This window comes from Nyctereutes procyonoides, unplaced genomic scaffold (genome assembly GCF_905146905.1).
Source record: "Nyctereutes procyonoides isolate TBG_1078 unplaced genomic scaffold, NYPRO_anot_genome, whole genome shotgun sequence".
In the NCBI taxonomy this organism is placed as follows: Eukaryota; Metazoa; Chordata; class Mammalia; order Carnivora; family Canidae; genus Nyctereutes; species Nyctereutes procyonoides.
The window spans coordinates 15,786,241-15,892,534 of record NW_026575020.1 but is presented as its reverse complement, the minus strand read 5'-3'; the positions used below and the strand labels follow the sequence as shown (position 1 = coordinate 15,892,534).

At 42.7% G+C, this 106,294-nt stretch overlaps 1 protein-coding gene across 8 annotated transcripts; it reads right to left on the bottom strand.

The window, feature by feature from the left end:
• Positions 1-16,891: 16,891 nt before the first annotated feature.
• Positions 16,892-80,102, bottom strand: YPEL2 (yippee like 2). 8 transcript variants are annotated; one of them, XM_055332715.1, is made up of 6 exons: positions 79,902-80,102; positions 66,689-66,866; positions 59,667-59,980; positions 26,609-26,652; positions 25,520-25,628; positions 16,892-21,634 (listed from the first exon to the last, which is right to left on the bottom strand). In XM_055332715.1, the coding sequence occupies exons 3-6, from the start codon at positions 59,781-59,783 to the stop codon at positions 21,545-21,547; spliced, it is 360 nt and encodes a 119-aa protein (XP_055188690.1). In that variant the 5' UTR covers positions 59,784-59,980; positions 66,689-66,866; positions 79,902-80,102; the 3' UTR covers positions 16,892-21,544. The 8 variants fall into 8 exon arrangements, with proteins under 8 accessions (XP_055188690.1, XP_055188705.1, XP_055188697.1 ...); XM_055332730.1 differs by lacking the exon at positions 79,902-80,102 and adding an exon at positions 78,969-79,318; XM_055332722.1 differs by lacking the exon at positions 79,902-80,102 and adding an exon at positions 78,973-79,318.
• Positions 80,103-106,294: the final 26,192 nt, after the last annotated feature.

Genomic DNA, 106,294 nt, shown 5'->3' with positions numbered 1-106,294 from the left:
GAAGTACCAAACTGAGGCCCTATCTGGCCTCCGGCGCTCTTTATCTTGCCAAGGCCACAGTGAGGACTCTCCTGGCTCCATTTCTCTTCCCTAGTAAGCATGATCATAGTTCATGAACAAAGGGTGGCATCAGGAAGAATGAGTAGGTGACAAGTAGGGGAAGGCATATGTCTGTTCCACTATCGTGTGCTTATCTATATTTCAATGTCTCCCTGAAAAGAACTAGGTCAACCAAACCTCAAGAGTGAACTCCACTATCAGCAAAGCCAAAGGAGAAACAAAATATCATGTGTGCCCTGTTTTCCAACTTGCTGAGAAATAATCTGCACCCCCCACCCCCGCCAAATACTTGCTTATTAGATGGCAAATAATGGTCTCTTTAACCTGGTACCAGCTGGCTTCCCTCAGCCAACAACGGCTTTCAGTCTGAGGGGTGGTGGACTTTATTCCTGCTACAGCTTGCTTCCTTCCTTCTTGCCAACAGCCGGCATATACCTGATGGGAGCCAGCCAGAGCTTCTGGCAGCACAAAGTGGGGCAAGCCCTAGCATGACCTGCCCCACCACGATCTGCCCCCAACTGGGCACTGATTGGGGATGGGTGTGGGGGAGAGAGCTGGGGCTAAAACGACTTAGGCTCATTTCCATAAAGGCTGCCCAGAAATCGCTTCACCTCAAGGTAGGCAAAGAAGCAAGACTTCTCTGACACCTCTTGGATAGTGATCCTTAATTACCCTTTGAACCTATCCTTGGTATTAACTCTAACCTGATTTTATTGATACGCACATGTTAAGGGGGATGAGAACCCTGTAATTTATTCACAGGCCATGAAGACCACCCAATTTAAGGATCAGCTGCATGGACAACATTCACTCCTTCAGGCGCTCAACAAATCGTTTTTGAACATTTTGCTCACACCATTCTAGGTTCTGAATACACACACTGGTGAATAAAACAAAGACGGTCTCTGCCCTAGGGGGAACAGTGACTATGAAAATGAATAAATATGATTATAAACTGTGAGAAATGCTATTGAGAGAAGTATCAGGTGCAGTAATAGAGAACGGGGTGTGTGTGTGTCTCATTTAGGTGAAGGAAGGATCTCTGAGGTGGTGACATTTAAGGACTTGGGATTTTGGCGGTAGTTGCCCATGAAGGTCTTCCCTCACTCCTCAGAGTTTCCTTGCCTCTTAGTGAAAGGCTCTAATGAGAGTGAAAGTGTATCTCAGCTGGAAATGCAATGACGAATATTCTGGGAGAAGGGCATGGGCTACAAAATCCTTCCAAGTCTCTTGCTGTGGATGCACTTACTTTTCCTTTTCTACTCCAGCTCACCCCCACCCCCATCTGCCTTCTGTCCAGGGCCTTTTTGTAAAAGGCTTCCCTATAACCTCTTCTGTGTTACTGTTCCCCAGCATGTTTTTGTCACTCTGAGCATACTGCCCTCCCTGACACAGCCAAGAGAAGCCCCTCTTGTCTTTGAAAACACTTTTCTCCATGGTCCCTACAGTCCTGCCCTTGAATACCCAGATGCCCAATAGCTCTGACCTACAGGAGATTAAACTCGCCATTCCTGCTGGGCCAGCAGGCTAATTACAGAGACTTCTTTCTATGACTCTTTATCTCAGGATTGTTCTTCTAAATTAGCATTAGCGATATCCACACCATCTATTCCTCACTTTAAGGAACTGGCCCCCTTGACTGTTACAGAACCAGCCTAGACATCAGAGCCAGATATACCTGGGTTTGAACCCCAGCTCCCCCTTTTACCAGCTTTGTGACTTTAGATAAGTAAGGATCTCTCTCCTGGCTGCAGGTTCCACATATTCAAGATCAGAAGGAGGATAATACCTACTCTGCAGAACTGATACAAGAATTAGTTGAGTATATAAGATTGGGCAGCCCAGGTGGCTCAGCGGTTTAGCGCCGCCTTCAGCCCAGAGTGTGATCCTGGAGACCCGGGATGGAGTCCCAGGTCAGGCTCCCTGCATGGAGGCTGCTTCTCCCTCTGCCTGTGTCTCTGCCTCTCTCTCTCTCTCTCTATCTGTGTGTGTGTCTCATGAAAAAATAAATAAAATCTTAAAAAAATATATCCATTAAAAAAAGAGTATATGAGATGAATGGAATATATTAGGTGCACTACAAGTAGGAGTCTTTGTTATTATGTCAGCTATAAAATAACCCGTGTAGAATTTCGGCAATGCATGTTTTAGGAAGGGAATTGGTTGCTTGGTTAAGAATGGTGGCCAGGTCTTCATTTCACCAAACACTTGGCCACAATAGTTTTTTAATCTGTGTGTTGCTAAGAACCAGGTAAAAGGACACTTCAGGACATGATGAAGGGCATGGATCCCAGAATCTCAGATTGGAAGAAATCCTGAGAAAACTCTAGTCCAAGTTCTTGCTATCAGGCAGGACTGAATTTAACTCTCAGACAGATGGAAATCTTTTCCAATACATCGTTGAGCAGCTGTCACCATGCTGCCCCAGCAGTATTGTTCTTGTGATCACACACATTTTACTGGAACTACTTCACTCATTCAATCATTAATTTAAAAAATATTTACGGAGCACCTACTATGTGTTGAATACTATTCAAGGCACATGGATATGGAGGCGAGAAGACAAAGTTCCGCCCCTCATGAGACCAGCTATGTGTAGAGATTGAAAAAAAAAAAGAAAAATAGCAAGAAAGGGAGGGGGGAGGAAGAAAGAGTGAGAGGGAGGGAGGGAGGGCAGAGAGAGAAATGATATGAAGAAAATAAAACAAGGTAAGAGAATAGAATGATGGGGGGGGGCAAGGGTAATGAGACAGGATTGCCAGAGGAGACCTCTGAGCTGACATCTGATCAGAGAAATGATGGGTGAGAAGGAGTCAGACATGGAAGGATGTGGAGAAGAGTATCCTAAGCAGTGGAGACCTCAGTGCAAAGTCCCCGAATAGAAACAAGCTTGATGCATTCAAGGTACAGAAAGAATTTCCACATGGTTGTGGGTAGTGAAGCTGCAGGAGCCAGGGTATGTAGGGCCTTGAAGGTTGAATTTGATTCTAATTACAGCATTTAGGCAGAGGACCAGCAAAGTCTGATTTAAAGGATCCTTTTGGCTATTCTTGGAAATGAGCTATAAGGGGCATGAGTGAAAGTAAGGGGACCAGTTAAGGAAGTTGTTGCAGGAGACCACAGAAAGGTAGATGAATGCTTGGACCAGGTAGCATTGGAGATGGTGAAAACTGGCCAGATTTGAGATATATTTTAGGGGTAGAGCTAAAAAGACTTTCCTATGGGTTACATGTGGGGGTGGGAGTTGATAGAAAAGAGAGGAATCAAAGATGACTCCTCAATTATGAAACTAAAAAATTAGGAGGATAGTAGTGTTGTATAATGAGATGGGATTGTTTGGTGGGAGAAATCACTTATTCATACCTTTCTCCTCCTCTAGACTGAAAGTTCCATGGGGGCAGGGCCCCTAACTCTTGTTCACTGCTGTATGCTCAGTGTCTGGAATGATGCTTGGCTTGCAGAATAATAGAAGCAGCTACCAGTAATCAAGTGTTAGTATATACACTATGCTGTGCTCCATACTTTATATTCATTGTCTCATTTAATACTCACAGGAGAACTGTGAGGAGATACTTGGTGGTTTGCTTTTATTTATTTATTTATTTATTTATTTATTTATTTATTTATTTATTTATTTTTTAAAGTAGGCTGCAAGCCCAACATGGGGCCTGAACTCAGGACCCTAAGATCAAGAGTCATATGCTCTACCACCTGGCGCCAGGCGCCCCAGGAGATACTTATTTGAATCCTCATGTTACAAACAAGGAACTAATTCAGAGAGGTGACAGGATAGCCTCAAGGTCTCACTGTTACTAAGTAGTAAAGCTTAATAGTGGTGTGTCTGGCTCAAAATTCCATGCTTTTCATCACTACACCACATAGTGTGGATGGGTAGATGGATGGGTGAGTAGATGAAGGGTTGGGTGGGTGGATTGGTGGGTCAAAGAATGGATGGAAGGGCAATATACTTATTGAATGAAAATTATTTATACGACAGTGTCTAGAGGAAAAACATATAGAAAGTCCTAGAAAGCTTTGTTAAAATATGTATATACTATATATATACATATATATAAATTTGAAGAAATTATCTTTTCAGGAAGCATTTTCTAATACTTTTTTCAGGGATCTGAGATGACTTTTAGAAAATTAGGATCACATGAAATGTTTTCGATGTTTAAAAAACTTGAAACTTGATCAGAAAATATTGCTGTGAGTCAGGTCAGGCAGCCCAGAACCTGGAACTACTCAGCAGTGTCACTTTTTACTTCCATGGCTAAACAAGTACAGCAAACTTAAGTTGTAGTCTATTAGGATCAGTTCCACAGTGTTTCTAATAGGTGCTCTATTAAACTACAGCTCTCTCAAAGAGAGTAACCTACACTTAGTTGGTGTTGGTATAGTGACCCAGGTTAGAAACCTGGGACCCAGCCCAGATCCCTCTCTTTCTATCACTAAAATAATGAAAAGAGAAAATTTGTTGAGCACTTACTATGCCAGACACATGTTCTAGGCACATGGATTTCATTTGATCTTTACCATAACCCTATGCTATAAATATTATTATTATCCTCATTTTATAAATGAGGAGGCTGAGGCAGATGGCTTGAATAACTTGACCAAGTCACACTGCTAGGAAGTATGTGGAATCAATGCAGTCTGAAATCACAGTCTGGGCGGTTAACTCCTATGCTACCTCACTGAACAATCCTCAAGTCCTGTGGAGTCGGCCTTCTTAGTCATAGCCTCATTCATCTTTTCCTCTCTATCCCCACGGTTACTGCCCTTGGCAAGGTATTGCATCTTTTCTCATCTGCAATAATACTGCATCCTCCTAAATTATCTCCCTGTTCCCATCTCACCTCTCTCTGTCTCATCCTTCCTTCTGGAACTGACCAAGTTGCAATCTGAAGCCCACCTGGTTATGTCATGTGTCTGTTCAAAATCCTTGAATGGATTCTTGCTGCCCGAGTTAAAACCCAAACTCATATAAGACCCTTCAAGACCTGGCCCCAGCCACCTTATGTAGCCTCTTCCTCCTCTCCTGCTGTTTACCTTGAACTCGGTGTGGCAGGCATCACCAAACATGCTCTTTCAGGTTGGAATAGTGAGGCTGGACTGCCCTCTCTACCCACAATGCTTCCTCCTCCTCTCCTGGGTGCAACACTAGGCCCTCCCTTATATACGTGCACGTATGTGCGCATACCTTGTCTATTCGTGATTCCTCTTTATTCTTTGAGACCCCGCTCCCTACATGCCTCCTCTACAAAACATTTTCTTTCTCTCACAGCCAGATTTAGGTACCTCTTTCTCTTCTTTGGCATTACCTCTTCATACCTCTGATTAAACTCATCATTTTTTAAATTGCAATTTTCTCTTCACAAACTCTCTTTTATGATTGTTTAAGGTCCATGAGGGTAGGAACCATAGTCACTTTGTGTTGTATCCCCAGCATCCATACATGTTCAAAAATTATTGTTAAATAAATGAATGACCTGTTGAATTGATTTTCAAAGTAGATTTCAAAATCTGGGAAACATCTTGTTCTCACACTTTTCTGTTGTCAGACTGATCTACCTGGGGATTTTTACTGCAATGGGGCTTTAATAGTAGTTATAATATAGAATGGTTAAGAATTTAGATTCTGGAGTCACATTGCCTAAGTTTCACTCAGATCTATCATCTACTAGCCAGGGGCCCATAGGAATTCACTATCTCACTAAGCCTCAGGGTTCTTTAACTTATTATTATTTATTTTTAAAGTTTTTTTTTTTCAGTTTTTCAGTAATCTCTATGCCCAATGTGGGGCTCAAACTCAACCCCGAGATTGAGTCACATTCTCCACTGACTGAGCCAGCCAGGTATCTCAGGGGTTTTTGTTTTTTTTTTGTTTTGTTTTGTTTTTTTGAGTTAATAATAGAACCTACATTATAGGGTTAGTGAGGGTTAATGAAAAAAGAATATGTGGAGCATTTGATGACTGGTACAGAGCTAGTGCTCAATACATGTGAGCTATTATTAGTAGCTCTTTTCCTGACAGCTTCACTTGACCCCATTGTGTCACCATCACTCTTTGAACCAAATGTCTAGAGTCTGGTTCTCAAACATGGACACTCGATTTCAGCAGGTTTTGCATTTACCACAGTATTGGGTCACCCTGGATACAGGGCCTTGGGGAATATGGATCCAGATGGTAGCTGAAACCAGGAGTGGCCTTTTGCTTGTAAGTCATGATTTATTGCCTAGAAACCAAAAGTAAGCATTGCCAACCAGTCAGCAAATTACCTCAGTTCTTCAAAATTCCCACCCGTCTCGCTTCTTGCTCTCTCGAATTTGGAAAAAGAGGTGATTGGTAGAGGCAGTTCTGAATATGAATAGCAAAAGAAGGAAGGAGGAAAAGCAGAAGACATAGAGACTCTCAGGGTAGACTATAGGGTATTTTGTTCCTCCTGTTGGCCACAGAGAAGTACAAGAAACAACTTCTGGGAACAGGTCTCCCAGTGTGTATTCCATACACATCTGGAAGAAATGCCTTCTTTCAATTCCCATGTATAAGGAAGGGGTTGTAGTTTCTATTTCAGGTCTGAGTGTTCTAGAAGCTGATTTTAGCATCCTCTTTTAGAGGTTGTAAGAGTTTCACTAGGGCCCTGAACTAAATGGCCAAGATTATAAATTGCAAGATTCTCTTGTAGTAAATGTGTGTGCCAATGAAGTGAATGAGGAGTAACGAGGAAAAGAACAAGATGAAAAAAAAAAAAAAAAGAACAAGATGATTCCTTTGGAATTTGCAAGCTTCACTATTAGATGTCGAGGTGTTGAACGGTTTTTTATTGATTTTAGGGGGGATCTCTCTATTTCCTGGATCTGAATGCCTGTTTCCCTTCCCAGATTGGGAAAGTTTTCAGCTAGGATTTGTTCAAATACATATTCTGGCCCTCTGTCCCTTTCGGCGCCCTCAGGAACCCCAATTAAACGTAGGTTTTTCTTCCTTAGAGTGTCATTTATTTGCCTTAATCTGTCTTCATGGTTCTTTAATTGTTTATCTCTTTTTTCCTCAGTTTCCCTCTTTGCCATTAACTTGTCTTCTATGTCACTCACTCGTTCTTCCACCTCGTTAACCCTCGTCGTTAGGACTTCTAGTTTGGATTGCATCTCATTCAATTGATTTTTAATTTCTGCCTGATTGGATCTAAATTCTGCAGTCATGAAGTCTCGTGAGGCCTTAATGCTTTTTTCTAGAGCCACCAGTAGCTGTAGAATAGTGCTTCTGAATTGGCTTTCTGACATTGAAGTGTAATCCAGATTTTGTAACTCTGTGGGAGAGAGGGCTGTTTCTGATTCTTTCTTTTGAAGTGAGGTTTTCCTTCCAGTCATTTTGCTCAGTGCAGAGTGGCCAAAAACAAGCTGTATTGGAACACGGGGGAGTATCACTGGTCCCTCTAGCTGGTCTTCTGGGGGAGGGGCCTGTTGCGCTGATTTTCAGGTGTTAGCACTTGGGGGAGCTGCTCTGCCCCTGCCTGCTGCAGGGCTCAGCGGGGGTTGTTTACCCCGTGGGGCCCCAGGAGGATCAGCCGCAGTTGCTATGGCAACTCTGGAAGCCTGGATTCAGCCTCCGCAGGAACTACGGGGCTCGGGGCTCTCGGTTCTCCGTCTGCAGGGCCTGGAGGCTCCGGGGCGGGGCCACTGATCTGCTCAGCTCGGGGCAGGAGCGTCCTTGCTGTCCTGGGCCCTCCCGGCCTCTGCCTGTCCCGGGGGAGGCCGGATCCTGGGCTGTGTCCCGGCGCCCTGTGCTCCGGGGCCTGCGCTGGTGGATTCGCGCTCCCGCCCCGCAGCCCCCTCCGCGGAGCCGCCGCCCGAGCCCCTCCGAGCTGCTCCGGTCGGTCCCGCCGTGCGCGCTGCAGCCCTTAGGGAGCTCGTTGCACTCTCCGGGGGCGCAGGTGTCTGTTAGTGTCCCCGGGAGCCCGAGGGCATCCCCGCCCTCCTGGGTCCTGCTCCAACTCCCTGCGAGCCCCTTTCCGCCCGGGAAGGTTGGTGCAGCTCCTGCTCCTCCGGGACGGGGCTCTCCTGTCCTGGGGACACTCGCCCCGGCCTCAGCCCGGCTCCTCGCGGGGCCCCTCCCCCTCGGAGGCCTTTTGTTCCTTTATTTCTCTTTCCCCGTCTTCCTACCTGGATAGAAGCGCGAACTCTTCTCACTGTAGCGTTCCAGCTGGTCTCTCTTTACATCTCAGGCCGAATTCGTAGATTTTCAGGATGATTTGAAGGTTATCTAGGTAATTTGGTGGGGACAGGTGATTTGGGGACCCTGCTCTTCCGCCATCTTGCCCCTCCCCCCAACAAGATGATTCCTCAAAAGATTTCAAGCCTTCGTGGCAGATCACTTTCTAAAGAACTAATAACATAATTTGGGATCAAGGTGAGGTTTCCTTTGAATGTGCAATCCGTCATAATTATTTTATGTGTGGCTGTTTTAGCAATGCTGTCACCACAGCCATCTTTCTGCAAAAGCTCCCATTTCTGGTTTAAAGGAGACTAGGTTAGAACACAAGAGTTAATAGAAGGAGTTGGTTTTATAATCTATGCCCAGAGCAGAAGTAGATTTTTCTAAATGGATAAATCAGAAAATTTGGACAAACTGTTTCCTACTTAGATGAATAACAAAAAGCTCTTTTGGAGAGCTTATGAGATCCTATACCTGGGTCCCTCTTTCCAACACCTGCTTTCTGGCTCCATTTTTTCATTCTTATCTTTGTTTTCTTATGAAGCAAAAGATATATTTTTTCTTATTATGTAAAGTCACTTTTAAATTTCTTCTGCATTCTCTTCCTTGTTTGGTCAGATAGGAATTTTTGTACATTTATTACATGGGAGGAATGTGGCAAAAGAAACCAGGGAAAAAAGAGAAAGAGTATCCACATCTATCAGAATGCTAAATTGAAATATAAACAAACAGAATTTTCATGGATTGATGGTAGAAATGCAAAATGGCACAACCTTTTTGGAAAAAGTTTGTTAGTTCCTTCTAAATTTAAACAACCACTTGCCATATAATCCAGCAATCTAACTTTGAAGGATTTTCCCAAGAGAAGTAAAAATATATACACAATATGCTACAAACTGTCCACACATTTGTAGCAGCTTTTTCCTAATAGCCAGAAACTGGAAACAACACAAATGTCCATCACTGATAAACATACTGCGGTATATCCAAACAATGGAAAACTATTCAGCAACAAAAAGGAATGACCTACTGATTCATGCAATAACATGGATGAATCTCAAAGTATATGTTAAAGCATTATAAAAGAAGACAGATTGAATGGACTACATGTTATATGGCATTCTGGGAGAAGCAAAACTACATTAACAGAAAATAGATCAGTGGCTGTTGGGGGCTGGAAATAGGAGGGGTCTCATTATAAAAGGGACATAAAAGAACTTTTTGAGGTGATTTAAATATTCTATATCTTAACTGTGATGGTTGTTACATGACTATACATCGGTTAAAACTCAACTATACACTTCAATAGGGTGAATTTTGCAATCCGTAAGCTATATCTGACTTGAAAAACTTTGTATATTTTGGGCTTTTGAGTTTCAAAATCCTAAACCAGGCAGCACGGGTGGCTCAGTGGTTTAGCGCCACCTTCAGCCCAGGGCCTGATCCTGGAGACCCGGGATTGAGTACCATGTGGGGCTTCCTGCATGGAGCCTGCTTCTCCCTCTGCCTGTGTCTCTGCCTCTCTCTCTCTCCCTCTCTCTCTGAACAGAGAGAGAGAGGGAGGGAGGGAGGGAGAGAGAGAGAGAGAGAGAGAGAGAGAGAGAGAGAGAGGCGGAGACATGAATAAATAAATAAATAAAATCTTTTTAAAAAATCCTAAGATATCAAAGATAAAAAAAGATTCTAATCAAGAACAAAGCATTTGGGAGAAACTACTGTAAAAGAAAGCAAGATTTCCTCACCTCTATCTCTTACTTGAAAGGGATTCCTTAGGGGCTCCTGGGTAGCTCAGTGATTGAGCATCTGCCTTTGGCTCTGGTTGTGATCCCGGGGTCCTGAGATTGAGTCCTGCATCGGGCTCCCCACAGGGAGCCTGCTTCTTCCTGGGCCTATGTCTCTGCCTCAGTCTGTGTCTCTCATGAATAAATAAAATCTTTAAAAAGGGGGGGGGGGATCCCTGGGTGGCGCAGCGGTTTGGCGCCTGCCTTTGGCCCAGGGCGCGATCCTGGAGACCCGGGATCGAATCCCACGTCGGGCTCCCGGTGCATGGAGCCTGCTTCTCCATCTGCCTATGTCTCTGCCTCTCTCTCTCTCTCTGACTATCATAAATAAATAAAAAAAAATGTTTTTAAAAAAAAAAAAAAAAAGGGGGGGGGATTCCCTAGACTTTAAAGAGATAGGGATGAGAGAGGGAAAGAGATCAGAGAGATTAATTAGGTCTGGAGACAAGAAGATTAAACCTAGAAAGACCCCATGGAAAGAATTAGAGTCCATGTTCACTGACTGCCCAACCCATAACTGAATGAGCCCATTACATGGTCTCACCAGGTCAGACTGCTGAGGACTTTCCTTGAGCAGCAGATAGTACATCACTCTCTGACCAGCCGGCTAAAATGACTCATGTTTGTGCCCCCCAAACTTTGCTCAGGTGTGTCCAACATACCCCATTTCCCTTGCTATTACATGAATGACTACCATCCATCCCATGCTGCCCACCCCTTGTACTTAGGTTGAAGTGGATGAAACCATTTGAGAACCTTCACTCCCACCATGAGATGTGAAACACAGGCCTGCTTTAGTGACCTTTCCTATCTTCTAAGCTTCTCTCTCATTTACCTTATTGTTTCCTTTTTTTAAAATTTTTTTTTATTTATTTATGATAGTCACAGAGAGAGAGAGAGAGAGGCAGAGACACAGGCAGAGGGAGAAGCAGGCTCCATGCACCGGGAGCCCGACATGGGATTCGATCCCAGGTCTCCAGGATCGCGCCCTGGGCCAAAGACAGGCGCTAAACCGCTGAGCCACCCAGGGATCCCTACCTTATTGTTTCCAATGGAATGAAGATGAAAGCTAAAACAATCTTTCTGCCCCCCCCCCGCCCCTCCCCACAACAGTCAATAAATTTTACTATGTCCTCTTGGGTTGGGGTTGAAAGGAATAATTCTTTTGTTTGATGACCATCCTTATATCCACATGAATGTTTGTTCATCAAACATTCACTGAGCTGCAAGTGCAGTCAACTGTAAAAAGTCTGGGTTCCTGTCCTGGAAGGAATCCTAGGGAAGGAGACAGGTAATATAATTTGTTAAGGACCATAGTACAGGCCTAGGGCAAGAGCTGGAGGGACCCAGTGGAAGGCAGGCAGCAAAGGGCCTGTGGGAAACCTTTCTACAGTTATGCTTTACAGTCAAAACCAGTAACTACAGTGTTGGTTCTGACTTTTCTTCAATGGGCAACTACCCACTCCCCCTTGTTAAATGCATGCAAAGAAAAAGGATAGTTATAAACCATCCTACTATGATTCTTCCCATTTGGTGATTCACATGCATTTTTCCACTTTGAAAAACACACATCCTTGCCTTGCCTCACCACTACTATCGCAACAATAACTGACATTTCTTAAGCTCCAGGGTGCCAGGCTCCATCTCAGCACTTGATGTACATTATCACACTTAGTTCTTATCACAACTTTATTTTTTTTACCTTTTTTAACTTTTAAATTTTATTTATTATTTAAGATTTTATTTAAGAGAGAGAGGGAATGGGTGGGGGGAGGGGCAGAGGGAGAAGCCAACTCTCTGATGAGCAGGGAACCCAACGTGGGGCTTGATCCCAGGACCCTGAGATCATGACCTGAGCTGATGACAGATGCTTAGCCAATTGAGCCACCCAGGCGCCCCACCAAAACTTTCTTTTACGGACGAGTCAGTGGAGCCTCAAAAGATAACCAACCTATCCAAGGTCACAGAGCTAAATGGAGCCTGAAAACCTGCTTTTTGGTGCCCACATGCCAGTTAAGTGTCCTGCCCATAGGCAGAAAGGATCTTCACAGGCATTCCGTTGAGTTCTGCCTACCTTATGGCACAGCCTTTTTGGCCAAATCTCCCTCCAGCTAAACCTAGGTCTACTCAAGGCAAGATGAAACACCTGATGCATTGGACACAACAGGTCCAAACCAGTTAGGTCTGTGGTAACTCTGACTTCTCCTTTGCCAGATGACTACCCACTCCCCCTTGCTAATAGAAACTCCCACGGGTCCTTCTGATAGGTAGGGTCCCAGAAGGTCAGTGGCTCTTTCTTTCCTCCATCCTCCTCCCTCAGATGGCTGGTATTCTTGCTGGTGCTATTTCTTTATAATATCATTGAGATATAAAATGAAATGAAACCTGAGTCTTGGGTCTGTCTCATCACCATGGAAACAACTTCAAGCCTGAGTGCCTCCAGAAGAAGTGGGTGCTGTTCTTCCAATGGCAGTGGCAATCAGTCCAGGGAACTGGACGAAGCTAAAACAAGCTCCTGCTGGGTTGGTGGCAGTTTTGGTAATAAACACAGCATGTTCAACGTAGGATGATGTCAGCAGCGGTGGCATTATCAACCTATATTCTAAATTTTTTGAAACTGTGCTGGTTTAGTACAGAACATACCAGGCAAATGAACGGCAGCTCAAATTATACTGCTTTTTTGAAGGGACATTTTAAAGTCTGTTAAGGTGGCTCAAAGAACATGGTAGGAGAAAAACATAAATGGTAATAAACGTTATGAACATTCTGTGGATGAGTTTTTGCTTCTGGGAATGGGAAACCAAAATTTTCCCAAGAGACTCCATTATTAAAGCCATAAATAAAACATCCAGGCTTGGTTGATGTGCTTGTATGGCCTTGCTCTGGAGAACTAGAATTAGAGGCAGACAGTCCAAGGGAGGCTGGGGAGGTGAATGAAGATTTCTGCTTCCTCTGCATGTTGCCTATCAGACTAGGGGGGAACAATCAAGAGCAAATTATACTTTACTGAAGATCACCAAAAATGGTTATTATAAAAATTCTAGGGGGATCCCTGGGTGGCTCAGCAGTTTGGCGCCTGCCTTTGGCCCAGGGCACGATCCTGGAGTCCCGGGATCGGGTCCTGCATTGGGCTCCTAGCATGGAGCCTGCTTCTCATTCCTCCTGTGTCTCTGCCTCTCTCTCTCTCTCTCTATCATAAATAAATAAATAAATCTCAAAAAAAAATTCTAAAGCAAGATTCCAAAATTCAGGGATGTTTTTCTGTCTGTCCTTTTTTCTTCCCATAAATGTACACACCCCAGAACTAAAACCAAGTAGCATGGTGCAGGGGCCACCAGCTGGGTGCCGGGTTCTAATGTCTGTCTGCTACTTCTGAGGCCCATGACCAGGGGTTAATGACCTAACCTCCTCTCCTCTTTTGTAGAGGTGTGTTAGGAGGATGAATTTTGGATCCTAACTATCCTATGTGAGAGCAGTGCTGGGGGGGGGGGGGCGGGGGGAGTGACACGTGCTAAGGCCTATGTGATCAAGGCTATGTGCTGGTCACTTCATGGCTGTTATCTGATGCTGACACTAACTTGAGTGTGGTTGCTGGTCCCTGCTTTACAGAAGACAGAAACTAGTCCTGAGAATTGCAGTGACTTCTTCAAAGTGATCAAAAGATAAGCAGTCAGGCTTCAAATCCCCACCTGTCCAACTCCAAAGCCAACATTCTTTCTATTTGACCCTGCTGGTTTCTGAGCTTGGAATAAACCATTAGCATGATCTTAATTTAAAATAAATATAACCCAATAGTTCTGTCATTGTTTTCAAATGATTTGCTAACATCTTGTAAAATTCAGCTTTCCCAGATATCCTGTCATTAAAATGATCCCATTATCACCTGGGTGGGGAAAGGCAGTGATTAGAAGTACTGTCATGCCACATGAAGTTTTAATATTTGGTTTGTTCCAAGCTGGCCTAGAGAGTTACCCTCAAAAGGTCCCCACAGAGATGGAGGTGTATGTTAGGATACTTCCACATGGGCATGATTTGCATTTTCATCTTTTCTATCAGTCTGAACAATTGAAACCACACTTTTCCCCCTTAAAATCATAGCCCTGCAATCAACATGCCTGAAACCATATAAAATAATGATACAACTCAAACTCTTCCTCAGTTCTGAGCTCTGGGCTTCCAATGGAAAAAAAAAAAGTAAAATAGGAGATAACAAAACATTCATGACAGTTTGGGTATACTCTTGGTCTGATCTGCCAGAAAGTTTCCTGTTTGGTGGCTATTCCTGCTTCCTGAATGGCAGGCTGGGGCCACAGATTGGGGCCTACGGGCAGGGGGTCTGGCTTCAAATCAGAACAAGAGTTTAAAAATCCCAGCTTTTCCACAAGCATATAATTTACACTCTGTACTTCAGTTCTGTCTTCTGAAAATTGGAGTATTTGCTTCATAGAGTTGTTGCTAAATTAAGCAAATAATGTACATAAAGATCAAATATAATAGTCCTCTTCATCCCACTCCCACTTCAATATGACACTTGGTAATCATTACCACTATTTTATCACTGACTCCTTACTACGTGCCAGGCACTGAGCTGAGCCCTCTCCATAGATCACCTTCTTACTAAGTGAAACCAGTATTTGAAAGCAGGTGCACTAACTCCAGAGATTGCCCTGTGCCCTGCTCTTGGTTCAGATTAAAGGATTTATGAGCAATTGCTTCTGCAGGAAACAGCTGCCAGTGAGGGTGGTGGCTGATGTGGCTGGATATTTGGCCAACTAGGGAGGATCATGCATAGCCTTTGTTCTCTCACTCTGCACAATTAGTACCACTGATTTTCTGCTCCCTGGGGTTAGTTTCCTGACTAGACTAAGCACATAATAGATGTTCAAAAAATATACATATATAGTTATATAGTTATGTATATAATTATATATAGTATATACTATATATATTAGTGTATATATAATATATACAGTATATATACTTATATAATTTTATATATACATATTATACATATACATAATTATATATACTTATTATATATATATATATATATATATATATATATATATATACTTGTCAAATAAATAAATGCAAATAGTAAACTGACTGTTCCTGATGTAACCATTTATCTTGTGCAGGAAACATTCAATGTTAACCTCCTCTCTTCTCCTCTTAGGGATACTAACATATTAAACGGATTTTGAAAAGCAGTTAGTTCTCCACTATCCACATCAATTCAATGTTGATTGACCAAGCAGTTGTTAGGTACCTACTATTAACGAAGGGGCCAAGGATTACACATGTGGTCTACTACAAAGTATTAAAAACCAACAAAGCCTTGCTTACATTCAACTATGAAATACACAATACTTTTCAGGTAGCGGTGACCTTTGTGGCTCTGCCTACATTAATTTGCTGATTCACATCCCCTGAATCCTTACTTTTTAAGCAGTCATGATGGGCAGACTGAGAAAGTGTCCTATGAAGCCACAGAAGAATTAAGAAGGCTAGAGGAAGAGAGAGGCTGACATCTGGGACACAGTGCAGGGAAACACCGCTGCAAAGTCAGGCTAGGACTCCTGACCCTGTCATTCCCATGAAACCTTCCTGACCTCATCATCTACAAAATGGGTATAATTGGCATCTGTCATCGCTTTCCCTTGGGGTGGTGAGGACTCCTGGGATGACCTGAGATAATGCCTCATTGCCAGGATCTTAAGAGGGGTCACGTAGGCAATGGACGCTACCCAGGATCTGGCCTGATCTCCTGGACAGCCAGTAGGCTGTAAGAGCTTGGAAACAAGGACCCAAGGATTGCTGGATTGGAACTGGTTGCCTCCCGCACATATTATCTTTTCTCTCCTCCTGGTCTGCCAAAGGCAAACAAGAGGGAAATGATAACAGACACATCCACTGAAGCAAAACAGGTCACAGGAATAAGATAATATGCTCAAGGACAAATAAAAGTCAACTGCAGCCCAGAATGGATAGGTGAAAATTCATGGGAAGAAGATAAGGTATTTGTTTTATAGAGAACAGGCTTTTAAAATACTTTTACCAGTGTGAAAACACACACATACACATACGCATTTGTGCAGTTTTAATATCCTCTGTCTTCACTAAAGTTGCCTATACAAGGTGAGAACCCTGTAAGTTGTGGGGGCAAGCTTTTGAAAAAGTTATGGTATAAATTGATGTCTAGGCAAAAATATTTAGTCTGTTAAATGAAGGCACCAGAATACAAAACTATGTATGCAAGGCTATGCATATGGAGGATACTGGAGGAAAAACAGCTGATTTATTAGAATGGTCTAACTGCCTCACCCAGAGCCTAGAACCTAACAGTTGTTTAATAAATATTTGTTTAGTGAGTGAGAAGACCTGATTTTCCATATACTATAACTGTGAATACTTCTTTCCCTTCGTTAGCTAATTACTCAGAGATAATGCTGCCTCTTTGTGACTGAATTTTGTTATTTTATGATTCTTTTATTTCTCTGCCTAATGCAATTCAAGTTTCCCCAAAGCAACTGGTGTAAACAGAAAAGTTTGCAGAGTTTAAAAATATGGGGTTTAGTAGACCAAAATCCTAAAGGTCACTCATGCATTTCTGTTATCTAAAGATAAGAGAAGCATTTGCAGATAATCAGGAGACCTGATTTTTATTCATTAATTGGCCAACTGTCCTTGGAGAAAACAATCCTGCAGGGTCTCAGTTGACAGCTCGGTGAATGGGGTTAGACAGATGACCTCCTACAGGCTTTTCAGTTCCTTTAAACTTAAAGTCAAGATAAAACATGCTGGGTCAATTAAGACAGATGAGCCCTCCAAAGAATATTTGAAAACTTTATTTTCTCAAATGAGCACCAACACAGATTGGAAATATGACAGAAACAATGCACTTTTCTCTAATACTGAATCACTATGTACAAATACAGGAAAAGGTGAAGACAAATTATTTGAAAATAATTATCTTTGTTATTGAAGCAAAGTGACCTGAAAAATGCCACAAAAAAATAGGGAAAATAATAAAACCCAAACCCAACAAATACAGTTTGTAAACACAAGCATAGACAGATTCTGTATTGAAAGATCGTCTCTGCAGGTTGGAAAAGGGAACCGACTCTCACTTTCACCAAAATGTTACATAAAAATATACAGGCAGATTAAATTTGGTAATGGGAATAGCTTGTTTCTTCTTGGATTTACCTTTCACTGCTGGCAGATTTCATGACTGTATTTTGCTTAAGAAAATTAAACATCTCTTTCCTCTACCTTGACCACTAGCGTGTTTTCTCATTCGAGGCAGACTCTGTTAAAATATGTAACTTGATTGCAATCAAGATTTGATTTCCCAGCCTCTTCCTGAACCTGAGACAATCTGAACTTAAAATAAAACTGTTTTACCTACAAGGTATGTGAATTATTTTACTGATGTCCTTTCAACCCAAACCAGTTAATGATGTGGCTTCCACAAGTGGAAACCTGGGGTATGTAAGGAGTACACTCACATCTCGGAAATACACAGATTTGACTCTGCTTAATCTTCACAAACAGATTTCCTTTACGATCTGTGAAAGTTGAGCACACAAAGAAAAAGGAGCAAACTGGCAATAGCTCCATGCTCAGAAAAACAAAATCCTCACGGTTTGTGCTATTGGTCCACTCGAAACAAGACCAGCCGAGAGAAAGAGAAGAAAGCCTTATGTGCCCAAGGTGTAAACTGTAGGTATAGTGTCCTCAGTAAAGAAGAGTACAGGAGGCACAACGCAAAGTGCTTTACACACACACACACACATACGCACAAAAATTAAAAACAAGATTCCAAATTGTTGGAAATTCTTCCAACAAGAGGAATCGCTAATTTGTTACTAAATCTGATTTTATTTATTTTCTTTTCTAGTCAATATTGGTGCAAGAAAATATTTCAATTCTCAACCTGGTAATGCACTGCAGAGTCTGTTCCATCAGGGAAAAAAAAATGCAGAGAGGCATTGCCTTATTGCCTCTGTCCAGACTAAAGGGATACAGATTTTTTTTTTTATTTTTTAGAAAGACTATATTGGTGATCACTGTTTCCCTTAAAATATACTTCAAGAAATGCAGAATAAACCATAGAATTTAAAAATGAAAATAAAAAGTGCTCTCAGGGGATCTGAGAAAACAGCACCAAATATATTATTTAAAAAATTAAATATTATTTACAAAAGAATATTTCATAAGCAACTTTTTAAATATATATATATATATATATATATATATATATATATATCCACTTGAAGATCTTTTTATAAAGGGGACACCTCTTTTTCACACACTGACCCACCAGTAAAGATTTGCTCATCCTATCTCCATGGTCTTGCTGTCATTGGAGTGGGGGGAGCATTCTATCAGGCCCAGTTGACATTCTGCGGGCATCAAGTCTGGCTGTATTTGATTCATGTCAAATCAACCCATCAGCAGCCTAAGGTTAGCATTCGGGGATCTGGGTGTAATCCAGGGCCACTGAGGCCACATGACCTAAGACAGAACAGGGGAGATGGACCTAGAGAGTCTGCCAGCCGGACTTCAGTTGCACATGAAGGCAGCTGCTGGTTGAGGTATAGAACGTCATGCCTTTCCCTTTCTTGCTTCTCTTTTTCCCCCTGCCCTCCTCCCTGCATCCTGCCTAGGTTTTACCATACAACTCCAATTCCCTGAACCTGTCAGGGGTGAATAGATGAGGTCTTTGGTTATACTCTGAGTCAATAATTTGGTGAAGAAATTAAAGAATGAACTGACTGAGGCCATGAGTTGATGTGTCTTCATCACTCAGCTGCGGTCAATCCAATACTGCTAGACGTTAGGTAGACAAGCCATGAATGGAGCTAAAGTTATAAGAAGCACTTTTGGTTTCATTGACACAAAGGGAAAGCCTAATGAGTTGTTTTCTTTTTCCCCTGTAGTTGTGGAAAAACCAACATTCTACTCAGATCTTTTGCACCAAGTATGGTGCCACGCACCCATTGGATGCTCAATCAGCTAACTGGAGAAAAAAAAAAAAACACAAACCAAAAACTAGAACCTGGGTCTAACTGAAGCCTGCTCTGATCCATGCGGCAGTCAGAGGCCTCATCCCCAAGGAAGAACAGTGGCACATTGGTCTCCTCTGCCCCTCGAAAATTCTAGGGCACCCCATGTCTGGTTTCTCTGTCACCACACTCCATTTTTAGTCTCAAAGACAAAACACCTACCTGTGTTTAACTCCCATTTTCTTTCTATGGAAAGGAGCATCAACAGCCAGGACATTCTCTGAGCTAAGGTGCTAATCAAAATCTCTAAGTGACAGCCACTACTTCGGGGCAGACAGAAAGGGGGATCTATGATTTATGTGCCAGCAAGCCATCTCAGGAATGTGAAAGTTGAAAATGCTTTTTTATTGAGATCTTGGCCCTGGAAGCCAGAACTCTTTCTCTGGGAGCAGAAATGAAAAGCTTCTTCTGAACCTCAGTCTGATTTTTAGTAATGTGGGGAGAACTTAATCTTCCAGGGTTGCTGAAGTACCAGAAGATGTGGGTAAAAAGCCTTTGGGAACAAGATTCAATTTCTAAGAATCCTTTTGTGTTAAAGAAGCGGTCTATTGCTAAACCTGGAGCCACCTGGCTTCCTGTCAGTCCTGCTGTCCATCACCTCCAGTGCAGGACCACACCTAGCTCAGGTCCCCTTTATGCAATCAGTGCACAGAGACATGAAAAGGCATTTCCACCATGATCTACTCCCTATGAAAATTCAAATTCTGGAAATGTCCCGGGTTGGCTGCTTAAATCTTGATTCAATTTTACAGATTGTTGCTTCTACAAACTCACTCTTCTGTGACTTTACAGTGAATTTTCCTACAGAATCAGCCTACTTAGAGAAGGAGATGCTGAGAATTACCTAATATAACCTGCACATACCTTAATAATTACATTTTCGGTCTAAGCCATAAAATTAACTCAGTTAAATGAGCTTCAGTTATGCACTGGGGACTGGCTGAACTGTTGGTATAATACACTTCACATTGTTGGTTAACTGTAACAAACTCTTCTCTCTCATGAGCTTTATTAAGGATTTGTTCTCCGCTTCCCTAATATAATGAACTTTGGTTTGTTTTGGGAGATGGGAGGCAGCAGCTAATACTGGAATTTTTAACTTGATGTTTGACAATCATATCTAAGCCCTCCCTACTGCTGGACCACTCTGACAATTTCTCTCCACACAACGCATTCAAGTCCAAGAATAGCTAGGGGTATGAGGAATCTACTGGCCAGGTTATCTCTAAGCTCAAAGCCTTGGGACTTTGTTTTCCACACTCTACAATGATAGAACTGGAGAAAAACACCCAAAACTATGTACAAAGAATTGCTGATCTCTCTGAAGCCATTGCATACCAAAGGGGAAGATGCACTAACCTGTAACGGTTCAACTCCAAACTATTCCCAGCATTGTCCCACCCCGCCCCCTTCTTTGCCATAATGCTCTTATTAGGGGTCAGGAAAAAAACGGTTAGACAATCAGAATTGCTAGCTGGTTCTACTTTTTATTTTTTCTGGCCCAATATCTGAGCCATCTCTACAGGAGCTCCCAAACTACAGTCCCCTTTGTTCCCTGTCATCCTCAATTACTGATTTTAATTGGTTGGTGGCCAAGGTCTTTGGGATGTTTGGATCTTGCACCCATTACAAATACCCCCCCTCCTCTCACCTACAGTGGCTGAAGAGGTAAAGATGACCAGAAGGAGCAGTGAGGCATCAGAGTTATCAAAACCACCTGGGCTTTTCATTCTCTCTTTTCAGGACACTCCCAACTCAACCCAGGAGAACCAGTCCCCTGCCCCCACTAGAGTTAGGACCAGTTCTTGCGCTCACATGCTAACCTGGCACAGTTGGTGTCAGGAACAGAAACTTCCGATCAGAGAGAAATGCAGTCATGAGGTATTTTTTTTTTTTCTCTTTGTCCTTTGAGACAAGTCGATTATTTCAAGCCTAAGTTACCAGGACTCCAGGAGCAGCACAATTTTGTTCCTACCTCTCACGTCCCATCCCCTGCCCACCCCCGGGATCCTCAACGGCTCCCCCTTTCCCTCTTCCGCACACCCCTGTGCTGTGCCACTGCTCTCCTGACAAGAGGCCATCGGGCAGCGCTTACATGGGCCCTAGGGCCCTTATCAAGGTGGGCTGCTGCCATGAGGTCAAGCATCTGTTCCTTTTGTTGTTTCGTTTTCAGCCAACACGAGAACAGAGAGAGAAGCCAGGATCAACTCACAAACAGATACAAAGCAAAGAGACAGAGAGACAGCAATTTAGAGGCCGGTCACCAGAAAGGCGGCGTCAGGGTGGGAGAATGCCCCAGATGGCAAGGCCCCTAAATGGATGGAACCAAGTGTTCAGTCACTCTCTCACGCTTGGGTAGAATGTTCGGTTGGATGGTGTTCATGTAGACACTGGGTTAGGTGGATACCCTCCGATCAGTCCCAGCCATTGTCCTTGATCATGTGTGCTAGCTCAATGATGTATTTGCCTTCTTTATACTTCTGGCTGCTTTCAAAGGCATGTTCCTAGGAGACACAAAGGAAAAGACACCAGATGACCAAAGACAAATAGGTGATTTCTGTAGCACAGGAGCAAAGGCAGGCCAATGATAGGGATCAGGACCAGCTTTGCCCAGCCTGAGAGAATTCCTACCACTCGAACATGCTACGTCCTCTTCCCTGAGCTCCAGCGCTGAGGCAGCACCAAGACTTTCTCAATATTTACAACAGAGTTTAAACACTTTGCAATTTAAATATTCTAAACATTTTCTCAATATTTACAACAGAATTTCTTCAGGATCTCTGCTTTTAAGTCTTTGCCCAAATGTCACCATCTTAGTAAGGTCTTTCCTATTCTACTTTAAATAGCACGACTTCCACCCCAGAACTCCCTTTCCCCTCTCTACCTGCTTCATTCTTCTCCACAGCATTTATTTTCAAATACACAGTACAAGCTGCATATCTGTTCTACATATCGTCTTTCACTACTAAGACAAATTTCAGACAGGCAGAAGTTTCTATTCGTTTTGTTCACTTCATAGAGGACTGCCTGCCACTTAATAGGTCTTCAATAAATAACTGCTAAGTGAATGTGTGTCTGTGTGCGGGTGGACACTTGCATATGCACATGTAAAATCAGGGGAACTTGGTTTCTGACATTGACCAGAAATGTGCTCTGTGGATGTATCCATGAAGTTTCTATGTCATAATCCTCAACTGTACTTTATTACACCTAGAGAAAAAACACTCAGGGAGAGAAAGTATTGTGAGGCCAAATAGGTCTCTTTTTTATTTATCTTGCTATTTCTATGTCAAGTGTATTAAGTCTGTTTTTCCTTCACTGCCTTTCTCCAGGGAGATCAGAGCTACGTGAACTCCAGGCTGAAGAACCTGGCAGCCCTCAAGCCCCACCCAGCTGCCAGGCCTCCAGAGAGAAAACTCAATATAAATCACCTGATAGATTACCATCCTAAATTTACAACGCTGTGTGTGGGCTTGCAGGCTAAGAAGCCCCATAGAAAAAGAGCCCTGCATAGGTATAGGCTCAAACGGATATTGTATTCCCAGGCATAGAGGTATAAAAACATCTGGTGTATTATATGAAAAACACAGGTCAGGGGCACCTGGGTGGCTCAGTGGTTCAGCGTCTGCCTTCAGCTCAGGGCATGATCCTGGGGTCCTGGGATGGGTCCTGCATTGGGCTCCCTATAGGAAGCCTGCATCTCCCTCTGCCTAGGTCTCTGCCTCCCTCTGTCTCTCATGAGTAAAGAAATAAAATCTTAAAAAACACACACACAAACAAACATGTATTATCACAGTCATTAGATGGCTGAGTCCAATGTGCAGAAGCAGTGGACAACAACTCTTTTTCGGAGTCTTCCAACTTAGTAAGTAACTCAACCCTACTGGCCATAGGTTCTGGGAGGCATTTGTATGAACTGTATCTTCTGTTCCCAAGCTCCAGAGGTTTGGGTCTCGGGACAAGAGATCAGAGTTGAGTCTTGTGTTGAGAGACAAATCATTCCACAAAGCGGAGAGGGGAAAGGGGAGAGGCGAGGGGAAGGGCACTGAGAGAGAATGTGCAAACACATCACACACACACACACAAGAGCTGTGGACTCAGCAGTAATTTCCCTGACACTTCATTATTCCTCAGCTCAGTGTGTGTGTGTGTGTTGTGTGATGTGTACACAACAAAGGAATGTGGTTCGAGAATAAGACCTATTGTTCTGTGGCAGTGTGCTCAGGATAGGGGGGAGGTAAATAAAAAGAAAACTAGGAAAGTAAGAGTATATCTGTATTAAACAAACAAAAAAGCCAAAAGAAAAAAAAATTCAACAGCCCCCAAGCCACTTGAAAAATGTCATTAACTGGACTCTAGTGGACAGAACACTAGATCTAGAGTCTGCAGAAACACCCCAGACTGAATGAAGCCTGCTTTTGCTTCCTGGCACCAGAAGCATCACTTAACCACTTTTGTTTACAATTGCAAATTTCCATTTACAAAACTGGGATAATTAAAAGTACTTCACAGGATTACTGTGAGGGTCTGAAGAAATAATGGAATGAAGGATTGGAGTCCTGACCTGGGACATGAGAGGTAATCAATAAATATTTGGGGAGATGGATGTTTCTCTACTGTCCTGTACATATCAGTATGCTTGTCAAGCTGTTTTATCTGTTTACCTGTAGCTTTCCTCCCTGATAACATGACTGTAAACACCCAACCAAGGGCAAGTATTAGATCTCATTTACTTTTGTATCCAACACAAAGGCTTTTAATAAACCTGAGTCAAAGGAGTGATTCATTTTTACCTCAAGGAGCAAAACCAATGAACTCACATTTATCTTCTATCTGTAATCCTGTACATCTTCATTGGAACAAGATGACCAAGAAGTTGGAAGAACAGAAGAGGAGAACATTTTTGAATAATCAAACCCATAACTGTGGCCCCCAGATCACCTGGGGTTGGGGGGCACTGGCCATACAGAGGAAACAGAATATCCAAGGATAGTTTTTCCCGCTAGAAGCAATCAAGGCATCCATAGGGATCTGTGACCATCTTGGCATCATGAAACATGCCATCTAGGTAGATGAACATCTCAAAGTAGATGTGAAAGATGGAATCTAAAGGCAATGCTGCTCCATTGCAGACTCCACCTATGGTAGTTAAGTTTTGCATGTTTTTAACTTTGGTTAAACGGAATCATGTTTTTATGCTGGGCTTTTTTATTCAGCATCATTTTTATTGAAATAGACTTCATATTTTTAGAGCAGTTTTAGGTTCACAGAAAAAAAAAGAGCAGAAGGCAAGGTTTCCCCTGTACTCCCTGCTCCCACATAACGCACAGCCTCCCCCATTACTGGAGTTCTGCAGAGTGGTGTGTTTGTCACAATCAACAAGCCTACACTGACACATCATTATCACTCGGCAGGCAGTTTTGACTACTCCTCCAGGCTCTTCCAAAGCTAACTAACAGCTAACTAACCACAGGTCATATGAGCCAGCCCCACACTCACCCTGTACAACTGACAGGACATGGAATTTGTGGCATTTACGTGGAAGAAATTGTCCTCCCAGAGACTGGAAGACTCATTTTCCAATATCCTCACAATGACGGGCAGGATAAAGCCTGTGAAAATATCTGCCCATCATAAATATATCTGCCAATAATAACAACAAAAGTTTGTTTTCACTGAACATCCATACCTCATCTCACCTTAGCAAAGAACTGCTCACTCCAGGTGTCAAGAAGAGGTTAAAATTATTTGTTGAGTTAAAGAGCTAAGGAATGAACATCCAATACGGCGAGTCCAGCCATGACTGTATCTAACAGTGGACACTAATATGTTTGATGATGCCTAGCACAGGGCCTAGGACCTGAGAGATGTTCCGGGGACATTTACTGGAACAAAGAGCATGGGCTCTGCAGTTAGGCTCCTGGACGTCTCTGTCCTGGTTTGGCCAGACAACAGCTAGATAAGATTGGAAATAAGATTAACCCCACTTAGCCTCAGTTTCCTCATCCATAAAATAGGGATTAAAATATGACCTAACCTCTTAGGGACCCTGTGAAGAGTAAATAAGATAATATATGCCTGGAACACAGTAGGCTATCAGGAAATATTATGTGCTATTATTGTTATTAATTAAGCTGAAAAGCAGATGTGTGTATCTGTCTGTTTCAGGGGCAACTCTGAAGGAATGAGTAGGAGAAAAAGGAAGAATGAGTATGGCAGGCAGGAGTGTGCCAGGAAGTGCTCTTTGGGTTCAACTGCCTATTCTTGGACTAAGATAATCGCACAGGGCCAGAAGAAGCCAGTGGAAGAAAGCAATCCTCTAGCAGAAGGCTCTCTCAACTACTGCCTTCACAGCCCTCTTGCCACCAACCAGACTCCTTAGTACTCACATATTTCCAGCCCAGAGTGGTTTTGCAGTTTTCACAGTAAATGTCTGCAACTGCATGGAGTCCTGTTAGCAACACTCGCTCTTCTGCAGGCCCGCAGCCCACATTAACTCTGTGCCAAGGGACAGAGAGAACGGGTAGTTAGTCACACACTCATCATTGGTCTTTCAAGCTGAGCTTGCAGTGAGAAAATAACTGAGCATGGATGCCACAAGGGAAGCCAACACTGAGAAGGGCGTTGTTTATGACCAAAAGTGTTAACAGCCCCTAAAAGGCAGCCACATGGAAACATCTCCATTGAAATGCATTTGAGATCTGCAAATTCTGATTCAGTGAATCTGCTGATAAATAGTCTTTATGGTTTGAAATTTTCCTTGGAATGTTTCTGATTGATGCTCCTCATCTTGTGAGCTAAGGGGACTAAGTAATGGCCACACTGTGAAGACCACAACCATGAGCTTACTGAGGACTGGATGCAGCTGAAGATGTCAAACATGACATTGGCACAGGCATGCCCTAATTACAAGGATGAACAAGCCCTGTATCATATCAAGCTGAACATGCTAGACTGCCACTCTCACAGTTCATTAGACTTGTGTGAACTTCACCTTCCTTTTCCAGGTTACAGGCGCCCAGGGATGCTCCCAGCAGTGATGCAGAGCCCTATCAGGCTACAACTGCAGTGGGGGAGGGGGAGGCTTCTCATTAACCAGGACTTTCCTCCAGTCTCCGCTCCTGCAGCAGAGTTCCAGGTCTTTGGTTTGACCTCTCTTCCCTGATGACTCATCTCATACCTGGTTCTGAAGCCTCCTGATGAGGCTCTCGGAAGCACTTCAACTTCTTCCCTATGAGTCTATAGCCCTCTGATGTGCCTACTGTGGGTAGTAAATGTATTATTTTTAGCCAAAGATGCAGAAAAAAAAAAAATCCCTACAGATAATCGACTACCTACCGTGGAGAGCAATGCTCTGCAGGGTTTTTATTGGCCCCGAGGGGACAGGGTCCATTGTTTAATTATCACTGACTACTGCTTTTCCCCCCACTTGACAAGACTTGCACCAAATCATGGGTGTACCATTCAGAGATACTCACACTGAGTTAAAGAGGTATGCTCGTCCTTGACTTCCTTGGAACGACTGAAATGCAAGAAAACAAATCAATAGTTAGATATCCATTTCACCCACCCATTCAAGAAACCAGCCCCAAATCACAACAATCATGACCTTCCAGGATTGACACAGTAAAAAAAAAAAAAAAAAAAAGGATTCAGCCATTTAACAGTCCAGCTGGTAGATAGCACGGGAGAGGACAGGAGGGCAGGATAAACAGAGTTACAGAGTTTAGGCCAGCCCACATGTGGACTGTTTTCTCCAGCCCAGGTGAGAAGATACAAAAACCAAAGTCCACAATATCATTGAAAACTTCTTCCCTCCTGACACCATCTGTTTTACTAATCCACCCAAGATCATCCACATTGGCCTTTGCTGGACCCACTTGATCTCAGGCATCTGTGTGGCCACAGCTTTCCTCGAGTTGGTTAGGGAAATCAGTGTGAGCACCTTTGCTCGTCCTCTTGGTCCAACCCTGCAGAAGATGGCACAAATTCCCCAAGGAAAAAAGATAAACCACCACACCTATGCTTCTCACTTCTTGTAGATCCTAACTGCCATATCAGTAACAATCCTAAATGGGAGGAGAGGAGCTCTCCTTTTGAAGGGTAAGCAACTTGATCTTGAGATCACAGGAATGCTCATTAAGCAGCAATCCCATTTTATTTTATTTTATTTTTATTTTTATTTTTATTTTTATTTTTTTAGCAATCCCATTTTAAATTCTAGCTTAAATATGAGCTGCTTTCTTCTGGCTGAAGGGTGGCAGGGAACAGGAGAAAGGTGAGCCAGTGCTTGCCATGCAGTTTGGCATCAACTTCCATTAACATGGGCCCTCGCTGTGTTTTCCTCCTCTGGTTACACTGAAATGTCTGGCTGACATGAGCTATCCATGTTCTGTACTGCTGCCTGAATTTTTAATGTGGTCTGACAATCATACTCTGAATCAAACATCCTAGTCTCCTCTAAAAACCCACTCTAAAAATAAACAAATAAATTAGGGACTCTCTCATGACCTCTATTACTCAGTGGCTGGAGAAATCCAGTGGTGACTGGTTAACAGATGACCAGAGGGTAGGAGAGAACCAAACAGGACACAGATCACTGCACCCCAGACAGCCATTGTCAGAAATACAGGACTTTAGGGAATCAGTGCTGCCAGCCAGAAAGAAAGGCAAAATTCTTGACTTGTGGAAAAACTGCTTTTGAGGCAGCTGGATTGTTGGTTACCTCCAACATACAAATGCACCAAAGACCTTTGCTCCCAGGTATAGCTGTAAGAAGCAAGCAGATGTTCCCCAGCTGCTGCTCAGACCTAAACCAGCTTGTTTCCTTTGGCTTTTGAAACATTCCTGGGGAACATAAGAACTCTCAGACTAGAGCTAAGCATGAATATGAGTGTCCCAGCCTCAAAAGCCTGGAGGTCTGTGCCAAGTGTTTGGCAGAGACAGTGTCCCTGTAATACAGACCAGAGATCTGGACGACCTGTTAGTTCAAGCCTGGAGCACAAATGCACCCAGGCACTGCCATGAAAGCAAAAGCTCCATGGTCTGGCCCCAACCTCTGCCATCTCTTCTCTTGCTATAGTGTCCTTTGCTCTAATCAGGACAAACCACATGCAATTCCTGGAACTTGCATTTCACCAATTTGCCACTGATGTTCCCCCAGATGGGGAGGCTCATCCACCTGACCAGTGCTAGGCCTCGGCTCAGCTTCCTCTTTCGTAGGTCTTCCTTGACCTCCCCCAGAAAAGGCACCCACTGGCACCCATGTTCTCGACTTCTCCTGTTCCCCGTTTGTTCTTTCTTAGCACTTAACACATACTGGATCTAAGTTATAGGTTTATTTTCTAACTCCCTTACTCAATGGTGAGCTCCCAGAAAGTGTGGGCCAAGGCCTCACTCTCTCTGACCCCCTCGCACAGAACCCATGAATCTGGCATCTGTAGGCATTTAGTAAATATTTATTCCAGAGGTGAACTGCCTCTTATTTCTTTTTCTGTAAGTGGCTTTACTAGTGTATAACTGATGTAATAAACTCTACATATTTGAAGTGCATTATTTGTATCTACCTGTGAAAACATCACCACAATCAAGATTATCACCCCTGAAATTCTCCTCCTGTCCCTCCTCCATCTTATAGCCTTCCCTCATTTCCTTTCCACTCACCCAAAGGCAGCCACTGCTGTCACTATCACTTGTATTTTCTGCTTTTTAATAAATGAAATCACACAGTATGTAGTGCTTTTTGTCTGGCTTCTCTCGCATGGCATAATTCTTTCAAGATTCAACACAGATGAATTTTGTATTTTATCAAAAGCTCATTCCCTGAGGTGCCTGAGTGGCAATCAGTTAAGCTTCCGACTCTTGGTTTCAACTCAGATCATGATCTTTGGGTCATGAGATTGAGTCCTGCATTGGTCTCTGCATTGGGGTCTGTGCTCAGCTGGGAGTCTGCTTGAGGATTCTCTCCCTTTCTCTCCTTCCCTCTCTCCCTCTCCTTCTCCCTCTCCCCCTGCTCATTCTCTTTCTCTCCCTCCCTCCCTCTCTCTCTCAAATGAATAAATAAATTATTTAAAAACAGGACATTCAAACAGTAGGATCCTTGCAATTTTTTGTATAGGATAGCATACCACAAAGAAGTTCATTTACATCAAAGTACTTAAAAATGTACAGAAATTAAATTTTTTCTTTTGCAAAAAGATGAGCATTCCAAAGTATTTGGCCTTTGCTGTAAAAAGGAGCTGACAGTAGTATGGTACTCTTATTCTGCAATATTTTCCAAAGAATAAGCCCACTAAATCTGTCCCTTCAAAGTAAAGGCTACGTTTTAACAGGGAATGAGAATATAACTTTTTTTCAAAAGGAACTTGGGCTATGGAGAGAACTGGTATCTGGCAATGTGTTCATTTTATATGATCTTTGTAGTTTGGAATGGATATGACTGTACAAAAAAATGACTTAAGATGAATGAGAGAAGAAAATGCAGGTGGAAACCTGTTAGAAAAGATTTCTTAGATCCTGTCCCAGAAACAATTTATAAAAGAAAAAGACTGCTAACGTGAACTTAATCAAAATTTCAAGCTTTTTCTCTGAAAAACAAAGAGAAAAGTTAAGCCATAGACTGGGAGAAAATATCTGGAAATCACATATATAACAAAGCACTTGTACCTGAAATACATACAGAACTCTCAAAACTCAAACAACAAGGAACAAAAACTCCAATTTTAAAATGAGCAAAGAGGCTCTCTGTTCCTCCCCATTTGACAGACAGCCACATCTTCTGGTATAATGCCAGCCACATCCCGAGACACGATGGTGAAGGTCAGAGTAAATAGATTTGGCTGTACTGAGCACCTAATCACCAGGGCTGCTTTCAACTCTGGCAAAGTAGATACTGTCACCATCAGTGACCCCTTCACTGAACTCAACTACTTGGTCTACATGTTCCAGTATCATTCCACCCATGACAAATTCAATAGTACATTCAAGGCTCAGAATAGGAAACTTGTCATGAATGGAAAGCTCATCTCAATCTTCTAAGAACAAGATCCCACCAACATCAAATGGAGTGATGCTAGTGTTGAGTATGTGGTGGGGTCCTTGCTACCATCAAGAAGGCTGGAGCTCATTTGAAGGCTGGGGCCAAGAGGGCCATTATCTCTGCTCCTTTCTAAGGATGCCTCATGTTTCTAATGGGCATGAACAATGAGAAGTATGACAACCCCCTCAAGATTGTCAGCAATGGCTCTTGCACTACCAACTGCTTGGCCCCTCTGGTTAAGGTCATCCATGATAACGTGGCATTGTGGAGGGACTCATGACCACCATGCTATCACTGCCACTCAAAGACTGTGGATGACCTCTCTGGGAAGCTGTGGTGTGAGGGCTGAGGGGCTTCCCAAAATATCACTCCTGCTTCTACTGGCACCATCAAGGCTATAGACAAGGTCATCCCTGAACTGAATGGGCAACTCATTGGCACAGACTTCCTGTCCCCACCTTGCAACACGTCAGTCATGGATGTGACCTGCTGCCTGGAGAAAGCTGCCAAAAACGATGACATTAAGAAGATGATGAAGCAGCCATCAGAGGGCCCCCTCAAGGACATTCTGGGCCCTTAGAACCAAGCTGTCTCCTGCAACTTTAACAGTAATACTCACTCTTTCACCTTTGATGCTGGGGCTGGTATTGCCCTCAATGACCACTGTGTCAAACTCATTTCCTGTTATGACAATGAATTTGGTTACAGCAACCAGGTGGTGATCTTATGGCTTTCAAGGAATAGGAGACCCTGGACCACCAGCACCAGGGAGAGCAAGAAGAGAGATTCCCTTAATTGCTGGGGAGTCTTTGCCCCAACGCATCCCTCAATACACTGAGAATCCCCTGACCTCCAGACAGTTTCAATCCTAGACCCCCTAAAGAAGAGGAGGGGTTCAGGGAGCCCTACCTTGTCATGTATCATAAAATATACTGTACCCAGCCAAAAAAAAATCTTAAAAGATGTTTAAATAAAAAATAAAATAAGCAAAAGATCTGAACAGACTTCACCAAAGATAAACAGATGGTAAACAGTCACATGAAAAGATGTTCAGCATCATTAGTCACTGGGGTAAACGCAAATTAAAAACACAATGATATCAAAACCACAATAAGATACTACCTCATGCTAGTCAGAAAGGCTCAGATTAACAAGTCAGGAAATGATGGATGGGGAGAAAGGAGAACCCTCTTACACTGTTAGTAGGTGCAGGTGTAAACTGGTGCAGCCACTCTGGAAAACAATATGGACGTTCCTCAGAAAGTTGAAAATACAGCTACCCTATGAACTAGCAATTGCACTACTAGGTATGTACCCCAAAGATACAAGTGTAGTGACCCAAATGGGCACCTGCACCCCAATTTTTATGACAGCAATGTCCACAAAGAGCCCAGATGTCCATCGACAGATGAGTGGAAAAAGAAGATGTGGTATATCTATATACAATGGAATACTACTCAGCCATCAAAGACAATGAAATCTTGCCATTTGCAACAACATGGATGGAACTAGAGGGCATTATGCCAAGAGAAATTAATCAGAGAAAGACAACAATCATACAATCTCATTCATATGTGTAGTTTAAGAAACAAAACAGAGGATCATAGGGGAAGGGAGGGAAAAATTAAACGAAGATGAACTCAGAGAAGGAGACAAACCACAAGATACTCTTAATCATAGGAAACAAACTGAGGGTTGCAGGAGGGGAGGGGGCTTGAGGGATGATGACATTAAGGAGGTGATGGACATTAAGGAGGGCATGTGATATAATTATATAAGACTGATGAATCACTGAAGTCTACCTCTGAAGCTAATCATACACCAAATGTTTGAGTTTAAATAAAAATGTTTTTAAAAATCTGGAACAATCACATTCTAAGAACTTCCAGGTTGGTGAACACATCAAAGTGCTCAGTGAGTAGGGCATCTGGGTGGCTCAGTCAATTAGGTATCTGTCTTCAGCTCATGATCCTGGGGGCCTAAGATCAAGCCCCACATCAGGCTCCATGCTCAGTGGGGAGCCTGCTTCTCCCTCTTCCTCTGCCACCCTCCTTGCTTGTGCTCTCTTTATCAAATGAATAAATAAAAGCTTTAAGGGGTGCTTGAGTAGCTCAGCGGTTGAGCATCTGCCTCTGGCTCGGGGCGTGATGCTGGGATCTAGGATCGAGTCCCACATTGGGCTCCTTGCGGGGAGCCTGCTTGTCCCTCTGCCTGCGTCTCTGCCTCTCTCTGTATGTACCTCTCATGAATAAATAAAATCTTAAAAATAAGTAAATACTTTTTAAAAATTCAAAGTGTTCAGTGAGTGATGTATCCTGAAAGGGCATGAAATCTCCACCATCCCCTCTACCCTCATCCTTTGCTCTATGTATCTCTACCCTTTGCCTGTTTGAGTTGTATCCTTTAAAATAAAAGGGTCATCAGAAGTAAAACAAACAAACAAACAGAAACTACAGTGAGATACCACCACACACCTATGGTTGTGGTTAAATGGTTGAATTTTTGTATGCTGACAAAACCAAGTGCTGTCAAGAATGTGTAGCAACTGGAACTCTCTCATACATTGCAAAATAGCACAGCCACTTTGGACAAGAGTTGATGGTTTCATTTATCGAAGTTAAAAGAAAACTTATGATCATGTAAAAACCTGCAGAACAATGGTTTTAGAGCGGCTTTATTCATAATTGTCCAAAACTGGACACAGCCTAAATGTCTCTCAGTTGGTGAGTAGATAAACTGATACCTCCCATATTACGGTAGTCTGTAATAAAAAGGAACAACCTGTTGATACACGTACCATCATGGATGAATCTGAAATGCATCAGGCTAAGATAAGTAGGTAACAAAGGTCATTGCTAAGGGGAGAGTTTGACCACAAGGCATAACAGGGGAGACAGAATTGTTATTTTCATTATGGCAGTAGTTATAAGACCAAGTATTTATCAAAACTCATAGGGTTGTATATCAAAGAGTGAATGTTACTTTATAAAATCAAAAAATTTTAAATCCAATAAAAATGTTTAAAATAAGCCATCTCTACAACCTCCCATCTGTACGCTGTATTTGGACAATTAGGAAACAATTTCATAATCTACTTAAAAGTATTCCAAACAAAGAGCAACTGTAGGGGCGCCTGGGTGGCTCAGTTGGTTAAGTCTCTGCCTTCAGCCCAGGTCATGATCCCAGAGTTCTGGATCCAGCCCATGTCAGGCTCCCTGCTCAGCAGGGGGCCAGGGGGTGGCGGGTGTTTGCTTCTCTTCCTCTTCCACTCCTCTCTGCTTGAGTTCTCTCTCTGTCAAATCAATCAATCAATCAATCAATCAATCAATCAATCTTAAAAACAAAGAGCAACTGCAAATTTCTGCAGAAACCTTTGTGTAACTGGGTAAATGGGTTAGATCGTGGGGATCATGATTTTCATAAGTACAAACATGCCAATGTTACATTTGAACTTACCTCTCTTTGTAAGAGCTTTTCAGGAAGGGAAATTGTTAAAGTACTGAAATATATCCTCATTAGGACATACCTTAGAATTACTATATCAGAAAGTGATAGACCAATAATTTTTTAAAAGAACATATTAAATCACATACCTTCAATAAGATTTGAAAACCAATTTATAACTTATTTCTTCCTTTTAAATTATTTCTTTGAATATATGTTTATAATGTATATATTACATAGCAGTATGTGCATACCACATATAAGTATCCATATATTAGGAGTATATACTCGAACATTTTTACTAATAGGCATATGTGATTTTAAGTTTGGAGACCACTCTGGGGGTTTCTGTCTGCTTCAGGACAGGGCCTACAAGTAATTTCCTCTAGTCTGGCATAGCCTAGGATTCCTAGAGAGTAGGGGATGGGGAAGACACATGGCAGAGAAGAGAAATGCCAGCCAGGCCCAGAGGTGCTGCCCAGGGCCACTATGGTTCTTCCAGGCCTGTTCTACGAAAGTGCCCTGGCCAATACCCACACTCTGCAAAGGGGTGTGTTGGAGGCAGTATCCACTGAGGTACCCTCCTGGGTGACCATGAACCTGTCTGCTCAGCCTGGCACTTAGGACCAGCTGAATTTCCTGGGAAGAACTCTGAAAGCTCTTCCACCATGGCTTCCACTCTGGGCCTCTGCCAAGTCAACATTTATGATGGGAAAAACAGCCACTGAAAACAACAGGCATCTTGCAAATAGACACAGACAAGAATAGCCCCGGCTGGGTCACTGTATCCTGTGAGGCCCAGTCCAGCCTGGCATAACCAGGCACAGCCTGGCACTCCCTTGAGTGAGGGTGGTACCAAAGGTGGGGAGACTGAAAGGAAGTTAAGGAAGCAATTAGAATGAAGCAAACAGAATTTCAGACCAGGAGATCTCAAACAGACTGTCAGACACATTTGTTTGCTGTCATTACTGCCAGGCAACAAGACAGCTCTTTTCCATGCTGTGTATCAACCAAGGCTGGTGTTCAGGACTCCAGGAAAGGTTTTTTTGTTTTGTTTTTTTTTTTAAATTACACAATATTTTTCTTCTGTCCTTTAAAGGAAAGTAATAGTTGCAGGCCCAGCCCTTCCAGCCAGCTCAAAGGAACGGAAAAGGCTTTGAGTTTCCTGTTTAGTATCCAAAACCACTGATTTCTGGCCCCTTTGAAAGTCTGAAGGCAGCAATTCTGTTTAAAAGTAGGACCCTGGAAAATGAATACTTTATGGGGGGGAGGTGGCAAGAGCAAACATATGGGTTCCTTCCCCTGGTTATAAGGTACAGGTCCTCACCCTTGAGCTGAGTCAGGCAAGAAGTCCTCCTAGCATAGCATGAAGCAGAGCCTCTCCAACTCGCACTCTCTCTTCTCACTGGGAAGGTTAACCATTTTCTTTTTCTTTTTTTTTTTTAGGTGAGGCAGAAGGATTGGGGGTGGGGGGGCAGACAGAGGGCAAGGGAGAGAATCCCAACCAGGCTCCACACTCAGCACAGAACCTAAAGCAGGGCTCAATCTCACAACCCCAAGATCATGACCTGAGCTGAAACCAAGAGTCTGACACTTAATTGACTGAGTCCCTCAGACACCCTAACAAAGGTCAACCATTTTTAATGAAGCATGTGCCTCAAGAGGTGAACAGAGAGAGAAGGAAAACAGATGTCACCTGCCTATCTGGCTGCAGTATCTGGGAGCTCAGTGCCTATCTGCGTATACTAAGACGATCTAGCCTTAGTATCAGAAAATCAGGATGAAATCATGGTTTACAACTTATTAGCTCCTTGACCTTGGAGAAAATATTCAGCCTCTCTCAGCTTTGACATCTTTTACATCTGTAGATGGAAACCACACCTATTTTATAGGGGTTTTAAAGATAATAAGTAAAACAAGGTAAATGAAGTCCAGAGTAAAAGGAAGGTCAGTTCCTTCTTTCCTCTTTGACCTTTTCAGGAGCCTAGAAAAGAAAGAGGGATGAAAAGGCTGATTCTAATCTACTTGGATTTTCAAAATCCTTTTCTTTAGTGACTTTGATTTTCCCTTTTCTCTACTATTACCACAAAGGGCAAGTGTTCTACTCTTTGCAACTCAAGGTCTCCATAAAAATGGACAGGAGACTGACACTCCCCATGATCCTTTCCAGTCATATACCGTGAATCCTTTAAATTTTTTATTTATTTATTTATGATAGTCAGAGAGAGGGGGGGGGGCAGAGACACAGGCAGAGGGAGAAGCAGGCTCCATGCACCGGGAGCCCGACGTGGGATTCGATCCCGGGTCTCCAGGATCGCGCCCTGGGCCAAAGGCAGGCGCCAAACCGCTGCGCCACCCAGGGATCCCCCGTGAATCCTTTAAAGCACTCAGTGCTTGCTTCTCTGACCTACCATCCACAGGCAGTGTGAATTACACGGGCTTCAAAGAGGCAAACTGCCAGAGTTTGAGTCGTGGCTTTGCTATGTACCAGCTATGCTACCAACTTGAGCAAGCCAATTAACTACCCTCAGACTTGATTTCCTAATCTGCAAAATGGGCACAATAAAACAGTACTCACACTCATACCAGCTTTCTATGAGAAATAAATGAGATACTGTGTATGCAAGAAGGTACTTCATACACTTCAAGGCTTTATATATTTCTATCATTGTTACAATTTCTTATTAGATAGCTATAGAAGAACTTAGTACAAATGTAAAGTTGAGTTCTTTTTAACTGAAATGTAATACATTTTACCATAAAAGTCATCCTCTTAAAGTATACAATTCAGTGGCTCTTGATATATTCATAAGGTTGTGCAATCATCATCACCAATTCCAGAACACTTCCACTCTCCAAAATCTCATGCCACTGTCACCTTCCATGTCCCCTGCTGCAGCTCCTGGCATCCACAAATCTACTGTCTCCAGGTGTTTGCTGAAGGCACCATATACTATGCTATACATCATCTCAGCAAGAAGACAGTAGGAGTATTAGGAAGAGATATAAAGGAAGATTAGCAAAACCCTTGTCCTTGGAGTGCTGGCTAAACATCCTGCCTCAGCAGGTCTGACATTCTGCTGGGGAGGGCCCAGTCTTTTTTCCTTTCTCATTCTTTTCTCCATCCATGGTCAGGCCCAGTAGAGTTTCCCATTTAGGGTCAGGGTAAGCCACAGGCTCCATTCCAAAGGGCTGAAACCCATGCAAAGTAATACTGGATTCTGTTTGGATTTCACCCTTGAGGAAGCATATGGAGAAAGTGGGAAGGGGATGCCTGGGTGGTTCAGCGGTTTAGCACCTGCCTTCAGCTCAGGGCCTGATCTTGTTGAGTCCCACACCAGACTCTCTGCATGGAGCCTGTTTCTCCCTCAGCCTGTGTCTCTACCTCTCTCTGTGTGTGTGTGTGTGTGTGTGTGTGTGTGTCTCTAATGAATAAATAAAATCTAAAAAAAAAAAAAAAAGTGGGAAGGGTGATAATACAGAACAATGAAAATGACGAAAAACTTCCAGAATTAGAACCCAAGTGCAACTTAAAGAGACAGTGAGCCTCTGGCTAAGAGGAAAAGAAGATTAAAGGAGATTTCTTCCATTTTCTCTGCAATAGGAGGAGGAGGAAATGGACATAAATGGAAATAAGAGAGACCTGGGTTAATTATAAGGGAAGGATTTCCTGACTCTGTAGGACTTCCACACGAGGACATGGGTCACTAAGAAAGATGAGGAAAGAACAGAACAAAGTCTTTTACACTTGTTTATGGTTTACAAAAAGCTTTCACATTATCTGTCTAGAAACTTTGAGATGGGGTAGGAAGCCACGTGTGCTGCCTGGGACAAAAGCATAGCCTCTCAGAGCCCTCCTCCCCTGGCTTTGAGCTTTGGAAGGTTCCAGTTCACCCTCATATTCCCTAACCAGATGAAGGGAGGAGTTGGGAAGGGACTGGCTCAAGGAGGAAATAACTGCTGTGTGGAGTCATAAAATTCCAAGGGCATGGGAGCATACATGATGCAAATGATGCAAGGAATGAATGGCAAAAACAAAAGGTGCTGAGCAATCTGGGTGCCACATTTTATTGCTTAAAGGGGATATTCTGGGATCTAAGTCACTTAAAGATCAGACCATTCAAATTCACCTTCCTGTAGACCTACATGAAACAGGCTGCTTTTAGGAATGAACCTAAACTAGAGACACGGAAAGGAAACGGAAGATGGAGTAGAGAAAGAGCCTGGAGAGTCTGTTCCCTCTCACTACCATGTCTGCTGGATGTTCAGTGTAAAGGATGCAGGTTTTGGAACAAGCTGTGTCACCTTAAGCAAGTCACTGCATCCTTCTGAGCCGCAGGGCCCCATCTACAAAAGAGAGAAACATAACACCTATTCCACAAAGCCCTATTCTAAAGGGATGTTGTTTAAACAAATGCCCGTACATAAAGCACAGTGTCCTGGCTCATGAAACAACACTTAATAAATGTCTGTTTCCTTTCACCACCACGGGCCTTCCGGATTTAAAATGGGAGATGTGGGACTACTCTGGACTGTCTTACCAGAGCTTCCCCCAGACTCTCTTCCAAATCTCCTCCTGCCACAGATCCCCACAGCTCCTCTCCCACACCTCTCCCAGCTGTTCTAAGGGCCTCAGATGTGGTTTGGGGCTGTGGGTTTGTTCTCTGTTGAATCATGAGCAGATAAGACACCCTAGTCGATAGCAAAGGGTTAGGACAGTAGATGCCAATGTAAACATGCAAATGCTGCCAGTTCTCAACATCCTGCATTCACTCCTTGCTCTCCATTGAAAAGGCACAGAAAATAGGCATTTTTCAGGAAGAAAAGGGGTGGAGGATTCCCATAATCAGACAAGGCCCAACCTCTACATAAGAAAGCTGCACAGATCACCCTATCTAGGTCTGTTCAGGGAGACTGGCTTCTGAGTAAAGAGAGCAGAGGTAGTAGAATCAGAATGTAATGGCAGGCAGTGATTAATACTGGGGCCCTTTGCAGTTCAAATATAAAACTAAAACTTTAAGGGAGCTGAAATAATGGAACTCAAATTTCTCTCAAAACCATCAGGCCTTTAAAATAATTCACTACAAACTGCTAAAAGTAAAAAGATAACACAAGTTAATATACGTAAGAACAAATAACAATTTCATGGATTTCTGTTTTGATCTATAGTTCTGTTTCCAAAGCCAACTCAACACTGGCAGATAAAACATCGTTACACTACAAAAGATATCTGATGTCAGGGGGCAAAACCTACAGACTCTCAAGGTAAATCTTCCCCTGCAACTAATCTAGGCCAAAAAAAAAAAAAGGCCAGAAAAGGCTTCCAAACTGAAACCATGCACTATGGAGGAGGTTGCTTTTAAAATATTTGGCGGCAGGGGGGAGGATGCCTGGTTGAGCATCTCCCTTTGGCTCAGGGCGTGATCCTGGGTCCGGGGATTGAGTCCCACATCAGGCTCCCTATAGGGAGCCTGCTTCTCTCTCTGCCTATGTCTCTGCCTCTCTCTCATGAATAAATAAATAAATCTCTAAAAAAAATAAAATATTTGGGGGGGTAGGTGGTGCAGAGGGAGAGAGAAGAGTCTTAAGAGGCTCTATACCCAGCACGAAGCCTGAAGCAGGGGTCCATCTCACAACCCCGAGATCATGACCTAAGCTGAAATGAAGAGTTGGACACTTAACTGACTGAGCCACCCAGGTGCCCTTTAAAATATTTTTAACAACCAATCACTATAGTGAAATCAGAGAGTTTACAGATGGGATTAATTGGCTCATTAAACTGGAAACTGAGATAACAACAGTACAGTTGTATATAGTGCTTACCATGTAAATATTGCTTACTATATGCCAGGCAAGATTCAAATTGTTTTATATAAACCAAGTAATTTAATCCTCTAACAATGTGATGAAGTAGGTACGATCATTGTTCCCATTAAGATGAGAAAATTAAGGCAGAGAGAGGTTAAAACCAGGGTCTTAAGGTTATGCCCATAGTCAAACAACAAACAGATGACAACAACTCAGGCAGTAGGCTCCAAAGTCTAAGGGAGAATAAAGATGGAAAACAATGGTGTTGTCCCAAGTGACTCCCTAAAAGGAGCCTAACACAATTAGACTAATACTGACATGTATACAGGACATCAGATTATACAAAACACTTGCACATACATTAAATGATTCACTCTCTACACAGCAGAGGAAACAAACCCAGAGCTGTTCCAGTGACTTTCCCAGTTTCATATAGTTTATAAGTCAGTGTCAGAACATAAATCCTTAGCTTTTGATTCGAAGTCCCAAGATTTTTCTAGAGCGTGTTCACCTGGAAATTCTGTCTCTTTGATGAAGAAGGATGGATCAAGCTGTCAGAATTGATGAAAATCTCTTAGGCTATTCAGCTTCCTCTGCTCTGATTCCATATTTATTTAGCAACTGCCTAAATTTAATTTTCTCACTCAAGTGGGTTTACTTTCAAGGAAGGCAACACACAGTCTGAGCTTTCAGGATTACCTGTTCCACTATAAATTAATTAATTAGAAACCTGGTTTACCAATTAGATTCCTGTGAGCTGTGCTAGGTGAATTGTTTCACCAGAGTTTGGCCACTCTTGAGTGAATAGGTAAAATTAAATTTGTAAGCCTACAATGTTTAAGGCTGATTGAGGACCACCGTAGGAATGTTCTCTGCAACCCAGCCTGAAAACAGCCTTCCCAGTTCACAACTGAATGAATGATTCTCATTTCACAACAAGCGGAAAAAAATAATTAAGAGAAACACTTAAAATCTCTTCTTTGGCACCTGGGCACCATGGCAAAGAGTGAGCAGAGAACCCAGAAAAATGTTTGGGGAGATAGCTAAAAAAAAAAAAAAAAAAAAAAAAAAGACTTAACTAATTGCAGTCTGCAGGAATCTCATGCAGTACACTATAGTTTGGTTATAGTAGAGGATCTCAAAACAATATGCATATGACTTTGTCCAGTTTTAATTTCATAAGCCACTGGGATTTGAAGGATCTCCAAAGATCATGTGATACATGGCTTTTATCCACATTCCTACCAAACCTCTTCTAAGGGAGAGGGAACTCACTACCTCCCCAGGAGGCCCATTCTACTGCTGGTCACTCCAATGCTACCAAATTCCTCATATAGGCTGAACTCTGCCTCCTGAGAGCTTCCTGGATGCCCCATCATTATTTTCTCTGGTGCCAAATAAAACTTCGAGTGATAGCTTTCAAGCTGTTATGTTGCTCACATCAAGGTTTCCTTGTACTGGGTGAATTTCTCCCGGTTTAGTAGCTTGGTATAGTGGAAGAATTATATAGTTGTATGAACTAGATTCAATTCCCAGTTGTGGCACTTTCTCTACCATGTGTTCTTGGATATGCTCACCTTTCTGGTTTCAAGTTCCTCATCTGCCAAATAGGATGACAATACCCACCTCGCAGAAAGTAAAGTGACTGGCATATAACAGCCTTTCATAAATGCCAGGACTTAGGGCGTTGAGGTGGCTCAGCTGGTTGGGTATCTGCTGTTGGCTCAGGTCATGATCCCAGGATCCTGGGATCAAGCCCCAAGTCAGGATCCCTGCTCAGCGGGGAGCCTACTTCTCCCTCTCCCTCTGCAACTTTCCCTAATTGTGTGCTTATGCACATGTTCTGTCAAATAAACAATAAAAAATTTTTTTAGTGGTAGCACCCTTCCTTCCACCAGTTCCTTCAAATTTCTGTATATAGCATGGTTTTACCCTTACCAAGTTTACCACTATCTTCTAAACCTCATTTTTCATTTCCTATTTGGTGTTCCCTAACACCTTCAACACTTTGCTCTCCTGGAAATGCTAATCATAGCACAGGGCCTTAAACAATTGGACTTCAGGTTGCACACGCTACAGTAGGTTGACTAATGCGTTCCCCGCCACTGTGGCAGCTGTCAAGCATCAGGTTTTCCTCCAGTGAACATAGTAGTATACATCTACATTTAACCCCTAGATTCATATACCTCCGCAACCCAAAGGACTGGATTAAGGGATAGAGTTATAAGAAATAGTTATGAAGGAAGAGCCAATGTTATTTAATTAAAAGTGCCCTGGTGGGGCCTGATGAAATCACAGCCCAAGGGTTCTTATAAATGAGGATAAGGTGCTTGCCAAAGTGTAAAAGCTGGGCACTGGTGATTCAGGGTACTCCTTCTAGAAACAGAACATGACTGGGTCAGAACAACCAGCCAACTCACTCCCACCCCTGCCAGGCAAGGCTAGATCGCCTGCCTCCAATTGCATGATGTCCTTGGGCAGATCCTGATCCTCTGAACTGGGAGTTGCATCATCTGTGAAATGAGGGGGTTGAGTAAGGTCTCTTCCAAGGGTAAACATTCTGTGAGTCCACGTTCTCAAGAGAGTAAACGTCTCACACATTAGATGAGCATTTCTGACTCAGAGTTAGACCTCTTCTCTCATGTTTTTAAACTTCCTGTTTATCTGCATAAAAAGCCTTTTCTTTTCATCAGCTGGCGTATCTTATCCAACAATTCCTATTTTAGGGCTCTCATCCTCAAGACAGAGACTTAAACCCTTTTCACATATTCTGGTGCTCAACATTCTTCCCTGGCCAACACAAAAGCCCCAGGCACATTGTGAAATATCAGGCATTGGAAAATCATTTCCCAGGGAAAACAGTTTTGTGTCACATGAATATAGTCTATGATTTAAAAAACTGGGAAGAAATCTAAATATTAATAGTAAGTAATAAGGGTGTACTTAAAATCTTGTGATATATCATAATGAGGAATATCGTACCTCCATAATTATAAATCAACAAGTATCTAATGAGGAGCTTATGTCCCAGACCTTGCCAGGCATCAAGGACAATACAGAAAGTCAGCTCTGTTCTGAAGCTGCCTATAATCTCTAGCTAACTAGAAAACAGGACAAAAATACAAAAAATGTGTACCAAACAATGTATATCATTGTGACACATTATGAACGTTAAGAGTTTTTGAGAATGGAACTGAAGAGGATGAGAACATTCTCAAAGGGTGGATACAGTGGGGGTGCTTTGCCACTGAAGACACAAGAGGACTTAGCACAGTCTCAGCAAGACCCATCTACCTCCCCATCTCCCTTCCAGGAGAGGTGAATAACTCCATGAGAACTCAGCAGCGATCCACAGATGTTTGCAACCATATCTTGTGTTTTCCGTATTTGGATACCACCTCAGGGCATTGTCTCAAGTATTATCAGTGTTTTATAAGTGAGGAAATACAACAGTTGATAGGGACAGAACCACTCCTAGAAGCCAAATCTCAAGAAATCTCTGCCTCTTTTTTGGATGAGTGTAAGCATTGTCTATTGTGTACACATCTAACACAGGGCATTCTTACCACTCCTCTTTCCACTAATTTTTTTCTTATTGATGGGGGTGGAGAGGGTGTGGGATCCTTAACAGCACCAGGCAGCAAATCTGAAAGCAGAACTTGTTAGTTTTTAAACAAGGACCAGCCAGTTGGACCACAGAGTGGGTGTTTCCATGCAAATTCCAGCACTTTCAAGTTGCTCCATGAACTGAGCCCAGCCAGGACAGCAAACCTTGTTTTTTTGCAGCCAGCTCTTTGATTAGGTCTGGAGAGGGACTCAATTAGCATCATGGAAACATAGAGCAGATTTCAGAAAGGAAAGGTCAGCTGCAAGCCCTAGCATTTGCTATCAGCCATCTGCCAAGCAGGAAGTGCTACTCAGATCTATTTTTAATCATCTTCCCTAGGAGAGGGCTCCTGGGAGAATGCAGAGGCCAGGCTTATTCCAAGACAAACATTTAATTGCTACCTTTCTGTACACATTTAAAATGGTCTCTGGATACTCAAGACCAACTTATACATACATGCCCAGTTCTTGGGTTCTATCATGATAGCACCTACCTTCAAGGTTGTGTTTAGAGGCCATGGTTGAGAACCTTGTCTTGAGGAAATTTCCTGACTGAAATATCAACTAACTCCACATAACATGATAATTTCTATAACTAGATTCCAGGAACTTGTTTTGGTTGCAAATGACAGGGAAGAGAGAAGATGTATAAGTCCAGGAGTACATGTTCATTCCACACAGCAGTGAGACAGGCAAGCTAACCCTGCAAACTTCATGCTCATTTTTAAGTGCATCTATCTCTTCAAAAAGGTAAATTAAAACCAGTTCATCTGGCAGTAATTCATCTGTTACTCAAGATATGGGTTGGCTAAAGAAAGAGGCAAGGTTTCATCTCAATTCCTAGGGACTCAGCCTGTGCTGTGGCTGGTCATCCAGGCACAGGAACATTTTGTCCGCTGGCTTCTTCCCCCTCCTGACTAGCAGTAGCATTCATGTCTCCATTCCACCCAGCCCAAGGAATGAAACATTTCAAGGTTTGGACAGACAGGGGGTCAGGCACAGCCATAGCAGATTATGCAGAAACAGAGCCTGGCTCAGGAGCCCCTGCATTCTTCCCAGCCCACACATTGAACAAAGTTTCCTTGTCTCTTGACAGTTAAAAATTTTCAGCCTCCAATTTCGACCCTAAGGTAAAGTCTAAACATATGTATAATAGTGCCTCAGCCAAGTGAGGTTCCATCTGTCAGTAAAAGAAGGGCTGGAAGTTTAGCCACCACCCCAGAGCCTGTCCCATCAAATACAATCCTGGGGAGCTGCAGGACCCACTGCACCGCATGACAAAGGGACAAAGGGGTCTGCTCCAGTTTTTACCCACCTCTCCATCCTCCCTCCTCCCTCTCTGAGGAGCTTATCTGTCAGAGAGCAGCAGCCAATGGGAAAGCTAAGCTGAAAGGGCACCTTGGCTGTGGGATCTTTGCCTGACGATGTGAAATAAGAGACTGAGTATTTGGGGCAACTTAACACCAGCAGGAACCCAGCCAGAAGGTTAGGGAGGAAGGGACTGAATAGGCAGACATGTGTTTCACAGGAGATCTAACTCCCAGAGTGGAATCCCTCCCCTCAGTGCTGTGGAACTCTGCTCTAGTGAGCTGAGGCACACATGTCCCTGAGGGGAATTTAAAAAAAAAAAAAAGCCACTGCATAGGGTCACTCTCCCTGACCCAGTTGGACCACAAATTAATTAGGGCTTCTGAGCCCTGCTGACTCTTGAGTTCCTCTTCTTTCTGGTTTCAGGAGCAAAAGGAGCTAATTAGTAAACAGCTTAAGAATAACTCTTATTCTGCCTCTGCTGAGAATCACCTATGCTCTTCCTTCAACCCTTCCCCTGTCTGCCAAGGCTCTATGGGTCAAAATACCCTATTTTTTAAAAAATAAGAAAACAGGGATCCCTGGGTGGCGCAGCGGTTTGGCGCCTGCCTTTGGCCCGGGGCACGATCCTGGAGACCCGGGATCGAATCCCACGTCGGGCTCCCTGCATGGAGCCTGCTTCTCCCTCTGCCTGTGTCTCTGCCTCTTTGTCTCTCTCTGTGTGACTATCATGAATAAATAAATAAAATCTTAAAAAAAAAATAAGAAAACATAGACCATAGGGTACCATGTTTGGTGCAAGTTCAAGACCCCAGGGGGTTACCTAAAGATTTCAGAGCCAGGCAGGCAGCCTGAGAAGCGCCAAGACAGCAGAGAAACCCAGCCCAGCCTACTAATTTAGAACAAGAGGAGCACCTGGGTGGCTCAGTGATTGAGCATCTGCTCAGGTCATGACCCCAGGGTCCTGGGATTGAGTCCTGCATTGGGCTGCTGCAGGGAGCCTACTTCTCTCTCTGCCTATGTCTCTGCCTCTCTCTGTGTCTCTCATGAATAAATAAATAAAATCCTTAAAAACAAAACAAAACAAAACAAAAACAAGAAATAGAGTGGCAGAGCATTTAGGGGTATGAACTGGAGGTCACAACCTGAATTCCAATTCTGGTTCTACCATTTCCTAACTGAGTCCCTTTGGCCAATTCAATTTGGCTAAGCCTCCGTTTTCTTCATCCCCAACTGATAACAATGGTAGTACATCTCTCCCTTGGTAGGTAGGACAAAAGATGTGAGTCACACAAATAGTGCCCAGCACTTGTGCTGGTATATAGTTAGCACTCAGTAAAATGAGGACTATTATCATCATTATTAGAAGAAGGTCTCCAAAGAACTCTTTCTTTTCTCAAACAAATGTTAGTCAAAACTACCCTTTGTGGGGTGCCTAGGTAGCTCGGTGGCCCAATTAGGGCATATGGTTCAGGACTTGGCAGGGAATCTGCTTGAGACTCTCCCTCTGCTCTCTCCTACCCCATCCCACTTGTGCTCTCAAATAAATAAATCTAAAACAATGACAACAACAACAACAAAACCCTTTTGTACCTTCAGGGAGTGGAAAAGGCTAGAAGGCATACAGGGAACAGTAGGGCCAGCAAGTCCTGGCTACTTTCAAAGTGCTGAGGAGGCTGGGACTTGGGTGAGGCAAGCCAGGAAGCTAGCACATGGCATTTAAGGAGGGCCTCGCTAGGAGGTGCCGCCCCTACACCTGTACAGCCCTAAGAGTGGATGCCTCCTTAAATCCTGTGTCTAAAGTGACTTATTTCCTTCCCCTGGCACGGCTTTCATTCCCAGTCACATTTAGAGCTACAGAATAGGAATTTCTGGAGGTAGATCCTGAAGATAGGCTTTTTTGTCTCAGATTATTCTGATGTGTTGTAGATTTGAGAATCTCTGCTAAAGAATCCCCATTTTCTAAGGCTGGCTTCCACTACGTTCAGACATAGTAGAGGGAAGAGTGGGAACTCTTGGGAAGAGTGCAGAAGCCATCTACTTCTTCCCTTCACTTTTCACTGTCCCAAGCCCCATGACTACACCAAAAGCCATGTGAATTCTGCAACTCAGTTCTCACTTTAATGTAATAGAAAAACTCATAAACGTGGGGTTGCAATTGCCACCTAATGATGACTAAGTGAGCTTCAAGAAGCCAGCCAAGAGGGCCAAGCAAAAGGGAATACCTGGCCCAGCAAAGCAGGGAACTCTGAAAGGCCTTCCTCTGAAAACCCATCCAAGTTATGGGTGCTTGGTGTTTGCTGATGATTGACCTGGCTGCTGTTTAGCTGAAGACATTACCAGAGAATTACAGCACTGGCTTAATTATTGGTGTTGATTAACTTTATACAATATCAACATCCCTGTCCACACAAAGTTCATGGATATACAGTTTCTAGAAGCTGGATACGTTGATTTTGTCAAATAGGCCATGGTATAATATTCTAATCTCAATCAAACGCTAACATCTCTTGCTTAAAAGTGTTCTTCATGGCTTCCCAGAGCATACAAAACTGAATCTAAATTCCTTAGCTGAGCCTTCTGGACCTAGTGCAATGCACTCTTTTTGACCCCCTGCTTCCCCCTCTCACCCTCTCCATCTCTTCCTGTGATTCCTTAGGCGTGATCTCCTCTAGGGCATTTCTCTGCCTCTGCTCAGAATGAACCTCTCCCTTTCCCATTCACTTAGAAAAAACTCATCCTGCTCTTTGCCCCTATAGCATCCTGAACAATCACCTCCTCAAAGACTGTGTTTCACTACATCGCATAATAATTTATCCATTTGTCTTCCCCACTAGACCATAAGTTATTTAAGGGCAAACATTTTCATGTGTCCACTGCTGTTTCCCCAATCCCTCATACCGTAGTATTCGATATATGCTGGATGGTCAGAGAGGTTACATGACTTACTCAGTGTCACACTGGTTAGTGGCAAAGCCAGGTCTAGAGCAGAGGCATCTTAACCCTGCATTCAGGGCTTTTAAAATGATGCCACGGACTTTGTCTGCAGGGCCCCACATTGTTTTCCCATGAGAGTGATGAGATTGTGTAAAACTATGTGCACTGTCTGGCTTAGTCACACTGTAACCTTCAGTGGAAATCTGGGGGTGCTTGATGGCTGAGGCTAAAGTTTGGCCTGTGTAGCTGACACCACAGAATATCAAACAGGACCAGTCAATGAGCACATTGCATCAGCTCCTACATTATCTGTACCAAATGTAACCACCATGTTGGTTTTAGAATCCTCCTGAAATCACATAAACCCATTTCTCCAACATTCGCTTCACAACACTAATTCTTGTTTTATAGCCTAGGAATCAGCTAATGATGCACAAGGGACAAATTGAGCCTCTCACCTGCTTCTTAAGTATTTAACTGGAACACAGCCCTTCTCATTTGTTTATATATTCTCTATGGCTGCAGAGTTGGGCAGTTGAGACCACATGGCCGGCAAAGCCTAAAATATTTACTATCCAGCCTTCACAGAAAATTTTGCCTGACCCTTGGTTTAGCTGAAGAAAGACGGAATAAGGACTCCAAAGAGCCCTCCCTTCTACCAAGAGACTAGTTGCCCCCACCCTGGAAGTTAGTGGACCGACTGGATTTTGCATGAGGTCATTTTTTTTTTTAGCACTGTTTACAGGCCTGGGATCCAGAAGGAGATTTTGCCTGACAGAGACATACAGGGGCCTGAAATACCTAGCATATAGCCTGGCGTATAATGGTGTTCAACAAATGTTTATTAAATAAACAAACAAAGGCATGGGAAGTCAGCCTGTGCCCCGAACAAAAGTCCATCCTCCCTCCTGTCAGCTTCAAGGTGACCAGTCACACAGGTGCCTGGCAGCAGCCTGGTGACCTAGATTTGTCAGACCTTATCTTATCGGCTTTCCTTCCTTGTGTATTTACCCAGCACCTGCCCCCACAGTGCCCAGGGCAGACTGGCCTGTTGTTTTTACAGAGAAGGAGACAGACAGGGAGGAGCTTTCCTCCCCCACAAATATACTTTGCCTTTTCTTTCTCCTGCTGAAGTGAGGATCAAGAAATATGGGGACTTGGAGCTTAACAAGCTCCAGTAAGTCTGGTTTCTCCTGCTTCCTCTCTCCTTTGGTTGCCTGGGTAAATTTGTCTAGGGGAAACTTTAAAGGGCTCTCCAGAGCTCTACCTGTCATTTGGAACATTCTGCATCTAAAGGGGGAGGGACTTAGGGTAGAACTGTACAGTTTTCAGAAGTAAACAAAACAACTACCACCCAATGGTTGAAGGCCTGTTCCTGAGAACAGACATTCCTCCAAAGCCACATCAGAGAACAGGGGGTCTAATCCACTGGCCACCTCAAACTTCAAGAGCCTAGCTGGCAGTCTTTACTGGGCTGGGATTGCCGAGGCTGACACTGCAAGGAGGACTGGGACAGTCAGGGAAAGAGCTGTGCATAGGTGGGCATTCTCATGAAATCAGGCAAATTGGATGGAAAGCAATATGGAAATGCTGGCTTCTCAGCTTCCCCAGACAACCCTGGGTCCCAAGTTCAGGATGGGAATCCCCACTTCTGCCACCAGCTGCTTCTGCAGATGATGGGCTTTCCAGTGACCAAAAGGTACTGGGCACAAGCTGGGTGAGGACAAAGCATACATCTGTTTGCAACTATATTCCCAATATCTAACATGTAAGAGGAGTTTACTAAATGTTGAATACATGAAAAGAAAGAGACAGAGAGATAGAGGGAGAGGAATAAATCGTAGGATTTAGTGCAGGGAGTTTCATTCTGGGATCTTTTGTTTTGGCAAGGAAAAATTTTTCTATCCCCTCATCAATCTGTTGGAGAGTTAAAGTTAAAGCAAATGCTATTGGTGGGACCAGCCCTAACAGGGAGGAAAAGGAGTCTCCTCGTCCCCCAGACTAAATTATTTTCATTTTGACAATGTAAGTTGTCCTTTCAAAGGCCCAAAGGTGTTAAGGAGGAGGGGAGAGCCAGTGCCATCTGCTCCGCCTCTTGACATCACTGTGGTCTGGAGGGGAGGGAGTTCATGGACTGATTAGATGTTGTTGTTTTTAGCAGCAGCTGGTGGAGCTGTCTCCTCCTCTCTTCCTCTCCTCCCCCTTCTGCCCCTGAGTCACAGTCCAGACACCAGCAACAGGCAAGGGAGGGGAGGGAAGCAGAGAGCTAAAGCTCTCCTTGGCTTGGCAGCCCTGACCCAGAGACAATACTCTGGGTCACCAGGTCAAACCCTCCCCTCAGGAGCTGGCCCATTGCTTTGGAAACAAAGATATTAGAGATTCTTTTAGGGCCTTGTTTTTAAAAAATAATGAAAATGGCTTCTTTCAAAGAACCTTACTCCATCCACACCAGGAAGCATCACAGGGTGAACCAAACTGACAAGCAATTCTTGGCTATGAAGTCAACATCCAGACTGCCGTTACAGCAGTTTAAGGTCTCAGACTGGTTGCAGTGTGAGTTGGAGGAAAAATCACCACCTGACAGACTAGAAGGGAAAGGGGCAGGGGCAGTTTTTTCCATTTAAATTCTAGAATGCCCTCATGGCTGCCTGCAGGGAAGCCAAACCCCACCACTGTCAGAGAGTAGAGGCTGCTGCTGTTATTTATCTTCAGAGACCTGCTCATCCCTTCGGAATTACAAGGAACAAGAAATTTGGTGATTATAGAGGTCTCAGAAGACCACTGGCAAGGGTATAGCCAACAGGTAATAGCTGAGACTCAGAAAGAAGGAAGGAGCCAATATACCAGGACAGTTAGGGGTACCAACATCTGGTTATGTTTGCCACTTTGGTTTTACTTAGTGAATATACAGAGGTAACAACTACCAATCTTTATGGAGCATTTCCTATTATGTCAAGCACTGTGAGAAATACTTTATATTGATGACCTCCCCTAATTTCCTCAGAAATATCTTAGGTATCTAGGGCAGCCCCGATGGCCCAGCGGTTTGGCACCACCTTCAGCCCGGAGTATGATCATGGAGACCCGGGATCGAGTCCCACGTCGGGCTCCCTGCATGGAGCCTGCTTCTCCCTCTGCCTGTGTCTCTGCCTCTGTGTGCGTGTGTGTGTGTGTGTGTGTGTGTGTGTGTCTCATGAATAAATAAATAAAATCTTTTTTAAAAAAAGAAATATTTTAGGTATCTAATATTAATATTATTCCCATTTTCCCAATGACAGCATTAAGACACAGAGAGGTGACTTGCTTTGCATAACTACTATGTGAAGTCAGGCTTTGAACCCAGGCAGTCTGGCTCAGAGATTAATATTGTTAACCACTAAGTTACGTTGCCTTGTATCATCTGTTGCTGCTATATTAGAATCAGAAGATGGGGGGAGGAGGGGGGGGACACTTTAATGACAGTCTCATCTAATGCCTCATTTGGATGACTGAAGAAAATAGAAGGCCAAAGGGAACAGTCTTGCCCAAGATCATACAGCTTGATACTTTTGCTTTGCCCCTGTCAGCCTTCTCCTCCAGGCCTTCCTCTAGCATTTACAAGCACCAGTTATGTACATGGCTATAGGTGGTGTGGCAGAGAGGAGGTGGCAAAGTACAAAGTCAAGAAGTACTCAGTTTCTCTGGGCTTTGGTTTCCTAATCTATAAAATGAGGAGCTGAAATAAAAAATCCAGGTTCAAAGGCCTCTCTAGCTCTAACGTTCTGAAGAGCTTTTGACTCTAGGTCATTTAGAGTCTTATTAGGAGGACAATTATATGTAAAAAGTGCATATAACCACAATAACACAGACCATATTATTATAAGACAGTCATTATTAATTGCCAAGTGAACAACCAGGCAGTGAACTTAGGAGTTCAACATACGGAAAGGATCCTCTAGTCCAGCAAGACATCCTAGAAAATACTTAAACTAGTCTTCAGGAATGGGTAGAAAGTGAAAAAGGAAGGGAAGGAAGGGAAAGAAGAGAAGGAAGGAAGGAATGAGAGAGAGAGAGAGAAAGAAAGAAAGACAGAAAGAGGAAGAGAGAAGGAAGGACTCTTCAGGCAAGGGAAATGGCAGGAGGGGAAACAGTAGAGTAGGGTTTACCACCAACACTACTGAGAGACCAGAAAATAGGTGATGTTGAGGCACCTGGGTGGTGCAGTCAGTTAAGTGTCCAACTCTTGGTTTCTACTCAGGTCATGATCTCATGCTGCTGAGATCAAGTTTTGTATCAGGTTCTGTGCTGAGCACAAAGTCTGCTTGGATTCTCTCTCCCTCTCCCTCTGCCCCTCCCCACTCTGGGTGTGCACGCACGAGTGCTCTCTCCCTTTCTCAAATAAATAAATCCTAAAAACAGAAAAACAAAAAAAGGAGGGGGAGGGGAGAGGAGGGGGAGGAGGAAGAGGAAGAGGAAGAGCAAGAAGAAGAAGAAGAAGAAGAAGAAGAAGAAAAATAATAATTGATGCCAAAAAGCTACCCAAGGCCATGACTATCAAGCTATGGTAAAGAGGGCACAGACCTATCTAGATCTCATAACACACAGCTTCTTGGTAACCTATGTCCTTAGGCAAGTCACCTAAGTCCCACCGTGAAGGGCTGTTGTAAAGTAAGGGATGGAGTAATAAGAAAAATGTCTAAAGGAGTCCCTGGAACATAGTGTATGTTCAATAGATATTAGTTAAGCAGCAATGTACATTTTTCATCCTGTGTTTTTTAGGGCAACAACACAACCACATATGTAAACATTCTTCTGCCCTCCACAGTGAGCCTCACATTCCTTTGTACCCTAAAGATAATAGGCTAAGTACAGGAATCACACTGACTTCATCCCTATCCCCAGTACCCAGCATAAAGCCTGGCATGTTGTTTGAAATAAAAAAAAAAACTGAACAATCAGAATATGACGGTGGATTCTGTTCAGGCCCCAAAAAGAAAACAGCAGAACCAGCAATGGTGCAGCTTTACCATTCCAGAGACAGACCGAGTGCCAGCATTCAAATAAAAACATAGGGGTAGGGTCCTGCACCTACTTCTTGTTTCCCAGAGAAGGCATTCTGTTGAAAAGAGTTTCTTTGGATTTTGACTAAGTACACAAGCTTGCAATCATCGGCATCCTTACTGAATGCCAAGGCACTAATGTACAAACCAATCTTAGGATTGGAACCTTACAGGCATTTGCAAACCACAGAGTTTTCAGGGTACGCCTCATAGCTCAAGTCAACATTTCCTTTTGGTATTTAAAGCAACCACATAGAAAGGATCACATCTGAGCAGATTCACGTTCCAGCTGCCTGCAGTCCGCAGCAAAAAACACAGATGATTCACCAGACTTAGTCCCTAGCAGCTCCTTTGATAATAAATCGGTAAGCAATTCTATTTGTGTCTAGATCATTAATTTTCAGAGGGAGCAGACATGACGATGGGACAGGTCTGCCTCCCATCCAAAGAGTGTGACCTCCTGAACTTAATCCCTCTTATTTGTGACTATAAATGGCAGGTTTTTTAAAATCCTAGAACACTTGTATTTCTTTCTCAAGCAATGCTCAACAAATCTTCACTGAATAACCATCATGTGCCCCAAACAGCCAGAGACCACTGCAATGCATACACACTAGTTCCTCCATCTCCAAACTCCTCTTTAGCAGTTCACCTACCACACCACAACGTCTGCAAAGCTCTGGTCGTGTCACTACTTGCTCAAAAGTTTCAATGGCACCCAAATGCCAGCAGTATAAAATCAGGACTTCTATTCTTCCAACAATCTGGCTTCAACCTACTCCCTGGATCTCTTTTCACATAGCTCTTCAGTATCTGACCTAAAGCTCCCCACATGCTTCCTGCCTCCACTTCTTTGTTCGTGCTGTTCTTTTTACTGGCCCCTCCCCACCCATTTCCAAGTGTCTACATTCTTGCTTCAAAGCACATCTCAATGTCATTTCTTCTACCAAGTCTTCCCAGAACTTCAATTTCTAGACAGATGGACCTTAAGCGTTTTTTTTTGTTTTTGGTTTTTTTTTTTTTTTTGTCAACAACCTTTTGAGAACCTGAAGAAAGCTATGGAACCCTCCCTTGAAAAACAGACATGCACACAGAATTAAACATACAATTTCAGGGATCCCTTAAAGCCAGTCCATGGACCCCAAGTTAAGACCATCTATGTCTGTCTCTATTTCAGAGTACTGACAGTCATTCATTCGTATATTTACTGAAAATCTACCAGTCTTTAGGAGCTGTGTGGAGTGCTAGAGAAACAAAGATGGTATCACAATTATCTCCTCAAGCAGTTCACAAGCTAATGGAGACATGCACTGTTACACTGTGATAACTGCTCTAAGATAAACATAAGATGAAATACAAACTTCAAGAAAGAATAACTTATGAACCTATTATCTCTTAACTAGAGTCCAAGTTCCTTGAGGATAAAACCCGAGGGTAATATTCTAAAACTACTAGAGTGCTACATACACACATAGTACAGATTTAGTGGATGTGTAATGACAGAACAGAACCAATGAGACAAACAGCAAGTATAGGCACAGTCCCCACTGCCATTACCCACATATGTCAGAGGCCTCTGGATCCAGGTAAGGTGGTTCCATATTTGAGCAATCATGCTATACAAATTATCCCAGACTAATTTATGGCTTATGTCACCTGAAGTAATTCAATCTCCCTCCCTATGGAGAGAAGATAGCATAAAATATTACTTCTTACAAGCTCCAAATGGTTTCTTTTCACCAAGGAACACTGTCATTTAACTATATCCCTTTGGAGATTTTCTGTATAGACTTGGTTTACCTGTTACCCCTTCCTGAGGGATCAACAGATTTTTGCCCTCCTCCAGAAATAATACTTCATTAGAAGATTAGGGCTTTAAATGTCAGATAGTTGGGGAAAAGAAGTCAGTAACTTAAGATTAAATACGTAATTTTCTTTACAAAAGCTAAATTGAAAGTGGGGGTGCCTGGATGGTTCTGTAGGTTAAGTGTCTGACTCTTGATCTCATGATCTCAGGGTCCTGAGTTCAAGCCCCACATTGGGCTCCACACTGGGCATGGAGCCTACTAATTGAATGTGTTTTTAAACAGAGCTTATTGGCTTACCTTGGAACTCTTCCCATAATTTATCATTTCTGCCTTTGCTGTACCTCAGAAATGGTCTTTAGGAAATCAACAAATGTTCAATGATGTTTTATCAACATTACAAAAGAAGCAAAGGTATCCACTATGGTGTGGGTCCTACCAACATGGTTGTTCTCAACCTCATGTTTCTTAAATCAGTCACTCTGGTACAATTATAGATCCCAGTATTGTAGAAACAAAATTTTCACTTTCTATGATATGGACATTTATATGTTTATATACAATCTAAGGTTTTTTTCCTCCTGCTGGAATAGAAGTACTAATTTTATTGAATTGTAGTTTTTGTAAAAGGCATTCTCACATACCTACTAGATACCAAAAATCTTTCAATTAATAAAATTAGAATTCATATATTTTTTTGCAAGTTAGAAAAGCTCAGAATTATCTTCAAGAGACATATCTTACTGTACATATTCTTCATGAATTATGCTAGTTGATGTGACACAGCAGCCATCAACACTACTACATACAATCCAAAGTTCACTATAATTTTTCAAGACACTTAAAGAAATTAGTGGATTTTTAGAAATCCTATTCTTGTATGTATTCTTTACATCAATTTTCTAGGATATTTATTAGACATTAAAGACAAGCTGGTGGACAGTGTAAATTAAGAGAAACAAATCCCCGATAAGTAGAACGGAAAGGATGGAACAGATCTCTATACCTCCGTACCAGCACCCCTCCAAGTCTAATACCTCTAGGTCATTGTGTTAGGGGTACAGGTCTTCTTGAGAATCACTGGTGTGGAACACTAGGTCTCAGAAACAGAGGTAGGAAACAGCAGGCAGGGTGGACTTCTCGGTAGCCAGAAGACCAATACATGGCTTCAGAACATCTTCCTCTCTGCCACTTTTCTCAAAGCAATGCTGCATCTTACATCTAGGCAGGCAGGTAAGTCCAAAATGCTACTACTGTAAACCCGATGGAACCCAAGAGGAAACAAAAAGAACTGTCCTCCTAAAAGTGCCCAACTTCAGAGGGAGGCCCAGGGCTTGAAAAACAGCCAGTGCTCCTCACACAGAGCACAGCTGAGGGGGTGTGAGATAGAGATGTCTGGCATTAAGGCTGTGGAACCTCAGGCCAGTCACTGAATTGTCTGTGGCCTCTTTCCTCAGGAAAAGAAGCTAGACTAGATGACCCATAGTTCTGGGAATTCTGTACTTGTCACCAGGCGATAATCTGACTTGAATATTTGATATAGTAATTTATATAGCTTTGGATGGTGAAGAGATTTCTGCCTCACCTCTGGACTGGACACCACTACACCTAGAACACTAGAGCAAACTGTGTCTTGGAATGAAGCCACCATTCCCAAAGTGAGTTTGTGAGAGATTAATCCAATTCACCATTCCCAGATAGCCTATTTCACAAAGCCATCAAAGGGTGATGGGGTCAGCAGGAGGGAAGCAAAGGAAGGATCACAGACAGAAAATTTTCACAGAAAAGCTTATGACGATCCAGCTTTCTTTAACAGCCAGTTCCCACTGAAATGAACATTAGATTTTTCTTGCTTGGGACAACTAGCTGGTCCAATTGAAACTATTATTATTTTATAACCCAAGTATATTTTCATAATGGGGCTTGCACCATTAAGTGAGAAAAAACAATATGAGCAATTCCTCATGCCAACTTAAAATACCTCTGCCTGCAAACACTCCAGTATTTAAACCACAACACCCCCCTAAGAAAGAAAATGTAGGATATCTCAGCACATTCCCTAGATAGTTCCATCATCAATTCAAAGAGGCCCCCTATTCCCATCCTACAGAGAAAATGCTCTGTTACCTTTGTGCAGACACATACAACTTTGCTTCTATGGCCTTTTGAGAAATCCAACTCCTGGGTTCTACATTCTAAAGTGAAACTATCTTGGCTAGACCAAATTTGCTTGGTATCAGGCAAGAACAATCCCCTCCACCCCCTCCAAACCTCCTTTGGACAGCAAACCAAGACAAGCAAAGGGACTACTTTCTATTTGCATAGGAGCTTTGTGATTTGCCAACCACCCACACACCCATGATCTCATCTAGTCTCATAACAACCCAGTGAGGTAAACCTCCTCACTCTACCTTCAAATAAGGTATGCCTACCTCATAGGACTGTTATGGAGATGGCACATAGTAAGCACACAGTAAGTGCTAGCTACTAGGCATTACATACAGCAGCAAATATTACTTCACTCATTTTATTAGTGAGAAACTGAGACTTGAGGTTGGACAGTTGATTCCAAGCAATAAGGCCTCTGGGGCTCATAGCAAGCTGGGAAGGCAGAAAAACTAGTGGAGGATTCTTTGCACCATATCAGGATAGATCCTAATTGTTCAAAACATTACAATCACACATTTCCATGGGAGCCCAAAGTCCTGATTTTGTTCCCAGTTCTCTACTAGCCGAATAGAGTTTTAGTTCTCTGGACCTTTGTGTTGCCATCTCCATAATGAAGTCAGACTCACTTTTTTTTTTTTTTTAACCAAACAAAGGAATGTCAAGCTTCCAGATGAAAGGCTCTATTACAAGTACAAAGTATCATTTAATTACACTGCTGCTCCAGTTATCTGCTTCCCAGCTCCTAACTCCCACTGGGCAGATTCTGAAACCGCATAGGAGATTGTGTCAAGAGGGGAGAACAGGAGAAACATTCTACCCCTGAGCTTTCTTAAATGGGAGAGAGAAACAAAATGAAAAGAAAGGCCTATTTTTCAAGGAGGGGGCTGGGGCAACAATCTTTCCGTTAAGGGGACCTGCATAAGAATCTATAGATTATTTAACGCTGGGGGTGGCTATGGAGTGAAATAAAGGAATCTTTGTGCAATGCCAGCCACAGTTCTCTCATTCCCTCCCCACAGCCAGGCATTTAACCCAACTCTTTAAATCATCAAGCTCTAATGCACCCCATCTGTGTGCCAGTTGTAGCCAATGAAACTGAAGCCTGTGCTGACTTTGGCTTGGACTTGTGAATGAGCCTTTCTGCCCCAGAAGGGGCAGGAAGGAGGACGTGAGGCCAACAAAGACTTTTTTTGCTCATCACTTGTCTTCTCCCAAGCCTCAAGCTCCACCCATCTGTTTATTTGATAATTTCCTGAGCTCTTGCCATGGGTCAGGTTCTGACCCAGAGATGCAAAACTAGTAGACAAGGTCCCAGGTGAGAGAGAACATACAAAGGCTCCTGGGAGAGAGGAAAGAGGTGAAGGAAAACGGCTGCTGTTGGCTGAAGTGCAGAGGCCTAAAATACCCCCATCTGCATATTCAGGGACGTTGTTTAGTTCCAAGTGGTTGCAACATAAAGCAAGGAACTGGCAAGAAACTTCATTCAAAAAAGGCCAGATTGTCTGAGGCCCAGAATACCAGCTTCAAATCTCAAATCTCAGTGTAGAAGGCCACTACCATCTCCACATGTTCTGTCCATCTAACAAGGCCCAGCTTAAACACCACCTTTTCCAGAAATCCTTCCTGAAGGTGCTCAAAGTAACTGCTCTCTCTTCTTTGGGCCTCTAATTTGCATTCTTGGACAGCCTGTAGGAGTCTCAACTTCTCCATCCATAAAATAAGATTAACATCACCTCCCTTAAAGTTTTCTTATGAGGGTTAAGTGAGATAACAGTTTAAAGTGTCAACTAGCAGTTTTTAGTACATAGAAGGTGCTAAAATACATTTATTTTATTGTTACCTCAGTTTCTTATGATACATAGCACTTTCTCCTGGTATTAAAAAGATGTCTTGGCTTCTATTTTCTCTGGAGAGTTCCAGAAATAGGACAGCTTACATTTTCCCTGCAAGCTTGCCGGCCCCCTTCCAAGGCAAGGGGGACTGACTCTTCTCTTCCCTCACTGACACAGCCTCCCACATCCAAATCCCAGACTTAAGGGGTTCCCAAAAGATTCAAGAAGAACCTGAGACAAGATGAGGCCAATAGAGAAGGAAGCTATAGGGTGGCTGGAACATAAATGGCATAAAAGAGAGTAATTAGCAGAAACCTAGAGAAGTGAAAGTGGTCCAGAGGCTAAGATTCTGAGGGCTCTAGGGTTCAAGCTCTGTGGTAACCCTAGATCTTGGAATGGACATAAGAGGAGGACTTCTGTCCTCAGTTCTGATTTGAGAAGCCCCACAACCACAGACATGGTTATCAAACAGCCTCCTTTACTTCCTATCAAATCAGCCAGCCGGACAGGACTGTTCTAGAACTACTGATCTTTCATACCTCTCTGGCTGGTAGTACCAAGCCAGAGGCTGAGAAAATGATGCCACCTTTTCTAACAGCCCTTGAAAGCAGATCAAGAACACTATTTTTTTTTTATTTAGTCTAGGTATGTATAAAGGTTGTTTTTTTTTTTTTTTAATGTTATGAAGTCCCAAGTTCTGAGGAAGGATGCTTTTTAAAGAGAAAAGGTCCTCATAATCTTTCTCTTTTTTGTGCAGTCTAGTAAAACCCACTTCTCCATGGGAATTTAGGGCCAGGAGGGAGTTCCCTTGAAAATACTGCCTTGAAGGAGCCACTTCCTGGACTGCCCACTGGGATGTTGGGTTTATTGATTCATAATCCCCCCAACCCAGTTGTAGGAAACAGTTGCTAAAGCTTTTCCAGGAAGATAGGGTTCTATTCTTCTGATTATCACCAAGTGTTACATGAGGTAAAATACAGTGTAGAACTCCTAAAGATCCCTGAGGCCAATGGGTCAGCTCTTTACCAAGCCTCTTTTGGTCCTCCCCAAACGCCACTCATTTTAGTAATTCAACCAACCATCTTATAACCTTCCCAGGGAGCTTGGAAGGCAATCCTCTCATCTCAGCTAAAAAGCCCCTCCTACAAGATACCCTGCCCCTACCACCTTTCTTAGAGTTCATTTTCCAGGCAGGCAGCACTCTACATAGCATTTAGCTGCAAACTTAGCTAAGCCAGCCAAGTGAGAGGTGCCAATCACTCCTCAGTCCCTCTCCCCTCCAGCCTATGAGCCACCAGCCCCCCAGCCTCCAAAAGGGATGACATCTAATTTCCAAAATTACAAATTTAACTAGTACATCATCCCTCCAACTCAGTTATCTCTCAGTTGAGTGAGAAAGCCATGCAGGTTAGCCCTCCCTGTACAAAAAAAAAAAAAAAAATACAAATATCCCAGGTTCTTTTTGAGAACTATAAACCTGTGCAACCTTATGAACCAGAAGTGTCCCCCCACCCAGAGGAGGGCAAGGAAGGCCTACAGAGAACATATACCTTAGAAATGAGCTCATCATGATTGGCCAAGTGGGCTCTGCAGTGAATGCAGCTGTAGGTCCGGTGGCAGGAGGGCAGATATGCCTGGAAAGTCTTGGATCTTGTCATCTTCACCATTGGCGCCGCTGATTGTGGGGTGAACTCTGGAGTGGCCCAGGAGGCACTCCCACAGGATGGATCGCACGGGAAACACCGAAAGACACAGGTAAAGGCCGTGGTTTGGCAGGGGGTAGGTGTGGGGCAGGCTCCACACACTGGTGATGTCTTCAGAGGAAGGACCCTCAAGCAGAGGTCTAGGGCTGGTTCTCAGCAGCCTGCAGTACCAAGATAAGGGGAATATCATTAGTTGATGGAACAGGACTTCCTGCAAAGCAAGTAGAGTCCAACTACCACCCGACAGAGACGGCAACATTTACAGGAAGAAATGACTCCTTCTCTGTTTCTTACCATCATTGCCAAGATGTCCAATTATTAGAATGAAACTACTGAAGATCCCAGTGTTGCTGCTTTTCTAGAGTTGGAGATCAATATCAACCCAAGGTTCTCAGCAGTTACCCTAGGTACCCTCAACCAACATTTCGAAACTGGCATGATCACTATTCTTAGGGAACCTTAGAAAAGGCCAGGATTAAGGATATGCCACCTGTAGCCCCAGGGAGAAGACTCCTAAGAAGCCTCTTCTTCTGAGCCAACCAAGAAAAGGGACTAAATGAAAAGGAAAAGTTTAGCCTCTACAAAATCATTATATCAACAGGCATGTATTTCTTTTTTTTTTCTTAAAGATTTTATTTAATTATTCATGATAGTCACACAGAGAGAGACAGAGAGGCAGAGTCACAGGCAGAGGGAGAAGCAGGCTCCATGCACCGGGAGCCCGACGTGGGATTCAATCCCGGGTCTCCAGGATCGCGCCCTGGGCCAAAGGCAGGCGCCAAACCGCTGCGCCACCCAGGGATCCCCAGGCATGTATTTCTAATCAATCTCCAGATGCCAGGAGTCTTCCAACACTTAAAACCACCACCTACAGAGGCCACAAACCTCACACTACCCTTTGCTTGAGACTAAGCCTGATACAAAGGTTCCCAACCAGCAAGGTCCCTCACAGTTAGCAAGCTCTTTTGGGATAAATTATTTCCTTTGCCATACCTTGCCCAGAAATAGATGCTTAGTACTTTTTTGTTTGAAAAGAAAGCAAGCAAATGAATGAAACAAATGGCATACTCAGACTTCTGCAACCAAAATTCACAAGGACAGTGAATTTTACCAGAATTTCTCCTCAATCCTCAAAGTTTCCATTAGTCATCCCATAGCACCAAACAGCTCTCCTGCCATTGCCTCAGTAATTTTATTCTATTGAGCACCAGGGCACTGAGAAAGTGGGTGGTTTCCAGACTATGTCCAAATAAAGGTCTGAGGGCAAAGCCCCAAGGTCCAGTACATACTCTGCTTCTCTGGCTCCCCCCCCCCACTTGAAGCTTCTGGGCCTGCCTATTCCCTGAGCTTCACTAATAGGAATGGTGTTCCCACTTGCCTACCTCCCAGGAGAGTCACACTGTTAATTAATGCCTGCATCATGCTTTGAAGATAAAATTATTTAGAGAGATGGGGGAGGAAGACAAACAAAATCAGATCTTCCTTGCTGGATTATGTCTGGGATCCATCTGGATGTTTAGAGAAAGCTGCAAATCATAGTTCTCTTTTTCCTCTAAACCTTACTAACCAAATTTTCCCAAATGGATGCTGACATCTTTCCTACCATAGCAGTCACTGAAAGTACTGTATCCCTGGGTCTCTGTACATCTTCCTGAGTTGCCAACAGCACTGGCCAGCTCTAGACTGAAGGACAACAGTGGTCACACTACTCTTACACTGCATGTCCCTTTGTGCAGTCCTGAGCCACAGAGCACTCCACGCTCAGGGTGACCAATTACACATAAGATGTCCAACTGCTAAAGGGATTCAGACAAGAGCCCAGGCATAGTGTCTTCCCTACTTGATCCACCCACCACTATTTTTAAAGATGTGAAATCAGGTGAAACTGAGCATTACAGAAGTACTTGGAAGAATATGGAGGTGAGAATTAGTTTCCCCAGCTTTTCCTGGGAGTTAGGCCTGGCCATAACAGGAGATGAGGAAGGAAGACACATGACCCCTTAGATCCAGAGCCCCTCCTTCTCACCCTGGACATCCTCTGATAGTAGGTAAGATGAATGAGGTCAAAACAAAAACCCATGGTCAATCAATGGTGTTGGGTGTTCAGGGTGTTGAGGTGTTACAGGTGGTAGAAAGAGCCAAGCATCCTGCTTGAGGTTTCCTGAAATACCCTTGAACTTTCCAATACCCCTGTTTTGCTCTCAGGAAGGGCAATATCTCCAGGAAAGGAAGGGGTGGTAGGTCAGGGTAAGGACTAGGAAAGACAGGCAGCAAAATGAGCTGGAGGCTTGCCTCAGGCCAGCTTCTGAAGTCCACACAGCTTTAGCTGCCCAGTGGGGAGCACTCAGAGCACGGGTCCCATCAGTCTTATACAAACACTGAAGAAAGAAAAGGAAACAATGAGCCCTGGCTGCCAGTCTGGGTTTACAGAATAGCCACAGAGTCTGTTTTCTTATACATGCAGACAGCTTCTAAATTATGCATTTCCCCAGAGTAGAATTATTTCTTCTCTCACTTCTCTTCTGTAGGGGCGGGAAAAAGAAGTTTGCAGGCTGGCAGGGGTTTCTGGTTATGCTCAGCTTCAAATCCAAATTCCAAAACTTGTTCAAAGCTACCTTCTGAGGAATAAGCATTTATAGTCTGTACTAAATGTGAACATGTCACACACAAACACGTACCCATGTACACATTTATCAAACACCATAGCTCTGAACTTTAGACAAGAGAAAAATTGACCCCATAAGCAATGTCCCAGGCTCCTTGGTACTAGAGAAACCCCATAGTGCCTAAGGAGCCGCATAAGACTTTGCTGTTTCAGGATCACTCTGCTCTTCTCCCTCTTTAACAGGAATTTACAGGCATCCAAAAGGTGACTCTTTTCCAAAAAAGCAAGGAAAGAACAAGTGGCTTGTTGAAATATGCATCTCATCCAACCGCTACAGGGCAAGCTGGAAGCAGTGAGAGGAGTAAATAGAAAGCACGCTGAAGCAGAATCAAGAGAGGGTCCTTGTGCCTGAGAGAGAGAGTAGGTTGTCACAGAAAAGAGGTAACAGCTGAAATATAATCACCTATTATTGTCTTCTTCCCTCCTGAGGGAAAATTTTAAAAGCTGCTTCTTTGGGTCAATTCTCAGAAAGAGGGTAAAAATCGATGGTTTCTTTCTTTCTTTCTTTCTAAATTTTTTTAAAGATTTGAGAGAGAGGAAGCTCATGAGCAGGGGGAGAAGCAGGGGGAGAGGGACAAGCAGACTCCCTGCTGAGCAGACCCTGAAATGAAGACCTGAGCTGAAGAAGTCAGATGCTTAACCAACTGAGCCACTCAGTTGCCCTGAATTTTTTTCTTTAAAAGAAAAAATTAAGGGTATAGGGCTGCAGAACTCACATTTTGATTTTTGGACCTTGGTACTTGTAATAGGGCCATAGCTCCATGGGGCTTCATAAGTACAACCCATAGAGTCCAACAAACTGTGGAGTCCAAATTGATTTCCAACAATAATCAAACAAACTTGATATTTAGAAAGCCTTGGGGCATATGTACAAATTAAACACCATTTTAAGTGAAGCAATAATCCATCACAGTGGAAATTAAAGGAAGATTTGCTACCACCCCCAGCTGGCTCCTGCTGATCAGCATTGAAAGAAAAGATGTGAACTATTATGATTAAAAACAAAGGCCTCAGATATCTTACTTTGAGAGCCAAAGGCATAGGAAGCACACAGCAAACCTGGCTGTCCCACCTGATGGACCTTTTCCACGAAGAGCTGTAAAGGCAGCTGAAACTTAAAAGAGAAAGTTCTGAGTGTCCCCAGGATGGAGGGTTAGGAGGTACATATTCTCCAGGTAAGCCATGAAGGGACTCAATGAATGAGGGAAGGTAGAACTCAGAAGGCAGAACTCACTAGAGGAAGTAACACCTCCAGCCACAGGAGGGGACCATCCCATTGTTGTTTTTGTCAGGTGTTTTGGTAGAGGATGAGCCAAGACTGCTTGGAAAAAAAGTGGCCCATGGGATCACAAACCACCTCTACTCCATTCTAGCTCAGTGACCTCTGGCAAGTTGCTCAACCACTGGACCCTCAGCTCCCCCAACTGATACCAACACACACAGGGTTATAAGCAGCAAATGAGATTATGTCAGAGTACATACATGCTGGCATGCAACACACATGAGAATTATAGTTATTATTACTCTTAGTGATCAATTAAAAAAAAAAAAAAGATGCTGCTGCTTAAAAAAAGAAGAGGAGGCCTGAGTTACATTGTCACTTCCATGAGGACACTCTAGCTTGTCCTCAGGCACCAAAGGAGATGGTACTATTGGGATGATGTCTCTCCAAACCTAGACTTCTCATCTCAAGATGAGACAAAGAGATGATGACACTGGAGGAACCATAGGAGTGTTTCCATAATTGCTATTGAGGTCCTTCTAAGCGGTGGCTTCCTCAGTGGCCATACTCCCTACAGGCCCTAAAGAAGTACAAAGAACACAACATCTCTGATTTACACAGCCCTATCAGGCTTCTTCTGAGCCTCTTTCCCCCCTTAAATCCACTCTCTGCAGTTCAACCAGTTACCTATTAAAAAAGCAGATTTAACCATGACCACTCTGATGGCCTTCAGAAAGACAATAGTGGGTAGTGGTTTAGAAGATGGGTTCTAGAATCTTATTCAAGGTTTTCAAATCTCAGTTTTATCCTATACAAGCTGTGTGACCATGGGCAAGTTTACTTAACCTCTCTGGACCATGATTTCCTCATTAGAAAATAATATCAACCTCATAAAGCTCTGTGAGGATTAGCTAAGCTAATACCCACATGTGCACCTGCATATAGTAAGTACACAGTAAGTTCCAGGTGTGTACTACCACTGACAGCCATCTACCACTGACACAAATTGCTTCAGACTCATCTTTACCACTTCATTCTCTATACTGCTATCTTTTAAACTGACACTTAAGGGTCTACCTTGTGTCAGGGACTCTAAGCGCTCAGATTTGGCAACCAAACTCCTTTAGTATCCCCTAAAAGACCATGCTTATATTTCACCCTTCCAGTTTTGTTGATACCATTCCCTTGGCCTGATGCATTCTTCCTACCTGTCCTCGCTAGGCCCTTAAACTTGCCCATTAGCTCAGGGATGCCTGGGTGGCTCAGTCAATTAAGCATCTGCCTTTGATCAGGTCCTTGGATAGAGCCTCACATCGGGCTCCCTACTCAGCCGGGAGCCTGCTTCTCCCTCTCCCTCTTCCTGCCACTTCCCCAGCTTGTTCTCTCTGTCAAGTAAAGAAATAAAATCTTTAAAAAAAAAAGAAAAAAAGGCTCCACTCAAATGCCCTTTAACATGGGGCTTACTAGTCCTTCCCCTGGGCTCACTTCTATCTTAACACTTATCCTATCAAAACTAAAATTATCCTTTTCTGACTCTGGATCCTCTACTAGAGGTAAGCTCCAAGAGTAGGGACCACATTCTTGTACTGCCTGGCCTCAGCAGCACAGAACACACAGTAGCAGCCATTACTGCCTCCCTCTGCCTCCCATCAGGCTGCTGACTAGACCAGTTCACCAACCCATGTGGTAGCAGACGTGACTGAAGTCCTTCCCTTCCCCCTCCAAGTAATGAGGTAGGAAACAAAGTTACTCTGGGTCCCCAGGGCCCATGAAATATTCTTCTCCTCTGAAAGAAATATTATTCTCATTCAGATCCTGTGCAGAGATGCCCAGAACTATGGTTCTTCTGGGCTATAGGAGATTTCTAAGTCCTGGGTATTAATCAGAGGCCTGTCATTGACCTCCAGGTCCATTCTTTGCCTTTGTGGGGAGGCTAGGTTAAATATATACATGTATCGAGAAAGACAGAAGTCAAGTTCTAGTTGGAGGCAAAAAACGGTGGCAGTGGAAAAGGACCAGGTGCGCCATTTCTAGGACTGGGAGACAGAAAAAATAAACTGTGGGATAGAAGGCTTCTATCCCAGGAGGAAGGTCCTCCTTCCCAACTCCTAATCTCACCAGAATCCTGAACCCAGACCCAAGAGTGGAGAAACCCAGTTTCCCTGGACCATCAAATAAGTGGCTGGAAGTGTAGTCCACTGGTGAGGGATTATAGGGTTTAGAGGCCAAAGGACTTGGATCTAGTCTCATTTTCTCTCACTGGCTGCATCACCACTGGGCAAGTTGCCTGAAAAGGAATAACAACAGTGCCTACCTCATGGAGGAGATAAAGGAATCAAATGAGATACTGCAAGTGAAGCATTCAGCATAGCACCTGGCACCTGAGTTAACATTCAAGAACCTTGATTAGCTATAATCGTCCTTACCAGCAAGGGAAAAAAAGCACGGGAACTGTTTCTATTCACAGGACTCAAAAGAGCAGTGTTCCTATCTCCCTCGTTGACTCATGGTGGTTAGAGGGTTAGGGCCTACAGTGATCCACTTAAAGGTACACTGGTTTAAGCTTAGCTGGGGATCTGAAATTATTGCTATATCATTCCAAACAATGAACCACGCCATCATGTAACATAGTAGAAAAGTTACCTCTGCAGCCCACACTGACTCAACTCCTCCCAGGATGGGGCCACCACTAAAAACTTCACTGAAATACCCCTATTATAACTACTCTGGAGCTGACCAGCAAGACACACAAGATCAGGGTCATCATTTCATAGTTACCTACTGTGTATAGCACCGGACCCAGGTGGTACTTCAAATTCATCCAGATGATAATAAAAGCCAGCTTGGATATTCAAGGAACCACGGTCTTTCATAAACAAAGCCAACCATTCATCTCTACCCTGGACACAGGGCCTAGTCTTGATTTCACAGGGATTATCTATCAGATGATAATCCTACATGATCGCTAGGATTCCTTCGGACCTTAAAATCCTGATTCCATGTTGTGATGATGTCTCTGCCAGCCGAATCCTGCCCCAGAGTACAGTATCCATCCAACATCCTTCATTGTGGTAAGACCTTGGTTTCAGCGAGGTCACAGAACATGTCAGTCATGCAGAGTCCACTCAGAAATGGCTGCTGGACGGTGCCTTTGCAACATCTGTTAGCAGAGCAATAGATTACCACATGGACCTTAGTTCAGCCTGGGGAGGTCCCACATGAGGACTGCATCTGTTAGAACATCTGCATAGAAGAGGTTCTTCCCCTTAAACATCCTGACACTTGCATGTAATTCACTAGATATCATACGTAACTGTTACTAGCTGGCTCTGAAGAGATCAGATATTACTTTGGGTTGTTTCTACATTTCCTTAAAAAGAAAAATAGGTAAAAAGCACAAACGATCTGTCTGAAGATTCATTACCAAGGACGCTTGGTTAAAGTTCATCAATGACTTCCTTCTGTTTTTGATATAACTCCCAACTCCAAAGAGAACTTAAGGTAACTTACAAAAACATAAATGATACTTTAAAATAAAGAAATTAGGGTAAGAAAAATGTAAGAACACAAACAGTCAGGACAGAGAAATGCATGCTTTAAGTTGCGAAATATTAATCGAATTTCTATTGCATATTTGCGTTGAACTCCCCAGTAAGCAAAGCAGAAAAGAAAATATCGGTAGTTATAAGGTTCATAATTCCTATAAATCTTGGTTATTCAAGCTACAGATTTTCTAAGACATTTCTCCTATGCATGATTGCAGAGGAGATGATGAGCAGTGAACCCAATAGACAAGACCTTCAGCACACACCAATAATTCCTACCATAAAACTCTTACAAGTCTGTTTCTTAGAGGTCCCTCCATGAAAATGCACGGCATAACAGTTAACACCAAAGGGCAATTCAGTAAAAGGGATTCTACATGGGGATCAAATCAAGACAGCCCAAGACCATGACTTTCTGATGATCTGGCTTTATCCAGTGATATAGATTCTCCAGAGGAATGGAAGAGCTACAGAACCTTCTGGCAAAGCTCCATGAATATCATTTATCACAACCAGGCTTTTAAGTTACAAAAACATGGGCAGCCTCCAACATGCCAAGTCCCAATACTAATACTTTTGAATGCTAACACTATTTGGCCTTAGTGTTGTATTCAGTTAGCTCTCTTGTGGCTGCTTCAGCCTGCTTTTTCCGTTAAACACTCCCCTTCTGCCTCTTCAAGCCTCTCCTGCCTCTTCTCTCTCTCTGAGCCTCAATGTCCCTGGCTGCTCTTCCTTCCTTCCTCCCTCTCCTTTGAAGTGCTTCCATCATGTGCCTGACTGCCTGTTCCCCATGATGAGCACATTCCCATCCACACCCAAGTCTTCTAAACCTCTGCCTCCTTCTCCTGAAACCTGGATCCCTTTCTAAAAGATGTCTCTAACTGGCTTCTAGGAAGGCACTTCACACCAAATGCATCCAAAGCCAGCACCATCTTTCCCCTTCCCCTGGCTCCTACCACCTATACTCTAATTCTGTTCCTTTCTCCTAAAGGCCCAGTTGCCAAAGCAGGAACAACCCTTTATTCTCTCTCCCTTCTATGTCACACTCCATCAGTGCCCTAGACCGTTGGTTCTGGCTCTGTAATCCAGTCTCCCATATCCATCTTCACACCTGGATGTGTGTAAACCCTACCCTCCCCCTCATCCTGAATTCATGTGACAACTTCCTAAACTGGTCTCCCTGACTCAGCTTTTACCTCTCCAGCCCATTCTAGAATTCTATTTATACAATACTCTGATCACATCTCTCATGTTTCAAAACCTCCAGTGGTTTCCTAGCAGCCTATAGGAAAAGGTCCAACCCCTCAGATGGCACCAAGAAACGGGGCTGATTCTCCTTATCTTCACCATCACCTTCCCAGCTCACTCTAAACCTGTTTCCCCAGTAGACCGACCTCGTTCACTCACTACCTTTTCCTAAGTTGGTTCAGCCTGCTGCAAAGCCTTAACCTATCTTTACTGCCTGGTAGATGCCTGCTCATCCCTTAATACCCAAATAAGACCCTAAGAAGAGGTGGGAGCCCCCTTTTTCCAGCATGCAAGAAATTCTTTTCTCCTGAATGGTGCTCCATCACATTGTTCACACATCTGTCTCCCACACTGGGAGCCTCCTGCAGCTCAAGTCCAGTCTTTAACACTCCTTGGCTTCCCCAGGACTCCCAGTCTTGGGCACATCAGAGTTTTTTTTTTTTTTTTTAATCCCTCCAGAGTCTTGATAAATGGTAATTAACTGAGTAAAATGAGTGACCTTCAGTGAAACTGTGCACCCTATAAAGCTGATATTTTTAATCTTAAACACTATCCAGTACATTTAAAATATCTAATTCTGGCGACTACGTGGGACTCACACACCATTAATGCTCCACAAAGTTAAAAAGCCAGCAAACTCTTGTGACGTTAACTCGCTTGGGCTGGCAAATGGAGCACAGTACTCACTCGGTACTGTAGAGCCAAAGCTCTGAGATGACACACAACAAGACCCTCTGGTGATTTTTACTTGGGTGCTGTCTGATGGCAGAGACATTTCCCATTCCACCTTCACACCATCTGTGTGCCACCCAGGGTAGCCTCCTCCCACGAGACCCCAGACTGGCACTGACTTCTGACTCCTGGAGAAACCCTTGGACTTCCAACCCAGGAAGCTTCTTTCTCCCAGGGTGGGACCCTGCCCTCAGACCCCCCAGGGCAGTCTGAGTATGAGAAAAATGAAGTGTCAGATTTGGTTCCGGCCAGCAAGGAAAGGGGTGCCTCGATGCTGCCTCTCTATTCCACATGTAAAAAGCCACATTTGCTCTTTTCCTCCAGCCCCCAGAGCTGCCGCCCTCAGGATCAGTACTTTGTTTTGTGTTTGGCCATGCTCAGAGAAGATAATACCTGGTTAAAACCAAACAAATACATTTTTCTCATGATCTGGAATCCAAAAGGGACTGGCTCCATTTGTCTGTCCCCCAGACCAGGCTACTCTTGAACTACAATGTAAAACAGTCATTTAGAAGATCTATCAAGGAAACAACATTTTGGAAAGTAGGGTGAGCAATGCAGCCCATCTTTAGAAGTTAGTTCACCAGGGAACCCTCCCCTTAGCCTCCACCAATGGTTCCTCTTCCACAGGCATGCAGAGCATTCTTCACAGCTGCAATTGTACTTTTGCTGAGATTATTTGATTGTCATCTGTATCTCACACTCTCTCAAAGATCAAATATTATTTACTGAATAAACAAATGTCTTTGGACCCTGGGCATTGTGTGACCTTGATTTCTCTTTAACTGCTGCTCCCTCAGGGCACAGCTGGGTTCCCAATTAGTTACAAACCATCCATCCCAAATCTGCCAATACAATTCTGTTGTTCAGCTGTCAGCATGCCTTTGGCATCCTCACTTTATTTTTTTTAAATTTTTATTTATTTATGATAGCCACACACACACAGAGAGAGAAAGAGAGAGAGGCAGAGACATAGGCAGAGGGAGAAGCAGGCTCCAAGCACCGGGAGCCCGACGTGGGACTCGATCCCGGGTCTCCAGGACCACGCCCTGGGCCAAAGGCAGGCGCCAAACCACTGCGCCACCCAGGGATCCCCTGCATCCTCACTTTAATCTCCTGATTCAAATAAATCCAAAATTCTAGACTCTGACATCTGTGGCTGGGCTCCCCGCCTTTTCACAATTGGAAGTTGGAAATTGAACTTAAAACTCAAGAGAAAAAAAAGGGCAGAAGCTCTTTCAAAAGGATGCCTGCATGTCTAAAGTCCCAAGTCCCAACCACCAGCTCGAAGATGGATGTATTTTGTCCTGACAATTATTAAACTATCACCTAGTATTGCCATCTCATGAAGAAGAAAAGGAGTAGGGTGGGAGAGAAAGACTGGTTCTGGAGCAGATTTCTGGACTTCTCCTGCTATGGGATTTTAGTAAAAATTATAGCTTCTATTCCTTTTAGGCATGGCACACACATCAAGGGGCATCATGCACACTGCCAGTGCAGCTTTTTCATATAATTTAAGAAACATCCACAAAGCTAGTTGTTTATGGGTCAGTCTTCCCACTAGATTGTAAGCCATTCTTGACCAAAGACCACACCTGGTTAATCATCCTTCATACCCAGGCCAAAGCCCAGCTTGCTCTAAGAGCTCAGAAAGGTTGGTTGAAGAAATGCAGAAGGTGGGGGGAGGAGGTAGAGAGGAGTCATCTGAGGCCCTGCAGCAAAGTGTCAGTAAGCCTTCAGAACTCTACAGTTTATTAATTTCCTATTATGGTCCCATGAGGGACCAAGTACTTGACACGCATTATCTCAATTAATCCTCATAAAAACCCAGGGAGGCAGGCATTATTATGATTACCCTTATTTGAAAGATGAGGAGAAAGCACAAGAAGCTAAACAATTTGCCCAAGATCACTCCACTAGAAAGTACCCGAACCAGCATTTGAATCCTGGGACAACCTTCTACCCACCATGGATCCCTCAACCCAGATGAGTCTGAGAAGAGTCTGAAGATGGACATCCTTGGTCCTTGAGCCCTTTAAAGCAACAAGCAGATTATCTTCCAGAGGAAGACTAAATCAACAAACAAAAGTGTCAAATTCTCATAAAACATCTTCAAACTCTCAGGATCAGTTCACTGCTTCAACTTTTAATTATAGAAACGCGAGAAAACAAAAATGAAAGAAGGGAATAACCTCAACCAGAAGATAGGACAACACATTTGGCACAAGAAAAAGCTAGTTTTCAGTTCCTGTCGCATTTTCCTGCTAAGAGGTTTTTAGCTTTAAGGCTGCAGTCATATTAATTTTTCCCTCAAATTCTACAGGAAACAAACTAAGCCATAAGTAAAACTAACCAAAAGCCCTATTTAATTTGCATTTATAAATAATATACATGTTTATACCATTAATACAACAAATACTGAAAGAATTCATTTCTACTTTATGGTCCATCTGGCCAAGAATCAATTTAGAATTTAGGGAGGGACCCCCAAAAGACAAAAGGCCAAAGTAGCAAAAGAAGAGATAAACAGGAGGCAAATATAATGGATGACATATGCAGGAGCGATACAAACAAGAGAAGAAAAGGAAGTGGCAAAAATACAGTGAGGGAAAGGAGGCCAAAGGTCAAAGATGCTTAGTAGTTGGTTTCTGCTAAGGCGATCAGCCTCAGGGATTTCCAGACCTCAGACATGTATGGGTGGGCTACATCAGAAAAACTTGGGAATTTTTTTTTTGGGGGGGGGGGTATTATTTGCTTTCTTTTATTTATTTATTTATTTATTTCTTATTTATTTGCTTTCTTTTATTAGATTCCCTATCCTGAACATTCTGATGTTGTAGGCCTTTGGTGGGACTAGAAGTTCTTATACATAGGAGCCAGGTTTGAGACTGCCTATTATCTGTTTCAGAGTTCTGTGAATGGAAGCAACAGTACATTTCTATGGAATTACTCTAAACTGTAGCAATGGTGGGGTGCCTGGCTGGCTCAAAAGAGCATGCAACTCTTGATCCTGAGGTCATGAGTATAAGCCCTATGTTGGATGTAGAGATTGTTTAAAAAACAAAGTTTTGGAAAAAAATAATTGTAGCAATAGTAGCCCAAGCAAAATCCCAATGTTCTCCTTCCAATATCTCACGTGCCTACTGAACATTCCCCATACAGTACCACTTAGGTTCACACTTTCAGCCCTTGCACACACTCTTCCCCCTGGAGCATTTCTGCATGTTTAAATCCTCATCATTCTTCACAGCCACATCTCCAAAATGCCTACCCTTCTTTCTGTGTCTCCATAAGGACTATAAACTCTTTGTACCTTTATGCTCTGGTTATTGACACATATTCCTTAATCACTCCTATTTGAGTATATGCATAGGGGCAGGGGCCCTATCTTAATCCATCTTTATCTCCCAAAGGTCTTATATATTATCTGTTGAATTATTATTAGCCAGGAAAATAAAGCAAAACCAAAGGTTCATTTTCAGCCGTAGGGCAGAGGTTCCTCTTCTGTAGCTCAAAATAGGAATCAAAATTTTACTGACTCAGGCAGGATGTGCTCCATCCAAGTCTATCCTCTCTTGCCCCAGGTACTCACAACCAAAACAGCATGGGAAAACAAAACAAATCATTAGGAAAGTCAATATTTCCTATGATTAAATTTCTTATCAGATAAAATAATGCCATTTTCTTCAGTAGAACCAAACTGAGCTACTGTTCACACCCAGCCAGAAGACCTTGTTTGAGCCTCAGTAGCACCTATCTCCCATCTGGATACCAAACCTTCCCCTTCTAACAAGAAATATAGACAAGAGAACTCCAAACAACAGAAACTAATTTCATTCTGAGCTGGAAATCTAGTTTCAGATCAAAACCACTAAATCTGGACATACCACATTCTCAAGACCACAGGGGAAAGCCATAGCTCAGGAAACAGGAGAGCATAGTGCTGCTGACCCAACCAGGAATGCGAGTGGCAGTGTTTACCTCACTGGCAGAATGTTCCTGTGCCTCATCACAGAGGAGGTAGGCTTTGCCTAGGATCAAGACATTACAGGTTATTTGGGGTTTTATTCATGAGTCGACATTCTTCCAGAATATTGACTTTGTACTCCTACTTCCAGAGAGCCTGGAAACAAAAGGTATGGTTTATAGTCTCTGTTTTGACTTAATTAACTGTCTTAAGCAGGTCCTTTTTGCCTATTCAAGACTCAGTGTTTGTATCTCCAAAATGTAAAATCTGAAATGAGTTTAATACCCAAATAAGCATGTGCCTAATTTTAAAAGAATTATAAATCATTAACCTGAAATTAGAAAAATTAGAAATTACAAGGAAAAAAATGAGGATGAGGGATTTGGCTCTGTGCTTCCTTGCATGCAAAGCAAAGAGAAACATGATCAGTTATCCATTTCCAATTGTCTACAAAGAAATATCATACTGGTTCCTCAGAGAGGCAAAGCGTTTTCTGGCACTCGCTCCTGAAAGCAATTTCTCCTATTAACCACTTAAAGGGGACACTAAGTGAAATTGTAGCTTAAGGCCTCAACATCATCAACCCTTATGAGAAATGTAGTAGAGTTTTAAAGCTGTTTCAGACTGTGCCCCTCCATGAAAGCAAAGGGCAGGACACCAAAGTTCATCTCAGTGAAAATAATCCTGGAGGGGCTGAGGTAATATGGCCCAAAGATGCAGCTTCCAGTCAGCCCAGCTTAATCCAAGGATAAAACTAAGAATGGCCTGAGGAACAGCCAGACAACATATCCTTCCAAAAATTTCCATGACTTCTTCCACAGAGGTGTTAGTAAAAGTTAGGCATCAATTTGTGATTAGATGATTTCTGGGGTTTTTAATTTATTTATTTTAGAGAGAAAGTATGAGGGAAAGGCAGAGGGGGAGAGAGGGAGAGAGGGGGAGAGGGAGAGGATCTCAAGCAGATTCTATGCTGAGCATGGAGCCACATGTTAGGCTAGATCTCACGACTTTGAGATCATGACCTGAGATTAAATCAAGAGTCAGAGGCTTAATCCACTGAGCCACCCAGGCGCCCCTGATTTGATGATTTCTAACTTCCTTTCTAGTTCTGATAGATCTAAGTGACATGTTTGGTCTTCATTTACTGGCACTGATTTAAGATCTTCCTCTTACCACACACTCCCAAATCAACAGATCGGGAATTCCTGCCAAAGAGAGTAGGGAAATCTATTACTATGAGTGTTGTTGTTATTAAAAGCTAACAGCAGGGAGCCTGGGGGGGGCTCAATCTGTTAAGTATGGGACTCTTGGTTTCCACTCAGGTCATGATCTCAGGACTGTGAGATCGAGCCCCATGTCAGGCTAAGCCTCAGCCCCTTGGCCAAGTGTCCTTGAGATTCTCTCCCTCTGCCCCCCCCCACCCCAGCTTGTGCGCGTGCTCTCTCTCTCTCTCTCTCTCTCAAGTAAGTAAATAAACAAATAAAATCTTTTAAAAATAAAACAAATAAAAGCTAACAGCAAGTACTTATGTGTCAGGCTCTGTGCTTGCATTCCTATACATCCTGTCATTTACTCTTCCCATCAATTCTGTGTGATAGTAACTATTAGTCCTATTTTACAAATAAGGAACAGAGATTTAGAGAAAATTTTAGCAAATTGCCCAAGTCACAGAGCTAACTATCCAGACCTTTCTGGTTCCTAGCCCAGGCTCTTAGCCCTTACTTATAGTGTGAGGGATCCCTGGGTGGCTCAGCAGTTTAGCCTGCCTTCGGCCCAGGGCATGATCCTGGAGTCCCAGGATCAAGTCCCACATCGGGCTCCCTGCATGGAGCCTGCCTCTCTCTCTCTCCCCCCTCTCTCTCTTGTGAATAAACAAATAAAATCTTTTTAAAAAATGTGATTACTGATAGAAATGCTTGTCAGAACAGTGAAAACAAAATAAAGCTACTGGGATTGCGAGAGTTGCTTACTGACAACCATAACAAAATGACAAAGGAGCTTTTAGAAATCTATTAAAAAGTATAAAAGGCTGGGGCACCTGGGTGGCTCAGTGGTTGAGCATCTGCCTTTGGCTCAGGGGGTGATCCCGGAATTCTGGGATCGAGTCCCACATCAGACTCCCTGTGAGGAGCCTGTTTCTCCCTCTGCCTATGTCTTTGCCTTCTCTGTGCCTCTCATGAAAAAATAAATAAAATCTTAAAAAAAAAAAGTATGAAAGGGTGAAAAATATTGTGAAAAGCAGAAATCCTGAAATAAATTCCAAGGGAACTCTATCACACTCCAGGAAAAGGGAGAGAAAAATTCTTTTCCTCTTCTCTTCCTGAAAATAAAAGTTATTATTTCCTACTCTTAGAGACTCAAAATCTTGGCTCTCTAGTCATTCATTCATTCCACCAACGGGTAGATATTTATCCAGTGCTACCCGTGCCAGGGACTGTCAGTAGTGAGCGAGACAGAAGCTCCCAAGCTTCCATGGGCCATCGAATAGACAATGTATTTCCAGATGGTATTAACGTGCCTTGAAGAGATTAAGAGAGGTTGAGGGGCAGAGAAGGGAAGACTTGTTCCAGAGGGGCTCTCTGAGACCCAAGTGAGATCCCATCATGTAAACGTCTGGAGAATGGCATTCTGCAAAGGGTAACTACCAAGAGAAAGGCCCAATGACAAAAACAAACACAAACCTTCAACGTTATAGAAACCTGAGGAAAGCTGGTGCAGGTAGAGCAGACTGAAGCAAAATGGACCAGGTAAGGACCTGTAGGAAACGGGGCAAGAGAAGTTGGGGGAAAGGGATAGGCTGTGCAGTGCCTACAGGGAACCAAGGTGGATTATGTCTAAAGGGCAATAGGAAGCCACAGGAAAACTTTAAACAGGGGAGTAGCATAATCCGATTTATTTTAAACCCTCAGGGGGCTATATTCACAAATCCCAGGGAAATTCAAGTAGGTGTGGTCCTTTAAAGATACCAGTCACATCTCTTGTTAAGGAAAAGATCACTGAAAACTATCTACTCTAACAAAATACCTTCAGCCTGCAGGCTCTGGCTTTCCATAATTGGAGGCTAAAATTTTAAAACATGATTCCCTTTCCAGAACTTTATACCCCTTCATGCTAAGGGAATGCAATTGTCAGGGCACCTACTGGTTTTTTTTTTTTTTATAATGTTATCTTTTTTATTATTTTTATTTATTTATGCTAGAGAGAGAGAGAGAGAGGCAGAGACACAGGCAGAGGGAGAAGCGGGCTCCATGCACCGGGAGCCCGACGTGGGATTTGATCCGGGGTCTCCAGGATCGCGCCCTGGGCCAAAGGCAGGCGCCAAAACGCTGCGCCACCCAGGGATCCCTCACCTACTGGTTTGTTGATGGACCCTAGAGAAATGCCAAGATAATTTACAAAGGAAACTGATCCTGATCCTCCATTTCAGTCCCATCTAGACATCTCTTCCCTCTGCTTTTCTATACTAGGATATCCTATCCTTTGCCATCAATTTGTTGCTTTCTTTTTTTATTGTAGCCTCAAAACACTAAACATCCTAAATGTAAGCAGCTGACCAAACTGAACATTAAACAATCCGACAGTGTTCCCATATAAAGCATACTTTTGGCAGGAAGGACCATAGTTTAATTTGAATTTGGAGAGAGTTCTATTTGAAGCTAAATGCAGTTTTGATTAATTTAAGGAAATTTCTTCTACCAACATGTTTAGACACAGTGAGAGGGAAACATCTAACATGTGGATGCATCAGATGTTGTATGTTTGTACTTGAAGGTAAAGATAGAGGTAACTAACAAGATTCACCTGCACACAGGAGCCAAGCTGTCATAAGAACCAGGCCTGAGGTAGGCAAGGTCAGGTGAACTTGTGCCTCTTCTTACTAAACTGTTGACAAACCCTGACTCCCCCATCCTCCAAGAAAAATCACCAGCCTGCCTGCCCTTCCCCCAGGCCACATGGCTTGGAATACTCAGCTATTCAACAACATCAACATTTTCTGCTGACCAACTGTTAATACCCCAGGCATAATAACTATGTCACTGCCTCAAAACTATTAAATTCATTAAAACCATGAAAATTCACATAATCTATGAATAGTACAGCAGACTCATCAACACTACTCACAACCCCAACCCCACGCACCTAAAAACATCCAGCCATACAGAACACTGAACAGCAGCCCTCAAATGGATTGGGCACGGTGGTATGGGAGGGATGGGGGCCTTATAAGCCAACGCTTCACAGCAGCTGAAAGCAAACAATGCTATACCCTTAGACCTATCAAAGTCTAGGCTAGTGTGACTAGCAGATGAATGATCTTGGATTTGCATAGAGTGGGTCACATACATGACTAAGGCTTTACATGCTTCATATCCAGTTAATGCCTTTCATTGTTCATTGCCCAAATTCCCATTAGACCAGGGTTTCTTACTGACCACCTGCATCACACAACCTCATAGTCCACTTATTAAAAATGCACCCCATTGAAAATAAACATCTCCAGAGTGGACTGACAGACCGCAATTCTGAACACTATTCAGGTCATCTTTGTACACATTTAAGTTTGAGGACCTCTGCCCTAGAGCAATGTTTCTTGAACTGTGGGCCATCACCCATTCACCCATTTGGTCAATAAATCAAATTAGCAGCCCATGACCAGCAGTTGGTTTGTTGTTGTTGTTGTTTTAATTAAGAAGAAAAGCTAGAGAGCACACAGCAGGTAACAAGGGTAATTGTTTCCTGGAACTTATCACAGTTGTGAACCTCAGTGCAGTGATATAAAAGGTATTCCTTACTTTGGATCCCACTCAAAGTTTGAAAACCACTCTCCTAGAGGGAAGAAGGAAAACAGTACTCTTGTGCATGATGTTTATTTTCCATTTTCCATCCCTAACAGCAAGTTTTATTTTAATTCAAGCACCAGATAGCAAGACAGGTCCCAGAAATTCTATTACCAAATACTAAACCTATAAGGCAAATAACTCGAGGGGTAGGAACCCAAGGCCCCCACTCTTGCCTGAGACCCTTACCATGGAGCTGGGAATAAGGGATGGTGCCAAAAGGAAGTTTGCACAACTCTCCTCAGGCCAGACCAGTTTCTCAGTAAAGAACTTATAGCCATTCATATCACAGCTCAGAGGAATTAAAATGTTCCACATCAGGGACAAGATTTAGCCTTAGCATAAGTGCTAAGGAAATGAGGAGAGAAACAGAACTCAAGATTCGGCCCACCTTTGCATCCTGTGGCAATGACGAAGTCAAAGCAAAGCCAGGGAGTGATCACCTGACCCTACTGACTACAAGGCCTGGAGTTTTCATAACCAGGAGAGTACTGAAGAACAAACATGTGAGGTCATCTCCCTCCCCAGAGCCAGTGACAGGAGTTACCTTGGGCAAGTCATTTAACTTCTAAACTTCCTAACTTCCTTGCTCTCCCCATGTTCTGTTACTGAATGAGATACAGGGAAGCAATTACCCTGATTGACCAATGCGCTAGGACAGAGGAGCCCATCTTACTGGACCAGAAGAGAGGAACAAGAGAGAGGAAGGGCAAAGAAAAGATAAATAGCTAGATGTCTCATTAGCCTTTAGATTCACCAGAAGCAAGGACTCGCTTAAAAGATCCTCAGGACCCCAAGACAGCAAATTGACAAGGCGGCCAGAAAGCAAAACCTCCAGCAAAGCTAGGGGCAGTTTTGTGTGCCATTCACACCGGTGGGGCTGTGGGAGGGTCTGCTGCTACATGCAACAGAGAAAAACGGAGGACACTCACTCACTTGGCCTTTTAAGCGGTTGTAAGCTGAGAGTGAAGTCAGAAGTGGCAGTCTCCTGGGCTTCGTCCAAAAGAACAGGTGGTTACCCCAACGGGAGAAGAGCCACCACTTGAGTCAAGACACCCAGGAGGTCAGCGGCCAAGGAGGGTGGACTTGAAGCAGTGGGAGGTCGGGGCTGCCCCTTGGCGCCAGGTCCTGGGAGGTGCCCGCTGGAGAGGGCCCTCGGTCCCGTCGGGCAGGAGAGAGTCGGCGCCCACCCCCTTGGCAAGGGCAGCCGGAGGCTCCGGGAAGCGGCCAGGCAGGAACTCGGCTGCGGTTACCTCGGCCCTGGGCCGGCCAACCGCTGCTGGGAGTTTCGAGGGCTGCCAGCACCCCCCCCCCCGCAGCGGGGGCCCCGAGGGCGGCGCCCCGGGACCCAGCGTCACCGAGGACAGAGAGCGTCCGAAGCAACTCCGCCGCCCCCCTCCGCCCCCCGCCCCCGACGGAGCCCGAACCCGCAGAAACTACGCTGAGGAGCCACAGCCACCGGGTGTCCGAGTCCCATCCGCCAAACCACGCGCCCTAGACTCCCCCGGCTCCCCGCACGACTCCCGGGCCGCGACCCGGGGACCCACACCACCCCGGGTGTTTTTTGCAGGAGGCGCCGGGCCCGGCAGTGTTTGTAAACAAACCGGTCACGTGGCTCAGCGGCCCGCCGCCCGCCCCCTAGCGCCCGCAGCCCCCGCGGGGACCCCACGCCGGGCCCCGCCTCGGCCGCGCAGGGCACAGGGCGCCGCGCGCTCCGCGGGCTCCGAGGGCTCCGCGGGCTCCGCGGGCGCCGGGCCGGGGCGACTCCGGGACCCGTGCCCAGCGCCCGCTGCCCGGCGCCCGCGCTGACAGCGCGCCCCACGCCCACGCGCGCCCGGCCCGCGCCGCGCTCCGGGTTCGCTTACCCGGCCGCAGGCGGCCCCGTCCGGCCAGTGCAGGGCTCGGCTCCGCCGGGGTGCGCAGCAGCAGCGGACCGCCCGGCTGGCTCCCGGGCTCCGGGCGCGCTCTTAAAGCCACAGTCTCCGCCGCGGCCGCCGCCGCCACTCCGCATCCCTCCGGGTCGGGGCCGGGGGCTGCCGGGTGACGGACGCGCCCCCGCGCCTATCCCCTCGCCTCGGCACCTAGCAACACGTCGCGGGTTGGCTCGGCACGGCCGCAGCCCATCCGCCCCGAGCCAATCAGCGAAGGACGGAACTCCGCCCCCCGCTTCCCCAGCCTCCCACCCCCCACCCCTCTGCCCCGGCCGGGCTGGGGTGCGGGGAGTGCGGCGAGCGCCGGGTCTGGCCCGCCGCGGCTCGTGCTCCTCCTGCCGTGCCAGGCTAAGCTGGGCCACTGGCCGAGGAGCAGAGAGACGGATGGGGACGGTTGGCTTTCAGTGCCTGGAAGGAGACCGTTTATTTGCGCTTGGGTTTTGTCCCCAGGTCAAGGCCGGGATTCCTAGAACCTAGGGTTAGGAGTGGGGAGACTGCATAGTACTTGTAGGGCCAAGACAGTAACTCCCTCCTTGCACCTTAGCCATTCCTGACTCAGAGCCTAAGTTACCTGAAGAGGTCCCCAGGACCCGGGCCAGTTGAATTTAACTAGATAATGCCAAACGAGCCCAGGCCCTAGTCAGAAGCAAGTCAGGGAAGTCTCCACTTCCCTCGGTTCTGCCAGTAATTCCAACCAGCTAAAAGTAGGAAAGATGTAGTAGGGGAACTGGAAGGCGCCCAGCCTCCTATTGCTGCTGGTTTTCCAAGTTTTCTGAAGGGTAATGTGGATGGTTAGCCTACAAAAGTAGGATGGTCAGTGACCAGAAGGGAGAAGCCCACGTTCTGGATCAGTGCTTTTCAAGAAAGAGAAGGTTAAAAAATAAGCCCAGGTAGTCAGGAAATCCAGGAAGGCACCAGGTGGGTGGAGTGGGCAGTGTCCCTGTAGTAAAACAAGTCAGATTGAGATGAGAAAGAATGCCCGCAGGGGTGAGGGGAAGAGAGGGGCCCAGCCCTTTCACATCACCACCAAGGTTCTGCAGTTCCTCAGAGCTGTAGGAAACCCCATGTTTTATTGAGCAGCTCTCGGGATGTGAGATGCACCTGGAGATGCAGCTGACTCCACCTCCTTCCATATACTGGTTTGCACAGAAGCTGAGAATTGTTACTGGGGTAGTAGATCCCCAGGTGACTCTAACTTCACCTGCAAGTCTATCCAGCTGTCTTTTTTTTTTAAATTAATTTATTTATTTATGATAGTCACAGAGAGAGAGAGAGAGGCAGAGGGAGAAGCAGGCTCCATGCACCGGGAGCCCGATGTGGGATTCGATCCTGGGTCTCCAGGATCGCGCCCTGGGCCAAAGGCAGGCGCCAAACCGCTGCGCCACCCAGGGATCCCAGCTGTCTTTAAAATAGCTCTGATTCAGTTACTATACATCGCATTCATGTTGTGTTCAGTTGATAGACGTTGCATGGTTGGATGTGAATCCAGTCCTAATGTCAGTAAAATGTTTGTAAAAACAACAAAAATTCATGAGTATCATACATACATATCAGTCTCAAATTTGCAGTTTGGGTGTAAGCAGGAGCACCATGTCACTGTCACTGTTCACATTTGACAAACTTGGAAAGTCTAAAGCTGGGGGGGGGAAGCTCTTCAGATAAGAAAGAATCATGAACAAGAAAGGTTTAACAATCCTTTATCTAAAATGTGATGGGCTCTTTAGATTACCATGAGGCTGATTTCTAACCCTGATGTGCCTTCTGGGCAAATTTCACACGGAAAACAAAGATTGAGATAGCATGATTTCTAAAGTCCCTTCCCCTCCAAAATTCTAAGTAAGGCCAGGAAATCAAACTTGTTACAACGTTTCAGCAATATTCTCCTGGTGAATATTTGTGTTGCCAGATCAACATTCCCTGACAGTAGATGCTGCATTAGTTTAACACCTAGGATACTTGGATGTTATGTAACAAAATTGGTGGCTACTGTTTCTGTTTAAATAAGAGATAACGTTAGCTAAGGAGGACAAGCCTGGTGCAGTGGCTCAGAGGGAGATCTGAGGACCCCTGCAGGCCTGCAGTGTGTATGCCGGGGACAGGAGAAGGGAACAGGTCGGTAGGACCAGGAGACAATAGAACCAACCAGCCAGCCAAAGGACAACAAAAAAATATTTATTAAGACTGATTATGCCTCCTCCACTCAAAAGCGCCAAGTATGGTGAGTTGCTAAGCGTGAAGGTAAAAGTGGAACAAAGTAGTAGGAGCAACTTCTGTCCTTCTCTGAAAGCAAGCACCTCTAATTGCCCCTAGGTACATATAAACTCAGTGCCTATTACCGACAGAGCTTCCTGCTTGACTTGGATGATACTATTCTAAAGAATCTACAGAGGAGAGAAACTGGGACCAATAGAGAGTGTATAAGAATAGATATTTATCCTGTAGGGCAAAAAATGAGATGGAGAGAATGTAGGGAAAGACACAAATTTGTTCAAGTTTAGCCAAAGAGTTCTAAAAAACAACAACACTTACTGCCGGTAAAAGTAAGAGGCTTGGCAGTAAAAGTTTGAGAGGTTCCTGGCCTCACAGACAGGTCATCAGCTTGGCTTTGTTAATGGCCTGGTACCACTGTCTGTCTGTGAGGCCAAACATTCATTTCCAAAGCCTTAACAGCCATTCTCTCCCAGCATCTTCTCTCTGATCCCATGTTCCCAATGTTGCTACATCCACATTTGATATGTTTACACCTTCCTTTCCCTCACCCCCACACTAATCCATCAGCAGGTCATGTCAGGTCTACTTCAAAAATGTATATTTGTATATTTGTTCCGGACACGTCTGTCTGCTAATTGGAGCCACCAACATCTCTTGCCTAGAGTAAGCATGGCCTCCCAACTGATCTGGCTTCCAATCTGTTCTCTACACGACACCAAATGATACTCTTTCTTTTTCTTTTCTTATTTAAATTGAATTTGCCAATATATAGTATAATACCCAGTGTTCATCACACCAAATGTTACTTTTTCAAAACAAACTCCTTACAATGGCCCATAAGGCACTGCTAACCAAGTTTGCCAACCTCTCTGGTCTTCGCCTATCACTGCTTTGCTCATGCTGCTCCAGTCAAGCTGGCTGCCTTTCTTTCCCTCAAATGCACCAGGCCTACCTAGACTGTTATAGTATTTTTATTTGCTGTTCCCTCCACCTGAAACACTTTGCCCCAGAAGGCTGCCTCCTTGCCACTTGGTCCCCAAGTCAAATGCCTCCTCGCAAGAAGTCTCCCTCACCACCCAATCTTCATGCCTCCCTGCCAGTGTACCCTCTGTCATATCTTCTCTCACCTCATATTCTTCATACCACATATCACTCTCTGAAATTACCTTGTTCACGTATTTACTTGTTTTCTGTGTCTGTCCCATCCAACTCTCTAAAGTGTCAACTCCATAAAAGAACCAAGGACCTTGTCTGTCTTTCTTCCTGTTGTTTTCCCCATGCTAAGAAGAGTATCTGCCCCTCAACCAATGTTTGTTTGTTCAATAAATGACTGAACAAATGAATGAATATGCCCACTGCCTCACATCCTTGACCCACAGTTTCCTTCAGTTGGAATGTTATTCTCTCCTTCACCCCTCTCCTCCTCCCTCTCATCTCAAAGCCTTTTGCTTAATGACTCAGGCCAAAGATGAGATCAAATGTCACTTCTCCAGAAGAGTTCCCCTTAATCTCCCTAGAAAAATTAATTTTTCTCCTCAGTACCCTCATAGCCCTTTATTCATAGCACTGTTATTTCACTCCACACTCTGGACTCCCCGTCAGGAGTTATCAGTTATCCATCCTTCTGCCAGTCCCTCCTAGGCTAGAACCTTATCAGATGTCTTTGTGTTTTCAGCACCTGACACATGGTAGGCCCTCTCTCAAGGTTTATATCTGAATTGAATCCAGTAGGGATCCAAGTAAGAATGGATAGGGCCTGTCCTCAGAGTATACTGATCAAGATAGCAATCTTACTTTGTAGTATGACAACATTAAACCTGAAACTTCAAGGACATTCTAGAATAAAACCTCCATTTTAAAATCACAGTACAATAGAAAGTTCCTGGAGGCTAAAGGCCACAGACTCTCCCACTATCATATCACCTGGGAAAATATTCCCCTCTGCCTGTGTGGGGAGGGGAAATTGCTCCTCCCAGGCTTAATTTTCCCCCTCCTCCCCCAACAAGTGAAGTCCCATGACATTACATCACGGAAGAGGGCCTGGTGCCATCATCCCCTGGACAGATCATGGTAACAGTGCTTTGTTTCTTTATGTGCAATAAATGCTTTCTCTGATCCTTGTCCAAGTCCCTCATTTTCAGTCATGAAAGTGGCTGATTATATGCTTTTCAGACTGTAAATGGGTAAGTGTTGCACCTAAGCCTTTCTAAACATACTCAACAAAACAGCCACCATCATTTATTGTGTACATATTGTGCACAGAGCAGTTTCTATTATATCTAGTTATATTTAATCCTCAAAGCAACCTGGAAGATAGGTAATTTTCTCTTTTTTTTTTTTCTTAAAAAGCTGATCTTATGGAATTTGAAATTTGAACCCTGATCTATATGGCTTCAAAGTCCATTCACTTTCTTTCTTCTATGCTACCAAAGAATAAAAATGCTTCTCTCCTGTTCTCTTCAAATATTTCAGTCACCTTTACAAGGAAAGGCATCTGAACATCAAATTACCACAAGAAGCCAAACTCTATGTCAAGCTAAAGGGTCTGGAAACAAGAGTTGTAAAGGCTTAACACTTCCAACCTTGAAAACAACAGTAACAATAATATTTATCTTGCTCCTCCTATGTTCTAGGAGCTGGTATAGACACTTTGCATGCATTGTTTCATTTAATCCAATCTTCACAACAACCTTATGGAGAAAGATGCTACAGGTCTTTTTTTTTTTTTTAAGATTTTATTTATTTATTCATGAGAAACACAGAGAAGAGAGGCAGAGACACAGGCAGGATCCATGCTGGGAGCCTGATGTGGGACTCCATCCTGCGTCTCCAAGATCACAGCCTGGGCTGAAGGCGGCGCTAAACCGCTAAGCCTCCCCGCCCCCTCCCCAGGGCTGCCCTGTGGGGGAGGGGGGCGGGTTATTGATTTGAGAGAGAGCAGGCACTGAAGGAGAGAGAGAAGCAGACTCCTGGCTGAGCAGAGAGTCTGACGTGGGGCGCCATCTCAGGACCCCGAAATCATGACCTGAGCTAAAGGCAGATGCTTAACTAACAGCCACCCACGTGCCCAAAAGATACCATAGTTCTACATCCCCTAAGCACAGTTCAAAATCCAAAAAGCTCTGAAAATCAAAAGTGAGTTTGACACAGCTCATATGGAACAATAAAAGAGCGGTAGTATTCAATATGTAAAATCTGTAGCGTAAAAAAACGTGACAGGATACAAGCAATTGTATTTTTCTTCCTTTATTTTCACAAGCTACTAATCGCACTCTCACGGAGCTCTTTTTCATTCCCAGTCCTTCCCACGTGAGCTAGTCTCAATATTTGTCTAATCAATAGGTTATATCTCCCAATCTGTTGCAATGTTAATGAGGATGTCTCTCTTCTGCACAATTTTTAACTTTCAACGAACTAATATAATAAACCATGGAAGACTTTCCCATGCTCCACTTTCCAAGAAAAAATTGATGCAGCTCATTTGATGGCAAACTTCAACTGACATGAGGTCATTCGTTGGCTTTGTTAATCCCATCTAGTATATTCATATGTTTCTCATGAGAATACTAATGCTTAAAGAGCTCACGCTCCCTAGCGTTTTATGTGATACACAGTATATGCACTGAAAGTCCTAGAATTTAAAACATCTCTATCTCAGGGTTTCAAATATGGGATTGAGGACTATATTATTATCCCTATTTAACAGATGATAAACTTAAGCTCAGAGATGTTAATTAATTTGCCCAAGGTCATGCAGCTAGTAATCAGAACTAAGATTAAAAATCTTTCTAAAACTATGAAAACAAAATTTGGAACACATATGATAGGTAAAGACTCATTTTCTGAAGTCAAAGATATGAAGTGACAATTCATGATAGAGGAAAAAGAAATAACTTGTAAAGATATAAAGAATATATTCAATCAATCATAAAACAAGAATACATTTAAATCTAAATTATGGGGGATCCCTGGGTGGCGCAGCGGTTTGGCGCCTGCCTTTGGCCCAGGGCGCGACCCTGGAGACCCGGGATCGAATCCCATGTCGGGCTCCCGGTGCGTGGAGCCTGCTTCTCCCTCTGCCTATGTCTCTGCCTCTCTCTCTCTCTCTCTCACTGTGTGCCTATCATAAATAAATAAAATTAAATTTAAATCTAAATTATGATGAGGTGTTATTTTTATCCTATCAGATTGCCAGTTAGTAAAACGTTTGATAACATTGTGTTGAAGAAGATATGAAGAAACAGCCATTCCTATGTTGTTCACAGTGAGGTAAATTGGTATGATTTCAATGAAGGGCGATTGGTAAACTCTCAAAAGTAGAAATTAATATACTCAGAAATTTCACCTCGAGGAACTTATTCTTAAGATACACTCACACATGTGCACAAAAAAAAAAATGAATATAAAAGGTTTTTGTAGCATGGTTAGTGTTAGCAAAAACTCTCTTTGGGGAATGTAACTTTGCAGTTGATGAAAGCCCAGATATTTTACAACTCTCTAAAACTGATAATGGGGGATGATTATTTCTTTTGTACCATAGAAGGAAACCTCAAAAATTATTTTTACCCTGTAGTCCATTATCCAGTTTTGTATCAAAATTAACAATTTTAGGGGCATCTGAGTGGTTCTTTTGGTTAAGCATCTGACTCTTGATTTCAGCTCAGGTCATGATCTCAGTGGGATGAAGCCCCACTTTGGGCTTCCTACTCAATGAAGAGTCTGTTCAGGGATTCTCTCCCTATGCCCTCCCTCTGCTTGCTCTCTCTCTCTCTTTCTCTCTAAAATAAATCTTTTTAAAAAAATTAACAATTTTAGAGGCACCTGGGTTTCTTAGTTGGTTAAGTGTCTGCCTTCAGCTCAGGTCATGATCTCAGAGTCCTGGGATGGAGGCCTGTATTGGGCTCCCTGCTGAGCAGGGAGCCTGCTTTTCTCTTTACCTTTGCCTGCCACTCCCCCTGCTTGTGCTCTCTCTCTCTCTCTCTCTGTCAAATAAAATCTTTTTAAAAAATTAACAATTGGGGATCCCTGGGTGACGCAGTGGTTTGGCGCCTGCCTTTGGCCCAGGGCACGATCCTAGAGACCCGGGATTGAATCCCACGTCGGGCTCCCGGTGCATGGAGCCTGCTTCTCCCTCTGCCTATGTCTCTGCCTCTCTCTCTCTCTCTCTCTCTGTGACTATCATAAATAAATAAAAAAAATTTAAAAAAAAAGTTAAAAAATTAACAATTGTTTTCAGAATTTATTTTTATCCTCTGACTATAATTTTCAATTTTCAGCTTCTCTTTTTTCTTTCTTTCTTTCTTTCTTTCTTTCTTTCTTTCTTTCTTTCTCTCTCTCTCTCTCTCTCTCTCTCTCTCTTTTTTTTTTTTTTAAAGAGAGAGTACATGTGAGGGATCGGGCAGAGGCTAGTGGGAGAGAATCTTCAGCAGGTTCCATGCCTAGCATGAGCCTGACTAAGGGCTCAATCTCTCAACCCTGAGATCATGACCTGAGCCAAAATCAAGAGTCTGACGCTGAACTGACTGAACCATTCAGGAACCCCACATATTCTCCTTTAAACCAACTTTGTCATCCTGGTGGGTTCTTCATTGTAAGTTAAATAAAACTTGAGTAAGTGCTTTCTATGCATTGATATTAGAAATATGCTTTTCATCTTTTGAGATTGATGCTTTGAGATAATCTAAATCCATCAATAAAAGATTAAATACATCACAATGCCTCTATACAAAGGAATACTATGTAGCCATTAAAAAGAGGCAGGTCTATATGTAGATCCTCTATGAGGGTGAGGATCTTTGTTTGGTTCCCTAATGAACTTAAATACCTAGAAAAGTGTCTGAGCACATAGTAGCATTAATTTGCTTCTGGCTGTGGTAACAAGTGACCCCAAAACATTTTTTTCCCTAATTGACATGCAGAGCACTGCTCTAGGCTGAGGGTCACAGGTTAGGTTTAGACTGGCTTCTAGTATCTTCTCATTTAGGGACCACTGATGTACAAAAAGTACATGAAAACATAGGATGCCCCTTAGAGCTTCTACTTAGAATTTCACACTGTCACTTCTACCCACAATCCATTGGCCAAAGAAAATATTACCAAACCCAAAGACAAGAGAGAAAAGTATATTATACCTTCCTTACCTAGAAGAGTCTCCAAAGTCAAAGCGAGTAAGATGTATAACCCTATCATGAGAAGTAGAGAACAATATTACAATCTATCACAGTGCTCAATAAATATATAGTGAAAAAAGAATGAACAAATTCCAAGAATTCAGTTTTTTAAAAAAGCATGGTGCAAAATAATGGTATAAATTTTGCCACTGTTTGTTTTAAAATATGTATTTACGTTTTATATATATAATATTTATATATTTATATACAGTGTATATATGTGTGTGTATATATATATATGTATATATATATATACACACACAGGTATGCTTTGATATGCCTTTACTACCTTTAGAAAAATACACAGGAAGTTTGTAACTCTGGTTGCTTCTAGGGAGAAGAACTAAGGGAGGGGAGCTGAGGAAGGAGAGGGAATCTTACCATTTTGTATCATATGTATGCATTACCTACTAAAAAATAAAATAAAATTCTCTGTGAAGGGGGTGCCTGGGTGGCTCAGTTGGTTAAGCATCCAACTCTTGATCTCAGGGCCATGAGACCTGTGTTAAAAAAAAAAAAAAGTAAGTAAATAAATAAATAAGTTCTCTGTGGAGGAAATTAAAAGAAAAACCCAATGCTGTCTGACTATAGAGTCCAAATTCTAAAACTCTGTGTTATGATAACTTTAGGATAAAATATGGATCAGAATTCTGTTGTCGTTCTTAATTCAATGCAAATTGTACATGGGATCTCCTTTGTCTCTAGTTCCTGCAGACTTAATTATAACACAGCACTAGTTATAGCAAAATTCCATCTCAACCAATTTTTTAATGTTCTAGAGCTATAATTTTCAAACTCTGTAGAGGGCTTCCCGTTCCTGGGAAGCCCTGTAGGTGAAGTCTCTGAAGAGAGAGGTGCAAAACTAGTTCATCCTGATCCTTTCAACCAAATTAACTCTCTGTTCACCTGTTTTGCTTCCTAGTTTAAATAAAACTGTGTACAGGACACCTGGGTGGCTCGGTGGTTGAGCATCTGCCTTTGGCTCAGGTCGTGATCTTGGGGGTTCTAGGATTGAGTCCCTCAACAGGCTCCCTACAAGGAGCCTGCTTCTCCCTCTGCCTGTGTCTCTGCCTCTCTCTCTCTCATGAATAAATAAATAAAATATTTTAAAAAATAAGAGTGGCCATATCCAATTCAGGATTAGGGCATAATTTCTAGAACTATTGTTAAAAGTATTGTTCTAAGAACTACAGTATATTGCTATTGTATCTAAACCTATAAAATATTCTAGGCTCTGAGTGAATGCAGTGTATTATAATCATCTGAAGAATAGCCTTCTTCATTACTGATGTATCCCAGAATGGGAATTCCACAACGGGAAGGTTGACAATGGTGACCTTACTCAGTGCTTGCCTGTCAGCACAGCTTGTGGCACCTTGCAGTTTACCAAGCCCCATTCAACAGATTTGCAGATTATATTAATGTTATAGTATTCAGTTTTCACTTAATTGGCTCTCACAAAATGGACAAAGGCTTAACAAAATTTCTGCAAAGAAACCACAAATTAAATATAATACTAATAATTACAGCACAAGCAAACAATAAAATGGTAGGGCTGACATTTCTCTTACCTTTAATATTAGCTGTCAGCTAATATTCTTGTCAGCTCTGACAAGAAGATAATACCAAAAAATTAAAATTATCTACAGATCATTTGAAAAATGGCTTACATTTTTTTTTTTCCTGTTAGGAACACACAGTCAGAAAAGAAGTTTGGAGATCTCTGGTTCAAAAAAGTGACCCCTGGGGCATCTGGGTGACTCAGTCAGTTAAGCGTCTGCCTTCGGCTCAGGTCATGATCCAGTCCTGGGATCAAGCCCCTCATTGGGCTTCCTGATCAGTGGGGAGTCTGCTTCTCTCTCTGCCCCTCACCTTGTTCGTGCTCTCTTTCTCTCTCACTCTCTCTCAAATAAATAAATAAATGATATTTTTTTAAAAAAGAAAGAAAAAATGACCACTATAGAACAAGAATTCATCAGTAACTCTTCAACGTGATCCAGACAGAAGGTGCTTCAGCCAGAGTCTGGGGTATTTCATTTTACTTAACTGGTCACTCTTACAGAGAGAGAATGAATGAATCCCACTACTATAACTTGATGGTACCATCTTTTGTGATCACCCAACTAATTTCTCAATCATATCCTTGATTTTTAATTATAATTTATGGCTCAAATGTGGCTCCCAATGTTGTCTTTCTTACAAGTAGAGAATGTACCATCTGGTATTACTGTCTGGTCATTGTGTAATTCAGTTTTGGACTTCTTGTGAGCTTGGTTAATGTGGGTTTATCCCCAAAAGACTGCTCACCTCTAAGTGTTATGACATAATAAGTTCCTGGGTTTGTCAAGGTGATACCGAGACCCTCACAATGGCGACCCTCAGTTCCTCCAGATGACCTCTCCATCTCGTTACTCCTTCTTGGCAGTGGTTGCCAGTAACCTAAATTCTTTCACCAAAAAATCCTGAAGAACAATACAGTTAGGAAACTTGGCCTGTTTTTAAAAGAAGGGGGTTTCTAGTTCTGAATTACATGAATTCTGTAGCACACCTAAAGTTATTCTTGCTCAACAGCTTTTTCTTCTATGGCCCCAGGCTTTGAACAGTATTAATTCACTAATTTATAAGCTGATTGCTGCTTTGGTCTGTCAGGCACCAAGGCCAAGGATCCCAACAAAGACTCTTCAGAAAGCATGATAGACAAGATAAACTTACTTGCAGAACCAAGTTTACAAAGACCTGGGGCAACCTCTCTGCTAGCCTTGCTGGTGATTGTGGCAGAGTGCTAAATAATTGTATAGCTGGCCTCTGTAGCATTCTCCCTCCCATGACTGGACTCTTCCTTCTTTGAATGAAACTGAAATGATCCATTTCCTTTAGTCAAATGACAGTATCATCAGCTGTCCTAGCAGCTTGACTGACCAGACTTTTATTTTAGCCTCGTTGCCTCATGCTAATATTCCGATTCCAGCAATTTCCGGGAGTGAGGAGCAGCCTATGCAAGAAGGGTCTTGTGGGTCCCATGGAATTGGGCTGACGTTAGATCAATTAAGATGGAAGTTCTCAGCCTTCGTTGCATATTAGAATCACCGGGAGAGCCTTTTTAACAGAGTGCTGACCATGCCCTACTCCTAGCAATTGTAATTTAATTGGCCTGGGGTTGAACAACCTAGGCATGGATGCCTTTGAAAGCTCCCCAGGTGATAAGTGCAGTCAGTGATGAAGACCACAGACTTGAGATCTTACATTCAAAGGAAGGATTTGAAGCTGACACAATTCTCTTGTAAGCCTTCTGCTCTGAAGCTCCCCTCAATCATCCGCTCACATTCCATTTTGCAATTAGCTCACAGACATGTTTGCAAAAAGCTGCTAAAGTAAAAACGTGTTAATGATACAATGCCACACTTAACAGGTTGCAAGACATTTTCTCACATATTCTTTCATTTGACTCCTAAAATAACCCAATGAGGTAAGCAGGACAGGTATTATTATCCACAATTTTCTGGTAAGGAAATTAACATCCTGAGCTGACTGAGGTTCCAGACTTCTGTTTTTTGCTCAGCACTCTTTTAATTATGCAATACTTACCCCTACAGTGGAGGTTAATAACCTTGGCTGCCAAATATAGCCAGAAAATAATACACAAGAGTCAAAAGCAAAGACTTTAAAGTCAGATGTAAAAATTTGAATTTTAGTTTTGCTACGTATTAGCTTCATGATCTTAAACAAATATATAATCTCTGAGACAATCTTTCTCATCTGAATATAGTACTGGAATATAGTACCAACTTAAGGGGGTATCAGTGAGATACAATAGTTGATATTCTGATTAGATGATTGTGCCACATTTACTTGTTTGTTAGTATAGAAATAATCTCCAAAGATTTTTTTTTAGGTACTTGGGCTCCTTTATTCTATTAAATTGTCTTCAGGATCAATTTTTGCTTTTCTTACCTAACACTGCATAAAGTGAGGGGTTTGACTGGTTCATGATGGTGACATTTCTATTTATAGTCACCAAATGATTCCTTTTAGGTCAGAAATCATAATCCTAGCAAATCCACCATTTTCAAAGCTTTTTCATTTATTTTTCCAAGTCAATGCTTAATCAGATGCTTTTTAAAAAATAAAAAGACTTGAGATACCTGGGTAGTTCAGGGGTTGGGCGTCTGCCTTCGGCTCTGGACGGGATCCTGGAGTTCTGGGATCGAGTTCCACATCAGGCTTCTGCATGGAGCCTGCTTCTCCTCCCTCTGTTTATGTCTGTGCCTCTCTCTGTGTCTCTTATGAATAAATAAATTTTTTTAATCTTAAAAAAATTTTAATTAAAAGACTTAATTTTAACACAGGTAGCAACCTTTTTGACCTTGGCTGCAGCAACTTCTTCAACACATGTCTCTAAAGGCAAAGGAAACAAAAGCAAAAATGAACTATTGAGACTTCATCAAGATAAGAAGCTTCTGCACAGCAAATAAAACAGTCCACAAAACTAAAAGGCAATCTACAGGATGGGAAAAGATATTTGCAAATGATATATCAGATAAATGGCTAGTATCCAAGATCTATAAAGAACTTATCAGGGCAGCCCGGGTGGCTCAGTGGTTTAGCGCCACCTCCAGCCCAGGGCGTGATCCTGGAGACCTGAGATCCAGTCCCACATCGGGCTCCCTGCATGGAGCCTGCTTCTCCCTCTGCCTGTGTCTCTGCCTCTCTCTGTCTCTCATGAATAAATAAATAAAATCTTAAAAAAAAAAGAAGTTCCTTCTTTCTAATATGATGCAGATTAACAAGATAAACAGGAATTTGGGTCTCCTTCATTCTTATAGAATGAAGGAAAGAGAGCGATCCTGTGACCTAGCAATTGAACTACTGGATATTTATCCCAAAGTTACAGATGTAGTGAAACGATGGGACACCTGCACTCCAATACTCCAATGTTTATAACAGCAATATCCACAATGGCCAAACTGTGGAAGGAACCACAATGTCCTTCAACAGATGAATGGATAAAGATGTGAGATATATATATATATATATATATATATATATATATATATATATATATACACACACACACACACACAATGGAATATTACTCAGCCATCTGAAAAGATGAATACCTACCATTTACATCAACATAGATGGAACTGGAGGGTATTATGCTGAGTGAAAGAAGTCAATCGGAGAAAGACAATTATCATATGGGGTCACTCATATGTGAAATACAAGAAATATTGAAAGGGACCATAAGGGAAAGAGGGGAAACTGAATGGGGAAAAATTAGAAAGGAAGACAAACCATGGGAGACTCTTAACTCTGGGAAACAGGGATGCCTGGGTGGCTCAGTGGTTGAGCATCTGCCTTTGGCTCAGAGAGTGATCCTGGAGTCCCAGGATCAAGTCCCACATCAGGCTTCCTGCATGGAGATTGTTTCTCCCTCTGTCTCTGCCTCTGCCTCTCTCTATATATATACCTCTCATGAATATCTTTAAAAAAAAAAGAAAGAAAGAAAAGAAAACCTCTGGGAAACAAACTGGGGATTATTGAAGGAGAGGTGGAGGGGGTGTAACAGGGTGACGGGCATTAAGCAGGGCATGTGATGTGATGAGCACTGGATGCTATACTGTATGTTGGCAAATTGAATTAAAATTAAAGAAAAAATTAATAATGTAAACTTTAGAAAAGAAAAAATGAAAGACTTAATTTTGAGCAGTGTTAGATTTATGGAAGAATTAAGCTGAGTACAGAGTTCTCATATAACCCTGCCCCTGTACAGTTTCCCTTTATTAATATTTCATATTAGTGTGGTATATTGTTATAATTTAATGAGCCAGTATTGATGTTTTTGATTAAGTTCATAGTTATTCAGATTTCCTTAATATTTACCTGATGTCCTTTTTCTTTTCTTTTAAGATTTTATTTATTTATTCATGAGAGACACAGAGAGAGGCAGAGACACAGGCAGATGGAGAAGCAGGCTCCATACAGGGAGCCCAATGTGGAGCAGACTTTCCTTATTTTAATGACCTTGACAGCTTTGAGTTCTGGTCAGGTATTTGTAGGATGCCCCTGAATTGGAATTTGTCTGATATTTTTCTCATAATCAGACTGAGAGCATGGAGTTTGGGGAGGATCATGGAGGTAAAGTGTCATTTTTATCACATCATATCAAGGGCATATCTATTAATATGATTTATCAATGTTGATGTTGACCTTGAACACCTGGCTGAGATCCTATTTGTCAGGTTTCTCCACTATTGTTACTCCCACTCCCCTTTCAATACTGCATTCTTTAGCGGGAAGTCACTGCATACAGCACAATTTTGGAATTTACACACCTGCTCTATAGAATGGAATATCTACATAATTTATGTAGAATTATTCTGCATGGGAGATTGATCTACTGCTCTTCTTTGTAAATCTTTTGCTGTTACCACCTAATCAAGACAATTATTTGTTGGTGGCCATAGCCCCATATTGTCCAGATTAAAACAATAGTGAGGTCTAGGGAGACCTCTCGTGGTTAATCAAGGACATAGCTGGCCAACTACACATTTCTCACCTTAGACCACTGACATTCTTTCAATTCAGGCTTTCTCAACCAGAATTTTGCCCACTCCCTCACCACCCGCCCCACCCCAGCCCTTGGGAGCATTTGACAATACCTGGAGATGTCTTTAGTTGTCACACTTTTTGGAGGAGATGCTACTGACAACTAGTAATAAGAAGCCAAGGATACTGAGGTCGAGAAGCCCTGTGGTTAGGGGAGTGTACAGGTGTATAAGGTTGCAGCGTGTTCAAAGGAATATGTTATAATGGGGTGGGGGGAGACCCTGTTTTCTGAAAACAGATTCTCCAATAAAATGTGCAGCTTAACACTGTCACAAGTGACTTCTGGGAACGTGCAATTTCTATTTGGGTCAACCTTGTTCACATGAATACGAGTGGCAAGAGCTCATGCTGTGGAACTGAACAGAAACAAACGATAAATGCTGTTCTGAGCAGAAGAAGTATAGTGGAGAAAGAAACTGGCCTGGGGCAAGATTTGAGATGATTATGTGATAAAATTCTTCATTTCATATAATTTTTTAAAAACTAAATTTTGGGGGTACCTGGGTGGCATATCCGACTCTTGGTTTCTGCTAAGGTCTTGATCTCAGGATTGTGAGACTAAGCCCTGCTTTGGGCTCCATACTTAGTATGGAGTCTGCTAGTTTCTCTCTCAGCCCCTCCCCTCTGCCTGCACATACATGCGATTTCTCTCTCTCAAAATAAATAAATAAATAAATAAATAAATAAATAAATAAATAAATAAATAACAAATAACAAATAAACTAGATTTTGAGGGAAAAAATTACATCCAGCCTATTACAACCACAATCTACTACTTTCAATTGCACTCCTGTACATATATATTTTTTCATGTTTGCACAATAAATATAACTTATCATATTCCACTTTTTTACTGAATATTGTATCTGAAATATTTTTTCATACCCTTAGAGTCTCCATTAACTTTTCTAAAGTCTGATAATCCATTTTGAAGGAAAAATATTCTATAGTCATTCTTCTATTGTTAGACAATTATATTGTTTCAAATCATTCTCTTTTCTAACATTGCAATAGTGTTTTTCTTTAAAGTATTTCTTAAAGATATCTTTCTAGGAGTCCAATTCTCAGGGTAAAAAAATGTAAACAGTATATGGCAACACAGAATGGGTAAGAACACAGAATTTGGAATTAAGCAGCCTGGGTTCCAAACTCAGTTCTGTCCATTACCACCTATGTGACTTGAATGATTTACTTAAGCTCTCTGATCCTCTGGGGACTGTGGTAATAATGATCAAGCAAAATTGTGTATGCCAAATACATTGTATAGATCATGGTAAATAGAGAAATTACTGTTGTTATTCTGTTTCTTTTTTCTGTTTTCCTTAAGGCTCTTAATATTTATTGACATAAAAAATTATTGTCATGTTGTTTTTCTAAAAGACTACCAGTTTCCAATGCCACAGGCAATAAAAAACATGACCATTAAAAAAGTGACCATTTACTACAACCCCCCAAGTCATTTTAAGGTTAGCCTAATTACTAGAAATAACTTTTTATTTTTATTTTTTGTAAAGATTTATGTATTTATTCTAGGGAGAGAGAGAAAGCATGTGTGAGTCAGGGGAGGGGCAAATGGAAAGACTTTCCATTGAACGTGGAGCCCAAGCAGGGCTTCATCTCTCCACCCTGAGATCATGACCTCAGCTGCAATCGATAGTCAAATGCTTAACCCACTGAGCCACCCAAGTGCCCCAGGAATAAGTTTCTATTAGGTTATGTTGCTTTCATGGTAAATTATCTTCCTAAAAATGTAAATCTATAGGTAAAGAATGTTTTGGGATCACTTTAACCAGGAAAAAGTGTGTATAGGGAAGAAAGAGAGAAAGGCCTTGGATTTCATCACTCCTCAGAGAAGTCGCAGTGAAGGAATGTACCTTTTTTTTTAAAGAATTTATTTATGTATTTATCTAACTCAAAATGGATGAAAGAACTAAATGTGAGACAAGATTCCATCAAAATCCTGGAGGAGAACACAGGCAACACCCTTTTTGAACTTGGCCACAGCAACTTCTTGCAAGATACATCCATGAAGGCAAGAGAAACAAAAGCAAAAATGAATTATTGGGCCTTCATCAAGATAAGAAGCTTCTGCACAGCAAAAGAAACAGTCAACAAAACTAAAAGACAACCTGCAGAATGGGAGAAGATATTTGCAAATGACCTATCAGATAAAGGACTAGTATCCAAGATCTATAAAGAACGTATTAAACTCAACAGCAAAGAAACAAACAATCCAATCATGAAATGGGCAAAAGACATGAAATTTCACAGAGGAAGACATAGACATGGCCAACAAGCACATGAGAAAATGCTCCGCATCACTGGGCATCAGGGAAATACAAATCAAAACCACAATGAGATACCACCTCACACCAGTGAGAATGGGGAAAATTAACAAGGCAGGAAACCACAAATGTTGGAGAGGATGTGGAGAAAGGGGAACCCTCTTGCACTGTTGGTGGGAATGTGAACTGGTACAGCCACTCTGGAAAACTGTGAGGAGGTTCCTCAAATAGTTAAAAACAGATCTGCCTACGACCCAGCAATTGCCCTGCTGGGGATTTACCCCAAAGATACAGATGCAGTGAAACGCCGAGACACCTGCACCCCAACGTTTATAGCAGCAATGTCCACAATAGCCAAACTGTGGAAGGAGCCTCGGTGTCCATCGAAAGATGAATGGATAAAGAAGATGTGGTTTATGTATACAATGGGATATTACTCAGCCGTTAGAAACGACAAATACCCACTACTTGCTTTGACATGGAGGGACCTGGAGGGTATTATGCTGAGTGAAATAAGTCAATCGGAAAAGGACAAACATTATATGGTCTCATTCATTTGGGGAATATAAAAATTAGTGAAAGGGAATAAAGGGAAAGGAGAGAAAATGAGTGAAAATATCAGTGAGGGTGACAACATGAGAGACACCTAACTAACTCTGGGAAATGAACAAGGGGTAGTGGAAGGGGAAGTGGGCAGGGGGTTGGGGTGACTGGGTGATGGGCAATGAGGGGGGCACTTGGCGGGATGAGTACTGGGTGTTATGCTATATGTTAGCAAAATGAACTCCAATATAAAAAATTTTTTTAAAGAATTTATTTATGTATCTATCATCTATCTATCTATCATCTATCTATCTATCTATCTATCATCTATCTATCTATCTATCTATCTATCTATCTATCTATCTATCTATCTATCTATCCATCTATCTATCTATTTGACAGAGAGAGAGAAAGAACACAAGCGGGGGGGAACTGCAGGCAGAGGAACAAGAGGAAGCAGGGCTCAATCCCAGGACACTAAGATCATGACCCAAACCAAAGGCAGAAGCTTAACTGACTGAGCCAGCCAGGTGTACCTCATTAGAATCTTCTAAGTGCTTTCTCTTCAGTTGCGTAAACTAGAATACAAAGAAAATAAAACGTAAGAGTCAAATTGATAGCCTCTACTTTTGGTTCTGCATTAAGAAACAAAGGCTTGGGCCTGAAAGTCTTTGCCACCTTCTGTGCTAGTAGTCTGTATTTCCAGAGTAAAACAAGTCCCAGCTGTGTGGAGAAATGACTAGTATAAATTGGATACACGTAATAATGAAATAGTATAAATTGGATACGTGTAACTTCTTTCTTTTCTTTTTGTCTTTGTTGTCTGTCCTTGAGACCATCAAATTTATATATGCTATCTCTTTTTTCTGACATTTCTAACTTCTATACTTTGCTATAACTGTAGAAAATTATAGGAAAATAATCTAACCACTATTAGCCTTTTAGAGTGTTTACTACCAGTTTTTTCTATAGATGTATAATTTATTATTTTTAAAATGAAATTTGAATCATGGAATATACAGTGTTATTTCCTGCCTTTTCTATTATATTGTGTAATATTTACCTAGATTTTCAAAAATATTATTTTTATTGGCACCTTATAAATATATTTCATTTATGATTCCACTATTGTTTATACATTGTGGTCACTTCTAAATTTTCATAATTGAAATCAAGGGAGGTGAGTGACAGGATGGAATAACTGGATGGCAGCCATTAAGAAGGGCACTTGGAAAAAAAATAGGGCACTTGGATGTAAGGAGCACTGTGTGTTATTTGCAGCTGATGAATCACTGAACTCTACTGAAACTAATAATACACTATATGTTAATTAATTGAATTTAAATAAAATAAAATTTAAAAAATAATTCAATAAGTATCCTTGAGCATTTTTTTTTTCATATTAATTATTGCCCCAAAATAGCGTATTACTTTCCTAGGGCTGCCATAACAAACTACTGCAAAGTAGTGGCTCAGTAGTTGAGCGTGCCTTCGGCTCAGGGCCTGATTCCAGAGTCCTGGGATCAAGTCCCCATCATGCTTCTTGCATGGAGCCTGCTTCTCCCTCTGCCTGTGTCTCTGCCACTCTCTCTTGTGTTACTCTTGAATAAATAAATAAAATCTTAAAAAAAATAGATCACAAGATCAACATATATAAACAGTTTCAAACTGAGTACATTTTTCTAAAATGCTCTTCAAGGAGCATCTGGGTGGCTCAGTCAGTTAAACATCTAACTCTGGATTTTGACTCAGGTCATGATCTCAGGGTCATGAGATCCAGCCCCACATGGAGCCCACATCAGGCTCTCTGCTTGAGATTCTCCCCTCACCACCCCCAGCCATTCTCTCTCTCTCTCATATAAACAAATAATCTTAAAAATAAATAAATAAACAAACAAACAAATAAATAAATAAATAAATAAATAAATAAATAAATAAATAAATAAAATATGGTTGCCCAGCTGGCTTAGTTGGTTAGGCATCTGCCTTTGGTTAAGGTCATGATCCCGGGGTCCTGGAGTTGAGTCCCGCTCGGGGCTCTCTGCCTGCCACTCCCCCTTGTGCTCTGTCTCTCTCTCTCTCTCTCTCTCTCTCTCTGTCAAATAAATAAAATTTAAAATAATAAATAAACAAAAATGCTCTTCAAAAGATCATACCAAATTTATTATTTATAGGAGAGCCTATCTTATGATACATTTATCAGCATTAAGCATTCTGTTTAAAATCCTAACCAATTCATTTGTTTAAAACGATACATCATTGGTTTAAACGACCTGCATTTGTGAGATTGAACATTTTTTTCCACATGCTTATACCCATTAGGCTATTTGAATTTTTTTTCTGTAAATTGCTTATGTAATTTTCCTTTTTTCTATAATACTTTACTGATTCATAAAAGTTGATACAAAAGTGTATTCACCTGTCATCTATCCCAATTATCTATTTCTAAATCTTTTTCTTTTGTTAACTTAACTTTTTTAACTTTTAATTTTTATTGATATATTAAAGTTTATTGTTTCTTTTCCCCTTTATATTTAGAAAGTCATCAATTTTCATTTTTTTAGATATACTTCTTTAAATTCTGGAATTTATTTTCAATATATGGTCTGAGGCAAAACTCCAACTAGATATTTATATCCAGTTTCTTCAGATTATTGATGATATTATTTCTTTTTTTTAAGATTTTTATTTATTCATGAGAGACACAGAGAGAAGCAGAGACACAGGCAGAGGGAGAAGCCAGCTCCATGCAGAAGCCTGATGTGGGACTCGATCCTGGGACTCCAGGATCATGCCCTGGGCCGAAGGAAGGTGCTAAACCGCTAAGCCACCCAGGGATCCCTGATGATATTATTTCTTATCTGTTGTGATGCACCCTTTATAAAATAGTAACTCATTTAATCTCTTAAAAACTTTATAAATAACTTATTATCCACATTTTATAACTAAGGAAACAGACACAGAGAACTTTAATCTTTCTTAGGTCACACAGCTAGTGAATGGCAGAGATAGACTCTGAACATAGGTAGTATGGCTCCAGAGACTCATTCTTAGTTAAAGTATAAATAAGTCAATATTTGTAAAGAATCTAGAACAGTGCTTGGCACATAGTAAGCTTGGTATAAATGTTTGTTTAATAAATACAATGAAAGTGTCATAGAATTATCTATCCTAAGATCTGTTTCAAGGATACCTGTTTGTATTCCATTGATTTGTCTTTGTTTCCATTCTAATTTTGATTATTGGCAAAGCATTTTATTTTATTTATTTATTTTTAAGTAATCTCTATGCCCAACGTGGGGCTTGAACTCAGGACCTTGAGACCAAGAGCTGTATGCTCTAGCAACTGAGCCAGCCAGGCACCTCGTTTACCCACATCCATAATTCTTCTGTAACACTTCCTTGCTGGTAGGCCTGCTCATCCTCCCAAATAAACTCTTTTTTCCCTACAATTATGAACATTTATGAATATAAAGAAAAGTTTAAATAATTGTACAATAAACACCCCACATAAACTTTTCTTTTTAAGAAGTTCTACACCCAATATGGGGCTCAAACTCCTGATCCCCAAGAGCGAGAGTTGTATGCTCCACCAACTGAGCCAGACAGGAACCCCTCCAGATGAACTTTTAAAAAATTGAACTTTTCATAAATAAAAAATTAAAAAAAAAGGGGGGGGATCCCTGGGTGGCGCAGCGGTTTAGCGCCTGTCTTTGGCCCAGGGCGCGATCCTGGAGACCCGGGATCGAATCCCACGTCGGGCTCCCGGTGCATGGAGCCTGCTTCTCCCTCCACCTGTGTCTCTGCCTCTCTCTCTCTCTCTCTCTCTCTCTCTCTCTCTCTGTGACTATCATAAATAAATAAAAAATTAAAAAAATTTGAACTTTTCAAAAAAATAAAAACAAAAACAAATTTAAAAAAAAAACTTTTGAGGATTTGATGGAAACTAATCCACACTAAGAATTTATTTGATGAAAAAAAAGAATTTATTTGATGATATAATATCTTTATACTAATTGGTATTCTCCTTTGGAAATATATGGTTTATTTCTCCACTTATTCTTAGTAAGCACAAAGCATGTAATCTAGTAGAGGGATGTACTAGTCTTGTGGAAGAATTGTTAATTTCACCCATCACAACATCTATTGAGCATATGCTTATGCCAGGCTCTGAAGACATGGATGAATTATGTGTTTCCTTGGGAAGCTGAAAGACTCTTGGGAAAATAAATGGTCAAAAAATATATAAAGCAAAGCAGTATAACACCTCAGGGAAAGCTCCATCAAGGAGGCAATATTTGTCATGCTGTGTAAACAAATATTGATGCCGTGTAAACAAAGTTCCCCAGGCAAAGAAAAGAGAAAGTGGATTCTAAGGAGCAGAAAGAACTTGTGTAAAGGTATGGGAAATGGGATTGCTGGGGAAGGGTTGAGGGAAAGCAAATGGGTATTGCTGGGGAGGTGCTGAATACTGCTGCCTGCACAGAGAACAGTGCATTTGTTTGGTGTAGCTGAAGTTTTGGCTATTTGGAATGGGGGTGGATTCTGGAATGGTAGGTAGAAACATACTATGTGGGGCAGCTGGGTAGCTCAGTGGTTGATGTCTGCCTTTGGCTCAGGTTCTGAGATCAAGTCTCGCTGCTTCCTCTGCCGATGTCTCTGCATCTCTCATGAATAAATAAGTAAATTCTTAATAATAAAAACAAAAGCAGGGGATCCCTGGGTGGCTCAGCGGTTTGGCGCCTGCCTTTGGCCCAGGGTGTGATCCTGGGGACCCTGGATCAAGTCCCACATCGGGCTCCCTGCATGGAGCCTGCTTCTCCCTCTGCCTGTGTCTCTGCCTCTTTCTCTCTCTCTGTCTCTCATGAATAAATAAATAAAATCTTAAATAAAATAAAATAAAATAAAATAAAATAAAATAAAATAAAATAAAATAAAATAAAATAAAAACAAAAGCAGGCAAGCAAGAAAATATGCTAAGGAGTTTGAACTTTATCAGAAAAGTAACAGGGTAAGAAAGGTTTTGAAGGAGTTGGTTTTTTTTAAGATTTTAGTTATTTATTCATGAAAGACACAGAAGGAGAGAGAGAGAGAGAGAGAGGCAGAAGCAGGCTCCATGCAGGGAGCCCGATATGGGACTCAATCCCGGCACTCTGGGATCATGCCCTAGGCTGAAGGCAGATGCTCAACCACTGAGCCACCCAGGTGTGCCTTGAAGGAGTTTTGATCAGAAATAGCTTTCACCAAAAATTATTCTGTCACCAAGGATGGCTTGGAATGGGAAGAAAGAAGACAGGAAAGACAGTGGGGAGTCAGATTGTGAAGGGTGTTACAAGCCATAGGTAGCTGAACCGGTAAGCAATGGAATTATGAGATCAAATAAATAATAAAGTGGTAAAATATGCTATGATAATGAATGGCACAGATAGTAATAATTGTGGGCAGAGGAGGGAATTATCACCACATAAGAAAATGATCTTGTGTCAGAAGTCAGAGTTCCTTCACTCATCATCTGTGAACAAATTTTGTAGCCCTTTGAACCTCAATTTCCTGACCTCTAATAAAATAACAAAGCTAATAAGATCTACCTAAATACCTGTTGTGAGGACTAAGTGAGAAAAATCTATTAAATGTTAAACACATTTTAAATATTCAATAAATGTATTTCCAACCATGCCAGTTTCTACCTTTATGATTAAGCTTATAGTTGAAAAGTTTGCACATTTATTACTATTTCCATGCTCCTGTACTTCTCAAAATCCTCTACTCATTTCATTTCTCTTATCTACATTCTTGCACTTCTACCCTAAAACAAATATCTTTTTGTTATATGTTCCTCATCCTCTCCCTGAATTTTACATTTCAAATCAACAAGAGCATTCCAGATCTGGAGGGACTACCTCCACCACCCTGACCATTTTCACTGTATTACATTTTTTAAGATTTGCTTGGCTAATTTTTCCTACCTAAATCCAGGGTCAAAAATCTTGACTATGCCCACAAGCAATTTTCTTAGGGAGACAATGGCTTATTTATTTTCCTTTTCTGGCTTCTGAGAAAATAATACCGAGCAAGTCAATAATCTTGGGAGAGTGAGAAATATGAACCGATATCCCCCACTCTTTTGCCCTCTTAGCTTTGGGCCCAGAAGTCAATCGACTTACATCTTTGTCAAAAAAAACCTGCAACTCAGCCCAAAGATTGACATCATCGTCCCCAAGTCCATTTCACAATCTGTAAGCAGTTTGTAAATGAGTCATTGTGCTGATTATAGGGAAAGAAGAGTATCTCATGCTCCAGGGAAAAATTGATTTGTAAGTACATCTAGAGCTAAAGCTAAAATATAGCAATTCCTTTATTTAACAGATCTTTACTGAGATACCTTATGTTCCAAGCATTGTTCTAAGCTCTAAGAGACAGCAGTAAATGAAATGCTCTTCTCCCTCTCGTGGAGCTTAACATCCTGGTGGGAGAGAAGGATAATAAATAAGCCAATATATTAATTATACAAAATATATCAGCTGGTGATATGTGCTGTATATAAAAATAGAATAAGAGTGAGAAGTGATGAGAATGTAGAAAAGGCTGTTTGAGATAGTGAATTTGCTTTATTTTTCTTTTTTTAACTATCTAATAAACATACTCTAAAGTATGTAAACCACACACCTGTGCACAACTTGATGAATTTTTTTAAAGATTTATTCATTTATTTATTCATTCAGAGAGAGCGAAGAGAGAGGCAGAGGGAGAAGCAGGCTCCATGCAGGAAGCCCGAGGAGGGACTCGATCCCGGGTCTCCAGGACCACAAACCCAGGCTGCAGGCGTCGCTAAACCGGGGCGCCACCGGGGCTGCCCAACTTGATGAATTTTTACACACATTCATATAACCACTGCCCAGGTCGAGAAACACAGCGTTTACAGTATCCCAGAAGGTTCCCTTGTGCCCCTTCCCAGTCAATGTCCACCAAGAGCAAACTACTGTTCTAACTTCTGTCACCATTGATGAGTTTTACCTGTTCTTGAACTTCAAATAAATGGGATCCTAAGGTATGTATCCATTTGTATCTGGCTTCTTCCACTCAACATAATGTCTGTAAGATTAATCCATATTGCTGCATATAAAAGTAGCTATCCTCTTTATTGCTATGTAGTATTCCATTTCATAGATTATATCACAATTTAACCATTGTCCTCTTTTTTAAAAAGACTTATTTGTTTATTTGAGAGGGGGGGAGAGCACACAAACAGGGGAATGGGCAGAGGGAGAAGCAGACTCCCCGCTGTGCATGGAGCCCAGCACGAGGACCCTCATTTGATATCCTGTTGGCAGGGGAGGACCAGCCCTGATCCTGACCGCTCCCACTGCTCTCAAGGTCGGCGGGATTACCCCCTGGGTCCACTACACCCACGTCCGACCAGCTGATCCACACGCTGTTCTCAAGGACGGGAACAGAGCTCAATGCCCTTAAGCCTCGTATCAGATTGTAAACAGAACTTGAGAAATTCCTCCACCCCTTCTGAAAATCCCCTAGACCAGCCGATAAAAAAACCAGCTGTAACCCACTTCGGGGTCCAAGTCCCTGCTCTGCTGTGTCGGGCTCACATGGACCCAAGCTCGAGCTTGCTAATAAATAATAAACCCTTGTGCGCTTGCATTGGTGTCGGCTCCTTGGTGGTTTCTCGGATTCGCAATCTTGGGCACAACAGAATATTCTTGTATATGTCTTCTGATAGGTATGCACTCGTTTCTCTTGAGTATCTGCCTAGGAGTAGAATTGCTGAGTCATGTAGTAGGTGTATGTTTAGCTTTAGTAATTAGTAATTAATGATGAACAGTGATGGAACCAATTTACACTCCTGCCAGCAAAGTATGGGCGTTCAAACTCCTCTACAGCCCTGCTAACATTTAACTGCGTCAGTCTTTTTCATCTTATCCATTCTTTGTGCTTGTTTAGTGATTTTAAGCACAGACCTGAACAAGTATGCTCTGCTTGGAATATTTTGCCTCTGGAAGAGCAGTACAAAGGATTCAAGGCAGAAGTGTGTTGTCAGGGAAGCAAAGAGGGGAGTGCTGGTACTGAGTAAGCAATGGATAGAGTAATAGGAGATAATAGATAAGAGATAACACAATAGGTAAGAGATATGGGGACTGGGGGGGGATAAAGTAAGCCATCTTAAGGCCTTTGGCTTTATGATGCAATAGAGAAGAAATCATTGGAGGGTTTTAAGAAGAGGACAGATGTCATCTAACTTAAGTTTTTAACTGGACCACTTTGGCTGCTTTGTTAAGAATAGACTGAAGAAGAGCAAGGGAAGAAGCAAACGGAGAAGCAGGGAGAGCTTTTGAAGTAATCCAGGAGCTAGATGGTTTGGGCTTGGGTCAGGGTTGTAGCATCGTAGGAAGAAATAAGAAGGAATTCAATCCTTGATATGTTTTGAATTAGACATGATAGGGTTCTTGGATGGGATTGGGATACAAGAAAGAGAGTATCAAGCATGATTCCAGGT

What these genes read in the sequence shown, in the direction of transcription:
- YPEL2 (XM_055332715.1), bottom strand. Translation starts at nt 59,783, where the DNA reads ATGGTGAAGATGACAAGATCCAAGACTTTCCAGGCATATCTGCCCTCC. An exon ending in ATGATGAGCTCATTTCTAAG is followed by an intron (nt 26,653 to 59,666) that starts GTATATGTTCTC and finishes CTTGCATTTCAG; the next exon opens with TCGTTCCAAGGAAGTCAAGG. An exon ending in CCACTCTGGGCTGGAAATAT is followed by an intron (nt 21,635 to 25,519) that starts GTGAGTACTAAG and finishes TGTGTCTCCTAG; the next exon opens with GAACATGCCTTTGAAAGCAG.